General features: G+C 35.7%; 6 protein-coding genes and 7 pseudogenes across 6 annotated transcripts; 11 read left to right on the top strand and 2 right to left on the bottom strand.

Moving 5' to 3' along the window:
- The window catches only part of LOC147820734 (olfactory receptor 8H1-like), a 21,760-nt pseudogene extending 19,004 nt beyond the window's left edge, over positions 1-2,756 (top strand).
- A 15,493-nt stretch (positions 2,757-18,249) lies between these two features.
- Positions 18,250-19,196, top strand: LOC147820733 (olfactory receptor 8H1-like; annotated as a pseudogene).
- Positions 19,197-30,799: 11,603 nt separating this feature from the next.
- Positions 30,800-32,590, bottom strand: LOC147820732 (uncharacterized; annotated as a pseudogene).
- Positions 32,591-33,376: 786 nt separating this feature from the next.
- Positions 33,377-34,313, bottom strand: LOC106008140 (olfactory receptor 5T9-like; annotated as a pseudogene).
- Positions 34,314-48,016: 13,703 nt separating this feature from the next.
- On the top strand, positions 48,017-48,991 carry LOC101725951 (olfactory receptor 8K3). The gene has a single exon (XM_004875603.2). It carries the CDS (start codon positions 48,035-48,037, stop codon positions 48,989-48,991), a length of 957 nt encoding a protein of 318 aa, XP_004875660.1. The 5' UTR covers positions 48,017-48,034.
- An 8,969-nt stretch (positions 48,992-57,960) lies between these two features.
- LOC101696993 (olfactory receptor 8K3) lies at positions 57,961-58,911 on the top strand. Its single transcript, XM_004869900.2, has one exon. It carries the CDS (start codon positions 57,961-57,963, stop codon positions 58,909-58,911), a length of 951 nt encoding a protein of 316 aa, XP_004869957.2.
- Positions 58,912-67,442: 8,531 nt separating this feature from the next.
- On the top strand, positions 67,443-68,396 carry LOC101709893 (olfactory receptor 8K3-like; annotated as a pseudogene).
- A 9,640-nt stretch (positions 68,397-78,036) lies between these two features.
- LOC101710252 (olfactory receptor 5T7) lies at positions 78,037-78,963 on the top strand. Its single transcript, XM_004875226.2, has one exon. The coding sequence runs from the start codon at positions 78,037-78,039 to the stop codon at positions 78,961-78,963; it is 927 nt and encodes a 308-aa protein (XP_004875283.1).
- Positions 78,964-88,624: 9,661 nt separating this feature from the next.
- Positions 88,625-91,428, top strand: LOC147820731 (olfactory receptor 8K3-like; annotated as a pseudogene).
- Positions 91,429-99,981: 8,553 nt separating this feature from the next.
- Positions 99,982-100,956, top strand: LOC101710977 (olfactory receptor 8K3). Its single transcript, XM_004875227.2, has one exon. The coding sequence runs from the start codon at positions 99,997-99,999 to the stop codon at positions 100,954-100,956; it is 960 nt and encodes a 319-aa protein (XP_004875284.1). The 5' UTR covers positions 99,982-99,996.
- Positions 100,957-102,971: 2,015 nt separating this feature from the next.
- LOC101711342 (olfactory receptor 8K3-like) lies at positions 102,972-103,869 on the top strand (annotated as a pseudogene).
- A 5,563-nt stretch (positions 103,870-109,432) lies between these two features.
- Positions 109,433-110,392, top strand: LOC101711710 (olfactory receptor 8K3). The gene has a single exon (XM_004875228.1). The coding sequence runs from the start codon at positions 109,433-109,435 to the stop codon at positions 110,390-110,392; it is 960 nt and encodes a 319-aa protein (XP_004875285.1).
- Positions 110,393-133,594: 23,202 nt separating this feature from the next.
- Positions 133,595-134,542, top strand: LOC101712082 (olfactory receptor 8H1-like). The gene has a single exon (XM_004875229.1). It carries the CDS (start codon positions 133,595-133,597, stop codon positions 134,540-134,542), a length of 948 nt encoding a protein of 315 aa, XP_004875286.1.
- Positions 134,543-144,179: the final 9,637 nt, after the last annotated feature.

Genomic DNA, 144,179 nt, shown 5'->3' with positions numbered 1-144,179 from the left:
AAATGTAAAGATTATTTCTGGCAAGTTTGTATGACTATGTGTCAATTTAAAAAGTAAGTGAATGAAGTTCAATAGGAACTTGGAGCGTGACATGAGAAGATGAACTGTTTGTGTTCTGTATGTGGGACTTCTAAGGGAAAAGACAAAATCTTGTGTTCATTAATTCCTTGAACTTTTGTTTTAGAATTTGGACCAGCAAATCTTCCCTGGAAATTCCTCCCCAGGATGACCAAAGGCTGCATTGTTCTGAATATGCAGTATATGAGGCTGATTGGAAGGAGAGGCACACACTGCTCTGTTTCCATTCACAGGTCCTGCTGAGATTCTTTTCAGAGGAAACTTCAGGGTGAACTTTCCATTGAATCAAGACTTGAGCAAAATTTCTAGGGTGAAACTGTTCTCCTTACAATAAAAATATAAATACAGAAAAGCATAAAGTTAAGTTACCCCTAGAAAAACAAGCAGATTACAATAATTTCCAACTCACTATATGTTTTCCTGTATTATTTCTGAGAATACTTTGTGCTTGACAAATTTTTAAACAGACAAAATTGGAAAACAGTTTTTTCAGCAACTTTTGTGCACAGTAAGTATCATCCTGGGAACTACATGGGATTATAACAGAAAAAATAAAAGGGATTTTGTTAAAAAAAAATGTAGGTATACATCATTTGTATGTCATCATAAGTAATGCTAAGATTTTCAGTAAAAGGAATATAGAGATTTAGAAGTTAAAGTATATAAGCAATGTACATATTATGAAAATATGTTGTCAAGAAAATTCATTTTGAATGAGCAAGTTAAAAAATACATTGTTACCAGAGTTGAAGGTCCAACCTGCCTCTGGCTGCCTCAAAAAAGATGGGGGAAAGTTATTTTGATGGAAAGAAAAGGGTGTATTTACTCCACAGCAGAGAGAGAGAGAGAGTATCCACTTCTCCCCACAAATCTGTCTCCCTGTGTTAATTTCTTCCAGGTCTTTTATGTCCAGGTGACTCCAAGCTCCCTCCCTCCCTTTTCCAAGTTACAGCAGACCTTGACCTCATAGGATGGTATCTGAATGTACTTCTCAGGCAGTCAGGATATTTCTGAGACTGAGCATTCATTCTCTGTGCCGTCATTTGAATGGGGACAAGAAGAGTATTTCTGCTCTCAGCCAGAGGAAGCAGGAGAAGCAGCCTATTTTTAAAAATCCAAAAGTTTTAAAGATTGATTTTTTTTGTCTCAGTTACTATATGTTCAGGAATTTAATATTAATGTGAATGCCCTAAGTCCCCAGACAGAAATTGTTATAATTAGTATAATAAGTCATTGAGAACAAAAGGACAATGAATAAGACACTAAAAATGGTTTTTAGCATAGTCAATTATGAATCCTCATTCAGGATTGGTAAATCAAGTCCTGATCAGGAACACAGCATTCTAAGTCTGTTATCAGAAGTAAAAATGTCTAGGTAGAATCAATGGCAATATGTACCTGCCTTTTTTTACATAAGCAATCTCTGCTCTTTTTCTAAACTTAAGGAAGTGGATAAGGGTCCTTACAGTATAATATTTTCCTGAGAATTGAATGTGTTAATAACAGAAAGTTTAGAATAGCATCATTTCATGCTAAAAACAGAATGTATCCGTTTAATGTATCAGAAACAAATGGCATTACATATCTATATCTATACATGGGGATTGTATTTTTTCACTCTTCTTCACAATGATTTTCATTAATTTCTTGGAAAGCCACGAAAAATACTGAGCAATTCACATAAATAAAAGTATTTTTGGGGGACAAGATAATTATTAAAAAATGTTATTCAACAGAGAAGTGCAGCAAATCACCATAGGTAGATGGAACTTGACCACTGTGCCTGATTTCATCCTCATGGGGCTGATGGACTCTGCAGAGACACAGCTGGTCCTCTCCATGCTCTTTCTCCTGATTTACCTGATCACAGTGCTGGGGAATGTGGGGATGATACCGATCATTCACCTGGATCCCCAGCTTCACACACCCATGTACTTTTTTCTCATTCACCTGCCATTTCTGGACCCCATCTACTCAAATGGCATCACCCTTAAAACCTTACAGAGCTTACTGACTTCCACTAAAAGCATCTCCTCCCTGGGATGCTTCACCCAGATGTACATTTTTGTCTTCTTGGATGGCACAGAGTGTTTGCTTCTTTCCTTCATGGCCTGTAATAGCTATTTAGCTATCTGCAGCCCCCTGCACTATCCAGCCATTATGTCCACATGACTGTGCAGTGCCCTGCTCGCTGGCTCCTATATGTTTGGGTTTATAGATTTCACTGTTAGTCCAGTTTGCATGAGAATTCTTCATTTCCTCAACTCTAATATCATCCATCACTTTTTCTGTGACTCATCCAGTATTTTAGCCCTGTGCTGCAGTGACACTTATGATGTTGAAGTCACAACATTCACTTTTCCTGGATCCACTGTAGGGGTGTCCCTTGTCACCACATCTGAATCCTGTGTATCCATCATCTCCACTATCCTGAAAATTAATTCCACTGCTGGAAAGAAAGAAAAGCCTTCTCCACCTGTGCCTCCCATCTCCTGGGAGTCACCATCTTCTACAGCACTATGATCTTTACCTATTTAAAACCAAAGATGTCCTATTCCTTGGGAAGGGATCAGGTGGCTTCTGTTTTTTACACCATTGTGATCTCCATGCTGAAGCCTCTCATTTATAGTGCTGTTGTTAGAATCATGCAGAAGAGAAAGGGAATAAAATCACAGTGATGCTAAATGTTTATAATTGTCTTTTCTCTTTTTCCTTTTGAGAAATTCTTTGCTATCATTCTTAAAGCAATTAATCTTTTTTCTGCTGAAGCTGTGTTTTACTTAACTTTCATTTAATGCATCCATTGACATTTTAATGACCATTAGTTTAGAAATTCATTTCCCCTGGAAATAATGAAGTCTGTGTCAAGTCTATTATGGAATTTCCTATGAAGTTAAGAGCAACTAATATGCAAAATAAGAAAATTTGCTTGTCATTTAAAAAACTTTGTCATATCATTTTCATATCATATAATATCCACCCTTACTCTATCTTTAGAAAACTTTATAATAAAACAGAGCTCTACTTTTTCTATAACTCATTGTGTTGATAGTAAAATGAATAAGGGCATATTAGTTAGGAGCAACCACTTTCAAAACAAGCATTCTGGCATTTAGATCCTGGGTCTGCCACCTTTTCAGTTTATAACCTTCATTAATTTACTGAAATGTTATGGCCCAGTCCATCCAAATGCACAAGATACATAACAATTACATATCAACCTCATCAGAACAGTGGTGTAAAACCTTTGAGACAATAATAGTAATGCTGGACATTACCTTCAGAATAACTTCAGAATAAATTTCAGGTAAGTACTGGTGCTATACAAATTGAGGGTCGTGTAATAGAAAATCACCCTTTCTTAGTTCAAGCAAAGACTTAATAATTTTTTCTGGAATTTTCTTTATATCTAACCCAGTTCATATCATTTTCATCAGAATCATTTGATTCTTAACATAGGAAGTATTTGGAGTCTACTTTATCACTTTCTCTGTTACTGTCCTAGAATGAGGATCGATCATTTCACTTTTAAAATTATTGCAGTAGAACCTTAGCTTCTCTCTGGCTTTACTTAGCCAATTATAAAGTACATTGAAAAAGACTCTAAGGGAATGAAGGTAAAACACAGATTCTAAGCATAGTCTCATCTCTACCACTGGACAGTGATATTGTTTCATGGTAGTGTATCCTTTGCTCAAATCCTACAAGACTTCATCACATGAGACATACACCTCCAAGGCTCTATAAGGACCCAGTGCTAAGAAATGACACTGTCTGCTCTCCCTACACCTCTAAATCTTGCCATATAGTGCTCTCACTCTCTGAGTTTCCACTGAGGGATCTCCTCACTCATCCCTGCAAACGTAGGTCCCCAAATGACCCAGGACACTTTCAGTGGTCCAGCTTCAAACTTTCTGTTGTCAAATATCAGCAATTAAAAACAATTCTACCCCTCACTGCCTTATTTATAACTGAATCTGTCTGCATCCCTCTTGGTGCTTTCATTTACATAATAGTATTTTCCCATCTTTCATTCTGTATTCTTTGCTCTTGACTTCTGTTGTGCATCTGTTTTTCAATGGGATCATGTAAGGCTGTGGGCCTAGATATTTCCTCAGCACTTAGAGCAGGGTTTCAGTAAGTATATTTGGAGGCTGAATGTGTAAAGGATGCCACTGAGTGGAGCACAGGAAAGTTAAATAACTCACTTGTGCTCTCTCCACTGGTTACAGCCCATGTTCATTTGAACTTAGAGCAGCAATTCCAATCATTATCCTATTCTGTGGCATTATTTATAATAATATGCTGTTAAAATCTCAATACTTTAACAAAAACAATTCAATAGGGGTCATTGAACAGTGTACACTGTTGTGAAATATTTTGTGTAATTTCTGATATAAGATATGGTGATTTGGTACTAGTAGCTAATTTTTTTGAAGTACACAGGTATAAACTTATTTACAGAAAAATTAACTTAGTAAAGCAGAGAATGACATATAATGATTGGTGACAGGAAGGTTAATTGTGTTAGTTAGAAGGCAGGCTTTGCTAAAATAACAACAGAACTCAGGATGACTGGCTCAAAATAGAAAAACATACCTGGATATAACCTGAAATTTATGTGTGTGTTGAATTATTTATTATTCTTGCTGTAATTATAACTTTCAGATGGTGATATTTGGTGAGCTAATTCTGGGACCCATGGTCCTCTCTGCTTTTGCTCTGTTACTTTGGAACTGTCACCCTCTTACCCGTGGTTAAATAGTGAGACTGTTACCTGTCGACAATTTCCATGTGAGGAATAGATGAGAATTATTTTACAAAGGAAAATCTATTACAATTTCCTTTCAGATTAAGGAATGGCTTTCATACTACAATGGAATTTATTAAGATACATATAGGACTATTCCTTCTAATATAATTTCAAAAAATTGGACTTCTAATTGACAAATTTATTAGCAAAATTTGGTTTACAATATGTGTTAATTTCCATTTTGATATTTTTGATTACTACAGTGAGAATTTTCTATCATTCTTGATATAACAATGATTGTTTCTCTCTTTGAAGTGGTAACCATTTATCATAAAATTCCACAATGTACTAATTTTTACTTAAAATGGTATTTAAAATGACCTTGAAAATAAGGCCTCTTGAGTAGAACACATAAAACTTTTCTTTCCAACTCTGTATGATTTTTTTTCAACTCCCTGATTTTTTTTTGTTAAATTCTTTTATTGGGGCATTTTAGGTATACAACACAATTACATTTCTTGTTGGGAACTTGTACCTTTACATAATGCATCTTGGTTCTTATTTTTTCCCCATTCCTAGCCCTCCATACACGCCCTCCACCCTTCCCTATTTACAAAGACTTTATTTCCATTTTTTCCATTTCTCATCATTTTTCCTTTCCCTTCTTTCCTTTCCCCTGCCTCTCCCACTACCCCTACCCCTTTGGACCTTTTCTTCCTATTTTGCATTATCGATTATTCATTCTAATCATTGGTACATTTTAGATATACAATATAATGACATTCATCATTGGAAATTTGCACCTTTACATAATCTCTCTTGGTTGTTTTTCACCCTTGCCCAGCCCTTCCTTCAACCTCTCCATTCCTCTCTATTTACAAAGATTTTGTTCCTATTTTTCCATTTTCTCATATTAATCCCATTCCCTTCTTTCCTTTCCCCTAGCCCTCCCACTTCCTTCCTCTTTGCCCCTTTTCTTCCTATTTCACATTACCTATCATACATTTTAGTCCTAATTTACACTTTCAGTTTCTCACACCAGAGAAACTATTCAGTATTTATACATGTGTGTCCTATTTATTTCACTTAACAGTTTCACCTCAGTGTGCATCCACTTGGCTATAAATGTCTCAAATTTCTCATTTTTTATGGCTGAGTAGTACTCCATTTTATAAAAAACCCACATTTTCTTTATCCAGGCTCCAGTTGATGGGCATTTGGGCTGTTTCCAAGTTTTAGCTATCACAAACTGTGCTGCTATGAACATGGGTGCACATATATCACTGTGGTATGATTCTTTTAATTCTTTGGGGAAGATCCCCAACAGTGGAATAGCAGGGTTAAATGGGACTTCCAGTCCTATTTCTTTGAGGTATCTCCATACTGATTTCCACAGTGGTTGCACCAGTCTACACTCCCACCAGCAGTGGAGCAGGGTTCCTCTTTCCCCACAGCCCCACTAGCATTTGTTACTGGTTGATATCATGATAGCATTCTTTCTGGAATAAGGTGGAATCTCAGCATAGTTTTCGTTTGCATCTCTCAAATGACCAATGATGTTGAACATTTTTTCATGTTTTTATTTGCTATTTCTGATTCTTTGAGAAATGTCTGTTCATTTCAGATGCCTATTTTTGGATTGGGTCTTTAAATTTGGGAGGTCTGATCTTTTTAAGATGTTTATAGATTCAAGATAGTAGATCTTTGTCGAGTAAAAGCAGGTGAAGATTTTTTTCCACATTGTGGGTTGTCTCTTCACACTGCTGGTGGTTTCTCTTGCTATGCAGAAGCCTTTTAATAAGAAGAGATCCCACTTGTTGATTGTTTGTACTCATTCACTGGCAACTGAGGCATTGTTCATAAAATCTTTTCCTACACTAATGTCTTCAAGAGGTCTACCTAACCTCTGTTCCAGCTGGTTCAGCGTTTCTATTTTAATATTTAGATCTTTAATCCATTTTGATTTTAGTTTAGTGCATGGCGAGAGATATAGGTCTAGTTTTAATCTTTGGCAAATTGAAACCCAAGTTTTCCAGCATCATTTATTAAAGAGGCTATCTTTCCTCCAGTGAGGCTGTTTGGCTCCTTTATTGAAGATGAGATGGCTGAGTGTTTCTGGAGTTGTTTCTGCATCTTCTAATCTGTTCCACTGCTCCTCAGGTCTGTTTCTTTGCCAGTATCATGATGTTTTTATCACAGTAGCTTTGTAGTATAGTTGCAGGTTGGGGATTGTGATACCCCCTGCCTTGTCTCTGTTACCTAGAATTGCTTTTGCTATTCTGGGTCTCTTCTTGTTCCAAATGAATTTTTGGATTGTTTTCTCAAGTTCCATGAAGTGTGCTGAAGGGATCTCAATTGGAATTGCATTAAATCTATATAGCAGTTTTGGAAGTATGGCCATTTTCACTATATTAATCCTTCCTACCCAGGAGCAGGGGATATCTGTCCATTTTCTGATATCTTCAAACTCTCTTTTCAGAGTGCTATATAGTTTTCAGAGAAGAGGTCTTTGATTTCTTTCATTAGGTTGACTCCTAAGTATTTCAGTTTTTTGGATGCTATTGTGAAAAGAATTATTTGCCCTATTTCTCTCTCAGTGAGTCTATCATTCGTGTAGAGGAAAGCTATTGATTTCTGTGTGTTCACCTTGTATTCACCTAATTTACTGAATTTGGTTATTAAGTCTAGAAGACTTTTGGTGGAGTTCTTGGGGTCTTCTATATAGAGTATCATGTCATCTGCAAATGATGACAATTTGACTTCTTCATTTCCTATCTTTATTCCTTTTTTTTTATTTCTCTTGGGTAATTGCCGTGGCTAATGTTTCCAAAACTATATTGAACAAGAGTGGTGATAGTGGACATCCTTGTCTTGTTCCTGATTTTAGTGTGAAGGATTTCAGGTTTTGACCATTTAGTATGATATTGACTGTTGGTTTTTCATAGATGGCTTTTATCCGTTTGAGGTAGGGACCATATATTCCAACTTTTTGTAGGGATTTTATCATAAATACATGTTGGATTATGTCAAATACTTTTTCTGCATCTATGGAGGTAATCATTTGAATTTGTCCTTGGCTCTATAGTGTATTACATTGATTGATTTGCATATGTTGAACCATCCCTGCATCCCTGGGATGAATCCCACTTGATCAGGGTGTATGATATTGTTGATGATCTTCTGCATTCTATCTGCCAGTATCATATTAAGGAATTTTGCATCTATGTTCATTAGTGAGATTGGCCTATAGTTCTCCTTTTTGGTTGGGTCTTTCTCTGTTTTGGGGATCAAGGTGATGCTTGCTTCCAGGAATGAATTTGGGAGTATTGCTTCCCTTCAATTTCATTGAAGAGTTTAAACAACAGTGGCAGCAGTTCCTTTCTAAATGTCTTGTAGAATTCAGCAATGAAGCCATCATGGCCCGGGATTTTCTTAGTTGATAAGTTTTTAATTACATTTTCAATTTCATTGGTTGATATTGGGTGGTTCAGAATTTTTAGGTCTTCTTCATTCAACTTTGGTAATTTATATGTATCTAGGAATCTGTCCATTTCTTTTATGTTTTCTATTTTATTGGCATATAGGTTCTGGAAATAGGTAGTGATGATCCTCCAGATTTCTGCTGGGTCTCTTGTAATTTCACCGTTTTCATTCTTAATTGAGTGGATTTGGGCCTTTTCTTTCCTTTTTCTGATAAGTTTGGCTAAGGGTTTGTCAATTTTGTTGATTCTTTTGAAGAACCAACTCTTGGCTTCATTGATTTTTTTTGTATCATTCCCTTAGTCTCCATTGTATTGATTTCTCCTCTAATCTTTATAATTTCCTCCCTTGTATGAGCTCTGGGGTTTTCCTGCTCTTCTTTTTCTAGAAGCTTGAGATGCAGCATCAGGTTGTTTAAATGGGCTCATTCTGTTTTCCTAAGATGCATATTCAGTGCTATGAATTTCCCTCGTAAGACTGCTTTCATTGTGTCCCATAGATTCTGATATGTTTTATTGGCATTGCCATTTAATTGAAGGAAATGTCTGAATTCTTCTTTAATTTCCTCTGTGACCTATTGGTTATTCAGAAGTGTGTTATTCAATTTCCACGTGTTTATGAAATTTTTGTGGTTTCTTTTGCTATGGATCTCCAAATTCATCCCACTATGGTCTGATAATATACAGGGAATAACTTCAATTCTTTTGCACTTACTTAAACATGTTCTATGTGTGAGTATGTGGTTTATCTTGGAAAATGACTCATGTGCAGCTGAGAAGAATGTGTATTCTGATTTTGTGAGGTGGAACACTCTGTAAACATCTGTTAAGTTCATTTCTTCAAGAGTTTGATTGAGTTCTTGTATTTCATTACTTATTTTTTGTCTAGTTGATCTATCTATTTGTAAAAGTGGGGTGTTGAGGTCCCCCACTACAATTGTATTAGTGCATATATGACTTTTCATGTCCGTTAGTATTTGTTTTATATAGTTGGGCGCACTAGTGTTTGGTGCATAGATGTTTATCATTGTCATCTCTTCCTCTTGGATTGTTCCCTTTACAAGGATGTAGCATCCTTCTTCATCACTCTTAATCAGTGTTGGTTTGAAATCTACTTGATCTGCAAAGAGGATAGCTACTCCTGCTCTTTTTCAGGTTCCTGTTGCATGGAGTATTGTTTTCTACCCTATAACTTTCAGTCTATGAGTTTCTTTTTGAATTAAGTGTGTTTATTCTGTGCAGTATATTGTTGGATTTTGCTTCTTGACCCATTCTGCCAGTCTATTTATTTTGATTGGTGAATTGAGACCATTAACGTTGATAGGTGTAACTGAAATGTATTGACTTGTCATTGCCATGACTTTTTCTTTTTGTTGGGCTCTCCCCTTTTACATTTAATTTCTTGTCATGCCAGATGGATTCATTCTGCTTTGCTTCCTGGGGTTGTGATCCTCAATGTCTGTTCCTAGGATATAATGTAAAATTCTTTGGAGTGCTGGTTTGGTATTCAAGAAGTTCCTAAGGTGCTCTTTGTCATGAAAGTGTCTTATTTCTCCATCCATTTTGAAAGATAATTTTGCAGGATACATCAATCTGGGTTGGAGGCTGTTTTCTTTTATGGCTTGGAATATGTCACTCCAAGCTCTTCTTGCCTTGATGATTTGTATTGAGAAGTCTGCTGTGATTTTGGTGGGCTTTCCTTTGTATGTGATTTGTTTTTTTTCTCTGACTGCTTGGAGATCTTTGTTCTTCTGTTGAATTTCTGGAATCTTAATAATTATATGCCTATCTGTAGATTTTATTGATCAAGGCTATTTGAAGTCCTGTATGCCTCACTTATCTCTATGTCAAGTTCTTTTCCCCTGCTTGGGAATTTTTCTGCCATTACTTCTGTGAAGAGATTTTTTTATGTCATCTCCACTCTCTCCTGTTTCTTCATTGACTCCAATCAGTCTTATGCTATTCTTTGCATTGTGTAGCAGCTGCTGGATTGATTTCTCATGTTCCCTTATAATTTTGAAGCAATTTTTCTTTTCCTGGTCACTAATTGCAATCTTATCTTCTATATCTGAAATTCTGTCCCCACCTTGGCTCATTCTGCTATGTAGACTTTCAATGGAGTTTTTCATGTCCTGGAAATCTGTTTGCAACTGTTTTATGGATTCCATTTGTTTCCTATGTTTGGATTCCATCATGTTCCTGAGCTCCTCTCTAGATTTATTAATCATGTGTTGCACTAGGAGCACAATTTCTCCTATTATCTGAGAAATTATTTCTGATTTCATTTTTTCCAGATCCCCTTTTGTTGCCAGTTCAGTGGGTCCAGGTGGTTGAGTATCAGAGTGTTCCATCTCATTTCCCTCTGGGGTTGCTGTAGGTGATCTGGAAGTCTGGTTTTGAGACTTATTTATGTGTTTTCTCATTTTGACTGGGGGGGGGGTGTGGGCGTGCTCTTGGCGCCTGTGAGGATCACCTCCCCTGAGCTGGAATAGGTGGGACAGGGGCTGGGAGCAGCAGTCGGGATGGTGGCCTGGAAGCCCCTTCCTCTGGGCTGGCAGCAGCAGGAAGGGTGGTGGCCAGGAAGCCCCTTCCTCTGGACCAAGAGAAGTGGGATGGTGTCTCAGAAGCCCCTACCTCTGGGCCAGGAGTGGCAGGGCCCAGTATCATGGTCTGGTGGTCTGGTGTCCTCTGCGTCTTTGTAGTGTGGAACCAGGTGGCTGTACAGAGGAGCAGGGCAGGGTGTGTGTCCAGTGGATTGCTGCCAGAGTGCGGGCTGATTCTCAGCATGTTCTGCATGACTCACAACCTCATTAGGGTGTCGGCCGACTTGCTTGTCTGTGGTGGACTGATTTGGCATGTTCCGTGTGACTCGCGACCCTGGTAGGGCGTCCGTAGAACTCTCTGTGATTTTTGACAAGGATTTATTTGTATGTTTATATACATATTTGTATGCTAAATACATAATGTATTAGAATAATTTTATTAATGTAATTATATTCCATTCCTTTATTTTTAAAATAATTGTAATTATATTTTCCAATTTTTTTGTATTTATATATGTATTTTTCACTTTTAATCTTATTTCATTATTTTCATAGAGTTTTTCAAAAAACTTTCTTCATATTTATCCTTCTAGAGTCTTCTGACCAGCTTGACAAATGGTGTCATGCATTTCTTATTTTAAAAAATACTGGTTAGTCATTCCTCAAATTTTTCCTGTGTAATATTTTTTCTACATTAGACTCTTTAATACTGCTCCATAACCATTGTATAATTTATAACCCCATTGTTTTGACATTCTTTTTGTTCAGTCAACTTGTATTGGTTTATTTTCAATTTCACAATGATTTGTCAATCTGCACTGACCCTACTGATGAGCCTGTGGGAAAGCCCTATGCATCTGATGTCTGATTATTTGTGTGTGTGTGTATGGGGGGGTGGCTTCTGGAGGACTGGAGTCTTCCGGATCTGGTGTTAAGCTTCTCCTAGTTTAGAGCAATGCATGGAACAAGACAAGCACAAATGGTGATAAAGTTTGTTTGAAGAAGTAAAAGTGAACAATAAGGAGACATTGCCTGTGCACAGAGAATTTGGGCTGAATAACAGAGGGAACAAAACCTCCACCCTGAGGAACGAAGGGCAGACACCTTGGCTGTGTCATTTTATACCATCCACACCTGGTGGGAATCTGCCAGGACTTGTACATATAAGGTACTGAGAGTGGGGTGCTGTCTAGACTCTGGGATCCTGACATGCCTTTCTCCCCAGCCAGAGGCCCTTCTGTCTCCTGGATGTTGTGTATTTCCCTATTTCACTGGGTTCCAGCAGCTTCCATCTGTCTAGTGATAATATTGGTACATTCATGCATTTATTGTTTATCTTCTCCAGGAAAACTGTTTTTCAAGCCACTGTGAATGTCTGTAGACAAATCCTACAGGAATGGCTGTATTTGAATTAGTTGACTTTATTAATCATTCTGATATGTTTTTGACAGTGACCTGAAAAGAAGCCTTTGAGATTAAACAAGCTCCACATTCTCCAATTTTGCTATGTGTTCATAGTTGACACTCAGTTCAAGACCAGGTTTGGTTAAGTATTCAGTTTAAGGACAGTCTGAACTACATAGTGAGACCTTGTCCCAAAAAATGAGCAAAGTATTTGAAACTTTTGTATGCAGTTTTCTCATCTGTGATAAAAGGAAATAGTATAGTAATTTCTTGGAGATGTTACTACAGAAAATAGATACATTAAAATATATAAAATATTAGCACAATCATCAGGTACCTAATAAGCTTCATATAAATGCATGCTATTACTTTTGCATGGGAAGAATATTTCCTTAACTCTTCTAGGTTTCCTGCCACTGAAAATAAAACAGGCAAAGAGAGTTTACCTAGAATGAACATGAAAACTTTTGCATAAAATTTTCCATAAAGGAGGGCTGAAAAGTGGCAGACAGGAGGCAGCACCCACAAAATATTCCAGGATATTAAAAAAAAAGGCTGCAACTCTCCTGTCAGTGTGGTGCCCTCCCCTTGAGAAGCTGCTGCTGTGTTTTGGAGGTGGGCAGAGCCACATGACACAACTAAGATCAGAGAGGGAGAGTCCTGAGCCCACTGCTAACATCCCCAGTCCCAAGAATGGCCTTCCGTAGGATTCACTGGTTTCAGCAGTGCCTCCTCACTGGATCCCAGCCATGAATACAGAGGCTCTGTGAAGCCAGACTCCAATCACAGGCCTGCAGCTGCTGTATGAGTAGTACTGCCCACCACTTCCTGGGTCAGTCTGGGAGGCTCCTCCAGTGGACTGAACCCCTATCCCATAGCACAGGTCCCCATAAAATAGACCAGCTTTGGTGGTCCTGTAAACAAGCTCCTGATTTATCTTTCATGTAATGTGGGCTCAAGACATTCTCTCTATCTGGTCAGGACTCATGTTCATGAGTAGGGTGTATGTAGAGGGTTGGATTCCAAAGAGCAAAAGCCCTAGGGGAAGTTAGCACTGGGGAGTTGCAGAGAGCAGCAGCCAACAAAGCTCAGCATTGGAGACCAGGACCCAGCAGAGTTTCCAGACAGTGTTTGGCACAAACCAGCTCTGCAAGGCAGCGACGGCAGCCGCAGAAGCCAGCACTTGATGGAGGCACCAAAGCTTGTCCAACAGAAGCTGGCACCAAAATGAGGGAAGCAGCAGCTATGACCAGCACTCAGGTGGATGACCACAGTCAGCACAAGCCTGTGGTGGATGGCAGTGGCCAAAAGCAGCCCTGACCAGCAGCCCCTGGGTCACATGCACCAGCCAGCATTATCTGGTGTCATCATGAGCCAGCAGAACTGCAAGGAGAGCTTCATTTTGCCAGTTCAGAATTTCCATCTTAATTTGACCAAAAGCCCCCCAGTTTCATTGGCAACACAGTCTGTCCCCTCCAACACCACCAAAGAACAATACTTGCACTCTGTGGACTTCCTTGATAGTAATCAAACTCCACTCACTCTCATCTGCACAAGGTTTTCCCCTGGTGGGCCTCCACCTGGAACAGGCTCCTCCCAGGTACCTGTAGGCCTCCTTCAAGTCTCTGCTTCATAGACTTGTTTTTGTTGAAGTCAACCTTGACCACATGATTTCTCATTGCTGCCTCCTCCTCCGCTTACTGAACTTTCATTGATTGTGTTCTTTCCCTAGCTATTTCCTTATTCAGAGTGCATTTTATGACTTAGTATATTATCATATCACTTGATTTGTTTTAGTTTTCTTTTTCCTTGATGGGTATTTATAATCAACCAATTCTACGGTTGTTACACTCAGATGTCCACATCTACTTCTTCATCATCCTCAAATTCTATTAGTTATTATACTTGATTATAAGTGTTCCATACATTTCTATAAGTTCACTAAATTTAATTAAAAGAAGTCCTGTTTTCTGATTACTGTATAATGGACTATAAAATTAAGGTTTAAAAAAACACCAGCTATTAACCAATATTTTAAAAATAAAACATGATTTTAGAATATTGTTAGATAAAAATTACCTATAAAATATACAAGAATAGTAAAAATCCAAAACAATATACCCGTGTGAAAAATAAAGTGACACTCATAAGAAAAACGCAAATATTATATTTCAGTGTGATTGAACAGAGAAAAAATAAGATAAGTAGCTACTACTACTAAATGTGAGAGAGAAAAGTGAATTAAACTGAATAAAGTTGGGGAAACAACATAATAAAATAGAGCAATCAAAGTACTATAACTTTTTATTTTTTATTTTTATTTACCTATGTATTTATTGGTACCAGGGATTGAAGTCAAGACTTTATGCTTGCAAGGCAGGTGAGGTACTGCTGAGTTAAATCCCTGGCTCTATTATAACCATTTAAAATACCACCTATTAAAGACTGAAGATAACCAATGTATTCACCATGAAGAAATTACAAAGGTGTAAGTTGCTTCAGAAGCTAATTAATCTGAATCGATTACTACTCATGTGCATGAATCAAAATGTCAAACTTTGCTTCATAGATTTGTGTAACTATTATGTCATTTAAAAATAAAGAAAATAAAGAAAAAGATGTTCAAATATTTAATGAACCAAAGATGAATGAGAAAAAATATACAGTAAGAATATTCCAGGAGACAGTGTAGGAAGGGAATGAGAAAAAATAGTTTTAAAAAGGGATAATTTAGACTAAGATAACTCTTTCCCATTTGTAAAAGAGCTATGTCCATATTTCCTACTAAGAAAATAAAATCTGAAAAGAGATGTGATGACTAAGTAGCTAAAATATATCATGGTTTAAACTGAAAGGGATTATACATCCCTGGCTTCACTTTGTTTGAGATTGTGAAACAGTTGTTACAAACATTTCTCTGCCATCGTAAGTAGCTCAACACGTGGCCCAAATGTGTTTCAGTGATTGAAAATCTTGCATAAGAAAACTTATCTCATGGCACCTTTCAATCGCATGTGTATTGAGGTGATATTGGCATAGAAATTCACCCTTAGTCCTTCATTTGAATTAAATCTCAACATTATGTGGTAGGCACATAGTGTGATATTGACTTCTAACTTTCTAAATCTACCTATCTCAGAAGAATCTAAAATATTGATGAATAGAGTTTTGTCTAAACAAGACCATTGACAATATAATACTTGACAGAAATACTCCTTTATCCACCACCACATACTTCCAGGCTTGAGTGCATTTTCCTAGGAGATTCTAATATATATTTGTATATGAATTCATGTAATATTCACAATAATTTTTCTGTGGTTCAAACTGTGCCTTCTTTTATTCACTCTTTGCTTCCTCTTTTAAGATAAATAATGCTGAATAAAACATTTCAGCTTCACTATTTTGCCTTCCTTTCTTCTTATTCTTTGTAAGTCATTTGACCTGATTCCATAAAAAAGTGTTTGTCTACTGAATTCTTTGCAAAATTTTATGTTACATTCAAGGCTGACTGACTCTTTCTCTTCACTTTTGTTTCACAAAATAAAAACACAACCAAACACACTAGGGCAGTAACCTGCATTGCACAGTATGGACTATTAGAGGGAACAGGTGACACAGACAACCTGGGATGGAGATTCTGACCCATTTTAGTGATGCCTTAAGATGTGCATTTATCAGCTGGGAGCACTCAGTTTACTCAGTGAAGGTCTGAACATCATAGAATATGTAACACACGAATGTGTTGGTTAATAAAATGTCAGCCTCCCATAGTCATGGGATATTCTGATATTTCAGCTATTTCATTAGGATGACATTGAAGACACAGAATTATGATAATTAGGTAAATCTAGAATTATGTATCCAAATAAGGTTTACAGACACAAAGGCAAATACTTTGAAGAAATTATTGTGTAAGCAAAATATTAAGGAGTATTGAATTGTTTCAAGATTTTCTTTGAATTTTGTTATTTTCTAATTTATAGATAATGATGACTTACTTGTATGGTCAAGTCATACTTTTAAGTATAAAATATTTCCTGGTAAGATTTTTCTATTCCATCCTTTATGCTGCTAGTCATAAATATACCTTTAGAAATATCTTCTCCAGCAACTTAGTCAAAAATTTCTGACTGATTGCTTCAATGCAAATGCTATGCTCTGTAAATCTATACATTATTTGTCATTTTGAAAAGGAAAAAATGAATTTCAGCAACAGTTTCAAGGATTACAAAAAGAGATGAATTGTTTAAGGGTCTTCCAAGGGAGAAAAAATATTTTGTGAATTTAGTTCTTGAACTTTTGTCCTTGGAATCAGCCCAAGCAACCTTCCCTGGAAATTATGCCCTGAGGATGACCAACATCACATTACTCTGAGAGCCCATGAGGTGAGCACCTGGAGTGATTAGCAGGGAGGGAAGGAGCACACTGCCATGTTCACATATACACTTCCACCCTCAGAAACTCTCTGAATAAAACCTCCTCCTAGAGTTTGCATTTCATCAGGAGCTGAACTGAATATAATTTACCTCAGAATAGAAAAATGAATGCACAAAAGCATAAAAATAAATTACATAAGAAACAAATATATTAGAAATTTTCAGTTGCTTACTTGGTTATAGTATTTTATTTTTGAGAATAATTTGAGCCGGAGAAGATTCTACAGAGATAACACTGAAAAAAATTGTTTTCAGCCACTTTGTCTACAGTAAGTATCATTCTTCAAATTAGAGGGAATTAGGTTATATAAAATGCAATGGAAATCTTGCCAGGAAAATTGGCATACATGTGTCAATTAGGCCTCACCTTGAGTAATGTTAAGATTTGTGAAACTAGAATACAGAGTGGGTAGAATCAAAGTCTTCAGCACATGTACATAATTTGCAAATGTATTTTTAAAATAGATTTTAGTTTGAGTCATCAAGTTGGGAGAAGATACTGCTTACAGAGTTGCATGTCCGTACTGCCCCTTGTCCCACAAAAAGTGGTAGAAAATTTCTTTTGGTGGAAAGAGAAGGGTTTCTTCACAGCTACTGCAAAGGAGCAGGGTGGGGGCTCTTCGGGTCTCTGATCTGGACCTTCCTGTGCTCAGGGGCACAGGGGCTGTGACACCAGATCACTCTGGGCTCCCTCCCTCCCATGTCCAGATTACAGCAGACGCTGACCTCCTGGCAGTTCTGCATGCCCTGCTCAGAGGGACATGGTGTCTTCCTGGACAGCAGGACTTCTGCCTGACTCCTCTGACAGGAGAAGCAACCAGGGTGGAGAGGGCCATGGTCAGCAGGAGGATGCTGGAGAAGCAGCAGGCCTTTACAAACCCTGATGTTCAAGAATTAATTTTGGTTTTGCTATTATAAACAGTAATAATGTGTGGATATAATCTTAATATGCCTCACTTAAGTCCCTAGTAGTAAATTTAATTTGTAATTAATATCAAATAGCTTTGAAAAGTAAGGGACAGTTACTAACATTTAAACTGTTTTTAAATTATTTATTACATATCCTCTGTCTATTTGGTTTGCTAAAACAAAACTTATAAGCAGAAACAAATGTTTCTAAGGCAGTCAAAGTTTTCTTTGTAGTCAAAATATCTTGGTGGAATCACACTGTGAACATGTAATGGCTCACAATTCAGATATTGCTTTCTGTGCCCTTGCTCTGATATAGATTACCCAGATATGTACTAGTGACTGGAGCACATTATCTTCACGAGGATTGAATGTGTTAACTAATGAATGCATTTACAATTTAACAGGTTCACTCTAATTAATTAGGCTGTAGTATTTTAACATATTAGCAGCAAATGTCAATTTATATCCATATCCATACATGGAAATTATGTTTTCACTTCCACTCAGGAGAATCATTATATTTTCTAGAAATATTAAACTTTATTATTAGCAGTTTTGTTATTCACACACTGAAATACTGTTGTAGTCACTCAGGCTAAGTATCAGATATGATTATTCACCAGATAAGTGCAGAGGACACCATGGGTAGATGGAACTCCACCAGTGTGCCTGGCTTCATCCTCATGGGGCTGAGGGACTCTGCAGAGACACAGCTGGTCCTCTCCATGCTCTTTCTCCTGATTTACCTGATCACAGTGCTGGGGAATGCGGAGATGATATTGATCATTTGCCTGGATCCCCAGCTTCACACCCCATGTACTTTTTTCTCACTCACCTGTCATTTCTCGACCTCAGCTACTCAAGTGTCATCACCCCTAAAACATTACAGAACTTACTGACTTCCACCAAGAGCATCTCCTTCCTGGGCTGCTTCACCCAGATGTTCTTTTTTATTCTCTGTGGTGGTACTGAGTGTTTTCATCTCTCATCCATGGCCTTTGATTGCTATGTAGCTATCTGCAGCCCCTGGCACTATCCAGTCATTATGTCCACAGGACTGTGCCGTGTCCTAGTAACTGGGTCCTATATGTTTGGTTTTATAGACTCTGCTGTCAATGCGATTTGCATGAGCAGACTGCACTTCTGCAACTCTAATGTCTTCGATCACTTTTTCTGTGACACATCCCCAGTTTTAGCCCTGTCTTGCAGTGATAGATATGACCTTGAAATCACTATAATCATTTTTGGTGGCTCCACCCTACTGCTCTCCCTCCTCACCATATCTGGATCCTATGTATTCATCCTCTCCACTATCCTCAAAGTTAATTCCACTGCTGGAAAGAAAAAAGCCTTCTCCACTTGTGCTTCCCAGCTCCTGGGAGTCACCATTTTTTATGGCACTCTAATCTTTACTCATTTAAAACCAAAGACGTCCTACTCCTTGGGAAGGGATCAGGTGGCTTCTGTGTTTTACACGGTTGTGATCCCCATGCTGAACCCTCTCATTTACAGTCTCAGAAACAAAGAGGTGAAAAATGCTGCTTTTAGAGGCCTGCAGAAGAGTGAGGACTCCATTCAATTAAAATAACAGTGATAATAAATAAAGTTATCCTTTCCCTTTTCATTTTATGGAAATTCTTTGGTAACTTTCTGAAAACAAGTCTATGTATCTGATTTTGTGAGTATGTGTGTGTGTGTGTGTATACACATATTTGTATTTCCTATATTTTACTGGACAATTTTTATAGTGTTTATATACCTAATGACAATTCTGGTATATTCTTGCATGCTGTTTCCTGTCTCAACTCTATGTGGTATTGAAGCTATTGTGAAGACCTCTATATTGATTTAACAGGAATGCCTGTATTTGATCAAACTTTTATTAGTCATGCTCATATATGCCTGATAGTACACAGGCCAAGATGACTTTGGGGTTAAATGTGAGGTCCTTCATTTCTGGATTCTCTGCTCTTTCCATCTGCACAGGGTTGGGGTTAACCATCTCTGAATATGAAGCTGAGCTCCCCAAGTGCTTTGTCATGCTTATTCCTCTTTCCATCCTTTGTCAGAGTGAGCTATTTCATGGGTTCCACATGGTCCTCTTTCTCTTGTCTTTGGAATTGGAGTTTTTGATAAATATGAACTCAGACCTGGGAGAGGTTCACAAAAAATTGTATGATTTTCTAGTTTAATAGGATTTTTTAAAACAGGGGAGTGGGAGGTGCATTGTAGCTTTTCACATTCTATGTGGAAGTAGAAATTCTACACTCCTTTAAATCCTAATCATAGCTATGACCTCAAAGGTATCTCTGATAGACAACTTCACATGTAACAGTGGGGCAGCATCTGCTGCACTTCTGAAGTGTGAGGGGGCCTCACCATCAATGCAGTTCAAACTGTGCCCACCCAGGCTGCTCTCAGGCTGTGGCATTGTTTCTTCACTCCTGCTTTGCTTTATTCTTCCTTTTTTTTTCTTTCTTTTTAATGACTTGTCTTATTAGTAACTCAAGCCCCAAATCTGTTACTACATGTCTAAAGGAATGCAATCAATTACCAGATGCAACAGAAATCATTTCTTCAAAGCCTTTTAGTATGTTCTTTTTTTCTCTCTTATTTCAACCAAGGACTTAATGAAGATCATCAATGTTTTCTAGTTTTTATGGAAATTGAAAAATAAAATTGGTAATTGAAAAATATCAAATAACTCCTCCATTTTTGCATGCATGACAAGCTTAAAAGTAGGACCTCTGCAGACAAACAATTTAAAATCAGATTCAGACCTCACTGGGAAGAGCTATGTGCCATTGAGCAAATTATCTGTACTTAAACTTTTGGACAATTTCTCACTTTTGATGAAAGGAAATAATACAGCATTTTGGTGGAGGTGTTCCCACAGAAATTATATTAATTTATACACATAAAATATTAATGAAATTATCCATTACCTCATAAACTGTACCAAACTGTGCATTATTACTCTTGTAAGAGAGGAATGCTTCCTCAATCATTCTAACATTTCTGGTTGTGAAAATAAAACTGTCAAAGACAGTTTAACTAGTGGAACATGAAAACTCATTTTGTAAAATTTTAGATGACTGGGGCTTTAAAATGCCAGACCACAGGCAGGCAGCACTCACAGCCTCTTCTAGAACATTTTAAACAGGTTTTATTCATACGTGCATATGATACAAATGATTATATTCATGTTGGGAGATCTGTACATGCACACATTGTGCTTGATCATTTTTAATCACCCTGCTCCTCTTAGGCCTCTCTGCTCTTCTATTCCTGAGCTCCCTTTCCCCTTCAAAACTACCTCCCTATTTCTTACCATCTCTATTTCATTATTTTCATTAAATTATTTATATGTTGTGTCACTCACATAAGAGACACCATGATTCCAGGACATTTGTGCATACCACAAATACACCACTCCTTGAGCAGATAGAGGAGCCATAAGAAGTCAGTGCATTGCAACCTGGGTGAGTAGCAACCAGGTCAAAAATAGACCTATTGGCATTTAGAAAGATGAGTACAGCAGCAGAAGGAATCCACACAGGGAATGAATGAAGATTTGCTTAGTGTGGGGAGGGAGAGCTCCATCCTCCATCTCCATGAGAGATGCTTCAGCCATTCTATGAGTGCTGACTTTACTACAGGACAGAGAACCATTACAACAAGAATGGAGCATGGAGTTCAGTCCCATGAGCAGGGGCAGTAGTTACACTTCCCAGTATTTCTCTGGATGGGGACAGTATGGAATCAGAAGTCCCATCTCAGAAGTCACCTTTTCCTCAGCCTCAGGAGAACTAGGAGGAGCAGCACTTAGGCAGGGCCCTTGCTGAGAGCCATCTTCAGTATCTCTAATGTGGTAGGTAGAGTAGAAGTGAAAGCCCCCACATGTTTCTATCTATGGGACCCTAAAGCCATTTCTCCCTAGGGAGCCAGTTCCCCCTCAATAGTAAGGTTGGGTCCAAGAGAACAGTGACAGTGACCCAGGAAAAGTAAAATCAAGAGATTGAGGGGAATGTCCAGATATCTGCCTTGCTGGGGCAGAATGCCAGGCTGTGAGAGCACAGTGAGAAACCCAGCTGGTGGTGCGCACATTCAACTAGGTGGAGTGAAGTCCAACATGGAGAAGGGCAGGAAGCAAATGCCAAAGGTGGTTTGAACACTGCAGCAGGAAAATAGCTGGGCCAGGAGAGGGTTCAGAGTGGGTGGGCATCTGAGTCAGGCAGCATAGTTGGGGAGGCAGGGCTCCCACAGCTGCTCATCCACCCAGAGCTGGAGCATCCAGGCCTCTCCTCCCTGGCTGGAGGCATCCACAGTCCTCTCAGTCCCACTGCCCAGCCATGCTTCCAAGACAAGGGCTGGGAATTTGAAAAGCTTTGGGCCAGGGACTGGTCCTGCCCACTGACTCCACAGCTGAGAGATTTGCCAGGTGCCCTTACAGCCAGGTACAGAGGAGCCTCAAGTTACCGGTTAGATCCATTGTCACCACAGGAGAACATGGCTGAGGCTTCCTATAATGCTGAGAGGCTGAAATGGTTTCTTCTCCTTGGACAGAGGCTGAGAAGGAGGCCTGGAGTCTTCACAAAAATGGAGAGATTTTTACATTCCTCCTTTTATTAGGCATAGTCCAACAATAGAAGTCTGGGGAAAATGGTCTCCAGCACATGCCCTCACAAGGAAAATTAGTGAGTGTGTGCATGTGTGTGTGTGTCTATGGGTTTATGTGGATATATAATTGTGTAACAGTACAAGATACATGCTTTGGCTCCTGTCCTGTATTACATGGGGTATTTTTTTGTATTCTTGTTATGCTAGATTTTCTAACTTTATAGAAGATACCCACTTGTGCTAGGTCTTTAATTGAAGTCAATATTCTTATACGTTCTCTCACTTTCCATTTATATTCCCTTCCCTTTTCTCCCTCAATATTTTTCCTCTCACACCCTCTCAGATCTCCCCTACCTCCCTTTCTCTTTCTATATGTAAATATCCACAAAAGTATATTTTCTACAAGCCTATACTAACTTATTGTCTTCCTCTTTGCTTCTAGTGAAACTAGAAGATATTTTCAAACAAGTTTTAAGTTATCTTAACTCATCTGCAAATGAAAATATTCTCATTTTGAGAAATAGCATTGACATCCAGATAGTAGAGGGAAATAGTCATAAAGAGAGGAAAAACTCCATAATATGTCTTACTCGAGTTGTCCAAAACTCAGGACTATGAATATTAAAAGTAGAAAGAAATGCTAAACTACTTACAGTGGCAAATCTGGCAGAATAAAAATAGATCTCTCAACAGAACATTTACAAACCAGGAGGACTTGAAATGCTGTGTTTCTACCCCTGGAAGAAAATATTTACCACCCTATATTATTGTATCCTAAAAGATTGTCCTTCCAATTTCATGGAGAAATAAAGGATTTCTAAGAAATTATGATCTAATGATTTTTTTTTTCCATCTGGAACTTGGAGAGACATTTCACAAAGATTAAGAGTTGAACAGTGTGTGTAGACAGGAGTGGTAGGTTAGTAAAAGACTGATAAACTATCCACAGAGGGGTAAAGCACAGAGTAAAATGAGAATAAATAAACAGAAAAGAAACAATCACAGCACAGTGAACAATCTAATCCTATAGGAACAAATATAATTCATTCACTATTCATCTTAGATTTTTAAAAGGAAATCACATGTTCCAGGTACATTTTTAAGTCTTAGAAGTACAGCTTTGAGGCTAAACATACACAGTATCTTTCTTTTGAACATTACAGCAACATAATAGTGAATCTAATTTGTGGTCGAAATTCATAGCCAAAAATACTGAAATGGAAGTTTTAAGGGGTTAGCTAGGAAAGGTGCATAAGGACAGCAAAATGAAAGAATTATTTTAAAGAAACAATAAGTGAGGTGTGTGCACAATGAAATATTATCACATTTAATTTTTTAAAATCCCACTATTTTATACTTTTTATACTTCATGCTTTTTATATTGATTTGGAAGCAATAGATAGTAGGAAACTGATTTTTCTGAACATTTGATTTCTATGGTACTGGTATATAAAAGGAGACCCCTGAATCTTATTGGGACATAACTGAACATCATTTCTTGCTGAATTCTTTAACAATATGAACGAGCTATATGTGGGTATCACTGAGACCATTCCAGTTTCCTGATTTTCTCTTTGTTCTTCCAAAATTATCTTTATTTTGTTTAAACTCAAACAATTACACAATGATGTCTCAAAAGTAAACCTTAACTAAAACATTTCTTCAACAAATTTGGAAGGCCAGTGTGTATGAGAGAAACCTAAAGAGTGATTCTTAAGTGCAGGAAATATTTGAATTTTAAAATATAAGAATGCAAGACATAATGTGGAAGAATTTTATTCTTTTCTTCCAGAAAAGTCTCCTAAACCATGATTGGGGAAATGAATTTCATGGCTTTAAATAGCTTCATTTTTATAACATAGAACCTTATCTACAATGACTACTCAGTGCTGTGTCTCTCAAAAGTGGAATGTTTAATTTTAATTTTTTTCCAGTACAGAAATCAAACTCAGTACTGCTCTAAATCCCTGGCCCAGAATCTTGAGTGTAAATTCTGCTTCCAAACAATTTCTATGTCCAATAAAGGTGTGTGACTAACATTTGCACAAATAACCAGAAGAAATAAGAAACAGAAGTCCCAAAAATATTACTTTGAATCTCTAATGTACATTTATAAATTAACTCTGGAAAGCAACAGTAGTTTGATTGCTGTATTCTGATGAAATATTCCTGGGAAAATCACAGGACAATCATTTCTTTCATATTTATATATGTGTATGTATATGTATATATATGTGTATATATATATACATATATATATGTAAAATAAATGAAGCAGGAGGTGATGCAAGTTAAAGAAAAATGAGATTGTTCCAATTTTCAGGCTCTTGTTTATTGGCTATAAATATTATGAACTAAAAACAAACCCCAGGCCATTACTCATATATATAGATAAAAAGCAGCACAAGAATATGACCAAAGACCTGAACTTGGGAGCAAGAATTGCAACATCAAAAGAACTCCACAGCCCTGGTAACAGCCATGTAAGAGACACTTGTAGATTTCTCTCTAGGATATATGTTTTATCATTTGTTAATATTCTTACTTATGAACTCAATAAACATTATTGTGCAGCATCAGTATGCTTCCTGGGATTTCAAGTGGATTTTATCACTTGCTGTGATTAGGAAGTAGAAAGGAAGAACTCTACTAAAAAACTACTTAGTTTTTTATTTTTTATTTATTTATTTTGTTTGTACTGGGGATCAAACTTGGGACCTTCAGCTAGCGAGGCAGGCTGCAGAACCACTGAACCAAATCCCTGGTGCAAAATATTTAGTTTTTTGAGAAAAAGGGGACCAAACTCAAACTTCCAGTTTTATTTGTGTATGTTAGCATACAGTGGGTAGTTCTGGTAATGTCTGGCAAAAGAGTAATTGAAAAATGAGGAATTCCATTCATAGTGGGTGGTGCAAAATTATAATGTGTGTGAAGACATTTCAAGCCATAGAGTCCAGAAAACATCTTTTGTAATATTAATTTAAATTCACTTTATAAGAAGACTGGCTTAACCAATACATCACCTCCTATTATTATTTAATATACCTAACTGTAAACATAGTTATATGTGTATTTCTAATTAATATACAGACTTTTTCACATACATTAGAGGAATAATTAACTCTTTATTGGAAATATTTTGGAAATATAAGAACTATCAAATAAAAACAAGAATTTTTTTCTAGATTCTGACCAGAGATATATGAATCTACAACCACTATTGTTTTAGGCTGAATAACTTTTTAAAATACACTTGAGTTAGAAACCAATTTCTTTCAAGAATTTTTGCATTGCTTCTTTTACCTCTTTATCCCTCAGACTATAGATGATCACTTTCAGCATGAGAATGGCAATGGTGTAGAATATGGGCATCTCCATATTGTGCTCTGAGGCATAGCTGGAACTGGTCTCACATATGTGAAGAAGATTGTCCCAAGATAAATGGACACTCTGGCTAGATGAGAGTCACATGTGGAGAACACTTTCCACCTTTCTTTGGCAGAATGCATCCTCAGAATGCCCAACAGGATGAAGCCATAGGAGATGAGGAAAATCAGGATGGTGAGCACATGAATGGCACCCACAAAGTAGAATAGTAGAAGCTGGTTTGTGTGAGTATCAGAACAGGAGATACCAAGGAGGGGAGGGACATCACAGAACATGTGCCTAATTTCACTGGATCCACAGGACAGGCTAAATGTGGCCACAGTATGTACCATGGCATGTACAATGCCACTAACATGGGATGCAATTATCAGTGGAATATAAACTCTGGCTGACATCCTTACTGAATACAGCAGTGTGTCTTAGATGGCCACGTAGTGATCATAAACCATTGCCACCAGGAGAAAACACTCTGTGTTCCATAATGCAAAAAAGAGAAGCATCTGTGTTGCACATCTAAGAAATTAAATGGTTTTATCTTCTGTCAGAAAATTTACCAACATTTGGGGGGTGACAACTGTAGAGTAGCAGGCATCCAAGAATGATAATACACTGAGAAAATTGTACATGGGTTTGTGGGGCCAGGTATCATTGATGACCAATGCCATCAGACCCCAAATTTCTACCAGAGTAAAAAGATAGACTTCCAGGAATAGGGAAAACAGGAAGACTTCCAGGTGGAAATCATGTGTGAAATCAGTCAGGATAAACACAGTGACTTCGGTCATGTTCCTCAAATGAATCACTTGTGAATCCATGGGTTATTTTTTAGCATTCCTGATATTTCAGTTATTATTTACATGTTGTAAAGGCAATATCTGGTGAAGATAAAGTGTGTTCCATCATATTCACCCATTGGTATTTTGGAAAGGCAACAGAAATGCTTGTAAGTGAGAGAAACAGGCAACAATGAAGAAATCCAGACCAAATCATCAATTGCTGTCTTCAGTTACTCGAAGTAATTGCTATTTGATTGTAAACTAAATGCATCTTATTAAAAGAATCCGTCCATTTAATTTTCTGACTTGTTGGTATTTTCTCTGAAACTTCTTCACCTGCTCTCACATTGGCTTTTAAGGGTCATAAAGATGGAATAACTTTCCTGGTTTTCATTCACAGAATAACTTTCTTTATTGCTATGAGCAAATTAAATGAGATCTATGCTTACATTATCAGATTGAGTTTAAGTGAGAGAAGAAATGTGGGAATCATTGAATAAATGTTCTTAGTTAACTAGAAAATCTAATGAATTGCTTTTATATTTTGTTTGTCAATGAGCTTCCTGCCTGACCAAAACCGTCAAGCCAGATTTTCTGACAATTATTTCACCCTTTCAGTATGTGAGGGACTGTGAGGGATAGAGTGAGAAAGAATCTTCTTAATTCAGATGCATCCTTTTTATTTCAAAATATAAAAATTCAGTTTTTTAATTTATTTTTTAGATATTGTGTTTCACTTTTCTTTTTTGAATCAAGATATTCTCATTTTCCAATTTGGGCCCCTGTTTTTAATTTTTAAGCCATTGTATGGCTTCATGTTATATACTGCCAGGCATCTCAATTCCTACAATAAATATTCATTCCATGTCTGACTTTACATGTTTGAGATATACTTGTGTATAAAATTCATAACCATTTCTTCAAAATATAGATGATTTGAAGTTTCTAAATCTACTCTATATTAATAATACCAATTAAAATTTTACAGAAGCTATAAGAACGTTTTATACTACAAATTTGACAGATGCAAAACTGACAAAAATACATACCTTGAAATTTCTTACACAACATGAATAATTTGGAAAATCAAAGAAAAATCATTCCCTCACTTCTCAAAATCAAAAAACATAAATTAAATCACAGGTTAAAAATACTGAGCTAGCAAAAATAGAGAAATTGATATAGCAGCTACCTCATTAGTAAGATTCTATCAAGGGTAAAAATTGTGTGTACATTACCTTGTGAAATATGCACATCAACTTGAATGTAACTGGTTCTGTGTCCTTGTATTGATGAGAAAACTGGCCCAGGTAGATATAGAAATTGACTCAATGATGCATTTAGTAACAGAGCCATATTCAAGCCCTGGTTTCTGAGTGCACACAATGCTATTTTCTCTTTGCCATACTGCAGACTCATTGTGATATACTGAAATTCAGAAATCATCACCTAAAAATAGTACAAAATCATATCTCCATGCATTTGAATTTATTTAAAAGCAATAAAGTTTAAAAAAGACTGTGAAGTTTAAAAAATTAAAAGCTAAACAACCTACTTAATACATTTTCTAACTGGTAAATAAATTTAAGTCTCTTCAAAAGAAAAAGTTCCAAAAATATCATCTAACCAGTGGCCTATTAAAATGTAATTTTTCTCCATTTTTCCACCTGCACAAATTATAATTCTGCTATTCCCCTTTTTTATGACCATTTTTTCAGAAAAATTAAAGCAAATTCTTCATTCACTCCTCTATTGGCTGATATTTTTAAGAAATTCTGCCTATTTTCTCTACTATATTTCTGGAAAGGAATGGGATTAATCTGTAGTATAATCTCAAGTTAAGTCCTTTCCCTTTGATTAAAATACTAACATACTTTTAGATTCAAATTCAAGACTATAGATTGTAAATATTTTACAAGCAATGGAAACCATCTCCAATTATCACCAGAAATGAACTCCTCACTGAATTAAAGCTAGGTAAGGTGGTTTACATTTGCTTTCTTATATCAGGATCTTGAGGTCCTCTTGAAGTCCACAGGGATGCTGCAAAGAACTACACAAGAACTTTCTTCTTGGATACAAAGTTACCAACCTGGTATTTTTTTTTTCTGCAGTAAATGACTGAAGGATGTGGAACAATGATTTACATGATAAAAATGTTTGCATGAATGTATATTGGTCTCTGATAGAAGATGTAAAATGTATATGCATAGAGCTGGCAAGAAACTACTTCCAGACTTGATAGTATATAAGTACAATTGGAATGATAACAAAAATCCAGTTTCCTTTTCTTGGATATATATCCTGCTGAATTCTCTTGATATCTCGGAAGCATATATATTATCTGATAATGTGAAAGCAAAAGTTAGGATGAATAATCATTGCTTAATTGTCAATGGAATTGTTTTACTTATTCCTTTGCAAATGAAATTCAGTTTACATTATTTTCTCTAACATACCTTCGTTTTAATTAACATAATCTTTCATAATGTAGTCACATGCTCTTGAACTAAATATCCTCTTGATTTGTAATACAAACGTATAGAAAAAACTTTTAGGCTGATTTAAGTTTTGTCTGTCCTCTTTAACATTTTATTGACTGACTTTAAGGGAGATGTATAGGTTTTCCTAATATGAGCATGTTTCTATTTCTGCTTTCTTTCCTCCTGCTTTAGAAATTCCCTACTATGGTTACTAAATTACTCTTTTAACACATCCCACTCATTATCTAACCCCTTATGTTAAATTAAATGAAAAGATTTCATAATGCCATTTTCTTTTATTTTGACATAATTTCACACATTCTGTATTTTTGCATAAAATTTCAATCACTTTTTTTTCTTGTGCATTACCTAAGTGCTCTTTTTGCTCCCTTTCAACATTCTGAAGTACATTGTGCTATATATACCTGACTTTTAAAATACTGTACTGAGGAATGGAGTGGAGAATGATTTGGAGTAGGAATATTTACTAACAACTCCTGCATGTTCAAGAATCTCAACTAACCATGCACATAGATACAGCTAAGGAATTTAAGTAAGTGCACAGTATCTGGCTATAGCACAATACAATGGAAAGCAAAAAGGAACATAGGAGGAACAGTTTTCCATTCCCTGCAACACGCCTTGAACAACTTAAGGCAATACAGTGCAGAGATAGATGACAACCACTTGAGACAGGGAAGTTAGCATAGGACTTTGCCTTGCACCCCTCTCTCAGGAAAACCTAATATTGAGGAGAATCCCAAGCCCCAAAATCTATGCCACTTGCAGACTGAGGTGGAAGACAGTTATGTCCTCCTGTAAGGAAGTCTTCCTGTAAGAAGATGGATCTTCTGGGACCCATTACTCAAACTTCCTTTCACTTTGAGTCCTGTGGCTCATGTCCATGGAAGGCTCCAGAGAAGATACACAAACTGTAACTCATGTAAAAGTGCACTTTTCTCTGAAAGAACTGTATGAGTTTCATAATTTACAAATTTGACTTCACAAAATATATGTGAGAATTTATACTGAGGGTGGGGTTATGGTGGAAATGATCCACCGTTAGGTCACAGTGAATATATTTACATGGGCCTACCAAGCAGAGATTCTGAAATTCATGCTGCAGCTCAAAACATTGGTAAAGTTATAAGAATATGACTTGTCAGACAAAACCATGAGGTAGCCCACACAAATTGAGTTAGAAAGGATCTAACTGCTTTAAAAAAAAATCCATAGAAAATATGACTCAAAGGATTAGGGAGATTGGAAATTTAAATAGTGGAGCTGTCTTTCAGGCCTACTAAATCAGACCAGTAGGTGCACTTTACACATCTATCATTATAGTACTTGAGAGGTTGAGGCAAGAGAAAGATGGGGAGTTAGCAGACAGCCTGGGATACACAGCAAGTTCAAAACCTGCCTGCATAGCACAGCAAAATCCTGTTTCCAAAAAAAGTGAATACATTACTAAACATGATGGTAACAAACACATTTTTGAGAAGAGTTCCATCCCTAGCATCCTTGAAGGTCTGTTTTATCTTTCTTTTCTATAAGAACCCATGGTGGTGAATCTCACTATTTAGTAGAAAACTCTAAACTCAGGGAAAGTAATTAGGATATAAGTATTAGTGGTCAAGTGTCACAAACCTCAAAGTCAAAGTAGTTGTTGTTGCTGTGATGGGGACTGAGATTAATGGAACAATCAATAACCAATCTATGTGCATCTACCATGTTGGCTAGTTGATCATGGCTTTCCTAGATAGAAGGATGACTAAAAGCCTACTCAATCATTTCTTGATCAGTATAACATGAGAATTCTAGGGCAAATGGACAAGTGTCTAACTTGGCACAATTTTCTGGTATTTACTAAGGATAGGAAGAAAGTTAAAGTTTAGGCCACATTGCTTGCATTTGAAAACATTCTGTCATGTATGAATTCTCTTGTGTTCAGTGAGATGGGAGCAGCGAATAAAGGCTTTACCACATTCCTTGCATTTTTAGGCCTTCTCTCCATTATGAATTCTATGGTGTTGAGTAAGACTTATATCATGTCTGAAGACTTTGACACATTCCTTGCATTTGTAGGGTTTCTCTCCAGTATGAATTCTCTGATGTTGACTAAGGACAGAAGAATAGCTAAAGGCTTTCCCACATTCTTTGCATTTGTAAAGTTTCTCTCCATTATGAATTCTTTGGTGTAGAGAAAGTGTAGAGCAAGTACCAAAGTTTCTACCACATTCTTCACATTTGTATGTGTTCTCTCCAGTATGAACTATCTAGTGTAAAGTGAGGTTTGAATGCTTATTAAAGGCTTTGTCACATCCATTACATTTGAAAGACTTCTCTCCAGTATGAATTCTCTTATGTTGAGTTAGATTTGAACCATGAGTAAAGAATTTGCCACATTCTTCACTTTTGTAGGGTTTTTCACCAGTATGAATTCTCTGATGTGGAGTAAGGTGTGAATGACAGTTAAAGGCTTTGCCACATTCTTCACATTTATATGGCCTCTCTCCAGTATGAATTCTCTGATGTATAGTAAGGCATGAAAACCAGTTAAATGGTTTGCCACATTCTTTACATCTATATAGCTTCTCTCCATAATGAATCCTCTGATGCTGACTGAGGTATCAGCACTTATTAGAAGCTTTTCCACATTTGTTACATTTGTAAGGTTTCTCTCCACTATGAGTTTTCTCATGTCTCATAAGATTTGAAGAACTTTTCAAAGCTTTACTGCATGCTTTACAACTGTAGATTCCTATATCCAGATTTTGATTGGGCAATAGTGGATGGGTAAATAACATCCCATATTCATGAACACTGTTTACCTTGTTATTGGGAAGACATATTTGTTGATTACAGAATAAGGAATCATTCATGAAAAAACTAAACTAATCACATTTAGGAATTTGCTCTTCATTTTTAAATTTATTGTTTAACAAAATGAGTGGTTCGAAATTTAATCCAATGTTACATTTAAAACTTTTCAAGTGAGGAACTAAAACATGGTCTGGTCTCAGTCTTAGATTTTCCAAATTTCTTTTGAGAGAAAAGGCATGTTTCAAAACTTGATGTGAATATTCACCTACAAAAACATCTGAGTCTGCAAAAGCAGCAGATACAAACTCAGTTTTTTCTGAAATGTTGTATGTTCATCTCTGCTGGCAGTGAAGTTTTTTCCTTCTGTAGTTATCATACATTTATAACATCCATTATAACATGCATTCTGATCTTCATGCTCACCCCTATTTTCCCATTCTTTTTTAAAATATAAGTTGCAATGTTCACAAATATTGTGCCTCCTATTTGTTGTATTCTGGAATGAACATTTTCTGCCCTATTTTGATGAAATGCCTTGGGAAAAATAAGAAGATACAGCGGTGAAGGGAAAGACTTGGGCTGTTGCTATGAATGTTCTGTGAGATCACTGGAGAAGGATTCTTAGAGGATTTAACAGTATGATGAGCACAGGGCTGGAGAGGTTCTCCTGGGCATACAGGCAATGTTTCTTGTCTCTTCACATTACAGGGCTCTCTGCTTTGCTCTAGAAAAGTGATCCTGTTAGGCATAGAGCCAGCAAAACCTAGGGATACCAGGTTTCCATAAGTCTTTAACATCGCATCCCTATACATATTCTGCTGAGCAGCATCCAGGCATACCCACTTCTCTGGGGAGAAATCAATAGCCATGTCACTTAATGTCAACAGTTCCATTTTTGGCTTCCAGGGTTCCAGATATCTTCTTGTGTATCTCCCACACCTAGAGGTCACAAGGTGACACAGTCTAAAATGGAGTCATGTGTGCCAATAGAGCCAAAGACAGCTTGTGAAGTATATTGCCAAGATGGTGGGCCTACACTTTTTAATATATCTCAATAGTGTTCTCTTTGATGGCTGAACTAATTTCATTTAGCTTATTTTCTAAGTTAAATTTCCATTACTTTTTCAGATTTTAAGTACATCCTGTGTGATACTATAGATTTCTATCACTTTAAGGTATGTGCAACACAGATATAATCAATTTCTGTCATTGGCATGTGGTAAAATTGTGATAATTGAATAAAACTATATGTTATTGAGCAAAATAGAGCAACCAGCATGTCCAAAGGCTACAATGGTTCTTAGCATGTCAGGGTAGAGGCAAAAAATAACATCTGTGGGAGTCAAATCCTTCAAAGAGTCTCTAGAATGAGGTAATACATTTAAATTAGTGATGAAGTCTAAGTCTAAACAACGTGTGGCTATATCAATACATGGAAAATAAAATTATACAAGTAACAATTATATATTGACAGCAAAGTTTAATTAATATGGATATCACTGAACAAAGTGATCAGAATATGGGTGACACAATTAATTTACATTGAAAAACTCTACTGGAGAACAGATAAATGCTTTATTTGGAAATTTTTGAGATTATACAGCACAATTAAAGCAGAAAATTTTCCTTTTCAGTTTCAGAATGAAGGAAAATTGATTCAACATGAGGTCTACTCACTTCTAAATATTTACATCATTTATAGAACAGTACTTTGCAAAAAGTCTTTGCATCGCCTCTTTGACATCTTTATCCTTCAAACTATAGATGATGGGATTCAGCATGGGAATGACAATGGTGTAGAATATGGACACCACCAGGTCATGCTCCAAGGCATAGCTGGAACTGGGTCTTATGTACACAAAGAGGATTGTCACTTGATAAATGGTCACTTGATTAGGTGTGAGCCACACATGGAAAACACTTTACTTCTCCCTTTGTCAGAACGCATCCTCAGAATGGCCAACAGAATGAAGCCATAGGAGATGAGGATGATCAGGATGGTGACCACCTCAATGCACCCCATGAAGTAGAAGAGTAGAAGCTGGTTCCTGTGAGTATTAGAACAGGAGCCAATGAGATGAGGAGGATATCACAGAACACATGCCTGAATTCACTGGATCTACAGAAGGACAAGCTAAATGTGGCCACAGTATGTACCATAGCATGTAAAATGCCACCAGCATAGGAAGCAGTCATGAGTGGCACATAGACTTGGGGTGGCATCCTTACTGCATACAGCAGTGGGTGGTAGATGGCCATGTAGTGGTCATAAGCCATTCCCATCAAGAGAAATGACTCTGTGCTTCCAAAACTAACAAAGAGGAGCATCTGTGCTACACATCCACGGAATGAAATCAATTTATCTTCTGCCAGGAAATTAACCAACAGTTTTGGAGTGACAACAGTGGAATAGAAGGTGTCCAGGAATGATAAAACACTCAGGAAATAGTACATTGGGTTGTGAAGTCAGACATCCCCAATGCCCAGTAACACTAGTTCCAGTTTTCCTATCAGAGTAAATAGACAGATTTCAAGAAACTCTAAAAATAACACAACTTGCAAGTCCCAATCAGCTGAGAAACCCAAAACTATGAACATGGTGACTTCAGTCATGTTCTTCAGATAAACCTTGCATGTGTCCAAATCTGATGATGATCTTTCTATTTTAGCTTTTATTTACAGGTTCTAACATGAATTTCTCTTGTCCTTGGAGTCTACTCATCCATATCTACATGTGTTTCTAGAAATGCATAACAATTTCCTTAGTAGGCACGGGATGACCAGTGGTAAAGAAATTATACCCACATGGATGCATTTTGCTGTATAAGGAAAAGAAAGAAATAATTTAATTCATTTGTTGGCTGAATTTATTATGCCAAAATACTGTACTGCCTTTAAGTATGGGTTTTGTGTCCATTTATTTTTGTTACATTTTCTACTATCTGCTGTGAGATGATTTTAAAATTCACAAAAGTTAATATAAGAATATTTAAGCTTCAAAATATTATAGTGGAAAGCATCCCTCATCTTTGGATTGCTATGAAGTACAAGCAATGTCCCTCTTTTTTATTGTTTTGATGGGAGCAAGCCAGATTATATCAGAAGCTGTGTGGGATCAAAATACGAATAAATTCTAAAATCATTTATTTTTTTAATGTTTCCAACTGAGTAGAAAAAGGGATTTTACACTTCCATTTGAAATTTTCATATGAGATTACAAGAGAAATCATTTTATGCCCTTCTCTGAAAACTGTTCCCATCAATAGAACATGAGATCATAGCCTGGAGATAAATACACTTTGTTTCCAAAGGAAATCACTGCCATTTTATGTTTAGTTCTTTACTCAAAATATGTATCAAATAATAGCCCTTATTTGACTTCACTAGCTTTTTGTATCCTTATATTCTTTTAAATTTAACTTTGTAATATGATATGTTTTTCAATTTATTTGCTCAGTTTACTTTCAAAATCTTTGAAATAATTCTGGGATATATTTTTCTTGAAAAAATGAATTGTTGCTATTAATGATATACTGTAATTGATTTTGGCATTTTTAAATAACTATGAGATAAATTTCACTTGAAATTTTTACTTAGAAGAAGCCATGGCTAAAATTTAAAATATTGCTAGATAGTGGTATTTGATCTCAGAGATTTTTCCTGATATCCTTATAATTTTTCTCATTACACAGGCACAATTAAGAAAAATGCATAAATACAAAATTAACAACAAAAAATTTAAAAGCCACGTTTCTTACTGAAAACTTCAGTGTTGGAAACACAGTGAAATATTGGGTCCAGTCTAGTTAACGAGAAGTTCTTATCATGGAGCTGGTATTTTTCTTTCAGTATTTTATAGAGGAAAAAACTATTTATAAGGAGTAAAAGCCTTGATGTAGTAAGGTCTGGGATGGTTTCATAAACTTACAAATGATTTACAGTCATGATCTAAAACACAGGAAGTCATGATCTGAAGTCATGATCCAAAAAACAGGAAGACAATAAACAATGAATTCACACTACTGTTAAAGCCATGAATGTATATTATTGACTCCAAGATTCAGTAGCCATGTTGTTTGTAATATATATAATAAATACCTCCATAAGTGGGAGACAACAGAAAAAGCAACAAAAACTATGCTCATTATATTCTTCACCAAACCTATATATGATTCATAAGAGAACACAAATATTTTTAATAATGTATAAATTTTATTCCAATACTAAATCAGCTTTATAAAACAATTGATAAATAATATATGTAAAAATCAGTGGGTCATTCAAATGTCACAAAAATACATTTCTGTTTAAAAAAAATTTATTTTCTCCTTCCAGTTCATCTCTCAGCTTTGACTCCCCATCTCTGAGTCTCTCTCTCTCTCTCTCTCTCTCTCTCTCTCTCTCTCTCTTTCTGTCTCATACAGAATCAAGGATGTACTTCCAAAATATTTATTATAGACATTAAGGACAAACAAGAATTAAGCAGATAGGGAAGGAAATGTGGAAACAAATTTGGAAGAATGTACTAACAGGTGATCTACTAATGGAATCCATTACAAAACACTTTGTGACAAAAGTACACAGGAGAAATTTCACATACATTAGAATCAAACATCAATTTCCTGATGTGAATTACATTTGGATCCTAAGATCCCATTTTAATAACTTAAAGACTAACATCCTTGGAAGGTTAAAAAGTCTCCTCTTTTTTTTTTTAATTAGAGCACTTAAAATTTGTCAAAAATTATCATGTACCTTGTTGAACTTTATGAAATTTTGATTATATATGAGGGGCACAGATATGAACTAATACTTCCAAATGTTAACTTATGCAATGAAATGAGTAGAGATTTATAAAATCAAACTTCTAATAAAGGCTTTGAGAAGTTAACAGACTCCAAATCAGAAGAAAGGGATTTGTTCTTTTTCTTTATGCATCCATTTGTTGTACAATAGCAAACATATTAAAATAATGTTTTCCTGAGATTTAAATCTAGTAATTCCCTCTATTCTGATTCACAAGATATTTTAAAATTAAACTTCGTCACAGTATCTTGCCTGTTGACATGTCAGTAAAATAATAGTCTGTTTACTAATTTTCTCTGATCCTCGTGTCAATGAAGTATTCTATGGAACACTTGACACCTGTAGTCTTCTCTGTAACACAGGAATGCAGCCTACATGTCAACGTTCATTTTATTGCAGATTATGTCTCAATTGAGTTTTTGTCCCTTTGACTGGGGAGATAGATTTTACCAGGGATTTAGCTCAGTGATTCCGGCACCTGGCTCACAAGCACAAGGTCCCCAGTTCGATCCCCGGTACCAAAAAAAAAAAAAAAAGAATCACGGTAATGAAATGGGACAAGGTTTAGCTCCTCGTCTGAAGTCCACTTCAAACACGTTTTCCATTATCTAATATTTTAGGAAGTTAGAAATGGTTGTGTTTATTTCTAGCTCATTTCATTTTAGGAGAATAGAAAGGTTAGAAAGACTGAAGTATAGATACCGAATTTTCATTTCACAGAATTTGACTAGTCTGGAATACTAAAATAAAACCTGTGGTCCAGAATTACAAGTAATTAGAAGTTAGTGATACACGGTGATAGAGTTACTAACACTCGGTTCTCTAAGGAAAAGCTGTGATGCAGCTGCCGTTTATTATTAAGTGTTGGCACAGTGTTGGGAATTTACTCTGCATTATTTCACAGCACCTACAAAGTGAATTACATTGACCAGAAAACTGAGGCTCAAACACAGCTGCAGCTTTCTCAGCCACACAGTGCACACCACAATACTGAAAATAGAGTCCCTTAGCAATCACAAGATTAGTGCCCTTGCACATTTCAATATTGGAAAGAAACAGTTTAAGTAGCCCATGATATTTTCCAAAGAACATTGAGGTTGCTTCTATCTCACTTAGCTGACTAGTAAATAAATTTGAATTTGTTTCTAATTTTTATTAAGGAATTAAGAAAATAATCCCCTAATCAAATGTATTCAATGGCTGGTGTAGAGTTTACTTTCCATATAATTATTTTTCCTAAATTTCACATATAGTCCTTTATTCTAATACTGCTGTTCTAGCTCTTATCTTTTATCAAGGAAATTAAATCAAATTTCTATTTTGCAGCCCTTTGACCAAACTATGAAAAACTTTTTCCACTTTTCTCTGAAGTTCTTTAGAAAGCCTAATACTTAGTTTTTATTTTATTAGAATCCTTTGTTAGATGCAAGTATTAAGGTTCATACTTTGGTTTCAAGTTGAAGGTTATAACTTCTAAAATATTCTGTAAATGATGAAATCCTTGCTTCTTACCTGTGAAAATGAATGGCTCACTCAGTAATGTGATGCAATGACTACATGTACTTGGGATTTTATTAACACATTGGGAGCTCCTTTTTCATCCCCAGGTATGCTTTGAGGTTCTTTTCTGTACAGAAAATTATCAAGGTTTTTTTTCCTCCCCAAAGTTGTCAAGTGACAGATACTAGGATAACAAACTACATGGTTAAAACTATTTCACGAAGGAAGTTTGGCCTCGGGTTAAAAAAGGATAGCTCAGTGCAAAAGAAATCTGATGACTTAGGATATAGTCTGAGGTCTAATTCTAACTATCCATGTGATACAGCATTGATGGTTAAGTTCTCTGCAACTCAGTTTCCTCTTCCTGGGACTATAACTTGTGAATTCTCTCAAAATCCTGAAGCAGATGCATAAATCAAATAATATCAGAAATGACTTATCAAAGAATGCATGTTATTTAATAAGTGTACTGTGGTGACTTAAATCTCTGTGTTGTTTATTGTTTATTTTAGTGTTTTTATGTTGTTTATTGGTAAGAGAAATAAATTTAAGGTCACTGAGTATTTAATAGAAAAAATGGAACCCATGGAGAAGTTGTATCGATAGGGGAGTTGGAGCAGTGTACAGATAATTGTGATATCAAATGTAACTAAACATCAAATATTGGAGCTCCAGCAGATATTCACATCAAAATTTTAAATGGGATAATGACCTGTTTTATCTTATGGAGCCCATTTACTAATATATAGAATGGTAGTTCATTAGATGCATAAACAGAAAACCAATCTTTTATCTAATTCCTGGATTCTGACCTCTGTGTCCAGAGTTTTGAATTAGTGGAGGGAGTCCATGAGAGAACAAGAGTGAGAGAGTGAGAGGAAGAGACAGAGAGAGAAGGAGGAGAGAGAGAGAGAGAGAGAGAGAGAGAGAGAGAGAGAGAGAGAGAGAGAGCACAACTGAGGCAGTAACAGGGAGGAGAGAGAGGGAAGGAAAGGAAGGAAGGAAGAAAGAAAGAGAGGAGGACAGCAAGAAAAGAGGGAAAGAAGGAAAGAAGGAAGGAAGAAGGGAAGAGGAGAGACAGGAAGGAGAGAGGAAAGAAAGGAGGGAAGGAAGGAAAGAAAGAAGGAGAGATGATACCAGCAATTCAACTGTGAACAACTGATCCTGATCAACTAAATGCAATCCTAGGCTACAGATTTATTTCTAATCAACATTAAAGTATTTTTGCATAAATGTGCAAATTGTTTCTTTATTTGAAAATTTAAATAAGCTGAGTCCAAGCAATCTTGAAAAAGATTAAAGTTGGGACATTCACAAAGCCTGAGATTTCTTAATGCAATGCTCAAATAATCAACAGTGAGGTACTGGTTGGAAGTAGGCATCCTGTTCAGTGGAGTCCATTAGTATTAGGAACAGATCCCAACCATGATTACTCAGCTGATTTTTGATGTAACTGTGGCTAATCCGTGTTGTCTCATCATTCTTTAAGGTGGCTGACAGAATAATTCTTTGTCATTTTGTGTTATTTATTTCAAATACTAGTTCTGACATCCCCTCATAGAGTCATAGCCCACACCATTTCTAAAATTTGTCTGAACTCTGCCACTTTCATACTTTCTCTCCTTTGTCTTTGCTTCTCTTCAGGGTGTTTATAACATAGCAATTAATTTCCTGTTTCTCTCTAACATGGTGTGTTCTCAAAATTAAATTTAAAAATATAAAGACACGAGTAATTGTCACAATTATTCCACTACTCCAGATTCAACTTGCTTATTATGTGTTGAGAAATCGTTCACCAGATGGGGGTTTCAATCCCACCTGACATTGAAGAGCATCCAGAGAAATGAAGCAAGTACTTGCTGAACTCCTTTGCTTACTGCTGGAAACTAGAGTGTCTGTGTTTACTGTATTCATGTACACACTTCAGATGTACTACACGAAGAAGAAGTCTGTATGTTCATCTCATCTGAGTGACCTTACTTCAGTTAATCTTTGAAAAACAGTGTCTCTGTTCTGGTTTAGATCTGGGGTGCCCTCTTAGGGCCTCCTGCCTGCTTGGGTGGGCCCTTTGGAAGGTGATGGACTCATGGGCCTTACTTGCTGCTATGAGTCTGGTCACAGGGCACATGACCTGAAGGGGTAAATATCCCTTCCCAGCTCCTCTCTGCTCCCTCTGCTTCCTGAGCTCCAAGACATGAGCAGCTTTCCTCCACTGTGCCCCTCTGCTACCCTGTTCCTTCCTTGGAGCAGGCCCACCATGGACTGAAACTATGAATCATAATAAACTTCCTCCTTTGTGCTGTCAGGAATTTTGTCCCAGCAATGAGGAAAATGAGACACTCCTGATATATGTAGTCCTGCAGAACTGTATATTGTTGATGTCTCCTGCAAATAATTATGATATTTTGTACATTTCTTATGACTTTGGATAATAACCATTTCAATAAGTACACAATTTGGACATTTTCACATCACAGGCTTTAAATCTGAACAAATTACAAGTATAATGAAATTTGATTACAGCCATTCCATTTGGCACATCTGGAAATTATACCTTGTGATTTTACACATTATAATTTATCATTTATGCTGATTAGTTGTAACATAAAATAGGTTATGTTGAAAATGAGAGGGCTGGTCCTCAGTGGAGTTCTAACCCAGTGTCAGACTGTGATATAAAAATGTCTCATGTCTTAACATTTCTTTTGCAGTGCTAAATCATACATTTCTTTTTTGAGCATGAGTTTTAAAATTTTGTTTTGCTTTTAGTTGGTATGATAATGAGGCAGGTGATTAAACCATGGCAAGCTGACTGCAGGATTAGGCATGAACTGTCTACCCTCAAGACCTGTCAAATCACAGCTAGGATGCATGTGCAGAGCAGCTTTTCAGCCCTGTTTGAGAGGTCCGGATCTGATGTTGGAAGAATAAAACATATAAAACATGGTGCTGTTGACTTCATCACCCCTGTCCTCTGGCTTATGCAGTGGCCCACCTAGCATGCAGGGCATATCTTCTCTTTCTTCATAGCTCTTCTTGCACTTGAGCCTTCTTTTTACTCTCCTTCACTTTTTTTCTCCTTACTTTATCTTGAACTTTTACATTCATTGGTTGTGTCATTCAAAGCTTTGAATGAGACACCAAGAATCTGGAAAGGACTGCTGGGCACCTCACTGTTAGATGACAATAAGAAACTTTAACAAGAGACCTTCCTTCTCAGAAATGCTCAGTGTGCAGTGCAGTATCGCTAACCATGAGAACAATGCTGCACACCACATCTCTGGATCTCAGTCACCTTCATCACTGGAATTTCACTCCTATTGAACATCAAATCCTGTTTCCTCCTCCTCTCAGATCTTCACAATATCATTGTACTTCTGGTTTAAGTATTTGATTATTTCAGTGGGATAAACAGTGATTTTCTGTCTGTTCCTGGCTTATTCCTCCTGGTATAAAGTCAAGAATAACATAATTTCTACATTTCCAATATTTTGAATAATGCTGCAATGAACATGGTAATTCAGATGTCCCTTCAAGATCATAAATTCAATTATATTGAATAGATATCAGATTGCTGTATGGTGTGGTAGGTAGATTTTTAAAAGTTTGAAGCCTTTATACTCTTTTGTATACTGGATATGTTTGTACATTTTCACCAACAGTATATAAATGCTTCAGTTTCTCCATATTTATATGACTACTTATTGTCATTCTCCATTTATTTATTTTCATAATGTCTGTGCTAACATGTGGAAGATAATTTTTATTATGATTTTTATTTTCATTTTAACATCTCCAGATTACTAAGAATTATCTTAATATTCAATCTTTCCAAAAATCTCAGATCTCAGTTGAATGTTTTCAGAAATGGAGAAATCAATCCTAAAAAGTCATTAGGAGGGTCGGGTATTTAGCTCAGTGGCTCCAGTGCCTGCTTTGCAAGGACAAGGTCCCGAGTTTGATCCCCGGTTACAAAAAAGAAAATAAGTCACAAGGAAACACAGAAGATACCAAAGAACAAAATCAATTTTGAAAAGCAACAAAGCTGGAGTCATCCTACTCACTGTTTTCAAATATGTTTACGAAGCTATATAATTAAAAGTGAATAAAGAGTATGTTGTTGGCATACAGAAAAAAAAATATATATATATACATTTGGACCACATTTGAGAGACTGGGATCAACCTCAATTACCTGTGCTCAACAAATCTTTAACATGAGTGTCAAGGCCAAGAATACACAATACACAAAGAGGAGAGGGTAATGTCTTCAGAGAAGGGGCCAGGAAAGCCAAATATGGAGATGTGAATGTATGGAAATAGACCTTGGTCTCACACGATACAGAAAAGTCAGTCCAGACTATATTAAAAATTTGAACATAAGACCAAAAAGAATATTTCTGAAAAAAAAATTGTAAGGGAAAAGGTTGAGTCTTTGGGCTGAGCAATAAATTTTCTTAATACAACACTAAAAGTCAGGAATATAAAAACAATAGGTGGCTTTACAACATATAACAATATTATGCCTAATAAAGGAACCAATCAGCAGAGGGAGGAGGCAAACTAATAAAGTACAAGATAGGAAATATATTTTATTTATTTATTTATTTATTTATTTATTTATTTATTTGGTACCGGGGATCGAACTTGGGTCCTTGCACTTGCAAGGCAGGTGGCAGAACCACTGAGCTAAATCCCCAGCCCCGGAAATATATTTATAAACCATGTATTTAATGCGAGATTAATATTGACAAAAAAGAAATTCTTAAATTAATAGCAAAAATATTTAATTTATAAATAGACAAATGACTTGAATATTATTTTCTTTAAAAAATAAAGTGGCCAACAAGTCTATACAAATATTCAACATCACAAATCTAAAGTATTTTAAACAGATTCTAAAGAATATTGTTCATCCATTAAGTAGGACCATGTAAGGCCTTATTCCAGAACTATTTACATTTATATTAGGACTTCCACCACATACTGCTATTTTGAACCAGCAGATAATTGGAGTTTATTCTGCAGGGAGTGTGGTTTGTGAGCCACACCACCTGCTGCCTCTGTGGCTAGAAACAGCCTCAACTAGTCCTCATCACAGTGTAAACTAGTCCTCATCAAAGTGTACTCAAACCTGATTCTGCTGTTTCTTGGAAAAGACAGAATTTCTGATAATTTGAAGAATGTTTCAGAAGACAAAATCTAAACCTGTAAGGACATTTTATTGTACTAATCATTTTAATTACTAGACAGCCTAGGTTAAAGTGCAGTTATTATTGACTATTCCATATGTAAATCACATGTATTTCTCAAACTCTGGTTTACTCCGAGTTCTGTGTAGGAAGTAAGCACCAACTATTTTCTGGAAAACAAGATAAAATACTGAATTTATATGTACCTAGGTAAATAAGAGAACTCCTAGCTGTGTGCACATGTTCCTCCTCCTGATAGAGACAAATCAAAGTAGAGATCAACATGAATCTAACAGTGGATCATAAGAAAATGTTTGACATTGTCAGCTCTCTGGTACATTATATTTCAGGAATAGGAAAGTCATTTGGTAAAATTCATGTCATACCTATGTAATCTAGTAATCATTTCAGATGTTACATATCTCATAGCATTTCTCTAGTTTGTTTGTTTTTTGGTACTTGGGATCGAACTCTGGACCTTGTGCTTGCGAGGCAGGTGGCGGCAGCACTGAGCTAAATCCCTGGCATGATTTCTCTAGTTTTAATCCCTTAAAAATGTCCAAATAATCAAGACTCAGGTTTTGCTTTATTTCCCAGATGAAAGGGAAAAGTTGTCTTAGACTCTTCTGTAGAACCAACCTGTCAGCACATTCTTCAATTAAAGTTATTTGAAGCATTTAAATTTAAAGATAGGGATAATATAATTCCTTTAAGTTGTAGGTGTTGAATATTTGTTCCCAGCAATCGCAAAATAACAAAGTATATACAGGCAATTGTATTCATACATAATATGCATCAGGAAATGAATATAATTGAATTTAAGAAAACATACAGCTATCCTCTATCAGAATTCATAAGGTTAGCAGAATTGCCTTAAATTATCATACGTTTGACAAAAATTGTATAATTTCTGAAAGACACTGCTGTGATCCCAGTAATTTTTAAACTTCTATAGAGCTGAAATTATCATAAACTAATTTAAATGAATTGAAAATTTTATGCACGAAGAGACAAAATGTATTACCAAGAATCCCAGCAACTAGCCAGGCATGGTAGTGCAGTACTGTTATCCTAGTACTCTGGAAGGCAAGTTCTAGCCTTGCCTGGGTAACATAGAAACTTAGAAAGACCATGTCTCAAAATAAAGAATAAAAAGAAGGCTCACGATGTGGCCCTGTGTCAAGAACCTGAGTTAAATCCCCAGCCAAAAATATAAAATGATATTGCAAAATATAAAATTAAGTACTTTAGTTTTAAAAAGGCAAATGTGATAGCCATTTCTAAGCACAATTAATAGAATTATTAAGTTAAAATCCACTTGCCTTAAAATTTACCATTTTAACTCTTGATACAATTACCAGATTCATGATGCTATGTAAGAACCAACTTTCTCCAGTTCTAAAACATTTCCATCAATACCAAACCTCAGCAAGTAATGTTTCTCTTTTCTTCATTTTCTTCAGTCCCTGTGTTACATCTCTATGTATTTTTTTAAAAATTCTGAGTATTGCATATAAACATTCATATTAAATGTGATATTTGTATCCTGGATGGTTTGAACTAAAAATATTTTTGAGATTCATACCTCTTAGCATGTTTAAAAATTATTTTGTTTTCCTTAAATCTACATCCTTAATTTCCAACATGTGATACAGTAGAGTAAGTTTCCAATTTACAAACAAGTTCCCATTCAGGGGACATGTCCATAGGTAGGGTTTGTTTGTGAGTCCTACAAAGTGAGTCTCACACACCTTTGTCACAAATATACTATGTGAAGTATAAAAACACCAAAACACATTCATAAACACTGTAAATAAACCATCTTTACTTTTACAGCTACCTTAAAATGGTAAGGTAGAAACAGGGGCAACTTCCTCAATTTTTCACATCTGTGAATGTTCCTGATGTGATCTCTCTCTGTATCTGTGAAAGTTTGCAACTATAAGGTTAATAAATCAGGGACTTACTGTAGTTATAGACACAACGTTTCAAAGCACATTCCCGAAACTTATTCAGTCTTCCTGTGTCCTCATGATTATTTATGAACAACTCCTCATTTCTCCCAAGTCTTAGCCTTTTGCAACTTGTACCCTTCTATCTGCCTCTCTACCTTTGGGTATATTGGATCCTTCATGCAATTGGAGTTGTCTCTAGCATCTGTCCTTCTGTAACTGGGTAATTTCATTTAACAACATGTTCTACAGATTCATCTATGTTATCACATACTGAAGGATTCATATTGAAGACTAATTGATGTTTCATTGTATCATAATCCACATTTTATTTACCCATTATTCTATCAACAAATATTTGAGCTTTTATCACATCTCAGTTATGTTGAATTTTGGTACAATAAATATGAATATTCAAATATATTTTTAAGACTCTAGTAGTAATTCTTTTATCTAAAACACAGCAGTTGGGTTGCTGGGCCATTCAGTCAATTAATACATGAGCTCACTGGGTATCCACACTGTCCCTAACAATTAGAGGACCATCTACCTCCAGACATTTCATTAAGCTCTCAGATGCTTTAGGGATAAACAACCAATTGCTTGGCATCTCCTCAGGGATAGTCTCAAAAGGTTAAAAAGAATCCACAAATTTTCTTCAAAAATCATTGTTAAGAAACACATGGGAAAACCAGGAGAGAGTTTTAATTACAGGTGACAGATAGAAGCTTGCAGGTATTGCTATATATTACCAACATCGACACAAATGGTCAGTTTGATAAGCCTTTGCCATCTAAGGTAGGTGACCATGTGTGACTCAGTTTGTGTGCTTTTTCTTGCCCCGTAAGGTCCTGAGAAGCAGTAGGAACTCTCGGTTCTTGAATATTTTCAAATACTTTGAGAGTATAAGTACAGGAAAATCACGTATGCTTGCATATAAAACATTTAATTTTCGGCATTGTGAGTATGTATATAGAGGTATATATATTTGTTTAATGTCCTGTCTACATGAGACCAAAAGCGATATGAGATGAAGCATAAATAAAGGGCCATAGAGATTTCCTGAAAGGCAGAATTTGAAACTCCAGGGATTCAATATCGCATTCTGACATCCTTCCAGCATTAATTTATTCCAAGTGAGTTTTTGGGGGGTCTTATAGAAATAAATAAAATGTAATGATTAGGTAAGTAGCTATATAAACATGACAGAGTTTGAATCTTGGAAGGTGGAGTTTCTCCTTCACATTAAGAAGTGAAAAACATTAGTTGAGGATTAAGAGTTTCCAGGGACCCAAATTTATTGCAATGGTAAAACATTTCCCATTTTGCAAAGGGGCTGAATAAATTTAATATTTAAAAAATAAAATTCAAATATTCAAAAAAGGTAATTAATTATGAAAAAGCAATTTCCCTATTCCATTGCTCTCCAAGGGAGGTGAGAGGAAATATTTTTCAATTTTCCTTACAGAAAAATAGGCAATTAAATTTTCATTGCTTTACCCTTCTTAACTTGCATGATTCCAAATTAAGCCAAACAAAAACAGCAAAAGAAAATTTATCTGAGTGGATTTATTAAAAGCAGTCTTCTAGTGTTGTGATTGCTAAATATTTTCCTAAGTCTAAATTATGAATGGTAGGTGACAAGGGGAAGGTACGACACCAGGTAGCTCCAGCAGGACCAGCAATATTCTACGTGACAATAAATCGTACAACAACTAAGTGATATTTACTCGGATTTATATTTAATTTTGTGAAACTTTGTAATTTCACTTCTTTACACCTAACAGAATATTGCTACTACAATTGTAATTATAAAGTGTGCCATTTCTCTTTTCTTTATTTTTATTTTGAGAAACATTGGTAAAATTTTTTACAGCAGTAATTACCTTACCTTAAATGCCATAATTTGTTTGTATGTTACTCTTTGAAATCTCTGGGCCTTTGAAGATATCTGGATATATTTCATTTTATTACACTTGTATTTCTATGCATGATGTCCTATCGTATTTATTTCTTATGCCTGTGATGTCCAGAAAGATTCCATATCACATCCAGAAATCCACATATATCTCCGAATTAGTGTATGTAGTGAATCTGTATAGTATTATGTGTCATAGTAAAAGTTTTGTGTACAGTCTTTTATACATACATGTATGATACATGGTAAAAATTTCATTTGTAACTCCTATGAGTATGTATTTTAAAGGACTAGGTTTTGAAATAGCTTCAACAATCTAAGCAACAATGTATTCATTTTGGAATTTATCATTAGAAAATCTAGATATGTCATGGGCAAATGTATCATGTCATTTCATGAACTATAATGAATAAGTACCACAGTGTGATTCTAAGTATGTAAATGAATGCAAACAATTAAAGAACAGTACCATCATTACACCTTTAGCTACCATGCACAGATTTCACAATATTTGGGCTTTATAATTTTGTGCCATGTATCTGCATCTGTATCTCTATCTGGCTCCCTGTTTATCTATTATTTCAGTTTCTTTTCTGTTTAGAACAAAGTTGTACCTTGGCTAAAGTGTAGGGCTGCACAATGGAAATAGTCTGATGGATGGTTTCCTCACCACCCTCTAAACACTAGGTACTAGGAGAAGTGCATGTCCTGTTAGTGACAATCAAGCTATCTCTAAATATGGAAAGTGTTTTTAGTGACTCAGAGCACATTTCTTGAGAACAACTAGTGTAACTACACGTTTACTTCTGGATTATCTCCTTGCAATGATGTATCAATATCACAAAATCTACCCTTGAATGATAAGATACACCTTAATTACACTAGGTCAGCAAAATTAATCTCTCATGTGAAAATACTTGAAATATATTACTTTTTCTACTGTGTCTATCTAAAACATGTTTTGTGGCAAATGTGGACGGAGGGCCTCAACCTCACAGCGTTGACCGAGTTCATTCTGCTGGGCATCACAGATCGCCCTGAGCTGCAGGCTCCACTGTTCCTCCTGTTCCTCTTCATCTACCTGAGCTCACTGCTGGGCAACCTGGGCATGATCATCCTCACCCAGGTGGATCCCAGGCTGCAAACTCCCATGTACTTTTTCCTCAGACACCTGGCTCTCACTGATCTTGGCTATTCTACAGCTGTGGGGCCCAAAATGCTGGTAAATTTTGTGGTGGATCAAAATACAATCTCCTATTATTTTTGTGCTACACAGCTGGCTATCTTTCTTGTATTCATTACTAGTGAGTTTTTTATTCTGTCTGCGATGTCCTATGACCGGTATGTGGCCATCTGTCACCCTCTCCTCTACACTGTCATCATGTCACCAAGAGTGTGTTGGGTACTAGTGGCAATTCCCTATCTCTACTCCACATTTGTGTCTCTTTTCGTTTCTGTAAAGATTTTCACTTTGACTTTCTGTGGATACAATGTGATTAATCACTTCTACTGTGACTGTATCCCCTTGATTTCTTTGCTTTGCTCAAATACTCATGAAGTTGAGTATATAATCATAATATTTGCAGCTCTTGATTTGATTTCCTCTCTTCTCATTATCCTCATGTCCTATCTGCTCATCTTTGTGGTCATTCTCAAGATGAAGTCTGCCGAGGGTAGGCGCAAGGCCTTCTCCACCTGTGGGTCCCACCTGACTGTGGTCACAGTGTTCTATGGGACACTGATATTTATTTATGTGCAGCCCAAGTCCAGTCACTCCAGTGACACTGACAAAGTGGCTTCCATATTTTACACCCTGGTCATCCCCTTGTTGAATCCTTTGATCTACAGCTTGAGGAACAAAGATGTAAAATATGCTCTTCATAGGACATGGAAAAAAATATGCAAATGTTTTTCTTTAAAGTCATGAACAATATAAGTCATGTGATACCATTGCTCTCTTGCATAGATTGGCTCCATTTATCTTCAAAGATTGGAATTTGTGGTACTACTGAAACTTCAAAATGTTATAAATCCATCAAAGAACAAAACATTTTAAAACTGTTCCTTCCTTGAGGTAGAGAAAACAAGTTCAGTGTAACATTCAAAGAGTTTTTCTAGTACAGTACAATTGTGTGGTCTATCAATAAAGCTGGAATGCTATGTGGGAGTGTAAAGGAACAGTCAGAACAGAAGATGAGAAAAAAGCCTTTCTTGTTCTTTGGGGTGCTGGGAACTAACCCTACAGCCTTCACACTAAGCTACATCCCCAGCACTTATCTCTTTGTTTACTCATTTGTTTTGAGACAGGTTCTTGAAAAGTGCTTAATTTGTTCCGGGGAACTTGAACTTATGATCCTCTTGCCTCAGTCTCTGATACTGCAAAAAAATGTAGGGGTGTTGTATTCTCAGCAATTACAATAAACTTTCCAGTATCATGGTATGATTTTGTCTCTGTGCTTCTGTTTTTGTGTAAGAACAATCTTATTATTTTAGTCTTTGTATACTCATGGCTGGTTGTGTTACAATCAGACTTGGTTGCATTCTCAAGAGGTTCATTTTTGCAGAAAGATAACAAAGAATATGTCATATGGACATACTCAAGTGTTGTAAGTAGATATCCTAATGTTGTGATCCTAGCATACTTTTCTTTTCTCCTTAATGACCTTATGTTCATATATTAACCTGATAGAGTCTATTCACTCAACAAAATGTGCTATTCAGCAAGCCTTAGGTCCAGAGCAGCATGCAGTTTTGTGTAATTCCATGTGAATATATGTGTGGCTGAAAACACAGAGTGTATAATGAGTTTAGGCAATATATATCTAATTCATTTTGATTAAATTGTGCAGCACAGTTTAATTTATTTGTTCATACATACAAGAAATATTATAATTCTCTACAAAATTCATCTTGCAATGGCAAAATTGAAATATTAATATTAGTTATTGGTGGGTTTAATAATAGGTAAATTAATATATTTTAAATTACTTTCTATTTTTCCAAATTACTTTCACTAATTATTACTTTTTGAATAATTATTTTCCAATATTTAATTTGAAAAATGAAAATGTGAATGAATGTACCCTAATATACTATTTCTCAAACAAATGTTCAGAATTTCAATAGATCTCAAATAATGGGCATAAACAAAATGAAATATGCTTAGGTAAAATAATATGTCATATTTATTTGACTTTAGAAGTCAAAATCCATTGTATAATTTATATGTTGCAATAAAATTTTTTAAAGTTTTTGTCTTGTATGTATACTTTGCAAAATCCAGATCGGCAAATAAGGGAAGTAATTGCTAAGATAAAAGGACTCAGTAAAATGTAGTATTTTATCCAATGCCTCATCAATTTAAATCAAATTGAGAATAAGAGAAATTAAATAAAAAGTGCTGGGATTCCATGAATATCTGTAAAAGGCCAATGCATAGTTGAGCTTAGGATCATAAGCAGTGATGTATTGGTCACTTCAGCTGAGCCTCAGAAACTCAATGGGATGCACGTTATGAATACAGAGGCTTTAAAAATTTACATTTGTATTAAAATCACATTCTACACAACCTCCAATTTGACCCCAGGCAGACTGATTCATGAATTCTACTTAGGGTTTAGGAAGAAAGACATAAACACATACTTGGGGAAGGCTAAACAGGAGATGTGATTTCCATTTTTTGAAAAGCACTTATAAAGATGGAGAAGGCATCTTGTAGGTGAAAATTCTAAACAAAATACAAAATGATGAACATAGTAATACACAAAGACAGCAAAATTCTATGTTAAATTTAGCCGGGAATTTATTTTTGAGCTAATATTGAAGATCAAAATATTATTCATTATTTAGGAAACTAAAATTTAAAAATATGCCAATAGGTATAAATAATGTAAAGTTCCAAGATGCATTAATTACAAAAGTTGTTTCCAAACTAATATTAAAATAGAGCTCCCCTCGAGTGTACAGAACAGATGTGTCTCCCTGGTACTTTCAGACCAGAGACCTTTTTTTGCTGTGATGGCTTTTGATTGATATATTACCACCGGGCTCAGCCTCTGAGTTCTGGGATTATGGGCATGTGCCACTGTGCAGGGCTGAGGAGTTTGTTAAGAAAGACAATGGGCAATCTCCCCTGTGTTGTTTTAAGCACAGAGTAACTATATCATCTATTTGCTTTCTGCAATGTGCACACTGGTATCTTTAATAGATAACAAGAAAATTGATGCTGATACTAAATTAAATACCCAAAGAACACACAGACATGTATGTATGCCATAGTTAATATGCTGTATCATTTTCTTTGGTCTAAATAGTACGTTATAGCCTCTCATATTAAAATTGTAAAAAAGTTTATATCTATATCTGATAGGCTTGATCACACACAATGTAATTAATCCAACGAGGAAGAAAAACTTCTCGCATTAGGCTGGAATATTTTCCCCGGCATCTCAGCTTCTGACTCCAGCTGAGAGCCTTCTCTTCCTCTCTGGAGTCTACACAGCCTCCTGATCATGGCCTGCAGTGTACACCCACAGTATGAGCAGATTCCAGGGCATCTTCCTGGGTTGGCTCCTGAGGGCAGGTTGCCTCCTTCTGCATTGTGTCTCCCACAGTGCAGGCAGAAAACCTGTGCTTTAAGTCCTCTCTGACCTCCTGAGATCAGGTTTATTATGTTTAAATAAAGGAAGGAGAGGGAGAGAGAGAGAGAGAGAGAGAGAGAGAGAGAGAGACTGTGAGAGAGAGACAGACAGACAGAGAGAGAGAGAGAGAGAGAGAGAGAGAGAGAGAGAGAGAATAATTTATACAATAAACTAATAAACTAGAACTGGCTGGGCTATGTGCTTCCTCCCTGAACTGGCTTAAGCTCCCTCCCATCATTCTGCATTCCTACAGGGGTGGTCTCCACCTTGTTCTGTCTCTTGCTTTTCTTGACCCCATGAGTCTGGGTGGCTTTTACAGACGTCACCTTCTTTAGTGCCCTGGTTAAAAGGAACAGAAAGAGACAGAGCGAAAGACAGACAGAGAGAGGGTCAGAGAGAGGAATCTGAATTGAGCTCATAATTTGCCCTGCTCTCATACACCTCTTTTTCTTAGGAAATAAGTCTTCAAAGATCAGTTTCAATTGTAGTTTCCCTTTTATCCCTACATCTCTACAACTTAACTTACATTATTACATTTGCAAATATATTTTTATGAAGATTTGCATTAACCTTCTAATGATGAAGAGCAATAGTCTTAGAACACACAGTATGACAGAGGAATATTTTCTAAAATATGTTTAAATAATGTACACGTAGTATCTGACCTGTACAAATACACAGTATCTCTGATGACAATGCACTACTACATAATGCATCTGAATTTGCTTCCTTCTATTAGTCAAGCACTTCCCTGTGGTATCATATAGTACTTTCCTTCACACGCCAAACTAATTCCTAATCATGGATATCTATTATTGATTCATAGGCAAATAATAAACATTAGGAATAAATTTGTGGATACGTGTGTGTGTCTATGTTGTAATAAGCATGGAAGAATTTCTTAAGCACAGCACAGAAGTTACAAAAATATGTGACTATTACTCTTCATCTACTTCAGTCTTTATCATGAAAATAAATTTTAAAAAAGAGAAAAACCAAAGCAGAGGCTTGAGAATATAAACATAATTATATATCTGTTGAATTACTGAACAATAGAGTAATAAATCAGGAAAATGGACAATATTTAGGCACAAAAGCACAAAGATGGAGGCAGCTCATAGATAATGTTTGTATTTGACTTGAATAATGATCAGTAATTTTTTTTTTTTGTACCAGGAATTGAACTTGGGTCCTTGCACTTTCGAGACAGGGGGTGTAACCACTGAGCTAAATCCCTGGCCCGTGATTGGTAATTTTTACTGTAAGTGTAAATTGGTATCAAATTCTTTTCCATGCATAAAAAATTTGGTGTCTTCAAAGCAATGATGAGGGAATGAAAATGAAAACATTTCTACAACACTGTTAGGGTGTAAAGTAACAGGCATTTTGGAAAAAAATTTGCAAGTTTCTAATTCAGCGAAATTCAATAGTAATGTCTCACTGAATTAATATGGATGGACTGAAACTAAAGAAAAAAACCAATAGAAAAGAGAAAGTCTCACAGTAATACTTTCACTAGTGTATCATACAATTATTTTTAGGTATCTGCAATTTTACAGTTTTGGATGATACATGAATTTATCAGTGACAACTTGCTTCAGATTGTCTAATGTCAGGCGGGGCTCAACTCCAGTGAGGGACAAAATGCTTGGATTAGGACCCGGATGGATAACAATGAGAAGTAGATGCACAAATATTCAGGTTAAATGGTACAACATTTGTGGAAATTTAAAATAATAACTGGCTAATGTGAATATATAAATCATTGACACACATGTTATATTGATTAGGGGAAAAAGTTCATTTTATGGAAATATAGAGTAACAGTATTAATATTTACCAGAACTCTTAGGGTTAGTGGAGTCACTTTGCCATATATACGTGTGCGTGTGTATTGCATGTATATTCAGTTATGATTTGTATGATATACATTTGTAGTTTATATGATATGAATATATAACATAAACCTATAATTTATAGAAGTATCTGTCATTTATTATGGATATGTACATAACATTATATAAATTATACTTATATAAATTGAATTACATAAATTGTTTAAATTAATAAAAGTTGTACACATGTAATTATGTATGACATATATATTTAAGTTTGGTGATTTTGAAATACAAATTATTAGTAGTACACTGTATTTGAAAATTCTACAAATCAAAACATCATAAACTTTAACAAATGCTTATTGCATTTAATAGGCACAATTAACTGCCAAGAATGAATTCTAGTGACACATGCAAGATAAAGAAGCACTTCATTAGAAAAGACACACAGAAACCAAATGTGTAGAATTATATCTAAGTCTATGGAAAATTAGTGTCTTGTGTTAAAATGCACATGCCATAAAAATAAGATTTTAAAGGAAAAGATTTAGGGCCCATCATTACATTCGCAGTGTAGAGCAACCACCACTGCCATCGAGTTCTGTCATATGAAGCAGAAACTGAAATACCAGGGATCCAACTTCTCATTTTGATGTCAACTCCCAGCAGTTATTTAATAGATCTAGGCTTTTAAAGATTTCTCTCAAAAACAAATTTACATTTAAGACCGCATATGAATGTTACAAAACTTTTGCATTACTACAAAGTACAAATGAGTTATCTTCCCCATTCCTCCCTTTCTTCAAACCTGCAATCTGTTTCTCATCCCCATGTATTTTTCTCTTCTGAACATTTCTCACAAAGAGGGCATTGCAAATGTGATTTAATTCCTGGTTCATAGAATTCTAATAATATTTTCAAGACTCTTCCCTCTTTTAGCATTTTTTTGTGGTTCAGTGTTCCACTTTTTGTTTGTTTATTCCAATATGTTTACTGCTAGAATAGCAGTTTCAGCAATTTCAAATGGATAATATGGAACTGTTAGCTATGGGTACAGTGTTTTAGAGTAGATCTCCAGGACTCATGTATTTTGCATAATGTAATACAAAGAATTTGGGGTAATACCCAGAAAGAGTGTTTCCTGGAAGCCACAATGAATAAATGAGCTCAAAGTTGAGAACAAATTGTCCCTGACAATTATTGGACAACTTCCAAGCATTTCACTAAACATAAAAATGCTTTGGGAATAACCAACAAATTATTTGGTAGCTCCTCAGAGAGAGTACAAATAGTGACAAAATTCATAAATTGACCTGAAAGATGTGATGATCAGAAATCCATGGAAGAATCAAGAAGGAGGTTTCATTGCAGGTAACAAAGAGGTAGGCGTCACACGGTGTTGTGTCTCACCAATGACTGCACAAATTACCACATCTTGCTCAGGTTTGCAATCTAAAGCAAACAGCCATTTCTGATTCAGTTTCTGTGCTTTTAACTACTCTGTAATTCCTGTGCAGCCATGGGACTCAGTATCCTTTTTTCTTCATGTTAATTCTTTAAAATCTCCTGTGTCATTGAGAGGTCACAAGCATTACTGAAACATTTATATGGTGTGTGCTTAGAAAAAATTTCAAATTTGAAGACATGTAAATTTGTATCTATTGGACAGTAAAAATTAGAGGTGAAGCACAGATAAAAGTGTACAGATGTTTTTAAAGGCAGAAGTGGAAACAGCAGAAATTCATTCTCCTCTTTGCATAGCCTTCCAAATCCATAGGTTTTTAGTGGACTTAGTCTCCTTGTGACTCCATCAAAAATATTTTGACTTTTATGGCCAGAGATTTAACTCAGTGGTTCCACCGCCTGCCTTGCAAGTGCAAGGACCTAAGTTTGATCCCTGGTACCAAAACGCATATATATTTTTTGTTAGTTTGTTTTTGACTTTTATGATTATGGAAATAATTGTAAGAATGACATTCATTGCTGACATTTTGATACAAAAATATTTTCACTTCACACTTATATATATAGATAAATATAGATATACAGATATGTAGATATAGATACATATATCTATCTATATGTCAACTTCTTAGTATTAAGAGGCTTTTAGGTATCCAGGTTTATGGTAATGGTAAAATGCTCTTCATTTTGCAATTGAATCTTCAGCTAACTAAACATTTTTTTTCTCAGAGTAAAGGTAGAAAACCAAACTTGAATATTCAATAAAGATTAGTAAAACATTATTTTTTTTCAATTAATTCCCATGCGTGTGAGTGGGAGCATCTGTATCTTTTTTCCATTTTACAGGAACACTGGATCTTAGTTTTCCTGTGCATATGATTTAGTAGGATCTCATGATTACAAATCCACAAACCAAAGGAAACAAAAATGTGATTTAAACCGAGAGTTCCTGCATTTATTTCAGGTAAGCCTTCGATATTAAAATCCGGTTCACTTTGTTATGTTTCATGTTGGAGTGGTGTCAGATGGAGCAGAATAGGAAATCAAAGAGCCATAACCTAGCCATATAAGTTATACTGTGTGCAAGATAAAATTACATACAATAAGCTTTACATACATATAACATTGCAAACTTGTATGATGTCATTGGTTTTCTTGTAGTTCCAGTCAGAATGGCTATCATTACAATTTCCACTCTACAGTGTGACATTTATTTCTCTATTTAAGGACAAATTTGTGACTATATTTTACATCAAAAATAATGTTTACCTTTGAATGTCCTTCATATTTACCATACTCTCTAAATGTTCTATGGGCTAATATATACATTCAAATATATTTCATTGGGTTAACACTTGTTTATTCATGTAATGTGTTATGTCATTTTTGGAAGAAATTTCCGTGGCATCTCCCAAGAAGATCCAAACACAAGACAAACTCTGTGTGTATTCAGCATTTCTGTGTTATGTTTTGTCTCCATGGTATTGTGTATCACAGTAAAGTTTTAATTCAATGTATGGATTTACAAAATGTATTATTAAATTTTCAACCTAAAATATATTATTCCTTTTTCCAAAGGGAACCTAATGAGAATAAATTGGATAAAATCAATACCAATGGCTTCTCATTCTCTTAATCCAAGCACCTTTCCTCATATTCCTCCAGGTTCCAGCAAAATATCATAGATCTGATTTCTTACAAACACCCAAGGATTTTTAAAGTGTAATGAAAATTTCCACAGAGGGAAAAGGCTATTTAAAGTACATTTATATCAAGGTAGTACATTAGATGTTCTTATATTAGTTACAGATAATAGAAGATAACTAATGCAAAATAAGAGTACATGGATTATCTAATTGTAGTCATGGTGGAGGTGGATGAGGTGAAGATTGGGATCAGTTTTGTTTCCTGACCTCCTGATCTATTCCTCAACTGGTCATCATTTTAGCTCCAGTGAAGAGGTGAACTCACAATCCAGAAGAGTGTACATGTCCACTGCAAAGCAAATCTCTTTCTGTTAGGTCACTGTCACCACTTAAAAGATAGATAAAAACATGATACACGTGTAAATGGCCTGTGTAACCATTTTCCAATCCCTGGCATGTTGAACCATTCAAAATTCCTTCTTGCTTAAAACAACCCTGGGAATAGCTTACCAGTTTTCAAGTGAAGGAAGAAATTTGGTTAAATAGCTTGCCCAAGGTATCCTACCTAAATACTAAGATTATATGCAACACAATGTATCAATATATAATACTTTAAATATGTTATAGCTTTTCATTATGATCTTTAATTTTACATAAGTGCTATATGTTTTGAATTTATGTATATATTCAATATTTCCAAGAGTTTTAACAACTTTGGATGCAACTACCTTCATTACATGGATTTTAGATGATTGTATTTTAAATTATGATGTATATATTTTTAGAAACTAAATCTAATATATCATTTATTTAAATCTATAATGTTCCATTGTGAACAAATGTGACAACATAATGGTAATTATGGAAATAACAAATAGAAAAACTCTCTATCTTATTCCTCCATTTATATATGTATCACGATTTCTTAACCATGGAACTACTGATATTTTGGGCTATATTGTGTTCTAACCTGAATATTAGATATAAGCATCAGCGGCTTAAAGAGGTTCTGATCCCTGAACACAAGGGTTACTCCCAATTTTAACCACAAAATTGTATCTAGATATTGAATAAGGTTTTTGTTTTTGTTTTTGGAGTGAAATTGTCCTATTTGAAAACCACAGACTTACGTCAACATTTATCTCAATTTACATATATTGTCACTCATAAACATAAGTTTTACTTTCAAATAATGTTAATTGGAAAGTGTTAATGTCTCATGAATACACTAATTTTGCATAATAAATGTCCCCCAAGTATAATATTTGAAATCTGTTCATTCCAGCATTGACTTGCTGATAAATCCTTATGGAAAAACACAACCTCACAGCGGTGACCGAGTTCGTTCTGCTGGGCATCACAGATGACCCTGAGCTGCAGGCTCCACTGTTTGTTATTTTCCTCATCATCTACCTGACCTCACTGCTGGGCAACCTGGGTATGATCATCCTCACTCAGGTGGACCCCAGGCTTCAAACTCCCATGTACTTTTTCCTCAAACACCTGGCTCTCACTGATCTTGGTTATTCCACAGCAGTGGGACCCAAAATGCTGGTAAATTTTGTGGCTGATCAAAATACAATCTCCTATTATGGTTGTGCTATACAGATGGCTTTCTTTACTATGTTCATCATTAGTGAGCTTTTTATTCTGGCTGCGATGTCCTATGACCGCTATGTGGCCATTTGTAATCCTCTTCTCTACACTGTCATCATGTCACCAAGGGTATGTTGGATACTAGTGGGGATTCCTTATCTCTACTCCACATTTGTCTCTCTTCTCATTTCTGTGAAGATTTTCACTTTGTCCTTTTGTGAACACTATGTCATTAATCATTTTTACTGTGATTGTAACCCCTTGAATTCTTTGCTTTGCTCAAGTATTCATGAAGTTGAATATATAATAATGACATTTGCAGCTTTTAACTTGATTTCCTCTCTCCTGATGATCCTTGTGTCCTACCTGCTCATCCTCATAACCATTCTCAGGATGAAGTCTGCAGAGGGCAGACGCAAGGCCTTCTCCACCTGTGGGTCCCACCTTACCATGGTCACCATGTTCTATGGCACGCTGGTATTTATGTACGTGCAGCCCAAGTCCAGTCACTCCAGTGACACTGACAAAGTGGCTTCCATATTTTATACCCTGATAAACCCGCTATTGAATCCTTTGATCTACAGCTTGAGGAATAAAGATGTAAAATATGCTCTTCATAGGACATGGAAAAAAATATGCAAATGTTTTTCTGTAAAGGCTTGAATAATGTAAGTCATACAATACTATTGCTCTCCTCCATACGTTGACACTGTTTATCTTCAAAGTTTGGACATTTGGGTACTACTTAAACTTCAAAATGTTATAAATTCATCAGTGAACAAAACATTTTAAAACTGTGCCTTTCTTCAGGTAGAGAGGTCAATTTTAGTGTAACATTCAAAGAATTTTTCTAGTATATTACAATTTTATGGTTTATCAGTAAAGCTGGAATGTTTTGTGGGAATGTAAAGGAGTAAGCACATAAGATGAGAAATAAGACTGTTTTGTTCTTTGAGGTATTAGGGATTAATCCTATATCCTTAAAACTACACCCCCAGCATTTATTTATTTGTTTATTTTGAGACAGGTTCTTGAAAAGTCTTAAATTTTCAGCAGTGAATTGAAATTATGATCTTTTGCCTCAGTCCTTCTAAGTGCCAAAAATTTTTTTTCACAGCAATTACAATAAACTTTCCTATATCCAGTTATGATTCTTTTTTTTTTTTTTTGGTACCAGGGATAGAATTTGGGTCCTTGTGCTTGCGCAGCAGGCAGCAAAACCACTAAGCTAAATCCACGGGCCTTTCCAGTTATGATTTTGTGTCTGTGCTTTTGTTTTTGTGTGAGATCAATCTTACTATTTTATTCTTCATATACCACTAGCTGGTTGTGTTACAATCAGACCGGATTGCATTTTCAAGGGGTTCATTTTAACAGAATGATCACAAAGAATATGTCATATGGACATACTCAAGTGTTCTAAGTAGATAGGCTAATATTGTGTTCCTAGCATATTTTCCTCTCCTCATTAATGACCTTATATTCATGTATTAGCCAGATAGAGCCTATTCACTCAACAAATTGTGCTATTCAGCAATCTGTAGGTCCAGAAAAGCATGCAGTTTTGTGTAATTCAGTGTACATATATATGTGAGTGAATGCACAGAGTATAATTTAAAATATGAATAAAAATATTATTTGAAGAATAAAAGCCCATGTATATTGTTATCTGGCAATGAATATTACTAACAAGTTTAGTCAACAGATATCATATTAACTTTGATGAAAATATAGAGCACACTTTATTCATATATACAACACAATATTATAATTCCCTACAAAATCCATCCTGCAACATCAGAATTGGAATATTAATGTTAGTTGTTGGTGAGTATAGAAATATTTAAATTAATATATGTTAAATTACTTTTTATTTTCCCAAATTGCCTTCACCAATTATTACTTAATAATAGTTATTTTCTAACACTTTAAATTGAAAAATAAAAATGTGAGTTAATGTACCCTAATATACTATTTCCAAAATTTATGTTGTTCACAATTTCAATAGATCTCAATAAAGTACATAAAGAAAATGAAATATGCTTAGGTATAATAATATTTCTTCCATTTTAAAAGTCAATATTCATTTTATAATTTATATGTTGCATTTAAAAATATTAAAGTTTTTCTCATGTATATATAGTTTGCAAAATCCAGACTGGCAATTAAGGGAAATAATTGCTGAGATAATAGGAGAAAATAGAATGTAATATCTTATACAATGCTTCATCAATTTCAATAAAATTGATAATAAGAGAAATTAAATAAAAAGTGCTGGGACTCCATGAATATCTGTAATAAGCCAATGCATACTTGAGCTTAGGATCATAAGCAGTGATGTATTGGTCTCTTCAGCTGAGCCTCTGAAACTCAATGGGATGCATTTTAAGAATACAGAGGATCTAAAAATTGAAATTTATAGTAAAATCACATTTTACCCGACCTCCAATTTGACCCTAGGCAGTCTGACTCTTGAATTCTACTCAGGGCTTAAGAAAAAAGAACTAAACACATTCCTGGAGAAGGCTAAACAGGAGATGTGTTTTCCACTTTTTGACAAGTATTCATAAAGATGGAGAAGGCATCTTGTAGGTGAAAATTCTAAACAAAACACAAAACAATGAACACAGCAATACAAAAACAAGGCAAAATACCATGTAAAATTTAAGCCAGGAATTTATTTTTGAGCTAATATTGAAGAAAAAAATATTATTCATCACTTAGAAAATTAAAAATTTAAAAACATAACATACCAATAGATGTAAAAACATAAAGTTCCAAGATGCATAAATTACAAAAGTTGTTTCCAAACTAATATTAAAATAGAGCTCCCCTCGAGTGTACAGAACAGATGTGTCTCCCTGGTACTTTCAGACCAGAGACCTTTTTTTGCTGTGATGGCTTTTGATTGATATGCGACCACCTGCCTCAACCTCCTGAATGCGGGGATTATAGGCATGTGCCACTGTACAGGGCTGAGGAGTTTGGAAAGAAGGGCAATGGGCAATCTCCCCTGTGTTGTTTTAAGCACAGAGTAACTATATCATCTATTTGCTTTCTGCACTGTGCGCACTGGTATCTTTAATACATAGTAGGTAAATTGATGTTGATACTAAATTATATACCCAAAGAACACACAGACATGTATGTATGCCATAGTTAATATGCTGTATCATTTTCTTTTATCTGAATAGTACTTTATAGCCTCTCATATTAAAATTGTAATTAATTTTATGTCTATATCTGACAGATTTGATCAAACACAATATAATTAATCCAACGAGGAAGAAAAACTTCTCGCATTAGGCTGGAACATTTTCCCCGGCATCTTAGCCCCTGACTCCAGCTGAGAGCCTTCTCTTCCCTTCTGGAGTCTACACAGTCTCCTGATCACGGCCTGCAGTGTACACGCACAGTGTGAGCAGATTCCAGGGCATCTTCCTGGGTTGGCTCCTGAGGGCAGGTTGCCTCCTCCTGCATTGTGTCTCCCACAGTGCAGGCAGAAAACCTGTGCTTTAAGTCCTCTCTCCTGAGATCAGGATTATTATATTCAAACCAAAGAGAGAGAGGAATTGAGAGAAAGAGAGAGAGAGAATAACCCTCTAATGATGGAAGAGCAATAGTCTTAGAACACACAATATGACCAAGGAACATTTTCTAAAATATGATTAAATAATGTACACATAGTATCTCACCCGTACAAATATACAGTATCTCTTATGACAATGCACTACTACATAATGCATTTGAATTTGCTTCCTTCTATTAGGCAAGCACAGCCTTGTGGTATCACATAGTATTTTCCTGCACATGCCAAAGGAATTCCTAACCATGGATATCTATTACTGATTCACAGCCAAATAATAAACATTAGGAATAAATTTGTGGAGATATGTGTGTGTGTGTCTATGTTGTAATAAGCATGGAAGAATTTCTTAAGCACAACACAGAAGTTACAAAAAAATGTGACTATTACACTTTATCTGCTTTGGTCTTCATCATGAAAATAAATTTTAAAAAAGAGAAAAAAAGAGCAGAGGCTTGGGAATATAAACATAATTATATATCTGTTGAATTAATGAATAATAGACTAATAAATCAGGAAAATGGACAATATTTACATACAAAAATCCACAAAGATGGAGGCAGCTCATAGATAATGTTTGCATTTGACTTGAATAATGATTGGTAATTTTTACTCTAAATGTAAAATGATATCAAATACTCTTCCATACTCAAAAAATTTGGTTGTCTTCAAAGTCATGGTGACAGAATGAAAACAAAAACATTTCTACAGCACCATTGGGATATAAAGTAACAGGAAAACAATTTGCAAGTTTCTAATTCAGTAAAATTCAATAGTAATCCTTAAATGAATTAATATACATAGACAGAAATAAAACAAAAATCAATAGAAAAGGGAAAGTTTCAGAGTAACACTTTCACTAGTGTATCATACAATTATTTTTAGGTATCTGCAATTTTACAGTTTTGATTAATACATGAATTTTATCAGTGACAACTCGCCTCAGATTGTCTAATGTCAGACAGGACACAACTCTAGTGAGGGAGAAAACTCTTGGTTAGGACCAGGATGGATCAGAATAAGAAGTGGATGCACACTCACGTTAAATGGCACAATTTTTGTCGAAATTTAAAATAATAACTGGCTAGTGTGAACATATAAATCATTGAAACTCATGTAATATTGATTAGGGGAGAAAAAGTTCATTTTATGAAAATAGTAACTGTTAATATTTACCAGAACTCTTAGGGTCAGTGGAGTCTCTTTGCCATATATGTGTGTGTGTGTGTATTGCATGTATGTACAGTTATGATTTGTATATCATACATTCAGAGTTTATATGATATGAATATATAACAGAATCTTATAATTTATAGAGGTATCTGTTATTTATTATGGATATATATAACATTATATAAATTATGTATATAACATTATTTAAATTATTATGGATATATATAACACTATATAAATTGCACTTATATAAATTGAATTGCATAAGTTGTTTAAATTAATATATATTGTACAGATATCCTTAGGTATGACATATATATTAAGTTTGGTAATTTTCCAATACAATGTATTATTAGTACACTATATTTGAAACTTCCAGAAATCAAACTTATCATAGACTTAAAGACTTACTTATTGCATATAATATATACAATTAACTGTCAAGAATGAATTCTAGTGATACATGCAAGATAGAGAAGTACTTCATTAAAAAAGACACACAGAAAATAAACATGTAGAATTATATCTAAGTCTATGGAAAATTAGTGTCTTGTGTTAAAATACACATACCATAAAACTAAGAATTTTAAAGGAAAAGATTTAGGGCCCATCATTACATTCGCAGTGTAGAGCAACCAACACTCCCATCGAGTATACCAGGGATCCAACTTCTCATTTTCATGTCAACTCCTAGCTGTTATTTAATAGATCTAGGCTTTTAAAGATTTCTCTCAAAAACAAATTTACATTTAAGATCTCACATGAATGTTACAAAACTTTTGCATTACTACAAAGTACAACTGAGTCATCTTCCCCATTCCTCCCTTTCTTCAATCCCTGCAATCTGTTTCTCATCCCCATGTATTTTTCTCTTCTGGATATTTCTCACAAAGAGATCATTGCAAAGTTGATTTAGTTCCTGGTTCTTGGAATTCTAATAATATTTTCAAGACTCTTCCCTCTTTTAGCATTTTTTTTGTGACTCAGTGCTGCACTTTTTGTTTGTTTATTCCATTACGTTTACTGCTAGGTTAGCAGTCTCTATGGTACTGTTAGCTATGGGTACTATGTTTTAGAGTAGATCTCCAGAATTCATTTATTTTGCATAATATAACACAAAGAATTTTGTGTAAAACCCCAAAATGTGTTTCCTAGAACCCACGATGAATAAATAAGGTCAAAGTTGAGAATAAATTGTCACTGACAATTAGTGGACAACCTCCAAGCATTTCATTAAACATTCAAATGCTTTGGGAATAACCAACAAATTGTTTGGTAGGTCTTCAGAGAGAGTACAAATAGGGAAAAAAATCTATAAATTGGCCTCAAAGATGCAATGATCAGAAATCCATGGAAGAATCAAGAAGGGGGTTTTATTGCAGGCAACAAGAGGTAGGCTTCACATGGTGCTATGTCTCACCAATGTCTGCAGAAATGACTTCTTGCTCTGGTTTGCAATCTAAAGCAAATAGCCATTTCTGATTCAGTTTCTGTGCTTTCTACTACTCCATAATTCCTGAGCAGCAATGGGACTCCATCTTCATTTGTCTTCATGTTAATTCTTTAACATCTCCCACAACATTGAGAGGTTACAAACATCCTTGAAACACATACACGGTGTGTACTTAGAAAACATTTAAATTTTGTAGACATGTAATTTTATATCTGTTAGACAGTAAAAGTGAGAGGTGAAGCACAGATAAAAGTGTACAGATGTTTCTAAAGGCAGAAGTGGAAACAGCAGAAATTCATTCTCCTGTTTGCATAGCCTTCCAAATCCATAGGTTTTTAGTGGACTTAGTCTCCTTGTGACTCCATCAAAAATATTTTAACATTTATGATTCTGTAAATAATTGCAAGAATGACATTCATTGCTGACATATTGATACAAAAATATTTTCACTTCACACTGATATAGATATAAATAGTTACAGATATATAAATATAGATATAGATATAGACACATATATCTGTATCTATATATCAACTTCTCAGCATCAAGAGTCTTTCAGGTATCCAGGTTTATGGTAATGGTAAAATACTGTTCATTTTGGAATCTAATCTGGATGTGACTAAACATTTTTTTTCTCACAGTCAAGGTAGAAAATGCAAATTGAATATTCAATAAAGATGAGTAAAACAAATTTTTTCAATTAATTTCCATGCGTGTCAGTGAGAGTATCTGTATCTTTTTTCCATTTTACAGGAAAACAAGTTCTTAGTTATCCTGTGCATGTGATTTAGTAGGATCTCATGATTACAAATTGACAAACCAAAAGAAACAACATGATTTAAACTGTTACTGCATTTATTGCAGGTAAGCCTCCAATATTATTATCCTGTACACTTTGTTATGCTATGTTCCTGGAGGAACAAAATCTTCATCTGCATAGTTCCTCATTGTTCTAGGATTTCTGCTGCCCCCCAGTCATTTGTTACATCTGTTTCTCCCGATGTACTGAATAAAAGGTGTGGCAAGCTCTGAGGCTTTCATCTTTACCTTCAAGAGCATCACTGATCAGGCCCAAAGCTCAGCTTCTTCTCAGTGTCTCATTTTTTTCCAGTTTTCTTGTATAATAAGTTAATTCGCCTTGTGCTGCTATGGCTCACAGGAGACTAGGACTTACTGCAGAGGTTCTAGTAATGTCTCCTTTTCTTGTTCCCTACAGTGCAGTCTGTCATTTATTTCTCTTTCTATTTAGGGAAAAACTGGTGATTATGTTTTGCGTCAAAAATAATTATTTCAGCTTTAAACGCCATTCACTTTTACTATGTTCTCTAAATGTTCTATGGACTAATAGACACTAATAGACATTCAGATATATTTCATTTGGTTAACATTTGTTTTTCTACATAATGTGCTATGCCATATTTGGAAGAAGTTATATCACAAGAACACATCTCAAACACATCCCAAAGTCTGTGTATAGTTATTATTTCTGTATTATATTTTGTCTCTATGGTAATGTGTATCAAAGGAAAATTTTAATTTGATGTATAGCTTTAAAAAATATATTGTCAAATTTTCAACATAAATACATTATTCCTTTCTCCAAAGAGAACCAAAAGAGCATAAATTGTATAAAATTGATGCCAATGATGTCTCATTTTCTTAATTCACTCACATTGCTTCATATCCCTCCAGGTTCCAGCAAGATAACATAGATCTGTTTTGTTACATACACATAAGCATTTTTAAATTATAATGAAAATTTCCACAGAGGGAAAAGGCTAGTTAAAGTAGATTTATATCGAGGTAGTACATTAGATGTTCTTATATTAGATACAAATAATAAAAGATAACTAATCTGAAATAAGATTACATGAAGTATCTAATTTTAGTCATGGTGGAGGTGGATGAGATAAAGATTGGGATCAGTTTTGTTTCCTGACCTCCTGATCTATTCCTCAACTGGTCACCATTTTAGCCCCAGTGAGGAGGTGAATTCACAATCCAGAAGAATTGTCCACTGTAAAGCAAATCTCTTTCTGGTAGGTCACTGTCACCACTTAAGAGATAGATAAAAACACAATGCCTGTGTAAATGGCCTGTGTAACCATTTTCCAATCCTTGGCACACTGAACCATTCAAAATTTGCCTTTGCTTCCAGACAACCCTTCAAGGGTCTTAATAGTTTTTATACAAACGCTGAATTTTAGTTAACTTACTTGTCCTAAGTATCCTGTAAAAATACTGTTTATACTCAACACATTGTATCAACATATAATGCTGTATATATGTTATAGCTTTTCATTAAAATGTTTAAATTGTGTAATTGCTAGTTTTTGAATTTATGTATGTATTCAGTGTTTTTCAAGTATTTTAACAATTTTAAATGTACCAAATATAAGTATATGAATAAGTATTTTGGATAACTATGTTTTAAATTACTGTTCTATGTATTTTTAGAAACAGCAAATATATCATTTACTTTGAATCAATAATGTTCCATTATTAAATTTAATTAACAAGTAGGACTACAAAATTATAATTTTGCAAATGACAAATAGAAAAACATCTCTCTATCTTATTCCTCCATTCTTACATATATCATGATTTCTCAACCATGGAACTAATGATATTTTAGGCTACATTTTGTTCTAAGCTGAGTATTTATAGATATCAGCAGATTAAATAGATTTCAATCACTGAACACAAGGATTACTCCTAGTTTTAACTGCAAAATTATATCTAGATATTAAACCATATTCTTTTCAGAGTAAAATTGTCCTATTTGAAAATAACAGACCTACCTCTACATTTATTTAAATTTACTTATATTGTCAGGTAAAATAAAATATTGAAAGTAAAGTAAGTTTTACTTTCAAATAATGTGAATTGGAAAGTTTGAATGTATCGTGCATACACAAGTTTTGCATAATAAATGTTCCCCAAGTGATAATATTTGAAATCTTTTCTACCCAGAATAGTTATTGACAAATCCAGATGGAAAAACGCAACCTCACAGCGGTGACCGAGTTCATTCTGCTGGGCATCACAGATCGCCCTGAGCTGCAGGCTCCACTGTTCCTCCTGTTCCTCGTCGTCTACCTGACCTCGCTGCTGGGCAACCTGGGCATGATCATCCTCACCCAGGTGGACCCCAGGCTGCAAACTCCCATGTACTTTTTCCTCAGACACCTGGCTCTCACTGATCTTGGCTATTCCACAGCCGTGGGACCCAAAATGCTGGTAAATTTTGTGGAAGATCAAAATATAATCTCTTATTATGGTTGTGCTACACAGCTAACTTTCTTAGCTGTTCTCTTGCGTACTGAGCTTTTTATTCTGTCTGCGATGTCCTTTGGCCGCTATGTTGCCATCTGTCACCCTCTCCTCTACACTGTCGTCATGTCACCAAGGGAGTGTTGGGTATTAGTGGTGATTCCCTATCTCTACTGTACCTTTCTGTCTCAGCTCATTTCTGCAAAAATTTTCACTTTGACTTTCTGTGGATACAATGTCATTAATCATTTCTACTGTGAATGTATCCCCTTGATTTCATTGCTCTGCTCAAATACTCATGAAGTTGAATTTCTAATCATGATATTTGCAGCTTTTGATTTGATTTCCTCTCTCTTGATGGTCCTCGTGTTCTACTGACTCATCTTCAGAGCCATTCTCGGGATGAAGTCTGCAGAGGGCAGGTGCAAGGCCTTTTCCACTTGTGGGTCCCACCTGACCATGGTCACCCTGTTCTACGGGATGCTGATATTTATGTATGTGCAGCCCAAGTCCAGTCTTTCTAGTAACACTGACAAATTGCCTTCTATATTTTATACCTTAGTCATTCCAATGTTGAATCCTTTGATCTACAGCTTGAGGAACAAAGATGTAAAATATGCCATCCAAAACACATGGAAAAAGCTGTCTGGTGTCTTTTCTTAAGGGATTCATACACTTGAAGTCCCTAACGTGAGACCTGGATAAAAATCTGCACTGTTTCCCTCCAAAGTATGACAAGCACAAAGGAGCTCAATATGTATTTAAAATTTGACCTTTGTAGTAGTTAAACATCTAAATGATTTAAGTACAAGACTAAAGAAATACTAAAAGACTGCCTCCCTTAGAGGAGATGGATGAATCTTTAACCTAACAATTGAGAAAATTCTCTGGGACAATAGAGGTCTGTATATGACAAGATCACGTAATAGAGTTATGATGTCTGAGAATAAGGAAGAATAGTAAAGTTTTAAAATATTCTTTATGGTATCCTTAACTATTTGAAACTTTACACAATGTTTGTCTTAATGTTTGTGTTTCTGATTTTTTAATCCCAATTTTCCTATTTCAGGCTTCATCCTATTCTGTGGGTTTTGTTAAAATCAAAATTTACACCATTCCACGCAGCTCCATGTAGCATGATGGTTTCAGTGAATCTTTGCTATGAATGAGCTATAATGTTTCTGCTCCTCCTAGGGATTTTGGTGTCCTCTTTTCTCAACACTCCCCTTACTTGATTGTAGGAGAGCAACAGGGTCTATTAACTCAATGTATTTGTTTATTCATCAATAGCTTCAGTGCAGCATATAATTGTATCTATTTCAGTGCATATGTAAATGAATGCATATATTCAGTAAGGTGGATCTCACAGTTTGAGGTTATGGCATGTCTGTCATTCCTGCTACTGTGTAACTGAGTTGGGTGAGGTCAGAGGATTGGGAATCACAGAGCAGCCTATGTAATGCAACAAAACATTTTCAACAAAAAAGAAAAGAAAACTATGTTTTGAATAGTTCAATAGAAGCTTACAGGGCTTTGTGTTTAGATTTGTTTTTATTAGTATTTCTCTGTACTCGCTTGGTGTTAACTCCATACTGGCCTGGTGTCAACTCCTTATTGCCAATGTTTGGGTTTATGGTTATTCTTCCTTATATTTATAGAGGAAAAGAATAACTCTTGTTTAAAAGTTGTAGTATTTTGTATGACACTTTTACATAAGATTCCTACCCTATGAGGAAGTAGGTAGATCTACTGCTCTACTTCCTTGTGACTAACTTTGCTCATGCATGTCTCATACAACAATGTCCTATCTTTGCTTAGGATCCATTCTTTCAGCAATTTGAGAATGCCATTTCTGGAAGCAAACAAGCATGATCCAATGATTTGAACTAAGCTGTGTTTCCTGTGAAAGTTTTGTGTGAAATGTATCTTTCATGTCTTACCCACATGCTTGATACCGTCTTAATTAGCATTAACATTCATGAAATAATACTTGTAATGTGAAGAAATTTATCTACATCCTTAGCAACCAATCATGTAATAAAATTACCTGTGTAGCACACAAATGTGAATAAGATCATTCATTGGAAATGTAAAATCATAAGCATATTATAACATGGAGATAAATAATACTAAATAGTTTTACATTTTTTGTGATAAAATCATATACTAAAGTTTTATTAACTTGTTCATATAGACAAGAAATATTTCAATTTCTAAGAAAATAGATGTAAGTTGAACTTAGATAAGATGTTAAAATGAGTTATTACAAAATTACTAAAATATTTCTACTTTAAAATTGTTTTGTTTCTTGCAATTAATATTTTAGCAATCAATAATTTTATAATAAATTTGAAGTTTTCTCATATCTAAATTTAAAAAACTGAATAAAATAAGCCAAGAGTATACTTCCTAAAATAAATGTTGGTCATACTTTAGATAGTCCTTCAATGTTTAGGTATAGAACAAAATGTGTTGAATATTTGATATTTTGTTTATTATGCAAGTAGACTCCATTTCATTATTACATGGATTTATATGCTATTTCCAAGATTTACTTTTTTCTTAAGAATATGCATTTCTAGGGCCAGGGATTTAGCTCAGTTTTTCTACTGCATATACATTTCTAAAAACCAGGAATATTGTATGATTATAATATTTCATAAAATAATTTCAGTAAATAGACTTTCATATTTTCTCAAATAGTTGTGTAAGAACCTCAATGCAGTATAAATTAAAAACAATAATAAATTTAGATCCCCTCAGAGTGTCTGTAAAAGGTAATCTGTAGTAGGTAATCTGTAATCTGTCATAGAATTTTAAGCAGTAATGCATTGTTTTATATCATTTCTAGAGAAATTAAAAACCATATTAGCAAAAATCATTATGAGGAGGAACTCAAAATCAAATGTGCATTCAAAAAAAAAAAAATACTCTTGGTCTGAGGATCTAGCTCAGTGGCTCTGCTGTGCAAGCACAAGGTCCCGAGTTCAATCCCGGGTACCAAAAACAGCAACAACAAAAATCCTCCCTACACTGTATTCCCATCACAAAAACAATCTTGATACCTTGATTTTTACTAAAAGTTGAGGGTAAAGAAGCATCACCAAATCCTAGAAGTTCTTCCTAAAACTAAAGGGAACACACATGTTATGTTCTGGCTCTTGATGTTCCCCTAGAGCTTCATGCCATCAGAGTTGGGCTCTTAAAAGGTGACTGAAATATGGGAGGGAAACTTCCAGCTGATTCTGGTGAAGAGGTGAGGTCTGTTTAGAGGAAGGTCCTGGGGGCGTGACCCAGAAACACATATCTCACTTCCTGGCTCCTACCTTCTCCTGCTTCCTGACCACCACAATATGAGCAGCTCTCCTCTATGCAGGCCTTTTCACCTTGCCCTTCTTCCTTGGAACCTGCAAATGATGGACTGAAAAAACAAAAACTGAGCCAAAAACTCTTTTTCTTCTTTAAATTGCAGGTTTCTGGTATTGTGTCTCAGCAAGAAGAGAGTGACTAAGACAGTATAGTTTCAAAAAATTTGAAGAGAACTCTGTAAATATCAAAGATAGATAAATGTGTCAGACTAGTGAAATTTCCAAACAAGATATTAGCAGATGGACCAAGTAATGTGAGAAATCATTGATATACTAGGCTTAATTAAGCCAGAAATTTATATTTGATTTCACATTTAACACCACATTCATGTATATGACATCTCATTAAATGCCAAAAACAGTTTTTTAAAGTTCAAATATGCTTTGAATAAACTCATATTAAAGTTCAACTTTATAAAACTGGTAATGTTCTGCTGTCCTCCTTTTTTGTTTCTAATTGTTGTTATATTGCTAGAGCCATTTTATTCCTCATGAGGTGGCTTTAATCTTTAATTTTAACAGGAAAGTCTTTTTAGAAAGTAGAATTCAAGCAAAGAATGTTTCCCTGAATTCAGACTTAAAATTTGAAATTATAGATCCTAAGAATATACAAAGCACTACCTCCTATCTTACATGCCAACCACGATATTGCTGCTTTCATTTAGAAGGCTTGCTCCAAAGTTGTTCACATGATTTCTTCCTCCAAATGACAAAATTAAATTGCTTTTACTAATACTCATCATCTGTATATATCCCAGAGCCCCAAAAATGTTCGCCTGTGTGTGTGTGTGTGTGTGTGTGTGTGTATACAGATGTCTCCATGTCCATATTTATGCTTAAACATGAGAAAGATCCTTAAGTACAAATGAAAATCACAAATTGTCATATATTCATGCAATAAATTTTTAGGTCTGCACAAGGAAAAGAATAACAAACATAAAAAAAAATAATCCACAGAATAGAGAAAGTAGATAATTGTGCAAGAGTGGGAATAGTGATTAATAGACCTAAAAGGTAAATTGATGGAACAATGAGCAAATTTCAGAATATTAAAGCTTAATTGTTCCGCCTCCTGCTTCACAAACCCAAGGACCCAAGTTCAATCCCCAGGAACCAAAATACAGAAAGGATTAATTGAATTTCCTTAGTGGATTTAACTATATTTTAAATGTTGGGCACACAAAGAAAACTGGCAGATGAGGAGTATTTTTAAGGGACAACATTCCCAGAGCCACACCATTTGAAATTAATTCAAGCACCACACTACCTTCAGAAGAGCTAAGGCAGTCGAGTGACACCCCACACACTGTGGTCAGGTATAAAACTTTAAAGAAGGTGGGAAGGAAAGGGTGGTGCATTACCCTCCCACAACTCTAAACTGACAGCACAGAAAAAGATGCCTCCAAACTGTGAGAGGAGGAAAGAATGGAATTCAGGCCTTAGACTTGAATCCCAGTTCCCACCCCACCATGAATGCTTTTGGTAGGAGAAATCCCACCCCTACCTGAAGGTCAATGCCTGTAGTCTGAGTCACTATACAGAGACTGCCTCTGTGTATCTCCCCTAGCCTCAGCAAGCAAGGCAGGAAGTGAGACTCTACCTAATGGGGAGCAAGGTGTAAACGTGAAAGCCAGCATAGGCCTGTCTCTTTTTTTAGAGTAGGAAATTTTATTGAGAGAAAGAAAGCTTCTGTCTAAGAGAGAAGGGGGATCAGAAAGTGGGTTGCCCACTCACCCAACTTCACAAAGGTGTTTTTTGGGGCAAAGCCATGAGATAAGGCAGATTCAAAGTGGGGCAAAACTATAGTCAACTAGTAAGATTACAAGTACAGTTGCTTAGGTAATATTGATTAAATGAGGATCCAATGGGGAAACAAGTCATGTAGAAAGCATACAAGGAAAGAGCAAAGGTTTTTGGTGGTAAGGGGTGAGCCAGGGATCTTTCTTGGAAGATCTTCGTCCCTCACCCAGATGATTGATACCTATTTAGAATATCAATCACTGCTATTCATCCTGCATGTGTATGATAGCTTCTCTCCTTTTACAATGCTGGCCTTCAGTGAATGTGTCTTGATTCTCTTCCATGTTGGCTCCTTGACTCTCTTCCATGTTGGCTCCTCCTGGGCTGGCCTGTCTATCTTCCTACAAGATATCTAATTAACTTACCTATCTACAATATTCCCCTCTCTGAAGGAGTACCACTAACTGCTATGAAGGGCCAAAGGGTGAAGACCATTCTGGCTACTTCCGGCTGAAGAGGGTCCCAGTTGTGATCAGCAGTCAGAGTTACTGTACAGAGGGTCTCTCTAAAGGCCCTGGATAGGTGCCAGGCACTGTCATCTTGGGTAGGCTTACAGCTTTGTGTCTAGAGGAGACACAGCCAAAGAAACAGTTAAGAATACATGGGCCACACAATATGGCCAGCTTCCAAAAAGAGGATAAGGAGAAGGTCCGGGGGACATCAGAATCCAACCTAGAAGTAGTTTAGCAGTTATGAGCTGTTCACAAGGTTGATCTGGTGGATCTCAGTAAAAGAAATCTAGCACATCTGTCATTGGTTCTATTTGTATGACTGCTTGGAGTTTGTAAGCCTCTAGTTAAGAATAAACAAAACTTTTAAGAAATCAGAACATGTATAATCTAGACATGAGCACACTAGAATGGAAGGGCAGGTTGGGGAGAAAGTCACTCTTAGAAATTGAAATAGTGATTGTAACCTGTAGCTCTCAGATTCATTCATTGATAGAGTTTATCTATAAGTCTGATACTTTGTCATACGTCTTTCTAGTTTTAGCTGTAAGAAAATAAGAGACAATTGGAAGAACAAATTTTGCTAAGAAATTTAAGTCTCTAGCTGAGATCTTATGGATTTTACCATAGTTTTTCCCTAATGATCCATAACTGTGGTCAGCTACAGTTATAGCTGGAAGCTGCCAGAAGAAGTCAGTGATTGGAACCCCTTTTTATGTCTAGCTTTATTACTATGGCATAATTTTATACCTCTTTTGGTTATTCTTTTCAGCTGGGTGTTTAAGATCAAGTTAAAGTGAGACCTGTGTCAATCACTATGAACCTTTTGCTGTCTATCAAGGTCAGTTAAGTCTGCTCAGGCACTATTTTGAAACCATGCATAGAGTCTCTCAGCTCCTGTCAGTGTCAGCTGTCAGGATGGGTCACAGCCTTGCTTGACCATGTTGTTTTCAGGGAAAGCATGGGAGACTTTTCCCTCGTGGTGACCTCCCTTTGGCATGTGGTACATTTGTCCTCTGGTGCCCAGCAATCTCCCCACTCAGGATGGGATGACTTACTAAAATTGTAGGATCCCATAGAAAAGGTTCCCTCATGTTCTGTATTCTTTGTTGACCTTAAGGGGCTAGGGCCAAAATATTACTTGTCCTCATAGCCCAGTTACCTTTCTAGTTTTGGTCTCCAAACTTTAGTTGAACACGCAGAAGAGACAATCAATGACATTAATAGTGCGGTAGGAGCAGTGAGCTTAACTATTATAATTTCATCTAGACATCAAGCACTTTTGAAGTATAAAGCACAGTTAGAAGACTGTTATTTCTTACCAACCATGGTTGCTTTAGTAGTTGAATCCCCGCAGAATGTTAGGAGACAACAGTTATATATTATTGAAAAACTTAGGATCAAGACAAAAAATCATATAGCATCCCATTATCAGGTATAATTCAGTGATTCTAATTTTGGTTAAAAGTAAATTTTATTTAAATAAATAACAGTATAAAAAGTGGTGGTACTTGCATAAGGAAGCTATGTTGAGTAATGGAACCCAATTGAGAACCACGAAGCTATTTCACACATAGGTGGTCAATAGATCTTCAACACACTTGAGGAGCACAGAGTCAATCCAACAAATGGTACTCATGAAAACTGAGGGTGAACAAGGAAAAGAATGAAAGGAAAGCCGCCCTTGACACCATGTCGAAAGATCAACTTGAAATGAATTAAAGATGTAAACATAAGCCCTGTTTGCCAAGGCCTAGAACAAACATGAAGGGAAAATATTCAGGAATTTGGGGTTGGTGATGATTTCTTGAATGTGGCATCAAAGCCAAGTGCCTAAAACCAAATTAGGAGTGGGATCACATTGCAATAAACAGTGCCTGCACACCAAAGAGAAAAATTCAGCAGACAGAAGAGGCAAACTACAAAACAGAAGGAAATATTTGCATACCAGAGATCTGGTATAGGATTGATAATGCAATATGTATGAAACCTTTGAAACTCAATAGCAAGATATACCTAGTTTACAAAGAGACAAAGAACTTGAATTTACTATTCTTCAATGAATGAGTGGTCAAGAGGATAAGAGACAGCCCTCACTTAAGGACTGACCTCAGCTCCTGCAAATGAACTTAAAAGAACTGATGGCTGAGTGATGAATCGCACATAGTTTGTACATGCCAATATTCAGAACACAGAAATGGTCGAAGGAAACTCCAACTTTGCTTTTATTTGCACACCTCTTACATCCAGTGCTGTAATGTATAACAGGTCATAAAACTACAGTATTGTTCTCTACAGTACCATCAGGAAAAATTCAAGTTCTGTATAAATAAGGTGTACTGTACAATAAAGACATTGAGGCTCTATAAACAAGATGTACAGAACTGTACAAAAAAAATGATGAGTCAGAGTCTGAACTCCAGTTCACAAGTCAGAAGAGCACACCTCAGTTTGTAAGTCCAAAGAGTCATTGGACACTTAGGCCATTAAATGAAGAATATGTGTATAGAAACATATTCAATATCATTGATCATCAGATAAATGCAGATCGAAAGTATTTCAAACACTGTAACATTATATTGGAAATATGAACGTTACTGGTAAAAAATATAAATTTTAAAAAATTAAAAATTAAACAAAACATTTCAAACAGGGCCTGAAGAGTGCTAATCAGTTCGTACCAGCAGATTAGGCCTTATTCCAGGACTTTTACTTTTTTCATTGTGAAGTAAATCATTATGTTTCTATTTCAGAGATAATTGAGGTGTAATCCCTGGGGGAATCTGTGGGGTTCGTAAACAGTGAAACACCTGGATAAAAACAAACTCATTTACACACCTTCACTGTGCACCCAAACTAGTGTTTTCTGTTCCTTGGGTAAGAGAAATTTTCAGATAATTTGAAATATATCTGAGGAACTAGAACCTAACATTTCAGGAATATCAATGTCAGTTTTAGAAAATATCTTGCTACTGAAAACCAAGTATTAAACATCACTTGCCTTTTCTATGTGTGAACAATATGTATTCATGAGGGGTTTAATTTATCCAGAGTTTTTGTGGATGAATATATAAAAACATGTCTGGGCAAGAAAAAAAATATTTCATTTATAGCTGTATAAGTAAATATGAGTTCTATTTATAGAGTATATTTTTTAATTTTAATGACTGATGAATATATTTCAAAATAACAACTCATAAGATCTTTCAATAGAGGGTAAGGAAACATGTGACATTTCCATTGTCTGGGGTCTCATATTTTGATATAATAAGGAAAACTTTCAATAATTCTTTAAAATTTGTATCAGTAATATCATTTACTATTCATTCAATATTATTATTTGTTTTATATTTCCTAAGTTTTAGTTATTTAGAAATACAAGCACACATAAAGATTTTTGTTTACTTTAATTCCCTGGGGCCCATGGACACTTTAGTAAGTACCTCAAAGCCATTCTACACTAAAAGGAGGCAAGAATTGTGAAAGTTGTGATGCACTGTGAGGAAGACTGTGGACAGTCTTGATTCTAGAATTATTATCCAAGGAAGGTTCCGTAAGTGTGAAATAACACTCATATACACACACATTGATTCCTGCAGTGAGTTCTCAGTAAGTAGCTGTCCTTGTTTCTCTTATTATTTGCCAATTTAGAGTTGCATCATGAAGCTCAAGATATTTGGAACTGTAAACCTTCTATTCGAGTTGAAATTACAAAAGTAGATGTACAAATAATTTAAAATTAATCCTTTATTTTTCAGTCTTCAAGAATGGTAGATATTTCTGTTGAAAAGCCTAAATCTCTTGAGCATGGGCCAATATTAACTTCTTTATACCATTATAACTTCTTTTTGGCAGCTCGTAGAAATTACTTGTTCATATAATTTACCTAAATCATGTTATTTACTCAAAGCAAATAGACACTTTCTGTATTGTAAGAAGGAGAATGATGGTAAATTAGGTGCATAGTTTTTAAAATCATACATTTTACTGAACAGTTTATTGTCTAAAGAATGATTCCAGTATATAAAATAGTATCAGAAAAAAATCATAATTCAAAATATCTTTCATTGCATTTCATTCTTGTAGGGTATTTTGTAGAGCCAACAAATTTAGCTTATTTTATAATTATAATTTTTGAAAGATTCAATTTTAGCATAATTTTCCATCAAAAATAAGTACAACCTTGTAAAATAAATATTAATGTTCACAATCTAGAGTTGATAGATTAAAATATGAACACAACTGCTGACAGACATAGAATTGTGATTCTATTTCAATGTTGCATCCTTGATATAATGTGTCTTGCAGTATTGTGAAGTAAGGAGTTTTTTAGATGGTCAGTTTGTGTTCTACTGTGATTTAATTTGAAAGGAGATAATGCAATTCAGGGGAACATTAACCAGTTGACCTGATATTTAAGGCACTGCTGTATTAAATGTGTATACAAATACATTTTTGCACTTGATTATAGCACTTCCGCTCATAGCACATTCTTCTCAGTCCTATTTAGAGCTGATGCTGGGGAATTATATCCTATCTATACCCTCAGTCATATATGTAAGTTAATGGAGATACTTAAACTTAACATGGTTCCTGTTGTTTATGTTTACAGTGAGGTTCATTCTCTGCCTATGACATGATCTTCCGGTTGTGATTATCTTCAGGTTTGTCCTGGGACATGTCAGCATGGAGAATTTCACTGAAGTGACCATATTTGTGTTGAAGGGATTCACTGGCAATGCTGAGCTGCAGATCATTTGCTTCTTCCTGTTTCTAGCAATTTACCTTCTTACTCTCATTGGAAATTTAGGGCTGATTGTGCTGGTCACTAAGGATTCCCGGCTGCACAACCCGATGTACTATTTTCTGAGTGCCTTGTCTTCTGTGGATGCCTGCTATTCTTCTGTTATTACCCCAAATATGTTGGTGGATTTGATGTCAAAGAAGAAAGGCATTTCATTCCTTGGGTGTGCAGCACAGATGTTTTGTGCTGTCATGTTCGGGACCACAGAATGCTTTCTCTTGGCTGCAATGGCGTATGACCGATACATAGCCATCTACAACCCATTGCTGTACTCTGTGAGCATGACTCCCAGGGTCTATGTGTCACTCATCGTCACGTCCTACCTGGGTGGGATTCTGCATGCCACTGTGCACACGGAGGCCACTTTCCGCCTGTCCTTCTGTGGGTCTAATGTCATCCAACACATCTTCTGTGATATCACTGCTCTGCTCGCGATTTCTTGCTCTGATACTCACAGGAACCAGCTTCTAGTGTTTTACTTTGCTGGCTCTATTGAGATATTTACTGTACTGATTGTCCTGGTATCCTACGGTTTCATTCTGTCTGCTATTCTCAGGACACACTCTGCAGAAGGGAAACAAAAGGTTTTTTCTACATGTGGCTCTCACCTAACTGCAGTGTCCATTTTCCATGGAACTGTTCTTTTCATGTATGTGAGACCGAGTTCCAGCTATGACTTGGAGCACGACATGGTGGTGTCCATATGTTACACAATTCTGATTCCCATGCTAAACCCCATCATCTACAGTTTGAGGAACAAAGATGTCAAAGAAGCACTGCAAAAAGTGTTAAGAAAAACTAGTTTATGAATAATGTATATTTTTCAACCTAAAATATTACCAAAAATTAAAATTGATGTTCTGCATGTCAATATAAAGAGTTTCGTGAAAGTGTTGAATTTAATAATATGAGTCTCTTCTGTGTGAATTTTTAAGATAAAGGACATGAGCAATCCTCTCCTTGTTATACTAAAAGCAGAAATAAACTATCACCAATTTGCTTTTACAATGTTCATACCATTATGTATATATATTCCCGCACAAAGATGCTGGTCTCACTGGAATGCAAAAGGCATACACATAGGCCTGTACCTACACAAGCTTTAACATGCTGTGTATTATATTTCCTTAGCCTATCTAAATTGTGTTGTGTATTTTCCCATGATTACATTTGTAAATAATCTAGTAGTTTAGCTGACTGTCTTGAATAAACACTGTGTCAGGCACTGGAAGTTCACATTGCTCCCATAATCCCAGAACATTTTCTCTAGAGATATGGATGCTTAGTTCCAATGTGAAGCAATTTCCTTCATTCTTTGCATCATACAGCAATTGCATGATTGTTTGTTATCTTCAGATGTCTGGGAGTTATCTCTGGGCTGACTGATGTGGGTGGAGTTATTCTGCTTTAATAATATATACATCCATAGTGCAGGCATAAATCCCATTCTTTAACTTGATAGCACTAAGCATTGGCATTTATCAAGACTACACTTAAACTTGACAACAACAACAACAACAACATCACCACAGGTCATTTAATGAAATAGAACTTTTCAGCAGATTGGCTCTTCCAATAACAGAGTCTACATCTTCCAGTAAGAGATTTCCCACAGGCCTGCCCCCTACTTAGCTTTTGTCTCTGCTTTCTTTTGATTGCCCCCAGGGAGAGGCCCATAGAGATTTCACCCTTCCTCACTGCCCCAGTCAGGGAAGGAAATGACAGAAAATGAGCTCTGCTCTGCTGGTTCTGAATTCTGGTCCTAACACATCTCACTTTCACTCTACTTCTATGTCTTCATCAAAATGAGCTTAACTGTATTTTCCCTCCCCATTCTTCTTTAATTATTACAATTAAATTGTAATTTTGTGAATTAATTTATGCCCTCAAGGATTCCCTTTATTCATTAATTATAGTAATATTCTGAATACATAGACTATAACCAAGTATAATTTTCTAAAGTGTGTTTAGTGCATTTAAATAACACTGCAACAGACAAATGCAGTACATACAGGGATGTATACTCCAATATATTCCTACACAGAACCACAAAAATTATTTTATTCTTTGTTGGGCAATTCCTTGTGATATCACAACATTATCCACTTTGACTGTAAAAATTCAGATCACATCCATGATCTGTAAGGAGTCAAAGAACCAAGTTAGGACTGACCCAAGATATGTGAGCTTATATACATGTTTGAGTGTGTGTATATCACTAAGGATTGAAGAGTTCCTTAAACAGCTTACAATTATAAATAATGGTGAATTGTATGCATATGGAAATTTAACTTTGCATCATAGAACTCCCTCACAAATATAGTAAAAGAATAAACCATAGACTTCAAAATTATACATTTGTTGAATTAATAAATAGTACACTATTAATTCATAGGACACTGGATAGAATATACATATAAATAATAATTCTAAATAAAAAAATCTTTCATGCTAAATGTCTGTACTTCACTTTATAATACTCTGAAAATTGGAAGTAGAAAGTCATATTAAATGCTGATAAAACTCAAAAACATGGTACATATTTAAAAGCTGGTAACTTGAAAGTGGGGGGAAGAAGTGAATAACTCCACCCATCTGCTGAATTTAATACTAATGGACATTTCGCTAGACAATTTATACACTTCTACTAAGTATACATTCAACCGAATGAGAGAATGACTTCCAGCTAAATGAATTTACATAGAGGAGACCAAAAGAAAAACCAAATGAAAAAATAAGAGGTTAAGGCATTAAGTAGTACAGTAGAAAAATTTGCATAAATTTCTGTAAGCTCGTAGAATATTTTACTGATGAAAACATAAATTAAGAAATAACTACACATGGTAAATATCACATATCAGGAAATTAACTAGAAAGGACTAGGATTCATTGAAGTAGAAAGGTGCATACAAACACTTTCAAAGTATTAATACAATTTTATGAATAATAAAGATAGATTCATATAAGTAATACATATAAATAGAAAGTCAGTGGTAATCCTATATAATATTCAGAATAAGGATATTTCTATTTTAAGTAAGATATACTAGTATGCTATTATTTTTCAGAACTATTAAATTGAGTAAAATCCCTTTAGTTTTTAAATTTTCAAAAATTGAGTAAGCACCCAACATAAACAGATTGAAAGACTAAAAGCTTATTTTGGCTCACTATTCAGAGACTTGAGTCCATGGTCTGCTAATTCGATTGCCTGCAGCAAGTCAGGAATAGCTGAAAAGGCAAAGAAGAAGAAAACTGCTCAGGATGACAGCAAGAAATCAGAGAGGGTTAGGGATCCAGAGAGGAAAGATCCTGGGACCAGAGAGAGTACTCAAGGTCACTCCCATGACTGCTACCTTCAGATAGGACCAGTGCCTTTATTCATCACCTGCCTATAATGTCAGCAAACTGTTACTAATGTAAATATTAACTATTATTAATCTATTTGATGATGATGCAGACTTTATAATCTGATCATTTTCCAAAAATCCCATCAGATCTCAACTAAACCTTTAGTTTTAGGGGACATTCCAGTTCCATAGCATAACTCTCCCATAGTTGCAATTACAAATAATATCACTTATGTCTGACTGGATTGGCCAAGCATCACCGAATCCGAAGGAAAACCAATGCCCCGGTAAACCCAGATCATTTTCCAGGGACTTTCCACTACCTGACTCAAATTCGAAGCAATCTCATCCATTCTGAGATCTGTATAACAAGCTAATCATGGCATGTGATTTGAATACCATAGCTAATATGTGCAAATTCCTAGCGTCAATGCCGGGGTAGTCTTAGGGTGAATCTCCTCCCATTTTACCTTGCCGTCACAGGCAACAGTTGAGATTATATCTTAGCATTTTTCAAGATTCTTCTTAAATGAAAAACAATTCCCCCGAAAGGCACATTTCATGAATAGAATGGAACTGACAGAGCGCATCCGCTCCTCCTCCTGCTGAGTCCTCTCCAACTGTTGCGGGGGTCCCGGTAGCCTGGTCCCTACTCAGCTTTTGCTCTGTTTTCTTTTGACCTTGGCTACCCTGAGTCCCTTAGCAAGGCTACCCTTCCTCACTGCCCAACTCCGGGAAGAACAGAAAAAGGTTTCTGGTGTGGTCTCACTTACCTGGCTGACCACATACCTCATTTTCATCGCAAAGATATGTCTCTCTAATAGGTTTACATTTTCTGACGTTCTCTCATTTGTTTCATTTTTTAAAATATCGTTTTAAATTTTATTTTGTGAACTCAATTCTTCCACAGAGTTTCCTTGATAAGTCAACCAAAGTACGAAAGCAGTCTTAGAACACGAAGTACACCCAAAGGATATTTCCCTAAAATATGGCTACATAATTTAAATAATGTCTTAATAGTGTAGATATAGAACAGCTTTCATGGCAATATTCTGCTCTGCAAAAATTGTTTTCCTCTTTTTGAGGAGCTCTGCTTTCCTTCAATCAAATGCCAAACTAAGTCTTGCCTATTGACACCTGTCATTGGTCCTTCTCAGATAATATAAGAACTTATCTTGAGAATATGTGCATATGCATGTCTATGTTTATGCCTATGCTTGTGTATATTATTAAACCTTAAATGCTACTCAAAATTCCAAAGCATAAGGAATGTTGTGCTCTACAAGTTTTTAAATCTGCCCCATATCAATCTTAACTAGTAATAGAACAAGCAACTAACTGAAGAAAATAAATATAACTATACATCTGGTGGATTAATAATAAACTCATAATACACAGGAAATTGCAGAAGGTATACATACAAAATTAATAAAGATAGAATACTCTTACAATAATGTATTTTATTTTAATAATTGTAAACACAAAATGATATCATACACACATATACTCATAAAATTCATAAGAATCTAAAAATTAGTAACTTCAAAGTGCATAGTAAGAGAGTGAAACAAAAATATTTCACAACACTGGCGTAGCTATAAAAATAACTGATGGTTTGGAAAATAATTTGTAAATATCTAAAAAACATATCGAAGAATAATTTCCAACCAAATGAATAAACCTGGATGGAACAAAACTGATGAATAGACAAAAGGAATTTCCATAATAAGGCATTCAGTAGTATATCGTAAGAGGTTTCTATCTATGTACATATTTTTATTGTATTTTTTGGTGAGTGTGTGAGTTTACATGAGAACTGCATATGAAGGAGAAGGAGAAATCACATTAGGATCAGGATCAATATACACCAGAGGGAAAGGATGTGCAAAGAACTTCAATTATTTTAAAAATTAGATTTTTGAAGTAAAAATAAACACACAAGTTACTTGTGAATGTGTACAAAGTTAGTTGAAAACTTTTATAACATTGATTATTAGAAACAAGCATATTCTTATTTTGGAAACTGCAAAGTAATAATATCACTGTTTACTAGAATTCTTAAAATTAATAGAATCACCTCATTTAATATTTGTTAAACTGGATAATTTGCAAATGGAAAATATTTTTAGGATATCATGGAAACTGAAAGATATTAAAATATAATTTAAAAAGATAGTTACCATATTATGTGTAATAGACAAAATAAATTATCAAAAATGCACATAAACAGAAAAATATAAGATTAAGATTTCAATAAAAACATAGAAAATGAACATGTAAAATTATACATAATCTTATTTAAATAAATTTATTCCTGTAAAATTCATGCCTCATAAAACTACAGTATCTGTTTTAAAAGCAATGATTTAAAGCCTGACATGGTGGCCCACAGCTGTAATCCCAGCACTTGGGAGGCTGAGACTTGAAGATCCCACAAGTTTGAGGTCAGTCTGGGCTGCACAATGAATGCAAGTTCAGCCTGGAATACATAGTGAGACTATATCTCAATAAATAAACCATACATAAACAAGTTGAAAAAAATAAGTAAATATAAAAGCAAGGATCTATTGGCAATCATGACATTCACATTATACACCACGTCTCTCAAATTGTATCAGTGAAGCAGAGATTGAAACATCGGGGTGCAATTTCTAATTTTCATGTCTTTCCAGATCCTCAGGTATTATTCATAGGCTATAGATTTTTTAAAATCTCTCCAAATTTTAATATTTTTGTAGTTGAAAAATATTTTATTTTTAAAGATGTAAACTTTCGAATTAAAAATAATATACAGTATATATCTAAGAAATTGTTTTGTTTATAATACAGGTAGTTTTTTTCCATTAAGTTTATTGGTACATTTTAGGTATACAATGCAGTTACATTCATCATTGGGATCTTGTACCATTACATGATATATCTTGGTTCTTATTTTTTCCCCATTTCCCTGCCCTCCCTTCAACGCCTCCACCCTTCCCTATTGACATAGACTTTGTTTCCATTTTTTTTCCTTTCCTCGCATTTTTTCTTTTAATCTTACTCCTTTAGACCTTTTCTTCCTATTTTACAATATCAATTATATATTTTGATTCTTATTTATACTTTCAGTATTTCACAAAAAAGAAACTATTCGGTATTTACACATGTGTGTCCTATTTATTTCACTTGAGTATGGCTTCAATGTGCATCCACTTAGCTATAAATGTGTCTAGTTTCTCATTATTTATGGCTGAGTAATACTTAATTTATAAAATAAACCACATCTTCTTTATCCAGCCTCCAGTTGATGGGCAATATGGCTGTTTCCAAGTTTTATCTATTACAAACTGTGCAGCTATAAACAAGGGTGAACATATATCACTATGCTATGATTCTTTTAATTCTTTAGGGAAGATACCCAGCAGAGAAATAGCTGGGTCAAATGGGACTTCTAATCCTAGTTCTTTGGGGTATCTCCATATTGATGTCCATAGTGGTTGCAACAGTCTGCAATCCCACCAACAACGAAAATCAGGTAGTTGGAAAAACTTTTGGCAGTGAAATATCTTTAAAAATGTTTTATAAATTCTAAAATAATTTAGGGAAGTATCAGGAAGGATGAAGGAGCTGAATTATAATTTCATGCTCTTTACTGCTTTTGGTTCAGTCTAGTAATGTAAAGAGGGGTTCATAATCACGTTTTATGAAATCAAAATGATGAAAAGAACCCTTCACCCTGGGATCACCCCATCCATGAAAAAGGACCATAAAAAATCATGTAAGGAAACAAGAGAATATAATCATATTACACTAAGATCCTATGTTTTTAATAGAAATATGTAATATAAAGGAAGCTCTTACCATTAATTCAACAGCTACCATTTGCTAAGCATTGTAGTGGAAGCTTTACAATCATGATTTCTGATCGTAAAAACCACTCCCCTAGCCTGGTGGTTAAAGGTATTTTTTTATTAGAAAAACAAAATGTTTATTAAAGTTGAATGACTCCTCCAAGGCCATACAGCTGGGAGGTAGAAGAACTTGGGTTTGAATGCAAGCCTTTTACCCCACACGTACAGCACTTACTGTATGGAAAAACAGCTGAATAAATGACACTTAGTAACTGAGCCAAATTTCACTTGTAAAATTTGAGACATGGGCTACTATTCTTATATTCTAAAGTCTCTCGTGATATTTATAAAAAAGAAAATCCACTATGTTCTTATTATGAGTCTAGAAAACAAGATGTTTAACAGCTGTGTGGAAGGGCCTAGCTTTGTTTCCTGTGTCTATGCAGATGCTTCCATGGTGTGGAATTTTGTCCACACTGTGACCGTTACAAGGACTTCTTAGTTTAATATTCCATCACTAAAAGGTGCAGGCTATATTCTTACTATGAAGAAATGCCTCAGACATTGTTTCAAATCTTTGTGTTTGTGACAAAATAGAATATTCTTATTCTATATTTGAATCATTTTAGATTTGAATCAGAGGGCTTCTTGTTCTGAATGATAGGTTCTAAATCATTGGAACTGAAGACAAGAATAGCTTGTCATTGTTATCTGTAAAAAATGTTACATTTATAGTTAAATGAATAGATGTTCCAAAACGACCTTATGAAATCAAATGACCTGTGAAGTAGTTTCTCCCCCTCTGTCCCCTGCATGTGCCTGGTAACCTCTTCTCCCTTCATGAGGAGTTTTCTCTTCTGGACAGTTCCTGTAATGGAGGCACAGGAAAAGCAGCTATTTTTGCCCGGATCCTTTGAATTACTAGATTCTTAGTGATGGAAGAACTCTTTGGGATTACATTTTTGTTTTCTAAAATTTATTCATTATGCTTAATATAAATCCTACACTCTCAATACTTAAAATGTGCGATACAGTACTGTTAACTCTAAGCACTATGTTTGACAGCAAATCTCTGGAACTCACATTATGTGATTGAGACATTGTGTACTTTTTAGCATTTTTCTCTGTTTTGCTGTGTGTGTGTGTGTGTGTGTGTGTGTGTGTGTGTGTGTGTGTGTTTCTTTTGCAGTTCTGAGGACTGAATCCAATCCCTTATGCCTGAGCCACATCCCCAGGCCTGGTTGCCTCCCCTCTTTAGTTGAGACCTGGTCTCACACTTGAATTCTCCCACCTCAGCCCTCCAAAGTCCTGGGATTACAGCCGTGTGTCAGAGCGCCTGGCTTAGCAGTTCTTCATTTCTTACAAACTTTGGATCTTGTCACCAGCTTCGCCCTTTCTATGGAGTATATTAATTATCACATGTGTAGGATCATTGCATTATTTGACCTTTGATTAATTAATTTAGCATAATGTTATTCTGGTTCATCCATGTTATTGCATATTTTAAGATATCCTTTTTAAGCCTAATATTCCATTGTTTATGTAAGTTATATTATATTTATTCATTCATAAGTAATGCCTACTTAGGTTGTTTCTACACTTTGGGAATTTCAATTTATGGGGCAGTGAATACGGGAATAATGATACCTCTTTGAGATTATTCAAATACCAATAATTTTAGTTAAAATTTTCTGGATCCTATAATAAATAAATAAATAAAGTCAAAGTTGAATGTAAAATATGGTTGGCAATTATCAGACACTTGCAAGCATTTGATTATGGATTCAAATGCTTTAGGGATAATCCTGCAATAGTTTTGCCTCTCCCCAGAGGGAGTCTCTAAAGTTGAAAAGTATCCATAAATTGTCCTCAAATTCCGAATGTGAAGAAACACATAGACTCAAGACAGTAATTTCATTACAGGTAACAAAGATGGACTATTTCATGGGGTGCCATTCATTATCATGATCTGAAGAAATAGTCCCCATTTGCAATGGCCTCACCATTTGGGCTAAGTGAGCATTTCTGACTCAGTTTCTGTGCTTTCTACAAATTCATAATGCTTGCAAATCAATAACACCTCACTGTTTTTCATATCAAAATTTGAAAAGATGTCCTGATAGTGTGAGGGAAATATCATCTTGGAAGTACACATTATATGTGCGCTTAGAAAGTTTTTAATCTTATATCCATGTAATGTTATATCTAACAGACGGTAAAAGTGAGAGGAGATTAACTATAAATGAAAGGATGCAGAAGTTTTAAGGCAGATCCTGTGACAGCACTGATTCATTCTCTCAACCTGATCACCTTCCAGGTCCTTAGGTATTTAGTGGCTCTGGACTCCTTTGACTCCCTAAAGTATTTGAACATCTGAGATTATCCAAATAAATGTTAGAATTATATCCATCTTATCACTTTCTAGGGAAAAAAGAATTGTCCCTTTATATTGAGATGTAGGAAGTGGTTTTTAGAGAAACAATTTCATGACACGTTTTTAAGAATGGTAAAATGTTCGTTTTGCACTGGCATCTGACTAAATTTTTCTCAGACTACAAGTTTAAAATTAAACATTATTATTCAGTAATAATTAGTTGTGAAAAAAATTTCCATTAATCTCTTAATCTCTTAAACTGGAGTAGAAACACCTTTTTCTCTTCATTATATCAATATTGGTACTTAGTTATGTATATTATTTGTAATATTTTATAATTAGAAACCAAACCAACCCAAGCCAAGCCAAACCAACAACAAAAGGGATTTAAACTGTTTCTTATTGTGTTTACTGAAGGTATTTCTCAAATACAATAATCTGTTCTACATTTGTATTTAATATCAGGGTGAATCTGAAAGGGCATAGTAGGAGATTGAATACCCACAACCTCATAAGCAATACTATATGCCAGTTTCATACAAAGGACCCACTATTGGTTTGATGCATAATGTGAATTGTATGAAATCTTTGTTTACTTGTAGCTCAAGTACAGCTGGCCACCATGGAATCTCTCACTCTGAAGTGTGTCATTTCTATTTCTTTCTTTTTTAAAAAAAGAAAATTGGCGCTCACAAGTTTTATACCAATAATAATGAACTTACATTAAGATACTGTATACATCTTCTACTATCCTGTATTTAAATCCTTAGGTTATAAGAAACTTGGTTGCATTTCATTTGGCTCACACATACTTGTCTGCATAATGTGCGATGTCATATTTGGAAGAAGTCCTTGTGACATAACACGCAAAGGATTCCAAAATCCACTCAAGAATCCAGGAATATATAATCTTTACTATACTGAGTTATCTCTATGATATCTTATAGCATATTTCTGATTTTACACAATGTATAAGTTTATAAAATGGGTTACAAGATGTCATCATTATTTCATTTAAATCATAGCAGCTTTTATCCAAGAGAATTTTATGAATCTTCATTTTCTAAAACCAATGCTAATTACCTCTCTTTCTCCTAATTTGCAAAGAATTCTTTATACTACCCCAGGCTTCAGCATGATAAAGTTCATCTGAATTACTATATTCAAGTAAGTGTATTTCAGTTTTAGTAAGAATACTCAGAAGGGAAGAATATATCCAGTAAATTTATGTAAAAGCAACTTATATTAAAATGTCATTAGACTACTTATTAGGAATAGAAGATAAGTAATGAAAAACAATAGTACATCGATTATCTAACAATGCTCATGGATTGGGGACATAGTGAGGTAGAAATATAAATGTCTTTAAATAGTTAAGCATATACTGTACATATGTAAAAAAGAATTATTTGAACTGGATTGTCATTATCACTTGAAAAACAAAAATATGCAATTGTACTTGATCTATGAGAACTATTTCCAGAAGGCTTGGACACTTTGAATCACTTAATTATTCTTTCAGTCAAAATTGCAAGGACATGTTTTTGTGCATGAGTATAGAATTTGAGATAAATTGTTTCTGCAAAGTAGACATTCTATGCCTAGTTATCTAGCTATCTATCTAAGTATGAAGTCTTCTCAACCTTTCAAAGATTTATGGATAAGGGTAATGTTTTGGAGTGGATATTGGAATCTTCATTTTCTAAAACCAGTGCTAATGACTTCTTTTACTCCTAATTTGCTCAGAATTCCTTTTTTTTTTTTTTTTTTTTTTTTTTTTTTGGTACCGGGGATCAAACTCAAACTCAGGTCCTTGTGCTTGCACAGCAGGCAGCAAAACCACCGAGCTAAATCCCCAGCCCCATGCTCAGAATTCTTTATATGACCCCAGCATTCCTCATGATAAAGTTCATCTGATGTACTATAGTCAAGTATGTGTATTTCAGTTTTAGTAAGAATACAGGAAAGGGAAGAATATTTCCAGTAAATTTATGTAAAAGCAACTTATATTAAAATGTCATTAAAGTACTTATTAGGAATAGAAGTTAGGTAGTGAAAACCAATAGTACATCGATTATCTAACAATGCTCATGGATTGGGGACATACTGAGGTAGAAATATAAATGTCCTTAAATAGTTAAGTATATACTGTACATTTGTAAGGAAAAATTATTTCAAGGGGATTGTTTGTCATCACTTGCAAAACAAAAATATGCAAATGTACTTGATCTATGAGAACTATTTCCAGAAAGCTTAAACACTTTGAATCACTTAATTATTATTTCAATCAAAATTGCAAGGGCATGTTTTTGTGCCTGAGTATAGAATTTGAGATAAATTGTTTCTGCAAAGTAAACATTCTATGCCTATTTATCTAGCTATCTATCTAAGTATGAAGTCTCAAAATTTCAAAAATTTATGAATAAGAGTATTGTTTTGGAATGGATATTGGATATAGTAGGATGTTGACTAATGCCAGTATCTCTTTACTTCCTAAGATATCCAAACTTTGGCTTAACAGTTAATAAGATACTCTTGTGAATATAATCACCCACAGTGAGAAGTAGTAATGTTCTGCTTTCTATTTATATGTATTCATATATAGTTTATTTTAAAAAATGCAGAAGATAGTATAGTTTTATTTGGAAATGGTCAATATTGGAAAGTTTGAATGTATCTCATTTATCTAGTTTTGAGTATTAAGAGTCCTCCGGGTGATAATATTTCCATTTTCCCCTATGATAATGTTCCTACAAACATAGGTCTTCTAATCACCCTGGATGGATGGGCCCAACCTCACAGCAGTGACCGAGTTCATTCTGCTGGGCATCACAGATCGCCCTGAGATGCAGGCTCCACTGTTCCTCCTGTTCCTAATCATCTACCTGACCTCACTGCTAGAGAACCTGGGCATGATCATCCTCACCCAGGCAGACCCCAGGCTGCAAACTCCCATGGGCTTTTTCCTCAGACACCTGGTTCTCACTGATCTTGGTTATTCTACAGTTGTGGGACCCAAAATGTTGGGAAGTTTTGTTGTGCAACCAAATACAATCTCTTATTATTGCTGAGCTGCCCAGCTTGCTTTATTTCCTCTGTTTGTTGGTAGTGAGCTTTTAATTCTGTCTGCCATGTCTTATGACCATTATGTGGCCACCTGTAACCCTCTCCTCTACACTGTCATGATGTTACAAAAGGTACATTGGGTGCTGGTGGGAATACCCTATCTGTACTGCACATTTATGTCACTCATAGTCACCACAAAGCTTTTCACTTTGTCCTTCTGTGGCCACAATGTCATCAGTCATTTCTAATGTGACTGCATCCCCTTGTTATCTTTTCTGTGTTCCAATACACAAGATTGAATGGATAATTATGGCCTTTGCAGCATTTGATTTGATTTCCTCTCTTCTCATTATCCTTGTGCTCTACCTGCTCATCTTTGTGACCATTCTCAGGATGAAGTCTGCAGAGAGCAGGTGCAAGGCCTTCTCCACCTGCAGGTCCCACCTGTCCACGGTCACCATGTTCTATGGGATGCTGATATTTATGTACGTGCAGCCCAAGTCCAGTCATTCCAACAACACTGACAAAATGTCTTCCATATTTCATACTTTGATCATTCCACTGTTGAGTCCTTTGACCTACAACTTGAGGAGCAAAGATGTAAGATGTGCCCTTCAAAGGACCTTGAGAAAGATATGCAGCATCTGTTCTTAAAGGCTGCATACAGTGAGAGTTCTATATGTCAGATTTGGATGAGAACCTGCTGTTTTCCTTCAGAATGCATGGCAAGCACAAGCACTCTGAGCACATATTTAAAAGATGAGCCTTCTACAAGCTAAAATCATGGCCTTGGAAAAGTAGCTAAGTATTTGCCTTCCTTGAAGAGGAGAGAAACATTTTAAACAGTGACTGAATAAACTTTATAGTAAACTAGAATACAATTAGAGACTATAGAATTTAAGAGCATGTAGAAGAAAGGGTATTTTCCATGTGAGTGAGGACAAACCATAGATACAAATGAGAAGCTAAATGATTCTTTAGCATATTCTCAAATATTACAATAAACTTCCCAGTGTGTTTGTGTATGTGCAAATGCATGTGTGCACACATTAATTAAGATAAACTTCTTATTGTAGAGCATTCTTTCCTTTCCTTTCTTATTTGACTTCCTAATTTCCATCCTAATTTATATCTTATTGTCTCTGCTGGTCTAATGAATGATTACTCTTCCTTACCACTCAGAATAATTTAAATTTATATGTCATAAATCTGTTTTTTTATTCTTACATAAAATGTCTAATCTGCAGAGAAGTAACTTTCTAGTTTTTTTTTTCTTTTTGGTTCCAGGGATCGAACTCGGGACCTTGCACTTGCGAGGCAGGCTCTGGAACCACTGAGCTAAATCCCCAGCCCTCTAGTTTTTCTTTTTTCTGGCTGACTTTTCTTATATGTGGTTATATAAATGTATTCTATTCTTATTAGGATTCATTTTTTTGAATGAATTTGATAGTCTGATTGGTAGAAGCCAATGGATAATCTTATGATATGAACTGTGCCATATTGATAATCAGTGTAGTGTGGTATGTATCAATGTCCATAGGATTTCTGAAAATACTTCAGCAAAACTCTCTAAAATTTCTTACATATATTCATTATTTTTAGTATTAATATTTGTGTCATTTTACTTGCATCATGGAAAGATTGATATAACATTCAAGAATATCTGTATACTCAATAAAATATGAACAGAAATAATTAGTTGGAATAATAAAAGTCTGTTTTTCTCATGTGGAGACAAACTCTTCCACAGGATTTATACAGTTTATTTACTGTTTACTGTGTCACCAATGCTCAAGTAATTGTTGCCTGTTTATTCATATGTACAGATAAGAACGTATTGTCAATTTGTAGTAAGCATGTGTCAAGGGTAAATTGAAATTTTGATATTGTTTTGTTCTTGTGAGCACAAGTTTATATTTAATTTTATATGATATGTTTAGTAAATTATTTTAAATGTTTCACTAAGTTAACATCAGTGAATAATTATACTTTTTAAAGTAGGGAAAGATAAGAATTTCTACTACCTGAACAAAAATATAATGAATAAACAATCTAATATTCCACTTTTGAAACAAATCTTGGTGGAAATCTTGATAGTTTCTCAATAATCAAAACCAAAAGACAATGTGGTAACATTTCATATATTTTAACATACACCATTTACTTTTTCTTTCATTTCATTATCTTTTATTATTACAGGGATGTTATTTCCAAAGGTATACATTTCTCTGTATAACAACAATTTTAAAAACCAAGAACTAGCTTTTAATTTTATTATTTAGTAAAACAATTTCTGTCACTATAATTTCATGTTTTATACAATAGCAACTCAGACTCAACAATTTAGAATAAGAAAAATACAACAACAAAAAAAAACAAGGACACTCTGAATGTCTCCCATTTATCAGTTAGTGATTTTGCATTAATATCATAAGCAGTAATGTATTATAATTTTCAATGACGCAAACACTAGGACACACATTGGAGAAAAATCATGATAAACAAAATGTCAAACAGAAATTCATATTCAAAAAAATTGACCCACCCAAGAAAATCACATTCAAGTGGCTTTATATATGAAGTTAACTAAATGTTCAGGGAACAAAGAGTTACAGTTATCTCTGAATCCTTTTGAAAATCTAAAGAAAAAGGACATTCTTGCAACTTTCTGAGGACTGCTTGCATGGTGTCAAAGCCAGAGAAAGGCATCATGTAAATGAATGTTTAACAAACGTACAAAACAACATGTCCAACAATAATATACCAAGTTAGGTTAAAATCAGGAATTTATTTTTGATATAAGATTCACAACTGTAATGCCATTTAAGTACCTAAAATTGCAAGCACTAAATAAATCTCAGTAGATGGCAACAAAGATCAAGTTAAAAAGCATTATGGACATCTTTGACTAAACTAATATTAAAATAGAACTTCCAAAAACTCATAGTGTTCTCTTCTTTTCACTTTTATCCTTCATTTCCGTTAATAACTTTTACTAATTTTCCTCTACTAAGGGAGACATTGTTTTTAATTTCAACAGCAGCTCCATATTAATCAAAAGAATGTTTTGTACATCAATAGTATTAAGTATATATCCTGGACGTGTCCTTCCACTACATATTCCTAGCACAAGATCTCTGCTCTTGGATGTAAGGCTCTATTGACCACCATTCACATGGTACCCTCTTCAAATGTCAATATTTAATCATGATCATGGATAAATATTACCTACGTGTCTACAAGAACTGCAAACAGGAACTTCCCCTACGTGTGTGTGTGTGTGTGCACATGGGTATGAATCAGAAGGGAAAAGATCTTTAAAAACAACTGAAAATCATGATTGATAAACATAGCAATAGGGTTTTAAAGTCTGCCGAAATTAAATAATCACAAAGAGAAAGAAGAATGATATCATACATGCTTAGTAAATAAATACATTACCAATGGCAATTTCCATACGAATGACAAAATCTAGCAAGGGCTTATCTGTGAAAAAGGAAATGACTCCTTCTGATCAGATTAGTATGAAAAGGAAAAGAAAAGAGAGACCTAAGTTTCAATTTACATAATGTATTAAATTTTCTGATGAAGATAAATCAGAGACTTATGTGAATATCTAAAGTTAATTTTATTCCTCTTAATTGTGCATTGTGAAATTCCATATGATTTAATGCAGAAAAAATGCATTTTTATTAATAAAATATCAGAGCATTTAAGGTTAATAAAATCCCCTGAGCCAACGAACTTGTATTTCAAAACAGCATGGCAAAGCGAGAGGGCAGATGAGGAAGCCTCCCGGTGATGATCTCCCGGGTCACAGCAACTGTGACCTCAATTCAGACACAGGCGCACCTGTTAGAGCTGGAGACCGGGTCGCACACCACGGGCCAGCTTCAGTGTGAGAAAGAGAAGGCTGGAGGGGCAGGAAGGGGAGAGCCGTCTGCGTCACTTCCCCACAGCTCTAAGCAGTGCGCCCAGGAAAGTGGTGTCTCCAGGTAAGGACAGGAAGAGGAAGACGGAGTTGAGTCCTGGACAGACTTGAAACCCAGCACCAAGCCCGCACAGCGAACACCTCCTCCTCACAGGCTTTACCTGCGGGCTGAGCCCCTGGAACTGCTATCCATGCTGCAAAGCGGCCCCTCTACCGCCTCTCCCCCGAACTCATTCAGCAGATGGGAAGCAAAACCCAGTCCTGGAATGGTCAGGAGAAAGAAAACCCAGCCCTGTGCCCAGCCAGAGTCTGGAGAGGAATCCTGCCCCAATCACTGCTAGAGGGAGAGCGGGCTGAGGCCACGCCCCACCCGGGCAGCCTGTGCAGTGAGGATTAGCTCTGACTCAGCCGCAGGGCTGGTGCTCCAGAGCCTGACTTCAGCACCAGTCACCTAGCGCCGTGCCGTGCAGCTGTCCCACAGCAGTGTCCACGAAGGAGTCCTCGCACTCTGAGGAGACCTGTACCTCAGCGAGAGGTTTGGGCTTGGGCCTACATCACCGTCAGCCAGGGCGTGGTCCTTGAGTGCCTCTGAGACTTTGCACATGCAAATGTCTGTGGTTGGGCAAATAAGGCATCACCCAGGTCAGCATTGCTGTGATGACCAGAGACTGCTTCACCAGCACCACACCGATGTTGAGCAGCACAGCAGGGTGCAGGACTCCACAAGCTGAAGGTACACTGAGGTAGTTATCACAGGTCTTTGCCTTGGAACTCCATGCGAACCCAGCACTGGGCAGATCTTAGTAGCCCTCACCCCCAGGACTCCCTGTGAGTGGAATCTGCAGCACCTCTGGTCGCAGGCGGTGACTCACAGTCTAAGACATGAACTTCAGTTCAGATCAAGAGCAGCTGTGGCTGGTTGCAATAAGCTTGGGTTGTGAGCAGACCTGAGCACCTATGGCTTTATAGTGTTGAGACTGATCCTGCGTCTTGCTGCTCTAGATGGCCTAGGGCAAGGGTATGACACAGCTTTGTGCTGTTGGCAGCCATAAGAATGACAGAGTTAGAATCATCAAATTATAGGAACACTTCATACCTGTGTTAATACAGACACAGTTTATAATAGCATGATCTTGGAAACAGATGAATGGATAAGGAAAATATGGTATATATACACAGTGATTTATGCTGCCACACATCAGTAAATTTAATACAGCACATTAACAGAAGCAAGGACAAATTACAAAATCATATCAATATATGCAGAAAAAGCATTTGTAAAACTCCAAAATCTGTTCATGAAAAAAATCTGAAAAAAAATGTATAGATGGACCTTACCTTTGTAGCAACAATCAAAATAAACACAGAAAAATCAATAGCATTCCTGTACACTAATAATGGACTGAGTGACATGGACATAAGGAAAACAGTAACATTCACAGTAGCATCAAATTAAAATATTGTGCTTATGAATGGACCTAACCAAGACAGTGAAAGTCCTCTACAAAAACAAAACAAAACAAAACAATGGAAGAAAGGAAAAAAATCCACAGTGCTTTGAAAAAGGAGATTCAGTAAGACATAAAAAAGTGGAAATATAACCCCTGTTCCTTGACAGGCAGAACTAATATTGTCCAAAATGGCCATATTTCCAAAACTGATACATCGATTCAAATCAATCTCAGTCAAAATACCAACAGGACTCTTTATGAATTAGAAATAAACCACCTAAAAATTAATATATAACCAGAAGAGACTCATATAACAAAGGCAGACCTGGGTAGCAGGAGCAAAACAGGAGGCATGAAAATCTTGGATTTCAAATTAGATTACAAAACTCTGGTGATGGAAACTGCATGGTACTGACAGAGAAGCAGACATGTGGATCAAGGGAACAACACGAGGGACACAGACACAGCTCGGATAAATTCACCATCTTAGCCTTGTTAGAGGGGCCAAAAGCTATGCTGGAGGAAAGAGAGCATCTAATACATGGTGCTGGGAATCTGGCTGTACACATGCAGAAGGTCGAAGCTAGACCTATATCTCGCAGCAATAACTGAAGTAAATTTAGTGTAGATGAATAATCTAAACATGAAAATAGAAATACTTGATCTGCTGTAAGGTAAAACAGATAAAACACTCACTAGTAGGCATAAGCAAAGGCTGGGTTACTTTGTATTGTGTTGCGATGAGCATGAGAATATGAAAATCTGTTTGAGATCTTAATGTCAGTATTTTGGATAGCTACCTATGAGTGGGAATGCTGGATTATGAGGTAAATACACAGGTACCTAATTAAATAAATGACACAAAGTCACTGTTGAGTAGAGTAGGGACAATTAGTGGATAACCTCCAGATATTGCATTAAATTCTCCATGGCTTTAAGGGTAACCAGCAAATTGCTTGGTGTCTCCTCAGGGAGAGTTTCAAAGCTTTTACAAGGAAAATTTGCCCTCAACACCTTAAACCCCATGTTAAGAAGCACATTGGTGGGAGAATCAAGAGGGAGATTTCATTACAGGTAACAGAGGCAGGTGGTCCGATCGATGCTGTATGTTAAACCTGTATCTCAGAATCAACAGAAATGGCCACAGTTTCACTCAGCTTTGCCTACTAATGAGAGCACCTAGGATTGTGTTTGTGTGCTCTTTACAGCTCCACAGCGCCTGAGCAGCAAGACGACCTCTCTCCTCACCTCTCCTCTCAGTTTTGATATTTGAACATTTTCATAAGGCTGAGAAGATGAATGCTCAGGAGCATCTCAGAAACCCAGAGTGGGAGTTTTCTTAGAAAATGCAAAAATGCGTATCACATATTTAATCATATAATTAATCTAATGTAATCATATATAATTTCATGCTGAAAAAGGCCAAAATTGAGACGAGATAAAGCATAAAAAATAGGACACAATTTTGTTTAACGCCCCATTTTGAAACTTGAATGATTCAGTTACTGGGATCTAATTCTGGCTTTACAGACTTCTGTGTTTTTGGAATATAGTCTAACCTTTAATAGCTAGAAAACTAAATGTACAAAATGTGATTCATTCCTGATCCTTTAGTGAGGAAAGGGACTTTTCATCTGAAAATGAGGTGATAAAATTATTAAGTTTCAGGAGAATTTAAAATTCAGTTTAATGGAAATGGTATTGTTCCTCATTTTATAGTAAATTTCTCAGAGTATAATTTTTAAAAATAAAATTGAAGGTGAAATAGCATACCATAAAAGAGCAAGTTGTTTTGTTCCATTGAATTAAAAAGCTATTAAAATTTTTATTTTTCTCTCTTAAAAGAACATTAATTCTTACCATATGCATATTTTAACAAACTTTTTCATAATTTCAAACCAAAGAAACAGAAAAGAAAACAAGTGTTATTCTGCTTCTTGTGGTGTTTTACCAAAGGTATTTTTATAATGTTATTACCTGATAGTTTTTCATAGTTAAAATGAGAAAATTATCTCTACAGGGCAGAGGCATAGACCAGGCATTCACCATGATTTCAAGAAGCTTTCTGGGAAACAAAGCATAATTCCATGTCATGGGCTTTTCATATGTGTCTTTTTATAGCTTACTCAGAGATTTACAGCTCTACATTTTGTACTACAAAGTATGTTTTTTACTGTTTTAGTTTTTAAAACATAAGAACAATGTTTTACAAAAGTACTAATTGTCTTACCTTGAGATACTATGTGAGTCTTTTCAATCTGTACTTGCACTATATCATATTTCCATATAGTTCATATGGATGCAATTCAAAGAAGTATCTCAGATCTCATCAGAAATCCATATAATTCTCAGCTTTACTGTTTTTTATTTTGTCTCTAGGTACTTTTTAACATAGTAAAAGCTTTACACAAGAAGAGGCATTAAATGTTTTATAAATATATCAAAATTATTTCTTCAACATATGCTACCCTTTTATCCCCAGGGACACTTTTATTTTCATTATAACTACCGATTCTAATAACTTTCCTACTGATGGCCTAAGATTTGGCTATGTAGCATGTATCTGATTGGTTACATCCAAGTAAATTTCAGTTATTATTAAAATATCCCCAGGTGATATTAATATGTAAGTGTATGTATAGAAAGTTAACTTACGCCAATATATATTAAAATAGTTTTGAAAGACAGAAAAGTAGCACACTGCCATTTTATGTGCTGTTTTGAAATTTACCATTAGAATGTCTCATTTTACTTATTCTTTTAGTTTTATTAGTGCATGTTTGCAATACATACTGTTTCTGTTCCTTGCATAGAGTTGGTGCTTGTACATAGCACGTTTTAATTTCTTTTCTCATCAATTTTCCTTACCTTTCCTCCCCATTCCCTGTATCTCTTGGTCCTTTCCCATTGAGAAGGATCTATCTTCCTATTATGTCCCTTATTTTTGCTCTTTACCTATAAGTTGAATTTCTCATGTATGCACTGTGATACTTAAGCTTATGTATATGATATATTTATATTTCATGCCACATTATGGTCTCAAGTTGCATCCCTTTTCCGACGGAAGACTCAAGTTTATCTTTCACTACAGTAGGGTAGTATTATAGGAAATACCACATTTTGTTTATCTATTCTCTAGCCAAACATATAGGCTGCTTCCAGGATTTAGCTTTTATGAATTTCCCTGCTGTAAACACGGTTGTGCATGATAACAGTGATATGATGTTTTTAATTCTTTCAAGCATATAACTTGAAGGTGAAGAGCTAGGTCAAAAGGAATTTCTAGTTTTAGCTTTTTGATGACTCACCATACAATATCTTATTTTATAATTAGGGTGAATGTCACTTTATAAAATGTACCTGTTCAATGTCATAAGGTGATTGTTATAGCAAATGACAATTATGAAATTTAAAGAGCAATAGAATCCTTATTCTGTTATTGAATTTTTTATCTATAGGTATCTATATATATATAGGTTTCTCTGTACATATTGTCATGTATCTGTATGTCAATCTATCTACCTATTATATTACTCAATTTTAGAAAGAAGTTATTGATGCTCAAAAATGATTATAATGTCAAGGTTAATGGTTTAGGTATTCTTTTCCCAATAGAAGCCAGTAGCAGTTCACTTCTCAAGACAACTGAATTACCTCTGGATGTAAATAATGTTCTCTCTGATGGAAGGGAGAGTTTTTTCTAAATGTTGTCGATTTAAAATTTTGAACAGATGATATTTAAACTATCTCCATGGAATGAATCAGTCCCAGTAATGAGAAGGGCGCCCAATTGTTTAATGCTGTTGTCTCTACCTAGAACAGGTGTTCTTATCATCCTGGATGGAAGGGCCCAACCTTACAGCGGTGACCGAGTTCATTCTGCTGGGGATCACAGATCGCCCTGAGCTAAAGGCTCCACTGTTCCTCCTGTTCCTCCTCATCTACATGACCTCGCTGCTGGGTAACCTGGGCATGATCATCCTCACCCAAGTGGACCCCAGGCTGCAAACTCCCATGTACTTTTTCCTCAAACACCTGGCTCTCACTGATCTTGGCTATTCTACAGCTGTTGGACCCAAAATGCTGGTAAATTTTGTGGTGGATCAAAATACAATCTCCTATTATTTTTGTGCTGCACAGCTGTCTTTCTTTACTATGTTTATCAGTAGTGAGCTTTTTATTCTGTCTGCCATGTCCTATGACCGCTATGTGGCCATCTGTAACCCTCTTCTCTACGCTGTCATCATGTCACCAAGGGTGTGTTGGGTACTGGTGGCAATTCCCTATCTCTACTCCATATTTGTGTCTCTTCTCATTCCTGTAAAGATTTTCACTTTGACTTTCTGTGGATACAATGTCATTAATCATTTCTACTGTGATTGTATCCCCTTGATTTCTTTGCTCTGCTCAAATACTCATGAAGTTGAATATATAATAATGGTAACTGCATCTCTGGATTTGATTTCCTCTCTTCTCATTATCTTTGTGTCCTACCTGCTCATTTTTGTGGCCATTCTCAGGATGAAGTCTGCAGAGAGCAGGCACAAGGCCTTCTCCACCTGTGGGTCCCACCTGACCGTGGTCACCGTGTTCTATGGGACACTGATGCTTATGTATGTGCAGCCCAAGTCCAGTCACTCCATTGACACTGACAAAGTGGCTTCTATATTTTATACCCTGGTCATCCCCATGCTGAATCCTTTGATCTACAGCTTGAGGAACAAAGATGTAAAATACGCTCTTCACAGGATAAGGAAAAACATTTGCAAATGTTTTTCTTTCAAAGCATGTACAGTGTAAGTCCAGCAATACCATTGTTTTCCTCCACAGATTGACTCTTTATCTTCAAAGTATGGACATTTGGGTACTACTTAAATTTCAAATTTTTCTAAATACATCAGTGAACAAAACATTTTAAAACCGTACCTTTCTTGAGGTACAGTGGTAAATTTTAGTGTAACATTCAAAGAATTTTTCTAGTGCCTTACAATTGTGTGGTCTATCAATAAAGCTGGAATGCTCCGTGGGAGTGTAAAGGAATAGTAGGCACAGAAGATGAGAAAAAAGCCTTTTTTGTTCTTTAAGGTACTGGGGATTAATCCTACAGCCTTCGCAGTAAGCTACATCCCCAGCATTTATCTATTTATTTGCTTACTTATTTATTTTGAGAGAGGTTCTTCAAAAATCTTTAATTTGTTCAGGTGAGTCTTGAATTTATGATCCTCTTTCCTTAGTCTCTCATAGTGCTTCACAATTTTTTTTGGTATTCTCATTAATAACAATAAACTTTCCTGTATCCAGTTGTGATTTTGTGTCTGACCTTCTGTTTTTGTATGAGTACAATCTTACTACTTTAGGCTTCATATTCTCCTATGTGGTTGTGTTACAATCAGTTTTGATTGCATTTTCAAGAGGTTCATTTCAACAGAATGATCACAAAGAATATGACATATGAACATACTCAAGTGTTCTAAGTAGATATCCTAATATTGTGATCTTATCATACATTGGTTTTCTCATTAATGACTTTACCTTCATATATTAACCCAATAGAGTCTATTCACTCAACAAAATATGCTATTCAGCAAGCCATAGATCCAGCACAGCAAGCAGTTTTGTGTAATTCAGTGCACTTGTATATGTGAGTGAAAGCACAGAGTGAATACACATTAAAATATGAATAAAATATTATTTGAAGAATAAATCTCATGTATATTGTCATCGGGTAATAAAAATTACTGATGAGTTTAGGCAGTCGATAGCTAATTCATTTTGATGAAAATATATCACACAGTTCATTTGTTCATATATACAACACAATATTATAATTTCCTAAAAAATTCATCCTGCAATGACAGAATTGAAACATTACATTGAGGAGACACTCAGTGAAATAAATAGGACAGACCTGTGTAAATGCCGAATAGTTTCTCTGGTGTGAAAAACTAAAAGTGTAAATAAGGATCAACTTGTTTATTCTTAAAATGACAGTTTCCAGTTATATCTGTTATATTTTCCTTATAAGTACAGCTGTTCAATCTCTATTAAGTTTTATAACACTTTCAGCTGTACTTAGAGCTGTAAGGTCTTTGTAGTTTTGTATTTGGAAGTAGAGAGTTACATGCAATTTTCAAATTTATCATTAGAAATTCTTATTACATAGACACCATATGTATTAGGTCATACAATAAATGCAATTCTCGAGTGCCACTACATATAGTTAAATAAATGGCAAAGAGGAAAAGTAAACAATAGCATAAATTTATCTATTTATTCAGAGCCCCAAATTTCTACAATATTTACTCTTAAATGATTTTTTTTGCTTAAATATTTTCATCTACTTATATTTCCACTTAACTGTCTACATATCAGGATATATTTGCCTATCAGAAATCTATCAGGGTCTCTGAAACTTATAAAGGTTGATAATTGGGACTGGCTGGATATTTTTATAGACTAGATATTGGATATAATGAGACACTTATCTGCTTAAGGGGGCACTAGCCATTATATATCAATGATAGCTCACTCCTCTTCTGAGACAATCAAAATATGAGTGGACAAGGAAATATCTTTTTATGTGTAAAAGCTCCTTGGTTGAGAAATACATTTCTATATTCTATATGTCTCTATTTCAAGGTATAACATATTCTTGAAAATGAGTTTATTTAAAAATAATTTATATCAGGTACATTAGATATAGCTTATTGATACAAGCTTTGCATAATATACTCCCCAGTTGATAAGCTTAGACCTTTATTGACTATACTGAAAGTTCTAGCAAGAATAATTTTGCTGGATAAATCTGGATAAAAAAACACAACCTCACACCGGTGATCCAGTTCATTCTGTTGGGCATCACAGCTCGCCCTGAGCTAAAGGCTCCACTGTTCCTCCTGTTCCTCGTTATCTACCTGACCTCACTGCTGGGCAACCCGGGCATGATCATCCTCACCCAGGTGGACCTCAGGCTGCAAACTCCCATGTACTTTTTCCTCAGACACCTGGCTCTCACTGATCTTGGCTATTCCACACTTGTGGGGCCCAAAATGTTGGTAAATGTTGTGGTGGATCAAAATACAGTCTCCTATTATGGTTGTGCTACACAGCTGGCTTGCTTAGGTTCTCTTGTGGGTACTGAGCTTTTTATTCTGTCTGTGATGTCCTATGACAGCTATGTGGCATCTGTCACCCTCTCCTCTACACTGTCATCATGTCACCAAGGGTGTGTTGGGTACTAGTGGTGATTGCCTATCTCTACTGCACATTTGTATCTCTTTTGATCACTGCAAAGATTGTCACTTTGGCCTTCTGTGAATACAGTGTCCTCAGTCATTTCTACTATGATAGATCTCCCTTGTTATCTTTAGTTTGCTCAGACACACATAAAGTTGAAGTGATGATGTTATCTTAGCAGCTTTAAACTTGATTTCCTCTCTCCTGGTGGCTCTCGTGTCCTACCTGCTCATCTTTATAGCCATTCTCAGGATGAAGTCTGAAGAGAGCAGGCGCAAGGTCTTCTCCACCTGTGGGTCCCACCTGACTGTGCTCACCGTATTCTATGGGATGCTGATATTTATCTACGTGCAGCCCAAGTCCAATCACTCCTTTGACACTGACAAAGTGGTTTCCATATTTTACACCCTGGTCATTCCCATGTTGAATCACTTGATCTATAGCTTGAGAAATAAAGGTGATAACTGTGCCCTATGAAAAGCACAGAAAAAATGTGCAATATCTTTTTGTAAAATTCTCATACATTATGATTTCTGTGTATGAATCTGGAATGTCAACTTGCTATGGTTTCTTCTAGAATGTATAGCAAGCACAGATGGGCTCACAATATATTTAAATATTGACCCTGTTTTTACTTGTCACATTTCCACATGTCATAAAACATGAGGCACATATAAAAATAGTCTTATTATAAACTATCATAGCTAAAAATATTATAGCTACATAGAACAGGTTGAGTCTAAACCTATGAGACAAGGTTGCAGAGTTGTAGGCTACTGGGAAGTTAGGCAGAGTAATAAATACAGAAGAGGAGACAAATGGCTTCTGCAGTATTTCCAATGATTGCAATAATTTCCTAGTGTCCATATGTGTCTCTGTGTTACTCTTTTCCCAAATGGAATTTTTTGATTTTATTCTCTGCACATTTCATGGGTTATGGTAAAATAAAAGGTGACTGCAGTATCAGGAGGCTCAGTGTAGTGTGATGATTTGAATGAATCAGTCATAATGATCTCTTCAAATGCCTTGTTCCATAAGGGGACCTTAGGGTCCTTCTTTTTCTTCTTTTTTAAAAAATTCTTTGCCATAGGCTTGTGATTCGCAGTTTTTAGCAGTTGTGTTCTGCTTGGGGTTGAGACACATAAACATCAGATCTGATCATGCTTATGCCCCTTTTCCTCCCCAACATCCCTTCTCCCCATCTCACCAGGTTCCATTTAGAGTCTCCACCCATTTCGTAACAGGAGTCTTCCATTTTGTAAGTTATTCGCATTTTGGTTCTCCCACCATGGGGAAACCGTGTGATGTGTAACTCTAGGCAACTGACTTGTTTTACTTAGCATTATGATCTCAGGACCCTGCCCCCTTCCCTACCAGTGATACAGATTTATCCTTCTTTATGGTCAAGGAACGCTCTAGCTTGTGTGTGCAGCACATTTTCTTTATGCAGTCATGACTTGGGGGCAGAGTCCACTCCTATAATTTTTCTCTTGTCAATTTGTGCTGCTATAAACGTGAACATGACTTGTTTCTGCAATATGATGACTTTTAATCGGTAAAACCCTTGAAGACGCAGCACGGAAAAACTTCTGGAGCAGAACCCCAATTGCAGAAGGTTGCTCTTTTACCGAATTAGTCCCCTCACGTTCACATATGAGCTGAGAGGGCCGATTAACTCAGCAGCTTCGAACTTCATCTCCTTCTGTGCCTACGTGTTTAAAGCACATACACCAAGGAAAGCGTTTCTTTGAGCCCTGCCACAGTAACTTTCAGAATTTTGTTTTGTTCAGTTTTCAGCTTTGGGTTTCTTACTGCATATTCTCCTCTAATGTATGCCTATTCTTCCTTATCTCTCTAAATCAGAGAAAAATGCTTCTTTAAAACTCACTATCTATATTTTCTTATTCTTGCACGTGATGTCTATGGTGAAGCATTTTTGTTACTTCCCTGTCTTTTGGCTGACTTCCTTCATACTTGGTACATATAACACTATATTATTTTTGTTAAGGTCCATTCTTGGAATGAAGCAAACAGATAATTCCATAGTTCTAACTATGCTATATTTCTACTTAGAGTGTAATACACTAAGTTCTGATCTACATACATGTTATGACATGTGGATATATGCATCCATAACACACTCTAAATTCTTTTGTTTGTTCATTATTTTTATTATTTTACAACACTGGGATTATATTTGTATCATATAGAGAATGATATGGTTTCTTAACACACCACCTTGTAATAGAATTATCTTTGTAGTTAACAAATGTGAGTAAAAGTAATACACTGACATAATAAAAAAAGTGTATATTGCCATGTATGAAAATATACATTACCAAAGATTCTAATGAATGGATTTTCATTATGATAAAATTCTATATTGGTTAACATATATATATATATATATATATATGAAAATATTTTAAAACGTATATATAGCTGGGATAAAATGAAGTGTTGATGGCCAGATTACAAAAATATTTAAATTGTTATATTTTTAATTTATATTATATCTTCCCTAATTAAATTTATGTAAGTTATTTATAACATAAATTTTACAGTAGGGAAACACAGAAGTTTCTAATCTTCACACACAAAAAAACAACAAGCATCTTGTATTTCAATAGGTGTAACATTTTCAGAAGCTTCAATATACATTCATGACAAAAACTTTGACCAAACACTTATCAAAATGGAAATTCTTACTTCGGTGTGATGGAAATTCACCCTTTATTTCGCTTATTTTTATATTTTTCTTGTCATATTTGAGACTGACTAAACTCCTCTTTAGGTGTCTTTAGTATTTAATTCTAAGAGGAAAATCTCAGAAAACAGAATTCTGAACAAAATGGGATCATGAAGTTTAACTAGCACCTCAGAAGTGTACAAGCATAACTCCCTATCATATATTCCTACGATCACTGCCCAGTGTGGATTCAATTTTAAAAATAAGTATTTAAAAGAAATTTAAATAAGTATTTTAAAAATCAATTTAAAGCCTGCACAAAATTACACAGTACATTACCAACACATATGTAAGCACATAGTTAACCAATGACACTTTCTGTATGAATCACAGACTTTAGATGTAGTTCCCCTCCGGTGAAGGTAATTACTTACTAGAATCAAGACCAAGGTTAAAAGACAGAGGAGGCAAAGCCTGTGGGGTGCCGGCCTGTAATCCCAGGACTCTGGGAGGCTGAGACAGGCACGTTCCAATTCCAGCCTTATTGCAGATAATTTATCTGCTTTGTTGGACCCTATATAAAAATAAAACAAAATTAAATTCCTGGGGATGTTGCTCAGTGTGAAGGTTCTGCAGTTGAGTCCCAAGTACTGCAAAAAAGAAGAATGTATTGTTTCTATCATATAAACCTAGATGTCTCTGACTAAAATAAATCAAAGATTGGCTATTGTGATATATATATATATATATATATATATATATCACTTTTAATGCTCATCAAATTCCAATTTTCTATGTATTGCATTCATCCATTCCTCCATGAATGGCTATTTAGCTTGTTTCAACATATTGGTGATTTTGAATTATGCTTCAATGATCATGAGAGTATTATTACTTCTCTGAAATGACATCATCAGTACTTAGGGTCAATTCCCACAGGTTGCTGCAGTGTAAGACACACAAACACACACAAACACACACACACACACACACACACACACCCACATGCAGAAACCCACAGTTGGTTAGAAAAAGTCCCTGATAATTAGCTCAGAATCTGCAGGCGTAGCATTAGGATGCCAGATGCTTTGGGATAATGAAAATATTGTTTGGCATCTCCTTGGGGAGGGTATGAAAAGTTCAAAAGTGCTTATATAGATCTCAAAGCCCTCTGATAAAAGCACATTGGGAAATCGAGAGAGAGATTTAAACACAGGTAAGGGAGACCAATGGTTTTACGTGGTGCCAACATATGGTGCTACCAGTGTCCACAAAAATGGTCACATTTTCCCATAGCTTTGTCATCTTGTATAAATGGACATCTTTTACTCAATTTTTGAGCCTTTCACTACACCTGAATATCCAAGAAGCAAAAGGAACTCTGTTTTATTTCCTTCCTATAAACTTTTGAATGTTCCACCTAACTTGAGATGGAAAATACTCATAACAATTTTTGAGACACGCATAGAAGTCTGAATTTCTTTAAAAAAATATAAAATCATATCTAATGGATGCCAAAATTAAGGAGATAAAGCATTAGTAAAAATAAATGATTTTTTAAAAAAATCAGAACTCATACAGAAGAGACTCAGTCTCTCATTCTGATATTCTTTTAATGTTTAATTATTTTTGACTGCAGGCTCTTTTTTGTGATTCTCTGAAAAATAATTTAATATGCAATGTTTATATAAACAAATATATAAATGTAATTCACAATTGTGGTTTTGATGAGAAAATGGAATTTCTCCCTCACACGGTATTTTGAACAGATTAATTTCAGAATCAAGAGACTCATAATATTAAGTTCAAGGGTGATGACACAGTGTTCATTCTGCAGTGGGGTCTGATTATTCACTTAGAGGAAATGTTTCACCTTTGCTACTTGCCGGAAAATTGACACCACATGCATTTTAATTTTTAACATTTCATGGTTGCTAATCAAGCCAAAAGAATAAAGTAGATTAAAATAAAATGCTTCCTACTGCATTTCCTAAAGATATTTCTGTAAGATTGTAGTCTGGTACATGGTACAAGAGCATCCACAAGGGGCAGAGGAGGATATAGGTTGTCACAATTCTACAAGCAGCGTTTTAATTGAGACAGGTGAAAAATCCATGCAATCACTCTACACACAATGTTGAAAATTATACGGTTTTATTTATTCATAATTATGTTAGAGAAAGCTGCTACACAGTTTTCACTAAAAGTTCATCATTCTATTTCTTTCACATATCCAAGGGTAATAATGTCTTACTTTAAGAGGCCAGCCACCTGCCCCTATGCGATACTCTTAAATCTTCAATTTGTTAGAGATGTTCAGACATATTTTATTGGTTGTATACAAGTTTGTCTGCATTATGTGCTGTAGCATATAGGAAGAAATTCTTGTGGGCTTACTGTGCAGAAAGATTTCAGCCATCACATGTCTACTGTGTATATTTTTATCTTTATCATGTTGTGTATCATAGTAAAAGTACTACAGAGTGTAAAAACTTCTAATAATTATTTGAACAATTTTGAACTTCTTTATTTAAAACATAGGCTCTCTTCTTCTGAAATGAATATTGTGCATCTTCTTTGCAAAACATCAGTTCCAGAGATTTCTCTCATATTTGCTCTGATTTCTCCATGTTCCTGCAGGTGACTGCCTCTAACATACATCTGATCATTTCCCTGTAAGTAAGTATATGCAGATTGTAATGACAATGCCATAGGAAAGAATAATGTTTACGTAAATGTCTATCATCTTCTTTTGTGTGCGTGTGATACTGGGGTTTAAATCCAGAGCCCATGCACTGAGCTATCTACCCAGCCATTTCCTTCCTTCCTACTTCACTCCCTCTGTCTTACTGTGTTTTTTCTTTCTTTCCTTTCCTGCTTCCTTTCTTCCCTGCCTCCCTCACCCCCCTCCCTCCCATGCAATCTTTCTGATTCAAGTCACAGTGTTGGAATTACAGGCTTGCTTCACCACTCCTGGCTCACAGTAATTTTTAAAATGTTACTAAAAGCTGGGGATTTAACTCAGTGGCACCGCACCTGCCTGGAAAGGGCAAGGTCCTGAGTCTGATTCCCAGTACCAAGACTAAAATGAAAATTAAGTGAAATAAAATACAATTAAAATAATTATATACAAATAGGAGATAAGTAATCTAAAATAGTCTATTTTTTTGTCAAATTTTAGGCTTATAGTGGGTGTGGTTGGTAGAGATTAAGGCTCACTTGCTTGTATATATTCTACTCTCTTATTTATGTTAGCTTTGCATAATACTGTTTGTTCTCCAGGTGATAATACTCAAATTCTATTGATTACATTTCTGTAACTATTGAGAACAGATCTTCTGATCACCCTGGATGGAGGGGCCCAACCTCACAGCGGTGACCAAGTTCATCCTTCTGGGGATCACAGATCGCCCTGAGCTAAAGGCTCCACTGTTCCTCCTGTTCCTCATCATCTACCTGACCTCACTGCTGGGCAACCTGGGCATGATCATCCTCACCCAGGTGGACCCCAGGCTGCAAACTCCCATGTACTTTTTCCTCAGGCACCTGGCTCTCACTGATCTTGGCTATTCTACAGCTGTGGGACCCAAAATGCTGGTGAATTTTGTTGTGGATCAAAATACAATCTCCTATTATTTTTGTGCTGCACAGCTGGCTATCTTTCTTGGGTTCATTATTAGTGAGTTTTTTATTCTGTCTGCAATGTCCTATGACCGCTATGTGGCCATCTGTCACCCTCTCCTGTACACTGTCATCATGTCACCAAGAGTCTGTTGGGTACTAGTGGGGATTCCTTATCTCTACTCCACATTTGTGTCTCTTCTCATCTCTGTAAAGATTTTCACTTTGACTTTCTGTGGATACAATATGATTAATCATTTCTACTGTGATTGTATCCCCTTGATTTCTTTGCTCTGCTCAAATACTCATGAAGTTGAATATATAATAATGGTAACTGCATCTCTGGATTTGATTTCCTCTCTTCTCATTATCTTTGTGTCCTACCTGCTCATTTTTGTGGCCATTCTCAGGATGAAGTCTGCAGAGGGTAGGCACAAGGCCTTCTCCACCTGTGGGTCCCATCTGACCGTGGTCACTGTGTTCTATGGGACGCTCATATTTATTTACATGCAGCCCAAGTCTAGTCACTCCTTTGACTCTGACAAAGTGGCTTCTATATTTTACACCCTGGTCATCCCCATGTTGAATCCTTTGATCTACAGCCTGAGGAACAAAGATGTAAAATATGCTCTTCATAGGACATGGGAAAACATATGCAAATATTTTTCTTTTAAGGTGCGTACAGTGTAAGTCATGCAATGCCATTGCTCTCCTCCACAGATGAGCTCCATTTATCTTTAAAGTTTGGAAATTTGAGTACTACTTAAATTTCAAAATGTCAGAAATGCATCAGTGAACAAAGCATTTTAAAACTGTGCCTTTCTTGAGGCAGAGAGGTCAATCTTATTGTGACATTCAAAGAATTTTTCTAGTGCCTTACAATTGTGTGGTCTATCAATAAAGCTTGAATGCTATGTGGGAGTGTAAAGGACCAGTTGACAGAGAAGATGAGAAAAAAGCCTTTTTTATTCTTTGAGGTACTGGGAATTAATTCTACAGCCTTCACACTCAGCTACATCCCCAGCATTTATCTATTTATTTGTTTACTTATTTATTTTGAGACAGGTTCTTCAAATCTTTAATTTGTTCAGGTGAGGCTTGAATTTATGATCCTCTTGCCTCAGTCTCTCATAGTGCTCCCCTATTTTTTTTTCGTATTCTCATTAATAGCAATAAACTTTCCTGTATCCAGGTGTGATTTTGTGTCTGTGCCTCTGTTTTTGTGTAAGATCAATCTTACTATTTTAGGCTTTGTGCACTCTTATGTGGTTGTGTTACAATCAGACTTGATTGCATTTTCAAGAGGTTCATTTTAGCAGAATGATCACAAAGTATATGTCATGTGAACACGTTCAGGTGTTCTAAGTAGGTTATGCTAATATTGTGATCTTAGCATACATTTCTTTACTCATAATGACTTTATCTTCATATATTAACCCGATAGAGTCTATTCACTCAACAAAATGTGCTATTCAGCAAGCCACAGATCCAGCACAGGATGCAATTTTGTGTAATTCAGTGTACATATATATGTGAGTGAAAGCACAAAGTGAATACACATTAAAATATGAATAAAATATCATTTGAAGAATAAATCTCATGTATATTTTCATCTGGTAATAAAAATTACTAATGAGTTTAGGCAGTAGGTATCTAATTCATTTTGATGAAAACATATCACATAGTTCATTTGTTCATATGTACAACATAATATTATAATTTCCTAAAAAATGCATCCTGCAATGACAGAATTGAAACATTACATTGAGGAGACACTCAGTGAAATAAATAGGACAGACGTGTAAATACCAAGTGCTTTCTCTGGTGTGAGAAACTGAAAGTGCAAATAAAGATCAAAAGGCATAATAGATAAAGTGAAATAGGAAGAAAAGGTCCAAAGGGGAGGGGGAAGTGGGAGGGGTAGGGGAAAGGAAATAAGGGAATGGAATTGATATGAGAAAATGAAAAAATAGAAACAAAGTCTTTGCAAATTGGGAAGGGTGGAGGGGTTGAAGGGAGGGCAGAGGAATAAGGAAAAAATAAGAACCAAGATATATTATGTAAAGGTAAATGTACCAATAAAATTAATTTTAAAAAAGAAATGTTAATATTAGTTGTTGGTGGGTATGGAAATATGTATATTAATATGTTTTAAATTACTTTTTGCTTTCCCAAATTACTTTCACCAATTATTACTGTTAGAACAGTTATTTCCTAGTACTTTAAATTGAAATATGAAAATGGGAGCTAATTACCATAATTATTTCCAAAATAAATGTGGTTCAGAATTTCAATAGATCTCAAATAATGTGCATAACAAAAATTGTGCATGGTTAGGTATAACAATATGTCATATTTATTTAATTTAAAAAGCCAATATACATTTTACAATGTATATATATAATTAAAATTTTTAAAGTTTTTCCTTGTATATATACTTTGCAAAATTCAGATTAGCAAGTAAGTGAAATAATTGCTAAGATAATAGCAGAAAATAGAATGCAATATCTTATACAATGCTTCATCAATTTCAATAAAATTGAGAATAAGAGAAATTAAATAAAAAGTGCTGGCACTCTATGAATATCTGTAATAGGGCAATACCTAGTTGAGCTTAGGCTCATAAGCAGTGGTGTACTGAGCACTTCAGTTGACCCTCAGAAACTCACTTGGATGAATTTTATGAACACAGAAGAACTAAAAATTGAAATTTATAGTAATATAACATTTTACTGTAGAGACCCCTGCAGTCAGATTCCAGTACCCACCTTCCCAGTGTGCGACTCAAGCCTTGTAAAAAGAATACACTCAGAGATGGAACTAAGAGAGAGAAAGTGAGGGCCAGGACGACCAAGGCCGAGCCAACCAACAAAGGCCCTGGCCAGTCCCAGCCACTTTTATTGACAATCAATGGGGTAAAGGGGATGTGTGGTTTCTATGGAAATTAAAGTAAATAAGGCTCATAAAGGACAAGACAAAGCATTCTCAAATTAGGAACAGAATAGACAAAATATATGATTGTACTTAGAACATTGTCCTAGTCTGAAGGTTTAGTTGTGGGAGCGGAACTTGGGTGCGAGTTACTCTGACCTCCACACATAGGCTTCAGCCAGACTCACTCCTATAAACAATCCAGTTGTGGGGTTAACTCTTCACAGCCTGCTTTGGGCATAATCAATATTACAGTCCACCTCACAACGGACCCCCAATCTGCCCCCAGGCAGACTGATTCATGAATTCTACTCAGGGCTTAAGAAAAAAGAAATAAACAATGCCTACAAATTCCTGGAGAAAGCTAAACAGGAGACGTGATTTCCATTTTTTGAAAATTATCACAAAGATGGAGCAGACATCTTGTAGGTGAAAATTCTAAACAAAATATAAACTGATGAACACAGCAATACACAAAACAGCAAAATAACATGTTAAATTTAAGCCAGGAATTTATGTTTGCAGATCAAAATATTATTTATCAGTTAGGAAACTGAAAATTAAAAAGTATAACATACCAATAGGTGCAAAACCTGTAAAGTTCCAAGATACATTAATTACAAAAATTGTTTCCAAACTAATACTAAAATAGAACTCCCCTTGGCTACACAGAAGGGATGTGTCTCCCTGGTACTTTTGGACCAGAGACCTTTTTTGTGTGTGTTTTTTTTGCTGCAATGGCTTTTGATTAGTATGCAGCCATCTGCCACACAGTTCTGTCCTCAGGAAACACGAACACAGAGCCTGTATGTTGCCATCTTCACTTCCTGTGCTGGTGGAGCTGCACACAGGGATAAGGGAGTGGTGGCCACATCTACTTAATCCTTCTATAGATGCAAGGAAATTTGTCATATCTTCTGCCACATCATTTCTCTCCTCTCCATTTCTTGTTCTGAAGTGCACGGGCTAGATTCAACTCATTTTTTTCATTCATTAATTTTAAAAATTATCTTTATGTCATTTATAAGAAACAATTTATCTATCTTCACTTATTAGTATTCATCATATCCACTTTATTTTTAAAATTCTGGGGGAATTGTAAACCAAACCAAAAACAACAACAGAAGTCAAGATTTATACTGCTTCTTTGTTTATTGAGGCATTTTTCTAATGTTATTGCCTCATATATTTCAAATGAGAAAACAGCCCGGGGGGAGAAGTGGAGCTTGGCAGGTAGCAACACTCATTTAAGGCATTTTTTAAGGAAGCAAAGTGTAAATTATATGAACTACATTGTACACATGTTGTGAAATTGTGTCTTTTTGTTTGCTTGCTTATAGCTTACTTAGAGAAATATGTCTACAAATTTACTGCAAAGTATATAATTTGTTTTCTAATTTTGAAAATAGTAACCACAGTATTATACAAAATAATAATTGTTTGACCAAAATATCTGCCTACTGTCATACTTTTTAAATTCTGGCTTATTTGAGATTATCCCATTATATTTCACTTGGTCATACACATATTCACCAGCATTATGCACTATGTAATATTTTGAGGAAGTTCTTGGGGATGCAATTTAAAGAAGTATTTTAACCTGCATCAGGATTTTATGTAATTCTTGGGTTTATTATATTTTGTCTCTCGATACTTTGCAACATAGCAAAAATTTTACTCAATAAGAAGCATGAATCATACTATAAATATTTTACGTTTTTCTCTTTAAAATATACTACCCTTTTACTTTAAGCGAACATATAGTTTTCATTATATAATTCAATTATAATAACTTTCCTCTTAAAACTATGAAATTAGCTCATGTAACATGCACCTTATTTGTTAAATCCACATAAGTATATCACAGTTATAATGACAATGCCCCCATTGGAGTATTACTATTTTAAATATTAATAAAGTTAATTTATATTAATATTTTACTAAAATACTTTTTAAAATTTAAATATGTACTTCTAAATTACAGCACACTGCAATATTTTTATATATGTTGTCATGCTAAGGTACCTGTTACTGAAATGTTAATTCAGTTCATCATTTTATTACAGTATAATTTTGTAACTAAGCTTGATCTATCTATTTATATGTGTGAAAATATTGTAATTCCTTAGAAAATAAATGCTCAGAAGGAGCAAAGTGAAATGTTCATTTCAATTATTGTTGGTCATAAAATATTGAAAAATTTTAAATCACTGCATTTTAAAATTATTATGTTTTCCAAATTACTTTCAGAGATTAGAAATTTTATTATGAAAGCAATTTTAATATATAAGCTTATAAAGTTATAAGATTAATTAATATAATTCGTTATTCTGTTTGAATTAAAAGTCTCAATAGCACTGGTAGTCCCTCAACTATTGAAACAAAAAAAGAAAAAAAGGGTGCTGTGGTTCAGAATTATATAATAAATTTCATTCATTTGGAAAGTTAGACTGCATTACATTATCAAAAAACTTTATAAATCTTTTCACAAAGTTTCATATTTTATTGATAAAATATTAGTTTTAAAAACCTGGAATTAGAAATCAATGAAATTGTTGTTAGTGTAATTTGAGTCAATAGGGTTCAATACTCTGCACAGTCACAACTCAGATTAAATGGAGCTTATAATAAAAAATATAGAAAGTGAGATGTGTCTACAAGAAAACAACCTGTAATTGAAAAATAAGTCATAAGCTTGGTATATTGTATTTTGTGTACACACCCACACAAAACTATGAGTAAAATTAATCTTTGAGTAAAATCTCATAGTGGAAATTTTAATCAAAAATAACTGCCCCCCACTCTAAGATCAGGTTCAAGTGACTTTATTTATGAATTTTATTTAATGATTATAGGGAAAGTATTAACTAATTTGTACAAGTTCTTCCAGAAATGTAGATAGTGTATTTTCTAAGTCTTGAGGGAATATTTCCCTTATATCAATAGCAAATAAAGATATTATATATTAGAAAACTCTAAACAAAACATTAGTTGGTTACACTAGAAATATGTTAAAAAATTATTGAATAATATTGAACTTATTCAAGGAATCAATATTTGTATAATTAAAAATTATTTTCATTCATTATATAAAAATTGTAAAGATATATATTTATATATCATGTCAACACACGTGAAAAAATTTTTAGAATTTCTAACTAAAAGTCTTAAGATAATGTTTTTCCTTTTGTTTTTCCTCCATTTTTATTTATAGTATTATTTCATTACAAGCCTCATTTTCTCCCACAAGAGTAGATTATATCACTTAATTAAAATGGCTTCAGAATTCTCTGGAGGATACCCTTTACACAAGATAATAAATTGTAATAGTATCTCCAAATTCCATGAGCAGAACATTCTGCCCCTTCATGTATTTCTAAAGACCACGCCTACTTGGTTTGGAAAGGTTTCTCACTTCTATTCATGTTTTTCTTTTTCAATGTCAGATTATCATCACTGTCACTGATGGTCACTATCCATGCATATCCTAGACATTCAAACAAGGATTACTCTTGTGTGTACAGGTGCATGTGTGAGTGTGGCTGTGTGTGCATGGATGCACATAATTCAGTGTGTAAAAGAACCTGGAGCACAAAGTAAAAATCAAAGATAGAGAAAGTTATGAATTTCAAATCTGCAACATAAAATAATCACAAATATCACAAAAGAACAAACCATGATTAGGAAAGCCAGATATAATAATTCATAAATTGAATTAGTAAGTATTTGTCTTAAAAATCCATAAAAATAAAGGGTATGTACATAGAAATCAGAAAAGGAAAAACATCATATAGTATACATATAATTAAGTAAACTGAAAAATATAAATGTAAATTTATGTGAAACATTCTTACAAACTCTGGAAATCGAAAAACTTCAAAGTGTAGGGTTTCCAAATAACAATGAGCAGATGGAATAAAAGAAATATTTCACTCTACTGATGGAGTATAAGCATTATAGAGTCTGGAAAAAACTATAAATGTTTAATGAGTTTTCTTATTACACAAATCAAGGGATAATTTATATATAAATCATTTAGTATAAATAAGTACAAAGCATATATCTGAGTGTAAAATAAATTTGTAGTATTAGATATTCAATCTCTTAAATATTCATTTAAAATACACATGAAATTATATGGTAGATTGCTAAACAGTTTATGAACATATTTTAAGAATAAAAACTTCCTACAAATGACAAATTTCAGGTGTAGGTATGGTAAATGTGTTAATTTGTTACATTGAGGACCAATTTTAAAGAAAAGGTTTATATAAAGTTTAAAGAAAAAACAGATATATAAACTTTTGCTTATATTACTATACCATTTAATAATAAATCAATGATTAATGTAAACAGGCAAAGTCAATTTTATTTCCCTATATCATTCATTATACATTTTAAAAAATAATTTAATTAAAAATTAAATCAATCAAATTTAGAAAAATATGTATTTATAAAGGTAACATCTAGAGCCTTTACAGTAATAGAATGAGTAAATTATTAAAAATTTGATTGCATTACAAGTACTGTTATGAAACACTTATATACCAAAAGCCATCAAAGTGAATGAAGACAATTTTATTGCATGTGATACACAAAATTTGTCAAAGAGAATTCGTAAAAGTTTATGAGCAAGAAGTAAACTCCTTAATTCACTTAAAGGCACTGATAACAAATTGTTACATCTGAATTTACTGAAACTAATTGTGAAAGCATTTACAAATATTTTGTTGAGGTAAAATTCACATGATATATTATTAACTATTGTAAGGTGAACAACTCGCCAGTAATTATTACAGCCACGATTTGTCCAACAAACATTTCTGTACAGTATAGTTTCAAAATATTTTTGGCATTTTTAGTTTCACATTTGTCGTCTGTGATTTACAAAGGGCTATTGGTACCAGGCACCTTCAGAGAAACAAAAGTCTCCTTTCAGAGAGATCACTGAGAATAGTAGTATACTTTAAAGAACGTTGTGAACAAAGATGGAGAAAGGAGAAATAGCGGTTTAGTGTATAACAAAGGACCTGTTGATTCTTAGATGGACCTAACTACTGCTCCGTAGACAACAACCACCTCCTGCCCTACCTAGGTATTTTCCCAACTTTAAACCAGTGTACCATCTCCTCTCTTTTTAACTTCTTTTTATCCTACCCTCCTTACTTTCCCCTCTGCATTACAATTATAATCTACGCAATTATTCTGTCTTTCTGTTAAACACAGCTATTTTTGGAATCTCAAAGTCCTTTAAAATTCTTATCCCTGAGTTGTCATCTTTTATTCCATAACTGTTGGCTCTTTCATCACTTCTAAAATATATTCTTAAACAACAACCCATTCTTTGAGGCAGGAATATTTTTGGTGCAAGAACACGGTAGCTGAAATAGATGATTTCTTTAAAAATATCATTTAATTTTTAAAAATATAAGTGGATTTAGGTTAGGTGAAAGGAGAATTTCAAACCATCTATTTCCTAAATTGACATTCTGACAAGAAAAGCTGGTTGATCTATAGTGTTCAAAATAAGTTTCCAAGAATTAAAAAATATATTTCAAAGATAAAATGTATTATTGAATTATGAAGGTTACTAATGTTCACACAGTCATAAAATAATTGATTAAAGGTAGTAACTTTAAGCAACTTTGATGAAAGATAGTAAAATCATGATTTTTCATTGTGTTATCAATAGTTTTATAACAGTTGAGAAGTACAAGCTCTGAAACAGAAAAACAGTGAGCTAAGCCCTTAGGCAGAAGACAGGATGAAAAGTCTCTCAGCTATGTTCTTATGAGGAGACGAATACATTATCACACCTGTGTTACAGAATTCATTTCAACTGTCATGTCATTCCAACAGTCACTTAATTAGCATTATCAACATTTTTCCATCTAATCACTTTCAAACACTCAAATACTAAAATTATATTTGAACAAAATATTTCCTTACTTGTCATTGTCACATTCTCTGAATTTCTGTGGAGATGCATTCTGTTTTATGCATTCTCCTGTGTCTTCATTCTTATTGGTCCTTGGGACTTAGTACCAGGCACCCACAATTTAAAGGAGAAGTATATTTGGGGTTACAGTTCATAGAGGATTCATTCTGTAGCAGCCTGTCTCCAAGGCAAGAAGGACATGATGGAAACATCTAGGAGGGAAATTTTCTCGGGTGTTGGCTGCCAGGAAACAGAAAGAAGGAAGGGGCCAGAGAGGGAGACGTGGTACATCCTTCAGGTCACACCCCCTGCACCCCAGCTCTGTGGATCAGGTGCCCACCTGACAGCACCTCAGCTCTGGACTCTTGAATCCACTGATGAGTGCAGACCTTCAGTTTCCAATCACCTTCCAAACACTCAAGGCTCTTTGAGGACACCCCAGAGCCAAATCATAACATCTAATCAAATCCAGACTGGTACTGGTCATGTAATAAAGCGCCATATCAATGCAAGTAAAATACTTTTAGCTTAATGAAGTTTACGCTGATCTAATTACAAGGATGTGTTGTAACCCCTAACTCCCATGCACCAACACTATACATCATAACTTGCTTGTCAGAAATATGAAATTCTCATGTACTATGTCCATCCTCTCCACTATCCTGAAAATTAATTCCACTGCTGGTAAGAATAAAGCTTTCTCCACCTGAGCCTCCCATCTCCTGGGAGTCACCATCTTTTACAGAACTACAATTTTTGCTTACCTAAAACCAGTCTTCCTACTCCTTGGGAAAGGATCAGGTGGCTTCTGTGTTTTACACAGTTGTGATCCCCATACTGAACCCTCTCATTTACAGTCTCTGAAACAAAAGTGCTGCTGTTAGAGTCCTGAAGAAGAGAGAGGGCTGCTGCCAGTTTATATCACAGTGGTACTAAGAATCTACACTTGTCTTTTTCTTTTTTCAATGGGAAAGTGTTTAGTCTGTTTTTGAAGCAAAAATTGTGGATTCATTTACTTTTTTTTTGCTCTTCAGCTCTCCTTTCCTTAACAACCATGATAGAGACCATTTTCAGGGGTAGATATTTAGACATTTATGTTTCATCAGGCAATCATAAAATATGAGTTAATCTGTGAGTGGCTTCAAGGCAACTAATGTGCAAATCAAGAAAATATGTTGGTCATATTGATAAAGACATCAAACCATATTCCAGTGTGCTCTAATTTTAGAGAATTTTATAGTGGTCATTCTGCTTATAATAGAGGTTAATAGCAACAATGTTTTGGGAAATGGATTTAAAATCAAGAATTGAGCATTGAGATTCTAGCCCTGCCAGCTTTCTAGCATACTACCCACATTAATTCACTGAAAATTTAACAGTCAGTATTGTCAAGTCCACAAGATATATAATAATCCCATGTCTGTCTGGTGAGTAGGTGGTTATAAAACATTGAGGGCGATACAATTAATACTGGGTATTATTGTCAGATGCCTTGCATTGCTATGATATTTAATACTTAACACACTTTTGAATAACCTTTCTTCATGTTTAATGAATTTTTTGTTAATTTAATATTATAAACATAACACCTGAAAAGGAAAAAAACAAGACAGTAGTCCTCAATTTTGGATTCAGAATAAAGTTAAATATTTAATTAGAATGAAGTTATTGGTAAGTAATACACCCTAATATTGAAGACAATATGAAAACTGACAATTACTGGAGAAAAAACTCTTTGTATTAATTATTCACATTCCTATGCATGTTCTTCTAGATCAGTGGTTATGAATGTCTATATAATTAATATATTTTTTCTGCAATTTCTTGTATAGCATTTGATGCTGTCCTTATTTACTTTAAAGTTTTATATCCAATAAGCTGTGCAATTGTATCATGCAAAATTAAATTTTTTCCAGTATATGAGCCACATTGAAACTCTTATTGAAAACGATGTGGTTTTTCTTACATTAATTTTAACATATTTTTCTGAGTTAGAAAATTTATACTATTGATTTTTATTGACAAACCTGTCAATATATTTTCTGACTTAAAAAACAATATTTAAATTGAAGAAATTCCAAAAATTTAATTTAAATTAGTGCTATTTTATTTTCTTTTTTGACATAGGGTATAAAGCATTTATATCATAGTACTAAATAAACATAACATAATCTCTTTTCCATAAGAAACATTTAAACTATTTGCATTTGCCCAATCATTTACTTCTTGTATCACTAAATAGCTCATGTAATAGAAGTTATTTCTCTGAAATAATGTGAGATCTCATGCCCTCTTTCATGGTGCCAGCTCAGTGCGCTATGGAATATATTTATACTTTAAAAGACCCTAACAAGGCAAAGCAAAATATGAACACCTGGTTTTGGTTTCTAATAATTAATGGCTAGACAGCAACACTGATTTTATATTTTGCTAAAAACAGCAGTCAATGAAACTTGTGCATTGTTCAATGTTTTGTACATTTTCTAATAGAAGACACTGTGCTTGGCATTGGAGGATAAAAATTTCCAAGTCACAAGTATAAACTTAGATACAGAAAATGAATTTGGTAAAGGAAAGAATAACAACAGATGGTGGATGATGACAGGCAGAGTAATTGTATTAGGAAACAGTTTTCCTAATGTGATGAAACATTCAGAAATAGACTCGCTCAACACAAAACATTACCCATGGCTATCACCTGAATTTATCAGTGTTTTATACTCACCTTGCTGCTCAGATTAGTTTTGGGTTGGCTGTTTGTGGCAGGTAATTCAGTCCTCAGGTTCTCCTATCTTGTGTCTCTGTTACCTTCTTCCACATAGTCAGAGGGAGTTCATCCAATATTCAGTGTGAAGGACAGGTGAGGATTTATTTTACAAAGGAAAAACCATTATGGAGATTTTATTCATAAGAAAGTTTTTCATAAAATACTTTATTTTATTAAGTAGATAATTACTCACATTACTTATTTCTTCTAATGTACAATTAAGGAACTTTGCTTTTTCATCATCAAATCCATCAGCAGAATATTTTCATAACCTATTTTACTTTACATTTTCACTTTTGTGAGGTCTTGATGATATCTTTAGTTTATTCTGGGTATTCTATCTGTTATTCTCCATGCAGTAACAACCTTTGTTTTGAACCACAAATTATAATAATGGCTACCAAATATATATATAATCTTTTCTTTTTCAGTGCTGTTGATTGAACCCAAGCCATGAACAGCAATAGGCAAACACTGTAACGTTAATCTACATATTCAGCCCTTATTGAACAAGCAGCAGGAAAAGATGGTTTGAAAATATTGGACAATTATCACCAATTTTTTGTTATTTTCTCATAAATGTTATTTTTATATGTGGCTTAAATCATAATGCAGTAGTGTTATTTTCCTTCAGTCCTTTAGTTTTAAAGTAATTGAAATTAAAATTTCCATTAATTGTCACATTTCAATTTACATTTTTACATTTGTCATTTCTTTTTCTGTAAAGACTCAAGTGTCCTTCACAGTTATCCTCCCATGATCCTTTGAACTGCTTAACCAATGGCTTAATAAATTTCTTAATTTCAAAAAAGTGTTGACATGTATATCCTCACATTGTTCCTGTTTCATTACTGCTTTATGTTATACTATTTGGTAGTACCCTATAGTTATTTATACATTTATTCATTCCATTTCCTTACCAATAATTCTGCTTAGACAAGTTCTGTTGTTTCTTTTTCAACTTCATGATTATTTCTTAATCGGCAGTGACTGCACTGATGACACTGTTATAGGATTTCATGTATTTGATTTTGTGTGATAGTGTGTGCATGTGTGTGTTTGCATGTGTAATTCCAGTGTGATACTGAATAATTTCCATAACTTCCATCTACCTAGTGCAAACTCTGACAGTTTCAAGCATGTTGTTTACAATCTCAACTAGACTCTGGATGACACTAGATGACTTTAGACAAATACCACCAGTAATGTGTGGATTTGAACAAGTTGATCATATTAGTTATTTTTGTTTTGATACCCATGATTGAACTTGGGTCCTTGTGCTTCAGCAGCAGGCGGCAAAACCACTGAGCTAAATCCCTGTCCCAAGTTATTCTTTTTTTCATTAAGTTTATTGGTACATTTTAGGTATAAAATACAGTTACAGTCATCATTGGGAACAAGTACCTGTACATGATGTTTCATGGTTCTTCTTTTTTTCCTATTCCTCTGCCTTAGCTACAAACCCTCTACCCATCCCTACTTACAAAGACTTTGTTTCCATTTTTTTCTTTACTCATATTTTTTCTTTTCCCTTCTTTCCTTTCCCCTACCACTTTAGACCTTTTCTTCCTATCACACAATCTCAATTATACATTTTGATCCTCATTTACACTTTTACTTTTTCACACCAAAGAAACTATTTGGTATTTACACATGTGTGCCCTATTAATTTCACTTAAGGGTATGGCCTCAATGTGCATCCACTTAGCTATAAATGTCTCTAGTTTCCTGTCCTTCACTCTGAAAAGCCTTGATGAAGACAGTATCCCCAGGCTGGAACAGGAGGCATGGTGTAGATCTGGGAAAGGGCTGAGTAGCTCCTAAGTGTGAGGAAACAGTTTTCTATACCTGTTGGAGAGACTGAGGATACTTTAACAGTGAATGGTTAGAAAATTCTTCTAGCACCTCACTTTTCACTTTGGGGGGCATTGGAGGGGTCTTCTAAACATAATTTCATAAGGAGTAAAACCTGCTTTATAAGGGGTTCACCTTACTCTAAGGACAGACAAGGGCAGTAGGCTGACCAACCCTTCACCAGTTTCCAACATCAATTTGGTCAAGGTAGATTTTAGGGTCTGATTGATTCATCTGTTCCATTTGCCATGAGCTTTGGGGTCAATAGGCACAGCGGAGTTTCCAATTTATGCACAGTGGCCTACTAACTAACTGAGTTGTAGATAACTGAATTATGAAATCCACTTCCAAGTCTTATTCAGGATTCCAGCCTCAGAAGGTGTACAGACAGGGCCTGGTGGGTATTTACTTGTACACAGGTTGGGCACCTAGTAGAGGCCTGGTGGGCCAGCTACCATAGTTTGAAAAGCAATATCTTGGAGTTAGAAGCTCATCCATCTTGGAACCCCCTAGGTACATGACTGAATATAGCTGCTGGATGAGCTCTGAGGGTGATAGATGTGATGATCTGGACATATACATCAGCTTTCAGAACCCTTCTTTGCTTGCAGGTGGCCTGCTTCTTTATCTTCCTCTGTATCGTAAGTGGGGCTATTTGAGAGCAAATGGGGAGGAGGACTCATGGTAGCCAGGATGACTATGAGTTCAGCTGGTATCAGGGCTGGACCTCTGGCTGTGTGATCTGCAAGTTGATTTCCCTTAGCCTTGGGTGTATTGTCCTTTTGTGACCATAAACATGAATGATGGCCACCTCCTTGGGAAGCCATACTACCTCTAGGCAAGACAATATCACATCTTTGTGCTTGACAGTCTTTCCTCTTGCTGTCAAAAGCCCTCTCTCCTTGTAAATGCTCATGCAGGAATATAAAGTAGCAAAGGCATACCTACTGTCTGTGTATACATTTATCATCTTTTCCTTTCCCCATCTCAAGGGATGGGCCAAGGTGCTCAGTTCTTTCTTTGGGTCCCAGGTCCCCTGAGGCAGAGGCTGGGCCTTAATGACTCAATCAATTGTATTTACTGCAGTCCCTGCCCTCTGTACCCCATTTACCACGAATCTTCTTCCATCTGTGAAGAGGGTGGCATCTGACTAAAATAAGGGGGTGTCTGATAAGTCCGATCCAATCATACACCTGGGTCTGGTCCAGTACCTCTTCATGGTCATGAATTGGGATGTTGGGGTCATCACCTGGCATTAGTGTAGCCAAATTGAGAATGTGTCATGCTGAGAAGACTCTGTGTAGCTGGTGGAGCAAGAGGCTGTGATACTGAGTGAGGCAGCCATTTGACATCCATTGCTTAGCCCCCAAGCAGAGTCCCTACTGAATGAGGAACAGTTACAACTAAGTCCTGAGGGCCAACTTATCACCCTCCTTGACCAATAAAATTGTGGATACTGCTGCCCAAAGTCATGAAGGCCATCCTGGGGTGACAGGATCTAATTTTTTAGAGATACACCACAATGCTCTTCCAGGTTCCCAAGGATTGTGTTAGGACATCCTTAGAAACCCTTCTTACCTCATGGATGAATAGATGAAAGGGCTTAGTGACATCGGGTAGTGCCAGAGCCAGGAATGATACCAGAGCTCTTTTCAGATTCTGGAAGCTTTTTCTTCATCTATTCCCCACTCTAGGGGGTTGATTTCTTCCCGTGACAGAATGAAGGTTCCATACTATCTCAGCAAACCCAGATATCCACAGACAACAGTATCCAGCTGCAAGTAGGAATCCTCATACCTGATTCTTGGGAGTTGGTGTGGGTATCTGGATATTGGCTCCTTTCCTGGACTGGGAGAAAACTTTTCTTCCTTCTGAGTATTCATGCCCCAGAAATGATACTTTAGGGGCACCGAGTTGCACCGTCGTGGCCACAATGCTGTAGCCCAACTCTTCTATTAGCTGAAGAAGCTCTTGTGTCCCCTGCAGACATTCTGAATAGCTACTAGCATCTAAAAACAAATCATCCACATATGAAAACGGGGTGAGGTTAGAGTGGTGGGATCCAAAACTCACCAAGTTCTACTGAAGTGCCCCACTGAACAGGGTGGGTACAATTTTGAATCCTTGAGGAAGCCGGGTCAAGGTGAGCTCACATGAGTCCCTGGAAACAGGGTCAGTCCACTGGAAGGCAAAGATAGGCTGGGTAGCTGGGTAAAGGGGCCCAATGGAAAAAGCACCCTTTAAATCTAACACAATATACACTTGGTGCTCACGAGACAGCAAATTCAGGAGGGTACAGGGCTTGGGGACAATAGGATGCAAAGGTACTACTCACTGGTTAACTTCTCCCAAGTCCCAAACCTGTTTGTAGTCTAACCTCCACAGTTTTTGTACTGGCAGGAATGGGGAGTTCCATGGAGACAGACAGGGAATTCATATCCCAAAGTCCACCAACCTCTTAATGTGAGGGTCTCCCTGATCTGGGCTTCTGAAAGATGGTTTACTGTGGAGGTCTCATCCCAGCAAGGGGAATCCCTGTCGAGTATGGCAGTTTTGGACTGCTCCCCTGTTCCCCTACATGGGGATGGTTTTTGATGAAATCCTTTCCAGAAGACTTTGTAACACCAACCACTTGGTGCCAGTGGCCACCAGGAAATGGACCAGTTTGTCCCCTACTTCAGCATTTACCACTGGGTCCCAGGGACCAAGACAGAAGGAGCCCTGTCCCCTTCAGTCTGAAGCTTCCTATCCCTCAAATGTGAGGAGGGATATTGGCAGAGGGCCTGTGTGGGCATTCATTTTTTTAGTGCCCTTCTTCCTTGCAATAACCACATTGATTTCTGCCAAAGGCAGATTTCCTTCTGGCTTTCTGGACATCAGCCCTTTGGGCTTCCTGGAGTTATGACCCTTGGGGTTACCTCTGATGGCTTCTGCTGAGATCTTTCCTTGTGTCCTGGCTGATCTTTCGGCCAAACTATGGCCAATTTTTGTTTTTCTGAATCCCTATTGTTAAACACTTTGTAAGTTACTTCTGCACAGTTGATGTGTGTTCATTCCTTGGAATCCTTCCAATTTTTGTAATTTTCTCCTACTATCAGGTGCAGATTGAGTAACATAAGCCTAACTTATAGCTCTATTTTTCTCTGAAGCAGAGAATTCGAAAAGGGTACAAACCTTGAAGGCCTCTCTGAGGCTCACCAGGAATGCAGCGAGGGACTCCTCTGGTCCCTGTGTTATATCAGTGCTTTTTGACAGATTTATGGGTTTCAGAACTGCTGCTCAAATCCCTTTCAACAAGTTCTGGTAAAAATTGGTCAAAGCCTGTTTTCCTCCTGAAGCATTTGGATTCAAGGCAAAATATTGTTTCAGCAATTCTTGGGCCTCCTCCTCTGAATGCCCGCTCCCAATAAAATCTTTCTAGCCTGAAACCTCATCAGGTCCCACTCATCAACAGTGAACAGTGTCAGTAACAACTTCTGACAGTCATCCCAATTTTGTAGATGAGTCCTAAAGATGGATTCTAACAGAGAAATCAGAACCTGGGGATTCTCAGAGAATGGTGGATTCTGGGTTCTCCAGTTGTAGAAATCAGGAGTGTAAATGCGAACATAAACCAGGAATGGGCCAGTTCCCAGGCCTGTCCCATTGGGAGGAGGGGCCTCCCTCAAAGGCAAGAGTCTCTGGGTTGCATGTTCCTGAGGTGGTGCCTTCCTCCCAGTAGGGGAGGTGCTCTCCTATAGGGAGAATCATGGCAGGGGAAGTAGAAAAAAAAAATGAGTGAGTTGGTGGCTGCAGAGTCACAAAGAACATGAGAGGGGGGTGAGCTAGAGTTATACAAAGGTGGATGGGGCGGACTCCCTTAGGTTCTGACTGCTGCAGAACAGACTACATGAAAACTGTGGGTGTAACAGGTTGTGAAGATGATGACCCCATGCTCGAGATACTTAGGGCAGGCAGGAGATAGCTAAGAATAGGAGCTGCAAGAAAAACTAAGACTAGAAGAGGTCCAGACATAGAGAAAGAAGCCTTGATGTTTACGTGGTGACCCTTGAATGATGTAGCAACAGGCTAAGGAAAGGGGTGTAGCTCTTTGAGAGGAACCACTCATTCAGTCAACTGGCTGAGGCCTCTCGGCCACTTTAGAGACTGTCCAGCATTTAGAGTATGTGTATCTCATCACACCAGCACCCATTTGGCCTTAACTTAGATGTGTCCACAAACCACATTATGACCTCATTCAGAACCCATAACTCAGAGGGAGATTCCACATATTTGTCATGGGGAATGGATAGAAGATTCTAAGTTTACACTGTGAGTTACCATTCATTCACCCATTCAAGAAGCAATCATTTAGAGGCCAAAGTATTCCACATACATCACTGGGGTTTACATAATTGGCTGACTTGCAGCCAGACCAGACCAGACCCGAGGACCATATCAGTAAGTGTGGTAACCTTAGGAGGGGCCCAGGGAATGCATTCATAAAGGACTATTTTTCCCCACCAGAACCAGAAGTATCCTTACCTACAAACCAGACCAGATATATGCCACAAAATTTGGAAGTTGTCTCAGGCAACTCTGCAGTTTTCTCAGTGTGAGCAATGAGACTATCTGGCAGTGGAAAGTCTCAGGGGGGACCTCCCCTACAGACCGCAGACAGGAGGAACAACATCAAGGCCAGTCCACCCATTCTGGCCATCTTTCTTGGGTCTCCAGCTGTTATGGATGAGTGAGTTAGAACAATGGAGATGCACCCCACTTTTACCAGATTTGAGTCCCTTTATTAAAGCCAGTGGCTGAGGGGAGTTAGTGCCTGGAAAGATCTCTTGGCAATGGTAAGTGGTTTGAATTGTCCTTTAAATCATGCTTTCATTTGGCGAGGGCTCAGGGGAGAGAAAGCAGAATCTTATAGAAGCTGAACCATGCCAGGTTAGTGGGGGGCACAAGGAAGTTTCACACACTATTTGAGCTGCAAAATATCCTGCAACTGCATCAAGTTTACTGTTAAATAGAATGCAGGGATTTCATGGGCTTTGTCCAAACACACACACTTTGTCCAAGCACAGGTACAAGCTGATGTTGAGGCTCAAGATGGAGTCAGGTTGGTGTCACAAATGACCCCTACGGTTTTTTTTCCTTTTTTCCACAGGGAGAGAATTTGAAAAAATGACTTACTATGTAGTTCAGGCTGACTTCAAACCTCAGTTATCCTCCTGCCTCAGTTTCCCTTGTGGTGTGATTAAACAAATGCAACACTATAACTTGCTTTTCTTTGCTCTTCACATTCTTTACATGTTGTGTCTCATGTAAGAGAAGACATGGTTTCAAAGATATTTGTCTAAGTCAACAGATAGTGCTGTGAGGAGATTGGGGAGCCACAGCACCACTAGGTTGGTACATGAGAGAGCTAACAATCCAGTGAAACTCAGATATATGGTATTTAAAAAGAGGAGTAACTGAAGTACTTCACAGGCATAGAATAAATGGTTGCTCAGTATGGAGGAGAAATTGTCCTTACTGAGAAGAAAGAAACCTTCCCATTTCACAAGCACCAAATATGCTAGGAGAGATTGACCCTGAGGAGAAGGAGACCTGAATTGAGCCTAGCACATAGGAAGGTAGTATTGCTTTTAAGAATTTCCCTGTGCAGTGAGACAGCCTTGGGTCTGGTGCCATCTTGGAAGTCCACTTTCCCTCTGCCTGAGTACAACAACTAAGAGAAGAAATTCAACAACGTTATTATCTGGAATAACTTTCTCTATTTTGGTATATTGAGTGAGACACCACACACCCCCATATTTTCTGTTCTTTAGGATGTGATAGCCACTTCACTTCAGACCAACAGTGAGACCCATTTAATTGTTATTTTGGATTCCAAAGAAGAGTAAATGGGACCCAAAAGAGTGAAATCAGGCAAAGAAGATGGCGTCTTGCATGCCTTGCATGGAGAACAGACACCAGGGTGGGAAATTCTCCATGGAGTGAGACAGAGAGCATGAGCCCAGCTGGTGGTAAGCACATCCAGCCCAGTGAAGGGAAACAGCAGAACACAAAAGGCTAGGATATAGAAAACAGGGTGCTGTGAACAATGCTGCAGGCCAGAACTTAGGCTCAGGCGGATTTGTGGGAGGTGGGACCTGAGGCTAGGAGCAGGGCTGCAGAGAGCTGAGGAAGGCAGGGATGTGCAGGCACTTAGTCACTGTGCAGACCCTGAAGCCCCAGGCCCTCTGCTCTGCTTAGAGGCTTTCAGAGTAAGCAGGGATGGGCATAAACTTTACACAGCCATGCATCCTGGAGCCAGGGCTGGGAAGTGAGGCACTGGGGCCAAGGTTGGGACCTGCACACATTATGCAGACCCCTCATTTTCCCCTTTCTCTGGTTCCTAAGAGAAGAGGGGATGAGGGCAGCTGTGTTGCAGGCTCCCAAAGGCAAACCTGGCAGTGGACAAAGGTCACCACAGAGGGCAGAGCTCAGCTCCGGACTGTAGGAAATGGCCTCTCCCACTTGGACAGAGCCTGAGAAGGAGACACAGGGAAAGACAAGGGGTTTCCATGTTGCTCCTTCTATTAGGCCTTGTCCCAAGTGGAATTCTACAGAAAATACTGGTCTCCAGTGCAGATGCCCCCACAAGGAGGCAGAATCACTGTGTGTGTGATTTTGCAAGCATTATGCTATTGTGTGTGCACCTACAGGGTCTTATCTTGTTTTGTTAGGTTCTCTCCTGGCAAGGTTGTTTCACAGGCTTCCTAATATTCTAGTACACAGGCATCTGCTAATTCTTTAATTGGTTCCACTCTCCCCTACTTCTCTCTCTTTTCATTTATATTCCCCTCCTTTCTCTACTCCTTTCCTCCTGCTCCCACACCTATTGAATATCCCTCCCTCCTTCTTTTCTTCATACATGTAAATGTTCTCATTAGGGCATTGCCCACCTATCTTATCCTACTTATTTCCTTCCTCCTCCTTTCTGATCCTAAATTATGAAAATCATTTGAGAGTTTTACCAACAAATTATAAATTATATGTTAGTGAAAGATTTGTTCTCTAGATATTGACATTACTGATGACTATTCTGTCTTCATAAAGTAGTAGTAAGAATTCAATCTCACAGAAGAGTTCTGTAGCAGGAAGGAACCCTAACTCTCAATTAACCCTTAATGAACTATTTCAGCTTTACTACTATGTTTAACTTTCTTGTTATTCTTCTCAAGATTACATCCTACTTGACTATACATAACAAAGCAGATATTTTCACATTAATCATTGCCAATTTTATGGTAGTATCCAGGCTGGTTATGTGTTCATGCTTATTTTTTCTTTTATAAAATAAAAAATCAAGTAAACTAAAATGATAAATTATATTATGTGAATGTAGGCTCTAGATGAAGCTAGCCAGTCAGACAAACCCGAATGTAGACTTTGCCCCATTCCTCTGGGGCCTGAGGATGCCTATTTATCCTCTGAGTTCTGTTAGTGAAGATTGGAGTCCTGTCCAATGCATGAGATATGAGCAGGCTCCTTACTAATAGGCTAACACACCCAGTCCTGGCAGAATACATTGAGTCATAAAATTAGCATAAAATACTCAATGCACTGTAGTAAAATAATTATGCAAACTTAAAAATACCCATCAGAATTAGTTTTTGTCCCCCCTAAAAAAAGATGAGGAAATTACTATTACATAAAAAAGTGTAAGAACTCTTAAATTTCTTTATTTTTTCTTTGAATTTTAATAATCCCTTCTTTTTTACTAATGAATAAGCATTGTGTCTATGGCCAAGTCATTCATTTAAGTATAAAACATTTCCAAGGAAACAATGTTATTGTTCCATCTTTCATAGTGTCAATTGTAAAGGAAACAAGACTCAGGAAAGTTTTTTCCTATCTTCCTAGTAAAAAAAAATCCACCTTAGGGTTTGGGATTTTAGTAAGCTCAAATTCCTGAATTCAATACCTGGTAATGCAAAAAAAACAAAAAAAAACCAAAAAAACCCCAAATCCCTGAATAAACACTGAAATGTAAACATTCCTGGCAAGTTTATATAAATGTGTCAATTTAAAATATAAATAAATGAAGTTCAGCAGAAAGTTGGAACATCACATGAGGAGGTAAAGTGTTTATGCTCTACATGTGAGATTTCTAAGAGAAAAGACAAACTCTAGTGTTCATTAAATACTTGAACTTTTCTTATTGGAACCAGGCCAAGAAATCTTCTCTGGAAATTGCTCCCTGAGGATGACCAGAGGCTGCAGTGTTCTGAATGTGCAGTATATGAGGCTGACCGGGAGGTGAGCTACACACTGGTCTGTTTCCATTCACAGGTTTTCCTCAGACTCTTTTCAGAGGAAACTTCAGGGTGATCTTTCCATCTGATCAAGACTTGAACAAAATTTCTAGGGTAATACAGTATACCTCAGCATAAAAGTATGATTGCAGAAAAGCACAAAGATAAATTACCCCTTGAAAAACAAATTACAATAATTTCCACCTCACTATTTGGTTTATTGTATTATTTCTGAAAATATTTTGTGCTTGACAAATTTTTAAACAGACAATATCAGAAGGCAGTTTTTTCAGCAACTTTTGTGCACAGTAAGTATCATTCTGAGAACTAGATGGGTTTATATTAGATAAAATAAATGGTATTTTATCAAAAAGTACATACACATATCATTTGGCCCTCATCATAAGCAATTTTAAGATTTGCAAAAAAAGGAATATAGAGTTTGTGAAATCAAAGTATACAACCAATGTTACAACAAATTCTGAAAATATAATGTGAAGAAAATTGATTTTGAATGGGAAAGTTAAAAAACACATTGTTACCAGAGCTGAATGTCCATACTGCCTCTGGCTGCCACAACAATGGTGGGGGTAAGATATTTTGATGGGAAAAAAGGGGTATATTTGCTACATATGAGAGACAGCAGCCACTGCTCCCCACAAATCTCTGTGTCCCCTGTGTTAATTTCTGCCCAGGATTTTATGTCCAGGTGACTCCAAGCTCCCTGCTTCCCCTTTTCCAAGTTAAAGCAACCTTGACCTCCTGGGGTGGTATCTGAATGTTCTTCACAGGCAGTCATATTTCTGAGACTGAGCATTCATTCTCTGTGCAGTCATTTGAATGGGGACAAGAAGAGTATTTCTGCTTTCAGCCAGGGGAAACTGGAGAAGTAGCCTACTTTTCAAACTCCAAAAGTTTAAAGATTAATTTTTTTCTCTCAGTTACTATATCATCAGGAATGTAATATTAATATGATTCACTAGAGTCCCTAGGCAAAAATTGCTTTGATTAATGTAATGAGTGACTGAGATAAAAAGGACAGTGCATAATACACTGAAAATGGTTTTCATAAGAGTCAGTTATATATCCTGATTCAGAATTGGTAAAACAATTTCTAATTGGGGACACATTATTGTAAGTCTGTCCTCTGAAGTCAAAATATCTATGCAGAATAAGTCTGAACATATAACTGTTCTGTGGCCATTTTCAGAAGAAAAGTACATGCATAAGAGTCTTTATGGTATAATCTTTTCCTGAGAATGAATGTGTTAATAAGGAAAAGAGTCTAGAGTAGTATCAGTTTCATGCTAAAAGCAGGATGTAAGGTTTTAATATATCAGAAACAAATGTCATTTTATCCCCCTATCTATACGTAGTGATTGTATCATTTTTACTCTTCTTCACAATGGTTTTCATTAATTTCTAGGAACACAATGGAAAGTACTGAGCCATTCATATAAACAAAAATATTTTTGGAGAGAGCATAATTTTTAAATTTTTTTTCCATACCAATTAATTTTATATATTTATATAAAATTATAATTTTTTCATATTTTTCTGTGCTTGTTTTTTTTCTTTTTTTAAATTAAATTATTTTATTGGTACATTGTAGCTATACAACACAATTACATTTCTCATTGAGAATTGTACCTTTACGTAATGCATCTTGGTTCTTATTTTTTCCCCATTCCTAGCCCTCCCTTCATCCCCTCCAACCTTCCCTATTTACAAAGACTTTATTTCCAATTTTTCCATTTCTCATTGTTTTTCCTTTCCCTTCTTTACTTTCCCCTGCCCCTCCCACTACCCCTACCCCTTTGGACTATTTTACATTATCAATTATTCATTCTAATCACTGGTATTTTTTAGATATATAATATAATGACATTCATCATTGGAAATTTGCACCTTTACATAGTCTCTCTTGGTTCTTATTTTTCACCCTTGCCCAGCCCTCCCTTCAACCCCTCCATTCCTCCCTATTTACAAAGATTTTGTTCCTCTTTTTCCATTTTCTCATATTAATCCCATTCCCTTCTATCCTTTCTCCTAGCCCTACCACTTTCTTCCCCTTTGCCCCTTTTAAAATTTATTATTCAACAGGGCAGAAAAACACCATGGGTAGGTGGAACTCAACCAGTGTGCCTGGCTTCATCCTCATGGGGCTGACAGACTCTGCAGAGACACACCTGCTCCTCTCCATGCCCTTTCTCCTGATTTACCTGATCACGGTGCTGGGGAATGCGGGGATGATACTGATTATTCGCCTGGATCCCCAGCTTCACACCCCCATGTACTTTTTTCTCACTCACTTGTCATTTCTCGACCTCAGCTACTCAAGTGTCACCACCCCCAAAACCTTACAGAGCTTACTCACTTCCATCAAGAGCATCTCCTTCCTGGGCTGCTTCACCCAGATGTACTTTTTTATTCTCTTGGCTGCCACTGAATGTTTCCTTCTCTCTTCTATGGCCTACGATCGCTATGTAGCTATCTGCCACCCCCTGCACTATCCAGTCATTATGTCCACAAGACGGTGTCGTGCCCTGCTCACTGGCTCCTATGTTATTGGCTTTATATATTGCACTGCAGTTGTGGTTTCCATGAGCCAACTGCACTTCTGCAACTCTAATGTCATCCAGCACTTCTTCTGTGACACATCCCCAGTGTTAGCCCTGTCCTGCAGTGACACTTCTGAGGTTGAAATCATTATATTCATTTCTGCTGGATCTAATTTAGTGCTGAACCTCATCACCACATCTGCATCCTATGTGTTCATCCTCTCCACTATCCTGAAAATTAATTCAACTGCAGGAAAGAAAAAAGCCTTCTCCACCTGTGCCTCCCATCTCCTGGGAGTCACCATCTTCTATGGCACTATGATCTTTACTTATCTAAAACCGAAGACATCCTACTCCTTGGGAAAGGATCAGGTGGCTTCTGTGTTTTACACAATTGTGATCCCCATGCTTAACCCTATCATTTACAGTCTCAGAAACAAAGAGGTGAAAAATGCTGCTGTTAGATTCATGCAGAAGATTGCAGGTTCTAGACAAGTAAAATAATAGTGATGCTAGACATTTATGCTTTTCTGTTGGTCTTTTTTCCTTTGAAGAAATTCTTTGATCTCATTTTTTAAAAAAATTGAATCTTGTTATTTTTCCTTTCCAGATTGTCTTTACTTTACAAATAGGATCTTGGACATTTAGAGAAACAAATACTTACAAGTTTATATTATAATTTGGAATCATTAATTAAGTGTTAAATCTAAGATGCAAAACATCTGTGCTCCTAAGGAAAATTTCTTTGCAAAAAGAGAAAAAAATTATAATTTTATAAAGTATATTAATATAACATTCCTGCAACCCTCAAGTTTAAAATAGTTTATAATTATAAAATCACTTTATTTTTCCTATGTCATTCTGTTTATAGTGATTATCAATACCAAAGTTTATGGCAATTGCTTGCAGGTCAAGATTCTACATCTGGTGCTCCTCCAGCATTTGAAAAACACTAATTCACTGAAATAATAAAGTTCTGTATGCCCATCTGTATGAAACATCTTTCTTCCATGTCCCTCTCATCAGAAGTGGACAGAAAACATTTAGGACAATAAATAAGTGCTGGTCTTTATCACCAGAAGGCTTCCATTCCTATAATATTTTGACATAATAAACAGTACATATTTCTGAATAGTGTTCTTTTATGTTTTATAAATCTCCCTTTTTCCATTTAATTTACAAATTAACAAACAGCTAAAACAAATAGGGGAGCAGTTTCCACTTTGAGATTAGGTAATACATTGTAGAAAACAAAAGTTAAAGGAAAGTGATACATCTCAATGTTGAAAACAACTTGGAAAATGGCAGTGGTATATTAAAGGGAAATACTGCATCTATTGTTGCCTACTTTGTGAATGTTATCCAAATAGGTGGTTATTAATATATGCCTATATAATTACCACATTTCCTGTCATTTCTTGTATAATTTTTGCCACTATTTTATTCTTTTAAAGTTTAATATCTCAAATTATTTATAATTGAAACATGTAACATTATCATCTACTCAATGGGTGAGAAAAATTATGACTCATTGTATACTGGTTTGAACCTGAAAGGTTGTGATTTTCCCAATTTGAAAATCACTGAGCAATAACAGCTGTTAGGTGTGTTTCTGTGAGCCATGAGGACACTAAAACTTTCTGGGACATGACAATGAATTTCCTCCACTGTCATCTTTGCCTTTCTCCTGATGTCTTCAGGTTTATACTCTTCTTCAAAAATAAATTAATGATTATTACATTTGTCTCATATGTTATGCTTTTTAAATAAACCTGTTTCAAAGGAAAGAATTGACAATGAATTACAATATGTGGCATTCAATAAACTTAGGTCAAGAAGAGGGATACAAATGTCCTTTTTTTAAAAAAAATTTATATCTACATTAATAATGTCAGTTTAAAATTTCTGTTAGATATCTTGTTTATTTTATAATATATAGTTCCATTTCCCAAGTTAACTATTTTATTTAAACTTGCATAAAACTTATTACACTGATTAATTTACACTAAACATGTGATTATAAAAATACCTACTTTTTGAAATTGAAGTTATTTTATGTAAAAAAATTTTCATCATTTTAGGTGTGTAAAATGGAACATTTCTATTTTAAGAATTAAGATTTATCAATGTTTAAATAATTTAAGACTAATTATTTCATCCTAATATTTAAAAATGTACTGTATTACTCATATTTTAAAATCAATGATAAAATATGCATTTTATCACATCACTATTAGTTAAAATCATACTTTATTACCTTCAATATCTGTCTTTTCTAGAAACTATATTTGCAGAAATTCCTTGTTGTCTTTCTTTGAGATTAGGTGTAAGAATTTAATAGATATTAACTGTTTAATATATTGTTAGGGCTCTTCTCATCACACAAATATCTTAGTTATTTCATATATTTATGAACAATTTCAACTCTCCACTCACCAGGGATTTCTATAAGGCATAGTTTTACCTTATACTCATTTCTTTGTGTTTTCATGATTTAGAAAATATATTCTATCAGTTTTTCTTGGCAAACCCATCAATAGAATGTGTGACCTCATAAAAGACATTTAAGTTAAAGAAATTACAAGTCAATTTACATGTTGATATATGGATGTTCAACAGATATTGACATTATTGGTGGCTAGTGTGTCCTGTAAAGCACTGCTAAGAGTAAAACCTCAGGCCACAGTTGAGAACCAAGGAGTGGACTGCATGCTTTCAGGCTGAGACATCACAGCCCAAGACACATCTCATCAACAAAGCTGCTTGCTCAAAAGGTCTCCACATGATAGGTCTTCCACTCTCCATTCCCAATGATCTTCAAACTTCAGCACACACACACACACACACACACACACACACACGCTAACACACATGTGCAAAGAATCATTAGATACAAGGAAACAGTATGTTTACCAAATTCATAATCCCCTCCCAAAAATTGATTCCATTATATTGCAGTGGAAGAAATTTCAAAGAATTTTAACAAGTGATAATGAAAATGATCAATGATAGCAAAGATGGTTCAAATAAGGAGCTTAATTAATCAAATACTTAAATATTGAATGAAAGAAAGGAAGGTACAATAGAGAAATGAATGAATCCAGGTGGAAATCATGGTGCAATATATGACAGACTGCATAGCTAAAAGGAGAAATTCTGGGAAAAGAACTAATAAATCCTAGAACTCAAGCCTGAAATAGTCAAATCCTTAAATAGTCATCTTAACAATTGTTAAAGAAAATCAAGAAGCAATATCAGAATGGACTGCATTACTAAAAATAGAAATTCTGGAAAAAGAATTAACATCCGAGAAGTCAGTCCTTAAGTAGTCAAATGAAAAATTCATTCGAAAGTCTCAACAATAATTAAAATGAATAACAAGAAAGAATATCGGAATTAAATGACAAAGTAAATGTGTTACAACAATGGCCAGTAAGAGAATAAAGAAGGAGAAGTAATGAGAAGATTATTCTAGAACTCTGAAAATCTCAACAAATGAAATGAAGTCTGAAGTAGGATGAAAAAGTACAGGCCAATGGCATGGAAAACCGACTCCCTGGAATTGCAGGAGAATCTTCTACTAGGGAACAGGCAAATAAACATGACCAAAACAGAAACTCCTCATAGCATATCACACTCAAATTGCAAAATTTTAGACATAGAATATTACGTGCAGATTTAAAAAATGCAAAATCACTTAGAATTATTAACCAGAGGCAAAAACAAATATTTTCAACTGCAAATGTATAAGCCAGAAGAGCTTGAATTGATGTACTTCAAACCCTGAAGGAAATAATTACAAACTTACAGTACTATACCTAGTCCAACTGAAGGAAAAATAAAGACCTTCAATGATAAGTCCAAAAACATGCTTACTGAATAAATACTGTTCAGAACTTCTTACAGAAATAGTTGCAACAGATAAAGAGGGCATTCACAACCATGAGACCGATGGGAAAAATGAACCTATTTGGGGAAATAGGAAAAAAATACCAGATATGAGAAAAACACTAGAAAAAGAACAAAATGAAATAAATTACTACAAAAGATTTAACAATATTTCATAAAATTGTCTTAAATCTTCAGTGAGTGACATAAAATAACAGACTGGATCAAAACACAATACCCTGATATATAGTGCCTGAAAGAATCACATGTGGCCCAAAAAGACACTGATTGAAAGGGAAGGGACACTTCAGTTAGCTTGAAGGCTAAAACTAAGTCATAGTACCTATGCTGAGATCCACCAAAGTAGACTTCAAGAGAAATGATTCAGTAGAGACAAAGAAGGCCACTGCCTATTGGCAAAGGGAGCAATTTATCAAGAGCCAAACACTGTAAATATACACGTACCCAACATTTATGTATCCAGTTTCATGAACAGTTCTTGATATAAAAGGTTACATAGAATTCAAGGAAATAATTGTGAGTGTCTTCAATATCCTACTCTCACAAGTAGATGGTCAACTAGAAATATAACAACAAACAAAACTTAGACTTTGCTGTAATTCAAGTAGACTTAACAAAAACCTACTGAAATTTTTGGTTAAAAACAAAATAGTATAGAGACACTGAATCACCCTGCTGCAGACAGGCAATTCTGCCCATCCCTCACCGAGGTCCCCAGCCCTGCAGATCACACTGAATCAGCCTGCTGCAGACAAGCAGGTCTGTGCATGCCCTACTGAGGTCCCAAGTCATACAGAAGACACCGAATCACCCCACTGCAGACAGGCAGCCACCCGGTCCCACACTACAAAGACGCAGAGGAAACCAGACAACCTGATCACAGTACTGAGTCCCACTGCTCCTGGCCCAGAGGTAGGGGCTTCTGAGCCACTGTCCCACTGCACCTGGTCCAGAGGAAGGGGCTTCTGGGTCACCATCCCTCCCGCTGCTCCCAGCCCAGAGGAAAGGGCTTTTGGGCCACCTTCTGTCCAGCTGCTCCTGGCCCAGAGGAAGGGGCTTCTGGGCCACCATCCCTCCCACCACTTCTGGCCCACAGGTAGGGGCTTCTGAGCCACCATCCCACTGCTCCTGGTCCAGAGGAAGGGGCTTCCCAGCCAACATCCCTCCCGCTGCTCCCAGCCCACAGAAAAGGGCTTTAGGGCCACCATACTTACCACAGCTCCTGACCCCTGTCCCACCTCTCCCAGATCAGAGGAGGTAATCTGTGCAGGTGCTAACAGCCCCCCACCCCACTTGAAATGAGAAAACATGTAAATAAGTCTCAAAACCAGACTTCCAGATCACCTACATCAACCCCAAAGGGAAATGAGATGGAACAATCTGGCACTCAAACACCTGGAACCACTGAACTGGCAACAAAAGGGGATCTGGAAAAAATGAAATCAGAAATAATTTCTCAGATAACAGGAGAAATTGTGCCTCTACTGCAAGACAAGATTAATAAATCTAGACAGGAGCTCAGGAACATGTTGGAATCCAAAAATAGGAAACAAATGGAACCCATAAAAGAGATGCAAATAGATTTCCAGGACGTGAAAAACTCCATTGAAAGTCTACACAGCAGAATGAGCCAATGTGAGGACAGAATTTCAGATATAGAAGATAAGATTGCAATTAGTGACCAGGAAAAGAAAAATTGCTTCAAAATTATAAGGGAACATGAGAAATCAATCCAGCAGCTGCTAGATGATGCAAAGAAGAATAACATAAGACTGATTGGACTCAATGAAGAAACAGGAGAGAGTGGAGATGACATAAAAAAATCTCTTCACAGAAATAATGGCAGAAAACTTCCCAAGCAGAGGAAAAGATCTTGACATACAGATAAGTGAGGCATACAGGACTCCAAATAGACTTGATCAAAAAAATCTACACATAGGCATATAATTGTTAAGATTCCAGAAACTCATCAGAAGAACAAAGTTCTACAAGTAGTTAGAGAAAAGAAACAAATCACATACAAAGGAAAGCCCATCAGAATCACAGCAGACTTCTCAACACAAACCATCAAGGCAAGAAGAGCTTGGAGTGACATGTTCCAAGCCCTAAAAGAAAACAGCCTCCAACCCTCATTGATGTACCCTGCAAAACTATCTTTCAAAATTGATGGAGAAATAAGATACTTTCATGACAAAGAGCACCTCAGGAACTTCATGAATACCAAACCAGCACTCCAAAGAATTTTAGACAATATCCTGGGAACAGACACTGAGGATCACAACCCCAGGAAGCAAAGCAGAATGAACCCATCTGGCATGACAAGAAATTAAATGGAAAGGGGGAGAACCCAAAAAAAAGAAAAAGTCAAGGCAATGAAAAGTCAATACGTTTCAGTTATAACCATCAAGGTTAATGTTCTCAATTCACCAATCAAATGAAACAGACTGGCAGAATGGGTCAAGAAGCAAAATCCAACAATATGCTGCATACAAGAAACACACTTAATTCAAAAGGAAACTCATAGACTGAAAGTTAAAGGGTGGACAACAATACTCCATGTGACAGGAACCCCCAAAAAAGCAGGAGTAGCTATCCTCTTGGCAGATCAAGTAGATTTCAAAGCAACACTGATTAAGAGTGATGAAGAAGGACACTACATCCTTGTAAAGGGAAGAATCCAAGAGGAAGAGATGACAATCATAAATATCTATGCACCAAACACTAGTGCACCCAACTATATAAAACAAATACTAACAGACATGAAAAATCATATATGCACTAATACAATTGTAGTGGGGGAACTCAACACCCCACTGTCACAAATAGATCAACTAGACAAAAAAATAAGTAATGAAATACTAGAACTCAATTGAACTCTTGAACAAATGAACTTAACAGATGTTTACAGAGTCTTCCACCCCACAAAATCAGAATACACATTCTTCTCAGCTGCACATGGGTCATTCTCCAAAATAGACCACATACTCACACATAGAACATGTTTAAGTAAGTGCAAAGGAATTGAAGTTATCCCCTGTATATTATCAGACCATAGTGCAATGAAATTGGAGATCCATAGCAAAAGAAACTCAAAAAATTTCATAAATACGTGGAAATTGAACAACACACTTCTGAATAACCAATAGGTCACAGAGGAAATTAAAGAAGAAATCAGACAGTTCCTTCAATTAAATGACAATGACAATACAACATATCAGAATCTGTGGGACACAATGAAAGCAGTCTTACGAAGAAAATTCATAGCAGTGAATACTCACATTAGGAAAACAGAATGAGCCCAATTAAACAACCTGATGCTGAATCTCAAGCTTCTAGAAAAAGAAGAGCAGGACAACCCCAAAGCTCATACAAGGGAGGAAATTACAAAGATCAGAGCAGAAATCAATGCAATGGAGACTAAAAGAATGATACAAAAAATCAATGAAGCCTAGAGTTGGTTCTTTGAAAGAATCAACAAAACTGATAAACCTTTAGCCAACCTTGTCAGAAAAAGGAAAGAAAAGGCCCAAATCCATGCAATTAGGAATGAAAAGGGGGAAATTACAACAGATCCAGCAGAAATACAGAGGATCATCAATACCTACTTCCAGAACCTTTACGCCAATAAGATGGACAACACAGAAGAAATGGACAGATTCCTAGATACATATAATTACCAAAGTTGAACTATGAAGACCTAAAAATTCAGAACAACCCACTATCAACCAATGAAATTGAAAATGTAATTAAAAACTTATCAACTAAGAAAAACCCAGGCCCTGATGGCTTCACTGCTGAATTCTACAAGACATTTAGAGAGGAACTGCTGCCACTACTGTTTAAACTCTTCAATGAATTTGAAAGGGAAGCAATACTCCCAAATTCATTCCTGGAAGCAAGCATCACCTTGATCCCCAAAGCAGAGAAAGAGCCAACCGAAAAAGAGAACTATAGGCCAATCTCACTAATGAACATAGATGCAAAAATCCTTAATAAGATACTGGCAAACAGAATGCAGAAGATCATCCAGAAGATCATACACCCTGATCAAGTGGGATTCATCCCAGGGATGCAGGGATGGTTCAACATATGCAAATCAATCAATGTAATACACTATAGAGCCAAGGACAAATTCAAATGATTATCTCCATAGATGCAGAAAAAGTATTTGACATAATCCAACATGTATTTATGATAAAATCCCTACAAAAAGTTGGAATATATGGTCCCTACCTCAAACGGATAAAAGCCATCTATGAAAAACCAACAGCCAATATCATACTAAATGGTCAAAAACTGAAATCCTTCACACTGAAATCAGGAACAAGACAAGGATGTCCACTATCACCACTCTTGTTCAATATAGTTCTGGAAACATTAGCCATGGCAATTACCCAAGAGAAATAAAAAAAAGGAATAAAGGTAGGAAATGAAGAAGTCAAATTGTCATCATTTGCAGATGACATGATACTCTATATAGAAGACCCCAAGAACTCCACCAAAAGTCTTCTAGACTTAATAAACAAATTCAGTCAAGTAGCTGGTTACAAGGTCAACACACAAAATCAATAGCTTTCCTCTACACCAATGACAGACTCACTGAGAGAGAAATAGGGCAAATAATTCCTTTCACAATAGCATCCAGAAAACTGAAATACCTAGGAATCATCCTAAGGAAAGAAATCAAAGACTTATTCTCTGAAAACTATGGCACTCTGAAAAGAGAGATTGAAGATGATATCAGAAAATGGACAGACATCCCCTGCTCCTGGGTAGGAAGGATTAATATAGTGAAAATGGCCATACTTCCAAAACTGCTATATAGATTTAATGCAATTCCAATTGAGATCCCAGCAGCATACTTCACAGACCTCGAGGAAACAATCCAAAAATTCATTTGGGACATGAAGAGACCCAGAATAGCAAAAGCAATTACAGGTAACAGAGACATGGCAGGGGGTATCACAATCCCCAACCTGCAACTCTACTACAAAGCTACTGTGATAAAAACAGCATGGTACTGGCAAAGAAACAGACTTGAGGACCAGTGGAACAGATTAGAAGATGCAGAAACAACGCCAGACACACTCAGCCATCTCATCTTCGACAAAGGAGCCAAACACCCTCACTGGAGGAAAGATAGCCTCTTTAATAAATGGTGCTGGAAAAACTGGGCTTCAACTTGCCAAAGATTAAAACTCGACCTATAGCTCTCACCATGCACTAAACTAAAATCAAAATGGATTAAAGATCTAAATATTAAAATAGAAACTCTGAACCAGTTGGAACAGAGGTTAGGTAGAACCCTTGAAGACATCGGTGTAGGAAAAGATTTTATGAACAAAACCTCAGTTGCCCATGAACTAGCACAAACAATCAACAAACGGGATCTCTTCTTATTAAAAAGCTTCTGCACAGCAAGAGAAACCACCAGCAGTGTGAAGAGACAACCCACAATAGGGGAAAAAATCTTCACCTGCTCTTCCTCAGACAAAGGTCTACTATCTCGAATCTATAAAGAACTTGAAAAAATCAGACCTCCCAAATTTAAAGACCCAACCTGAAAATGGGCATCTGAAATGAACAGACATTTCTCACACAAAGAAGTAGAAATGGCAAATAAATACATGAAAAAATGTTCAACATTACTGGTCATTCAAGAGATGCAAATGAAAACAACACTGAGAGTCCACTTCACTCCAGAAAGAATGGCTGCTATCATGAAATCAAGCAATAACAAATGCTGGCAGGGCTGTGGGGAAAGAGGAACCCTGCTCCACTGCTGGTGGGAGTGTAGACTGGTGCAAAAAATGTGGAAATCAGTATGAAGATACCTCAAAGAACTAGGACTGGAAGTCCCATTTGACCCTGCTATTCCACTGCTGGGGATCTTCCCCAAAGAATTAAAAGAATCATACCGCAGTGATATATGTGTGCCCATGTTCATAGCAGTGCAGTTTGTAATAGCTAAAACTTGGAAACAGCCCAAATGCCCATCAACTGGAGACTGGATAAAGAAAATGTGGGTTTTTTTATAAAATGGAGTACTACTCAGCCATCAAAAACGAGAAATTAGAGACATTTATAGCTAAGTGGATGCACACTGAGGCAATACTCTTAAGTGAAATACATAGGACACATATGTATAAATACTAAATAGTTTCTCTGGTGTGAGAAACTGAAAGTGTAAATTAGGACTAAATGTATAATAGGTAATGTGAAATAGGAAGAA

This window comes from Heterocephalus glaber, unplaced genomic scaffold, assembly GCF_053883595.1.
Source record: "Heterocephalus glaber isolate CG9 unplaced genomic scaffold, H.glaber_assembly_v1.0 deba00001805, whole genome shotgun sequence".
Classification (NCBI taxonomy): domain Eukaryota; kingdom Metazoa; phylum Chordata; class Mammalia; order Rodentia; family Bathyergidae; genus Heterocephalus; species Heterocephalus glaber.
Note: the sequence above shows the minus strand (reverse complement) of the source record. Positions and strands in the feature narration are given on the sequence as shown.

Bases quoted from the DNA above. Each gene is read 5' to 3' on its own strand.
- LOC101725951 (XM_004875603.2), top strand. From the start codon at position 48,035: ATGTGGACGGAGGGCCTCAACCTCACAGCGTTGACCGAGTTCATTCTG.
- LOC101696993 (XM_004869900.2), top strand. From the start codon at position 57,961: ATGGAAAAACACAACCTCACAGCGGTGACCGAGTTCGTTCTGCTGGGC.
- LOC101710252 (XM_004875226.2), top strand. From the start codon at position 78,037: ATGGAGAATTTCACTGAAGTGACCATATTTGTGTTGAAGGGATTCACT.
- LOC101710977 (XM_004875227.2), top strand. From the start codon at position 99,997: ATGGAAGGGCCCAACCTTACAGCGGTGACCGAGTTCATTCTGCTGGGG.
- LOC101711710 (XM_004875228.1), top strand. From the start codon at position 109,433: ATGGAGGGGCCCAACCTCACAGCGGTGACCAAGTTCATCCTTCTGGGG.
- LOC101712082 (XM_004875229.1), top strand. From the start codon at position 133,595: ATGGGTAGGTGGAACTCAACCAGTGTGCCTGGCTTCATCCTCATGGGG.